The following is a 144179-nucleotide window of genomic DNA, read 5'->3' as shown; positions in this document are numbered from 1 at the left end:
GCAGGTGGAAAACGTGATACACAGGGGAGGTATTGTATTGTATGGGGGCGACTGGGCTGTGTCTTGATCACATTGGTATGTTGTTATGGGCCCAACATAGATGACCCACGTTTTTTCGTAGATCTCTGGGCTAACGTCATAGACACCGGGACTGACCACGTTATATGGTGTGGAGACTTTAATGTAGCCCGTGACCCCGCGATAGACAGATCACATCCTAGCCCACACCACTACACTAAGGCGCGGGCTGAGCTCCACCTTACACTCGCAGAACACAACACGTTAGATGCCTGGAGACACCTTCACCCAGACGCTCGCGAAGGCACGCATTTTAAGGCACATGCGGCATTGTGGACGCGATTAGATTATATATTCCTCTCTCAGGCGTTGGGCCCAGCAATCGCGGATGTGACACACTTGGCTAGGACATACTCGGATCATGCACCGGTACGACTGACCCTGAGGGCAAAGGATTTAGGCCCGCCGAGATCACGATGGCGTTTACTACCATCCATGCTCCTTGATACGGTGTTCCAGGAGGAACTTAGAGAGGAAGTACTGCACTTCTTCGAGCGCATTAAAGGCACAGTGGACCAAGTTGAAACAATCTGGGAGGCCTTCAAGGTCACCTTGAGAGGGATCTGCATTGCTCAGGGGTCAGGAGTTTTAAAAAGCATACAAAATAGATTGACCACTTTGGAGAGAGAGCCTAAACAGCTAGAGGAGGTATTGGCTACCGGCCCGGCCATGGGGCGACTCAGGCACGGCTACGCGACACACTCACTGAATACTCTGACGAAGCTTGAAGGGAAACCAAATTTAGAGGGTGTTATTGGTTGGCTAGACGATATGGTGAAGGGGAACGAACAGGTAAGGCTCTGGCCGCAACAATTACTATGACTCAGCATACAACTGTGATACTTGAGATCGAAGACCTAAATGGGCTGGTTTATAGAGACACAGCGAACATATTGAATGCCTTCACGGCGCATTATGCTAACCTATATAACTCCACGAGAACAGGTCCCCTCCACTTGGCCGACTATTTAGAGAAGGTATCCCTGGGATGGCTCAGTGACAACCAACAACGATTCCTTAGCGCACCGTTCGAACTAGATGAGGTAAGAGATACAATTATGCACATGCAATCGGGCAAAGCCACTGGGCTTGATGACATCCCAGTCGAATTTTATAAAACTTATATCGACTTTATGGCCCCGATATTACGGGAAGTCTTTGAAGACGCGTTAGAAGTAGGGCATCTACCCCCCTCCATGAGAGTAGCCCTCATCACATCCCTACTTAAACCTGGAAAATCGCCTACTAGTTGCGATTCATACTGGCCCTTGTCCTTACTTAATTGTGATATTAAAATCCTAGCGAAACTAATAGCGACTCGCCTCAAGTTAATCATGGAAGGTCTAATCTTGCCTGATCAGTCTGGCTTTGCCCCTGGCAGAGCGACATCCCATAACCTGCGAACCTTCTTCACTGTTTTGAATAATGTCTCTGAAGAACTGCCTATGTCAGCAATATTTCTGGACGCAACTAAAGCGTTTGATTCCTTAGAATGGGATTATGTGTTCGGTGTCATGTCCCGAATGGAGTTTCCGCCCATTTTCTTATCCTGGATAAAACTACTGTACACTGTGCCTGTGGCTAAGGTGCTTATCAACGGGAGAGTGTCCCAGGAGTTCCCTATAACAAGAGGCACGAGGCAAGGTTGCCCGTTATCGCCTTTGTTGTTTGCTATCGCAATAGAACCACTAGCTGCCAAACTAAGACAACGTCATAATGACAAGGCGTTGCGTTGTAATCAGCAACAAATTTTGATATCCCTCTATGCTGATGATATCACGCTATACATACGGGATCCGCAACAAAATATGAACGCCGTCCTTAGAGAGTTCATAGTCTTTGGTAAACTGTCTGGTGTCACTATAAACTGGAGCAAATCGTACTTCTTTCCCCTCACCGCGACTACGAAGTTCCCCTTAGAGTATCCCATGACATGGTGCGAGGACGAGTTCAAGTACTTAGGGATACGGATTTCAAAAGACAAAGACGAGCTTATGAGACTAAACTATGGCACGACCATGGTCCGCATTACAGATAAGGTGGCGCGATGGATCGCTCTGCCTCTATCAATGGCTGGCAGAGCATCCTTGATAAAGATGATCATCCTACCACAGCTGCTATATTTGTTCCTCAATATTCCTCACTACCCTGGCCGATACTTCTTTCAACATCTACGGTCGGAACTCACCAGACTAGTGTGGGGAGGGAAGAACCCGAGACTCATGTGGTCCACCATTACTAGGCGCTATGCACAGGGTGGATTTGGTATTCCTGACTTCGAACTATATTATTATAGTGCACAGGCACATTATCCATATTTCTGGGTGCGACAGCCCCGATATATGCCCCAAGTGGCGGAGGAGCACTGGCTGGCTCTACCCGTTCCTATTGAGGGCGCTTTTTATATTCCTCCCCAAGGCAAAGATAAAACGCCGACAACAGTGATGGCCACGGCTAACGCCTGGCGTCAGCTGAGTATGATGCTGGATACACCCCTGCTATACTCGCCACTATTACCTCTGGTATTTCATCCAGACATGCCTTTTTTGCAGGAACCTGGTTTCCAGCAGCTAATTAAACGTATTCAGGTGAAGACGTGGGGAGATCTTTATGCTGAGGGTGTATTTCGCTCTTCGGAGCATATGTTTCGAGAAGCCCATTGCTCCCTTCTTGATACCTTCCTATATATTCGCCTTCGACAAGGCATCCGATCACTCATGCCTGATTTTCCTAATGCCAATTTTTATGCCGCTACAGCGGATTCTTGTGGGAGAGACTGCCAAGAAATTGGTGTCCACCATCTATAAATCGGTACACATGAGGAGCTGACAGATGAACAATGGAACTTCTGTTCACAGCAGACTGAGCGAATTTCATTCAGTAGCAGGCTCAGGATAATTCATTATAAATACTTACACAGATTATACTACACTCCAGCCCGCATACACAGGTATGGTTTGCGCGACTTGGATAAATGCGCCAATCAACATAGCTTCCCATTCTAGTGATATAGGTTGCTTACGTAGCCCTCTCTCTTCCTCCCTTCGAAGGGCTGCTCCCTCCGCCCGACCCCACTGTACTAAGTCCGTCTGCTATGTGGCCACCTTGGGGGATCTGGGAGACTTCCATCTCATCGTCACGACCCTGATGGCCAGAATGAGTGCCAAATCCAAGAATCGCAGCGTAACTTTTGGCCTCCCTGAACGTCGTTGTAGCCCTACCAGGCAGGGTAGTACCTCATTAGGGAGCGGCAGTTTCGTCACAGTCGTGAGAACTTGGCAGACCTCCGCCCAATATCCCCTTACTCGAGGACAAGACCACATCATATGGATGAAGTCCGTTTCTTCTATCCCGCAACGAGGGCAACAGTGGGGAGAGTCCGGGAACATACGGTGTAATTTCTTGGGGGTAAGATATGATCTATGGAGCACCATCGATTGAATAAATTGAAGTCTGACGTTACATGACACCCGTTTAGGGTGTTCAAGCATAAGTTTCCATTGTTTGTCTGTAATCTCGGTAACCGAGTCCTCCGCCCAACTTGTTCTGAGAAGCAAAAGTGGGATCGCTGCGTGTGCCCTTATACCCGTGTTCAACCAACGCACCAGATGGCCGCCCAATCCCATGTAGTATAGAAGATGTACTAATTCATGTTGTGTGGGTTTGGACAATTGTGGTGCCCATGTGGTCCTAATGTAATGTGTCACCGTAGCGTGTAATAAGTATAGACGTGGTGGGGCCCCAGTCAACTGTACAAAAGAGTCATGTTCTAATAAGGCATTGTCCCCAAAAAAGGATCCCACTTCCTCCCCCCCACTATCCGTCCATCCTTGTAGTCTAGCCCGTGTGAGTCTACCTTGTGGCTTGGGGATGCCTAATAAGGGAATATTCGTCGCATAAGGTGGGACCACCGACGTATAGGAGAGGGCTTTCCTCCAGCCGTGTAAAGCCGTTTTCAATAAGGGGGGACAGTCCGGGGGTATCCCGGTCTTAGGTAATAATAGAGAATGGAGTTCCCCCCTGTTGAGCCTCTCCGGTGTGAAGCCAATCTCATACAAATTCCTACCCGCAGTCAAATAGGAAAGCCACTGGAGTTTACTAGCATAGTAGTATCCCTGAAAATCAGGGACTCCCAGACCGCCTGCCGTCGTCCCCAGCTGTAGTTTTCGAAGGCTAATCCGTTTCCAGCCAGTCCCCCAGATAAGAGTAGTCAAGATAGTGTTCAGGGTATTAAAAATAGAGTGGGGGAGATTCACTGGTAAGTTCACAAAATAGTAGAGAAGTCGAGGAAGCATAACCATCTTTGAAATGGCAATCCTGCCCATCACCGACAAAGGCAAGGAGGTTCAAAATCCCACACTACTACGGAGTCTCGTTATTGCTCTCGGAATATTACCATCAATCTAGTCTTCTGGTGCCCTATACACTTATATACCCAGGTACTTAAAGGTGGTAGGGGCGACCGGGATATCGTGCATGCCGAATCGTATGTGAGTGAAACGTGGCGTCTCGCGGAAGAAAAAACCATTGACTTTCCAGGGTTAAGTGCTAGGACTTACAGCTGCTCGAACATATCAAAGAGGGCGGGAAACAGATTATTGTCCGCCGTCAAGTCCCAGAGATATAGAAGAATATCATCCGCGTAGATAGATATAAGGTGCTGTGCCCCATCTATGGGGATGCCGAGATGGTCCGCTGACCCCCGGAGAGCCAAGGCCAAGGGTTCCAAAGCAAGCACAAACAACAGGGGAGAAAGGGGGCAGCCCTTTCTCGTACCCCTGTGAATCGCGTAGCGTTCTGAAATATATCGGCCTGTGCGAACTCTGGTCATGGGAAAGGCATATAATAGGCGGACCCATTTAAGAAAGTTATCTGGGAACCCAAACCGTTTCAGAGATTCAAACATAAATCCCCAGGAGAGGGAGTCGAATGCCTGTTTAAGGTCAAGTGTTATACGTCCCGCACGGGGAAGCTCACATGAAGTAGCAGCCATTATCGAGTGTAATCTACGGGTGTTCAGAGACGTGCTGCGATTCGGAAAGGAATCCGCACTGATCCTGGTGGATAAGAGTGGGGAGGTGTGTTTGTATGCGGTTGGCCAGGGCCTTACTGAAAATCTTATATTTGGTGGAGAGCAAGGAGAGAGGTCTATAATTGGTCAGGTCAAGCATATCCCGTCCCGGCTTAGGTACAGACGCAACCAACGCCTGAATAGTAGATTCCGGTAGATGTCCTGTATCAAACGCCACCCGATACAACGTCTCTAATATTGGCACGAAGAGGTACGAGTAAGTTATATAGAACTCCATGGGGAGACCGTCCATGCCAGGTGTCTTATTGCGATTCAGGCTCTTAATCGCTGCCTGTATCTCCTGTTGGGTGACTGGGCCATCAATATATTTCTTAGTGTCCTCCATCAGCACTGGAAAGGGGAGGTCCCGTAGGAACTCGTCGATCCTTGCGCTGTCTATGAGCACGGAGGGTGCGTACAGAGCCTGAAGATGGTTGCGGAACACAGTATTTATTTCTGCCTGTGTATTGACTACGAGACCCGACTGGTTGCGAATACTGGTTATATTCGGCGGGTCCGGTTTGTCCCGTATCTGTCGGGCAAGCAGTGTACCGGATCTGTCAGCCTCAGCGTATTTCCTTTTAAGGTATTCCCTATAATCTATCACCCTGAGCGTCTCCAACGCTTCGGCATCGTCAACATGGGCGGCCTGCAACTCCCCCTTATTCCCGGGGTGAAGGGCTGCCTCCCTCTCCTACACCCGCAGTCTGTCCTCCACATCACAAAGTTTTCAGTGTATCTCTTGTCTAGCTCCCACGAGTTGCTCTATTGACACTCCCCGAACCACTACCTTCAGGGCATCCCACTCTATCAGATTCGAGGAGGCAGTATTCCAATTCTCCCCTAGCTAATTAGATATGCCAGCAGATAATGATAAATGGAAGGAAGCGTCCTGTAATAAACGCGGGTTTAAACTCCAGGTGGGCACTAGAGTCGGTACCCTACCCCAGAGGAGCGTAAGTGTCAGAGGTCTATGATCAGAAAAGGTCTTCGCCAGATACTCCGATCCGCCTATGTCAGTGAGGAGAGATCTGGAACAGAGAAATCGGTCAATCCTAGTGTGAAGATTGTGTATTGGAGAATAGAATGAATATTCTGTATACATACGGTGGATACCCCACCAGGTATCCAATAAGGCCCAGGCATCTACCCAGGACGTGAATTGCTCAGTTAACCTAGTCGTAGTAGAGGCCTGAATTGGTGGGTGTAACCTATCTAGTCCTATGTCTAATATCGCATTCCAGTCTCCTCCAAGTATCCAAGGAATCCCGTCCCAACACACCAAAACTGCTCCCAGTCTGTAAAGGAACCTATCCTGTTTGAATTTTGGAGCAGAAATGCTCCCCAGTACCAACAAAGTGGCATCTAAAGTACCCTTCACCAGGATATATCAACCCTGATCGTCCACCTGGCATTCAAGTTCGACAAATGGGACCCCATGGCGTACCCAGATAGTTGCCCCTCTGGCAAAAGCTGAGTAATTTGTAGAAAAAATGCGACCTCTCCATTTCTGCGATTCGGAATCCGTCAGGTGGGATTCCTGAAGGAACGCAATGTGTGCTTGGTGTCTGAGGAGGAAAGCGTGAACACAGTGTCGTTTCTGTATGACCCCTAGTCCCCGAACATTCCAGGTGAGTAAATTGTAAGACCCCTTAGTCTCAGCCGTCCTTGTCATAGTCCCAATAGTGCAGTGCAGTCCCCGCTTACGATAAGTGCCCAAGTAGACACGACCAGGATTCCCCGTTCTCTGAAACTAAAACGAAACCCGGCACAGCGCTAGAACCGCGCTGAGCCCAACAGTGTTGCAACAAGTAAATAAAACAAATAAAGTTGCATACGCCAAGAGGGAGATGGCCAGCCGCCTGCATGGCCATAGTGCAGCCAACCATAGGTACCCGATGGCTCCATGGTACTCCATCGATGAAAGCTATGAATATGAAAGGAGTGGCATTGTGGGCCAAGTCCTGCACTTAGTCCCACGATAATCGGAACCCCCACGGCCCTCCGTACAAGACAACAACAGAATCAAGAACATGGAACGTACATGTAGGGTCACAGCCAAGAGCCCCAGTCCACTGTGCATGTTTTAAGAGTGGCTTCAGCTGTAGCTTCGGGGACCCAAGTGCAAAGGTACAAACCACCAATCCAACCCATCACAGCAAGAACACTACCAATGTACGTATGCTTAGGACACCATAGAAAAGGATACAGTATCAGTAATCAATTGTCCATTAGGTCATCCGCAGTTCAAGGCGTAATGGTGGGGAACAGTATGGCACTGTGTTCAGAGTCTGAATGAAGGGTGCTATCATCCGAGTCAGTGGTGATTTTGTGTGAGTCCTCACGAAAAGCTCCGCCCGCTGCCAGCGCTCCCTCCTGGTCCTTCCGTTGCTGTTCTTTCGAGGGGCCGGCACCCCTGCCACCACGTCTGGGCCTCGGGGAATGACGAGGGGACCGTTCAGAAGCACCCCCCAGCCCTGCATAAGTCCCTCCGAAGCACCAACCTGGCTGGAGCCTATGCACATCACTTCCATCCACTCCTCAACGTCAGCAGGGCTTTCAAAGAAGTGTGTTTTCTTTTCATGTATGACCTTCTTGGCCTGGGACCTGGTTACAGCAAGGACATGTGCTGAAATCCCTAGCATTTCTGCATGAGTCCTGTACTCCACTTCTGACCATAAGGATTCCTCAAGATCATTGCCCAACAAACAGTCAACTGGGAGGTCTGCACTAACAACAACTTTCTTGAGGCCAGTTACCCCTCCCCAGGAGAAGTTAACAACAGCCACACTATGTGTAGTAGTGGCATTGCTAGCGTTGGTCACTAGGTAATTCTCACCTAGTATCATCTGTTCAGGGTCCACAAAGTTAGGTGTCACCATAGTGACACTGGCACAAGTGTCCCTGTAGGCCTGAGCCAGTTTCTCATTGATTAAAGCCGTCTGCCTGTACTTGCCCAAGTTATTAGGACTTATAGCAGAGGACATAGCTATGTCCCCCTCACAGATCAGAACTGCCTGAGTAGGGATTCTGACTAAGCCAGACTCCATCTCAGTACCCAGGGTTAACCCCACTATAGCCTTGGGTTGTGCACTACCACTGCTAACTGTACTAGGGGGTGCAGGTGCCTTAGGGGCTGCAGTGGTAGGAACTGGATTTCTCTTGGTGCATTCACTTCCCCAATGAGAAGTGGACTTGCAAAAGTTGCACCAAGGTTTCTTTGGGCCATCATTCTTCTTTTTCTTGTTACCATTTTGGGAACCACCCTCCTTATTACTATTTTTGGGGCCTGTAGAAGACTTCTGGTCTTTTTCTTTCTTATCTCCACCCTTCTGGTCTGCTTTTTCCGATCACCTCCTTGGTTCTGGGGTTTCTGCGTAACCCTTGTTCTGACCCATTTGTCTGCCTTCTTTCCCAATTCTTGGGGAGAGGTCAGATCTGAGTCAATAAGGTGTTGATGCACTTGCTGGTTCTGACAGTTATTAAGGATCTGTTCTCTCATTATAAGATTGTACAATCCTGTATAGTCTGAGACTTTACTTCCCTGCAACCAACCCTCCAGAGCCTTAGTGGCACAATCAACAAAATCAGTCCAGTCTTGAGTCTGTGCTTGTTGGGTGTCTCTGAACAACATCCTGTATTGCTCAGTGGTTAGGCCAAACCCTTCAATAAGAGCACTTTTCAAGACAGAGTAGTTTTTAGCATCCTTAGGTCTAACTGTGAGGAGCTTATCTCTCCCTTTCTCTGAAAAGGAGAGCCACAAGATTGCTGCCCACTGATCTTGGGGGACCTGCTTTACCATGCAAGCCCTCTCAAGAGCAGTTATTCATTTGTGGATATCATCCCCATCTCTCTAGGGGGGCACAATCTTACTCAGGTTTCTATGTTCATATGACCTGTCTTTATCCTTTGGGGTAATGCTGCCACCAGTGGGAGTCTCCCCACTCAACTTCTGCTCTCTTGAAAAAGCTAGTCTAGCTTGGGCCAGGGCTAATTCCTCTCTCTCTATTTGGAGATTAACAGCTCTCATCCTGGCCTTATGCTCTCTTCTTTGAGGGGAAGTCATTCCTCTCTGTGATTCTCTTGAGGCACTAGAAATGTGAGAATCCCTTGAAGGGGTTCTCTCTCTCCTATTGCCTGGGAGAATCCTGCTATTGGGTCTGGGGAAGTGATCCCCTTCTCCATTCCCATGTAGGACCAAGTTGGCTTGGCTAAGCCTTACCACTGGTACCTGGGTATCCCTCTGACCATGATCTGACTCTTCACCTTCTGATTAGGGTCTGCCTCCTCATTTTCTACTTCTGGGGAGGTATTCTCAGTCTCTGGGGGATTCACTCCTTCTCCTGACCCTGAGGGAACTATTCTAGCTTTCTCAAGATCATCCTTCTCCAGGATGGCTATCAGGATGGGAATGGTAGGGTTGTGACCCTTTCTCAGCCTCCTTGCAGTGCACAAGGCACTCAAGTCTCTATGGCTGAATTTGTCATAGTTGGAGGTTGCCTGTGGAGGGTCAACCGTCACAGGTAGAGAGCCTGTAGCTTCACCTGTGCCAGACATGACTCTAGTGTGGTGTAAGTGATGCACCTACATACACTAAGTGTTTTCCTACTGTACCTTGCTAGTGAGTTGTAGTCAGGGTGTGCTAAGCCCTTCTACCTACAACTACTAAGTTCAGTAGAACTTAAATATGCTAAGCTTTTATTTATATGTACCTATGGTACTTAATGTGATCTTTCAATTTGATACGATCGACGATCGTTTCTTTAGCGTTGCCCTGCCACCGTTCCAGTTCCAATTCCATCCTCTGAGGCAGGGGGTCCCGCAAGGCTCCTCGCTGAGTCCCACGCTGTTCAATCTATACGTGAGACCGCTGGCTGAGGTCGTCAAGCAATGGGACATGACTATGGTCTCATATGCTGACGACACTCAGCTAGCGGTTACGATCAGCGGGGATGCGGACCGGGGTGCCCCCAGGTTTCAGAGTGGACTTAGGGCGGTGGCAAGCTGGATGAAGAACAACTGTCTCCAGCTCAACGCTAAGAAAACTGAGATCATGATCGTCGGTAGGGGGACGGAACTGTGGGGGGACAGGTGGTGGCCGGCTGAACTAGGGCCGGTCCCCTGTCCGGTCACTGAACTAAAGAACCTGGGAGTATGGATGGACCCGTCGCTCAGTTTTGTGGCCCATTCGAAGAAAATCGCGGCCTGCTGTTTTGGCATTTTGCGGTCGTTACGACCCATTCTGAAGTTCTTTGACCATGGTACTAGGCAGCTGATAGTCCAGGCTACTGTGTTATCTCGCCTGGACTATGCAAGCTCCCTTTTGGTAGGGACCAATGTGGCGGAGACCACCCGCCTCCAGCGCGTGCAGAACGCTGCGGCGAGAGCCATTGTGGGCTTACCTCGAACTAGCTCCGTCTCGGGCACACTGAGATCGTTGCTTTGGCTGCCCATCAAGTCACGTATCCAGTTCAAGGTGTTGTGTTGGGCGTTCAAGATCCTGAGGGGAGGGGGTCCGCAAATCCTTGCAGATCTTTTGTCATGGTATGTTCCTACCCGCTCTTTGAGATCTGGGGGCCAGGCTCTTGCCGTGATCCCTCGATTTAGGTTGTGTCGAGTTGGTGGCCGATCCTTCCGGGTCAGAGCAGCTGAGCTTTGGAATTCCCTCCCTGTTGAATTGCGGCTGTTGGACGACTTGTTAGCTTTTCGTAAAGCCTTAAAGACTTTTCTCTTTTAATAACTTCCCCCGTTTTTTTCTGTTGTGTTCTCTGGAGGTGTTGCATACTTTCCTGCCATGCGCCAGGACGCCCCTTAGCTGGGGCAGCTGTGCGCAATAAAAATATGTGTAACATAACATAACATAACATATAAGATTACAAAGGTAAAACAACAGCAAAGCTCAAATCCGTACCGCTGCTCACCAATGTGAGAAGTTGGCCTGATGTATGATGTAGAGTACCTGAAATCAGAGGGGACAGAGTCTGGGTCACTAGCCAGTGACCAGGAAGGAACCAGGAAGGAACCAGGCAATGTCTGGCGCAATCTGGTTGATGTTGTGAAGCTTGTCTCCGCTGCCACGTGGTCTCTGGGGCACCGAGGATGTCCTGGAGTGAATCACGAGCTGTCCCACAAAGGCTCTCGCTGTCGGCAGTGTCGGCTTCAAGATCGGAGTCAACAGGCCTTGGCAAATGCAACCCACGCAGGATTCGAAGATCGCTTCTTACTCGAACCAGCAAGGTCTGAGCGGGTGCTCCTTTTCAGGGGAGCGAGGGCCAGTCTGGAGCAACCAGACTAGCAGAGCAAATTCAAAGGTTCGTCGGTACTGGGGCCACTAGCCAACGGGCAAGCGACCGGACCAACGCGTTGAGCAAAAAAATGCAAAAGGGCCCCAAGCAGCACTCGTCGAGTGTGGAGGGGGGAGCTTCAGTGCAAAAGCTGCTCAGGGCTGGAGCTTCTCAAACTCCAATGCACAGCTTCAAGGGAGCCTCGCATGCTGCACGGTCAGCGCTTTGTAGTTTTTCCAAGATGGCCGGCCCCACGCTTCAGGTCGCCTTCACGGGTCTCAGCTCTGCAGGGACTGTGGATCGGCTAATTAGAAGGCAGGCACGCTGGGTCTTGCCGATCTCTGTCGCTCGAGTTCCGGCGGGAACTGCAACAAAGCAAACGGCGAGGTGCTGGATGGTGCCTGTTTGCACAGTGTGGTCACTCCTTGACCACAAGGGAGATTCTTCAGTCTTCCACGTCGAGTGGGATGTCAAAGGGTCCAGAGTTTTGTTTCATAAGTTTCAATCAGGATAATCTGATGTGCATCTGCACAGCTCCTACTTTTAAGTCGAATCAGGGGGCTGGATTACCTGCTAGGTCCCTCCTATGGGTGGGACCCAGGAAGGGGGTGGTTACACCCCATTCCCTTTGTCCAGTTTTGCACCAGGACTGGGGCTGGATGGCCCCAGAACCGGTTTGACTGGAATCTGCCCAGGGACACCTTGTGCGCCGCAGGCAGTGTCTAGTTTCTTTCAACCCTCCCTGCTACAATCCACTATCTCCTGTCTGGGGTGGTGTGACACCTCCCTGTGACAGGAAACCCTTTGTCCAGGCGTCCTCTTCCAAGTTTCGGTCAGCAGCAGGAGGCCAGACATGTGTCTGTGGCAGCAGCATCCATTTTGTGATGCTGGGGCTCTGGTTAGGATTAACCGCGTTTTCAGTAAAGTAACATGCCTTCACCCTCTAGGAGGGTGGGATGCTATCCCCATCACCGGGACTGGCAAGGGGAGAGTATTCCAATGTGTATGACACCAAACACGACATGTTTTGATAAAGCCAAACCAGAGTTGCACTAACCGTAAGGACTATAATGCACTTAAGAGTATATGGTATGGCAGTATCACTGGAACAGCATTAAGGAATTGGTCCCAACACTGCAGGCAGACTCGGCTCATGCTAGAGCGCCATCTCACATAAAACCAAGCACTCTGCCTCCAGGACTGTAAAGGCCTGCCATAGGAGTGACTGATAGGTATAGATGTGTCCAGATATAGGTTTAGACATAGGTATACTACATCTAAGCAAGGGGTGAGTACACCATCTTGCCTCAGCTGTGGGAACAGCCAGTTGTGTCGATTTAAGTAATAGCCAGGGGTGGCAGAAGATATGCTGCAGCCCCTGGTAGGCCTTGGATGCACCTATGCCCTTGGCACCTAGTGTGCACTGGATAGGGGCTGACAAGGTGTCCAGTACCAAATTGGTTATGTACCTATAGTACATGTCTGTGAATTTAGAGAGAGAACAGCAGGCTGTGGGTCTGATTAGCAGGCCCACAGCCACATTAAGTCGAAAACCAGGGAAGCAAAAAGCAAAAATTGGTGTGACCATAGGATAGCAGACCCTACTCTCCTAGAAAGATTGACGCACCAAGCTAAAACCTGTTATTAAGGATAAACCCCTTGATAAGCCTGACTATGAAATACTTGTTTACGGCTCATGTCTAAGAGATAATAAGGGGAACTTGAGAGCAGACTTTGCTGTTTGTACAATTCAAGAAGCGGTAGAAGCCTCCTTGCTTCAAGCTGTTACATTTGCTCAAGTGGCAGAACTGGGTGCCCTTAAGAAAGCATGTCATCTTGCAAAGCAATTGTGGGTGACATTATTTACCGACAGTCAATATGGCTTCGGCGTGGTCCACAAATTTAGACAGGTATGGTCACAGAGAAGATTCATGACTTCATCCGGATCTCCAATACAGAATGGAGAATATGTAACTGTTGGAAGCATCACCATTGCCATGAGAAATTTCAGTTGTTAAATGCATAGCTCACAGGAGCGGTAATGATGACAAGACTGCTGGAAACAGATATGCTGATGTAGTTACTCTGTGTTGTGCAATTGGGGCATGCACATTTAAAGTAGAATAAGTCAAATTAATTGATGATTATACCACCATTTCACTGCTGTTGTCAATAGCTGGTACGTGGGAGGAGATCATGAGATTGCTTAAGGAAGTGGCAGAGGAGTAAGGATGGGTCAGAGCAGAATGTGCTAAAAATGCAAATGAAATCTGAGTCTCAGCTGTAGAAGACCTCTATTACCTGATAGCCAGTTATTTCCCATGACAAGACATTTTCATGGCCCTGCACACATTGGAAGGAATGTCATGGTGAGACTATTCAGGCAGAATCAGTTCAATCCCTGTTTATAGTTGTAGCTAAGGAATTGTGCCACAGATGTGTAACTTGTCAGCAGATTAATGTCGGGAGAAGAACGCCTGTATCCATGAGGCACATAGGTAGATCAGGAGGACCATTTAATAGAAAGCAGTTGGATTTTATTGAAATGCCTATTTGTACCAGGCTGAGATATATCCTGGTCATAGTATGTATTTTCTTCCAATGGGAGGAAGCCTACCCAACATGGATAAATTACAGTCTTACTGTAGCCATAGTGCTGTTCTGAGAACTCATACCAAGGTTCGGAATTCCAGGTTCTCTGGAGTCAGATCAAGGGACTCAATTTAATAATGAGATTCTTAGAATGCTGAGTGTGGCATCACATGTGGAACAGAGATTGCATTGTAGCTACGGACCAGAAGCTTCAGGAATAGTCGAGCAGGTTAATGGCACACTGAAATCTTATTTGGCTAAAGTATGCGCCATCCACTTTTCTGAAATGGCCTGATGATTTGCCCTTAGTGCTGATGATGTCGCTGTAGCACTCCTGGCTGAAGAACAGAATTGTCCCCACATTAAATACTCATGGGACATGCCATGCCCCTGCCTGCTGTGCCTGCAAATGTGATTGTAAATATCACAGATGACAAGGAGTCTCGACTACTGCAAGGGATTGGCTGGAATGGTACATTCTGTCTCTCAACAGGTTGGGACTGAGACTGCCATCCCAAGTCAGGAGCAACGCCACGACCTTAGCCCCGGTGATTGGGTCCTAATGAAGAAGCACGTTCAAAAATCCGGGTTGGAACTAAGGTGGAAGGAGCCCTATCAGATCATCCTCATTCCCAACTCTGCTGTGAAGTGTGGCCTCACGAAGGCTCCTGTATATAACTGCAAAATAACCATTACATGTTTTGCTTGTTTTTCACAAGTAGAAACAAGCACAGAAATATAAGTCTTCTTGCTGCTAAATTAAACCGGAGGTCAGAATGTAGACAAACATGTGCATCCTTACTAAAGCTAGATGTAGAGTAGTGACTGCTGTATCATTAGCAATTGCTGTGTTAGTATTAATAATTCTTTTAGCTGGTATGAGCACCACACCTGAGACAGCAATCCTTAGATCTACTCCTGCACCTACTTCATCTGCACATGCGATAGATGAGAGAAAATTAAAGGCTACATTTATAGATGCTTCAGAGGGGGTATCACTTTAAATGTTTTTTCTAGATTAGTTCAAGATTACACACATACTTTAAATGCTGAGGATTGCAATGTTTTTTCGTATTTGCCTGCTTCAGCTACTGAGGATGTATGCTTTCTGAAGTTCTTCTTTACAAAAGAATGAATCCTCATCCACAGGCTATGGAGATGAAAACAGCTTGGTTTTTCTTTAGGTTCTCTACAAAGATATGCACTGTTAAGGCACATGAATGAAATCTGACAAGTTAAATGAAACCATTGGAAAATTAAGGTATCCAAGTATTAGAAGAATGGACACCTCATATGCTTCATAAAGCAGCAAAGGAAGATCATTTTTCAAAGAATTTGTGGACGGAGGAGGTAGTTGAGTATAAAAAGACCTTGAATATCTCAGATTGAAATTAGATAGACCACAGAAAGAAAAACTATGGGCCAGATTTATTTTCCTGCAGATGGAGTATTCTCCCTTGGCCTTGCAGAAGACTTTGCATCCGTCAGGCCGAGACGACTCTGCCCACCAGATTTATAAATGACTGCCTACTTGGCTGTGATTTAAGAAGGTATTGGAAGGAACAGTCATCACAGCGCTTCATGTCAGTGCATGATTGCTGTTTGCTATGGGGCTGCAGCAGAAGGACACAGCACTGTAGCAAACAGTATTCTTTTCTTGTTTTCAAAGAGGAAATCTCAAAATCAGATTTTCTTTTCAAAAAGAAAAAATTGTTATGCTCCCCTTGCCATGAGAGGGTTCTTGCATGTCGGGGGAGCACTATAATATTTTTGCAGTGCCATACCACCAGGTTTTAACTGGTGGTAAGTAACAATAAAAAAATACTACATGTCTGCCCATCTAAATTGGGTGGGCAGACATGTAGCAAATTTTTCCGACGGCCCTGACTCCCTAGGGCCATTGGAGGTGATTAGTCACAGTGGAGACAGAGTAGTCCCCGCTGTTATTAGCCATAAGATCCACCTGCATGTAAATGCAGTGGGAGGACCACTATATTGGCGGGGAGGGAACTCTGTCACTGTTGCAATGGAGTACCCTCCTCACCAATATATAATTCAGGCCCTCTGTTTAAAAAAAAATAAAGAAATCACATCAGAACTAGATGATTGGGGATAAGTAGCTGTGAAAATACATTTGAAGTTCTTGCAGGGTCAGTTCACGTATTACCTGAGCAAGAACGAGTTATCCCTATATTATATTTTATATGTGGACAAGATGAATTTTTCCAATTGCCTACTGACTGGGAAGGTGTTTGGTATTTAGCTTTATTGTTTCCTAAAATGTATCATGCTAAGTTTTAACAATGAATCCATCTCACACACATGGACGTGGTATTAGTGATGGGACTCAATTAGTGGGAGATATTTTTGGTGCAATTATTCCCCCAGTAGGAGTAGTCCTGAATGACATGACAAGAAAATCTGAATTATTTCGACAGTAGTGGGTAAATTAGCTACTAGTTCATCAGGTGCTTTGGTAGCAGTAAACACAGAATTAGTAGCTATTAGATGAATGGTTTTACAAGACTGATTAGCTTTGGACATTTTGTTGGCAGAAAAAGGCTGTTTAATGTTGATGGCACAACAATGCTGTCCATACATACCAGACAAAATTAAGACAATAGAAGAATTTGCAAAGAACATTTCTGATTTAAAGCCTGAACTCGAAAACTTAGAAGCAACTAGTGTATTAGGACTCTTAGGTAAAGTAGCTTCTGAGATAAGTAGCTGGCTTTTGAAATATGGTAGTAGATTTTTGCTTGTTATATTATAGCTTATATTGATTAATGGCATTTGCTCAATATGCTTATTTGCTTTACTTAAGAGATTTAGGTGTTATTTAGTGAGAAAGAGAAAGGAAGAAAGAAAAAGACAAAGGAGAGAGCAAATAGAACTGTAAGAAAGAAAGAGTAAGGTTTACCGGGAGTTGAATGAGATACAAAGTTTGAAGGGAAAGATAGAAGACCCAACAAAAAAAGGAGATGCACCTCGCAGATTAATTTGTGTTAAAATATGATGGCTATTCTAGCTGTCGGGCAGGGGGAATTGCTAGTGCAAACTTCCTCATTTTGCAATAAACACATTTAACTGAAAAGTGCTCTTTTTAATGCTGAATAACACACGCATAATAAACACAAATTTTGTAATAGGTAATCATAATTAGGCATTATAAGCACACACATGAAGTAACCTACTCTACTGACTTATGTTAGCCTAACTACTGATGCCAAATAAAATGCTGACTTTACACGTTAGGGCTTATAGGTCTATTGCCGTGTTTAAACTGTTTGCACAAGATGTTTTTTCGTTCCAATGCAGATTCTGTAATTTTATAGAAGCCTTATGTTAGCTAACGAATAGGCATTTATTATGTATTAGACAACCAAGAGAGAAATTCTTACAGGAAGGGGAGCAGATGGTATGAAAATGTGCCTCATGGGAAGAACTGTCTGAACCACAAGATCTGTTCAAAGTAACAAACCAAGGGCATAGTTGCATAGCTTATTGTGAAGTTGTTAGAGATTGAGGAGTTTACCTGCTCCAGAGTTTGCTGAAGACTGATTGGTTCATGGGAGATGGCAATGGAAATATTGGTGCCAATAATGTCTCGACTGAATTATATTAGCGAATGTTCCTTAGATTAGTTGTGAGAGAGCCTTTCCAAGAGAGAGACTCTTATTTCTCTGAGTCCTTTTCTCATCAGACTAGTTGGGGAGAGCTCGCTTTAGAACTGAGTAGGCATGTCTTAGAGATGTCTGCTGACTTTAGACTGAGATTACCTTTTCAGTCTTCACTAATTTCCACTGCTTGAGTACTAAAGCTTCATGTTTAAGCAATCTTCTTCTCTCATCAGAACCATTCATTTGGTTTTTCTGAACTGAAACCTTACCTTGTTTGTGTAAATTAAATACCTATTATACCCAATTTTTATTTATTAGAATTAGGAATTTTCCTTTCTGGAACACACAATTTGCATGCTCTCTATCTTATTTGTATTTCTTACTAATGTAGTATTTTATCTCTTCTTGAAATATGGACTTAGGGATTATTTGAATCCGTATTAATGATGACTAAATGTTAATACTTACTGAATTAATACTTAATTTTGAATAAACTTGTTAATAAACCCATTAAACTCACAATAAATCTCTTTGTTGATTCTTGTGAAGCCCCTATTGGACTTCACTGTTCATGGTAATATAAATATTTGCTCCATACCATCTCTCCTTGTCGACTAACAAAGGTCCATAGGACCAATTGTGATTTTTTTTTTTTTAGAAATAATGATACTAGATGGTTAAGGTACAAGAATCCCAGCACCAGCAGTGATAAGCTTGAACACACACTGATCATTTCTAAGTGTCTCCCAGCTGGTGGCAATGTGGGAGACCTCCCCACTTACAGAATATGGTGGCATAAGGGAAAGGCCCCTATGCTTTTATAGGCATCAAGTCCATCACTGAAAAGATCTGAAAAAATCATGTTCATAAATTCAGAATATCTGAATACAACCATTATGACCAATTATCATAAACTTGTATCAGCTAAGCAAGCAATGGCATTGGTAATGCAGAGGTTCTACTGCCGGAAGCAAATCATTGTTTGCCCATCGAGTCAAGTATTTTTGACTCTCAGTCAGGAGGAGCCATAGGAAAGTTGCTTAGATTATAATCGGGCACCAGGCTTTCACCACTAGACTCTCCAGTGATAGGTGCAAGGACAAGAGTTTCTGGACAGAGAGCCCTGTTCTATGATGCCACATGATTTGTCTGTGGAGTACTCAGAACTAAAACTGGCTTCTCACAGGCTGCTAGAACTTCCTCCAAATGCTCCACATTGAATCGGAGCAAGTGTTCTTACATGGAGGGCAAGTTTAGTATTTTGGTTAGAATGCTGCACTTTGGTTCCACAGTTGACATGGGCAAACCCAGTGCTTCTGTTGCGTTTCGTGTGACAGATTTAAATTAACTCTGTTCTTTTTAAGGTGATCCAAAAGTGTAAGGGATGTCACCTTCTGGTGATATTTCAAGACCACCAGCATTTTGTTAGTCTATATGTGCCAACATCTGTATTATAAGAAGAAAGGCAGTTTTCAGCACCTGAATAATCTTCCTCTTGGCATCAATAGTCCTTGGCTAGTTGAAACTTAGGCAAAGAGTTCCTCCATGCAGCCACATCTCAGGAACCTAGAGAAGAGTTTGGTTAAAGATTCATCATAAAAATATGTCTACACTTTCTCATTTGCCACAAAGATGATGTCAGCCAACTTCAAAGCTTGCATGAGCAGTGCAGGTGTTGGTATTGTAAGCAATGAAAAAGGCAGATGGGGTGGCAACTTAATTGTCAAATGCCTTTTTGGAAGCTGCACCAAGGCAGCAGCCTACATAGCTGAGGCAATAAATGGTGTCAGGGTGGAGCCACTTGAATCACCAAGCACAGAGTATTGACCCCCCCCCCCATTTGGTAGTGGGCCAGAGGGTTAAATGTCTGTTCCAAAAATTTCTTGTGTGACCAATTGGAAGGATTCAACATGTGGAGAATAGGCAGAAGGGGGGGCTGCAGCTTTATATTCACAAGAAATTGTATGAGCTCTGAAGAACTGTGGGAGTGTTTCCTCATGAAAGAAGGTGACTTCTTTTTTCTATGACCTTTCTGTTTTTTTTTCAATACAATCCTTTAGGGGACTGATGCCAGTCAGGCAACTTACTTGAAAGAGCGGGAGGGGAATACTTTAGGTGTTCTTTTGAACCTTTTCCAAAACAATTCTGCTTCCTGCTGCTTCATGGTTTTTGAGAACATTAAAAAAGCAATAGTCACTGGCCAAAGGTTGTGGTTGGATACAAGACACTACATACAGATGGTGTGTGGATTTGATATATATAGCTTCTTGTTATACCATTGAAAAGGTTTAAATCCGGTACCAGAGGACATGACATTTGACCTATCCAGCATCAAAATACTGAAGAAATTTTGAATTTGGATACCAAGAACTCCTGACCCATGCTAATGAGGTGCAGAAATCCTGAACTGATGGCAGGCCGCTAGTCTGCGCCAGATCAGGAGACAGGGCGCTCTTTTACATCGCTCCTAAAGCATGGAACGGCCTCCCTCTTCACATCAGAGCTTCTTTGTCTCTTTTTAAATCCCATAAGAACTTGAAGACCTGGCTTTTCGTTTACTAAGCTACCATAGGTAGGGCTAGGCACACACAACTGCTTTGTGCTAGGATACCCTAATGGGTGATAGTGCGCTTTACAAATACACATAACATGTCAATATATGTACGCTAATCATGTTGCAAGCAGGGTGGTTGAAACTGCAGCAGCTGAAACTGCATGACCCACTGAGTGCTCCTGGAGTGCCAATTCTGAGGAAATATTTATCAAATCCAATCTAGTGCCTGGAGGACATAAGATGAGGAATTTGAAGGGAGACCTATCCATCAGAAAAGCTGTTTCAAAGCTGCATTCTGAGACTAACATTTTCATTTTCTTCAATAGAGAGAGCTGGTACCAGTCAAAGATGTGGGAGAGCTTCTCCAGAGATGACTTTGATGAAGGATGAGGTTAAGACATCATCTTCATGGACACTGCGTCTGGGGGAGATCCGTATCTTGGTGAAGACGGCAAGACAGTGCCTTGAAAGAGGACAATTATGGGATGTAATGCAAATGGGTGGTTGAAGAGGAGAATCAGTCTTAATGCTGTTAATGTACTGTCAGATCTTCTGTTTGATGGAACTTCACTTTGTGTAGGATGTGAGGGTTGATGCAATACTTTTCTTGAAGAGTTCAGCTTCTGTCGGCAACATCATTGATGATGTTATAGTACTAGACTTTGGTTGAGACAAATAGTTTTCTGTGTCTTGCAAAAAAGCTCTTCAATATGAGGTCATCAAAGGTTTTTTTTCTCTTCCATTGAGGAATTTAAATCCTTTTTAAGTGGAAAAAGCGCTAGTTAACTGTTCATTTGAGAGTCCATATTGATTGTTAGTGGTTTTAAAAATCTGTGTGTTTTTAGCATTCTTTCTAGCTCTCTTTTATATTTTTTGCCTTTATATTTGTTCATATGTTACATTTATTGTGGTTATTGCTATGGTATTTTAATTTTATGGACTATCATCTGAGTAAATATACTCAATTAAATTGAACTAAAACATTAAAAGATGAAAAAGAATAACTGGAGTGAGTTAGCGTTCTAGTTTGGTGCCCATCTATAAGAGACTTCTGCTTATTCTGATTCTTTCTTGGGGGGAATATGCTGTGTATTAGTATATAAAGTACAGATTGATCTCAATCTCAAGGTAACTAGTTGTATTACTGTAATGCAAATTTCACACCTTTGCATAGCAAATTCAGTCAACACTAACAATGAATGTAGGGGTTAGGAGACTTTTAGTGAAGTCGTTATTACATTTGGAGAAAGTATTTAATATTAAGCTGACACATTCAATGACAATATATGTTCTAATAATACATTTGTACTTCAATCAGATTATGGAAGAAATGTTCACAAATGAGCAGTTCATAATATCAATATTCTTCAGCTAAATCAAACGGATGTGACTTTTGAGGTGTAATGTTAACAAAATTCTTTATGATCAAAGCTAAATGTGTTTTTAGCTGTGATTTTCTAAATTAGAGCATGCAAGCTTGACATCATAAACGTAAGGTAATTTCTTGCATATATTTAAGTTCATGTGTGTCTCTCTCTTCCATTTTATGTGCAGATTAGCACAAGCCCTTTCTTCATTTATAGCAGTCAACTGGACACCTTTTGAAGCATTCCGAATCCTGGTATAGATACAGTTTGTATTATTTGTAAAAGTAAAAAAAGCTTATTTCATGTACCTCAATTTGAATTTTCTCCCATGAGCTTCGGCACAAATGGGATTTCTAGTTTTAAGATAAGTGCACCAATGCATCCATTGCACAACGTTGTATGTAATTTCAGGGTCATTCAGTTCCTAAAGGGTCTATGCAGCCTCTCATCCTTCTAAGTTTGTGTACCACTGAGCTGCATAATGGTAATTGCTATTGCTGTGCTAGAACACTTTCATGATAAAGTGCTATAAAATAAAACATGCATTATTACTGTTAGCACACCAACTCATTATATGCTACAATGAACCCTCTGATATTTGCAGAAAAATATCTACTATGTTACAGTGGTTTGGCCTGATTTGTAAATACAGTTAGTAAATTGACCTTTTAGAGATTTTCATAACTTAATTGAAGGTGGGGTCCACATAATTTGAAACATTCAACAATTTGTAAACACTTACAAAGATGTAGATTTAGATGCATATTAGAATTTAATGAGTAGCCCAGCCTAGACCTTGAACATGATTTAGAGCAGGGTGATAAGGAAAACTCTTTTAATTTGAGGAAAATGTGCTACAACTCTTGGAGAATTTATTATTGGGATTATATTAACATAAATTCCTAGAACTGAAAATGTCTGTTGGTTGATTCTGCACCATATAGCACTTTCACCACAAATACGAAGAGTTGTTACCACCCAACTCTAAATCAGGCCCAATGATATCTTCTAAAAGCAGCAAGATTTTTGTGGTTGTTACCGTTTTGATATATACCACAAAGAAATAAAGTCTATATTTCGCAAATGTTATTTATTAAGGAACAATAAGACACAATCAAAAACATAGTATATATAAATCAATATATAATTATACATACATATAGTAATACGTATGTACGTATCCTTCATTACCTCACAAAACGCTACACGCTATAACAAAATAATTTAATTAATTTAAAAAACTCTGTGAGAAAGTTCTTGAACATGCACATTTTGGTTATTTTTTATTGTGTTTTTTTTTGCCAAAAACGCAATGGAAATTGCACATTTTAACATAACATTACTTAATTTCAATAAACTAGTTTCTTAAAGCATTTGAAATTGTTTGCTACATTACAAAGAATTGATAACATATACATACATATTCATAAACAACATAACTATAAAAAGGTAAATCAAACTGTCTACTTGTAAACAGTAGTTCATGTGTTTAACAAACTCACAAATCAAAGTTTGGTACAGTGAATACCAGAGTCTTATTCCTTAATACAATTAACTAAAGCGTACCTTAAAATGACATAAATACCTATGGCAAATAAAAAATCCCACTATTAGAATACAATTAGACCATCATTTTGAAGGATTATATGATAACAATGAACAACACTGTAATATGGTTCAATATTGGTGTCAACCCGTTACACTGGCATGACAAACCACTAGGTCATCACCAGAACTCTGTTATGGCAATGAAGGACTATATCACATGTTGTCAGTTGTGTATTCTGGATAGTACATATTATTTTAGTTTCAGTTATCATGAAAAAAAGTCCATCTTGAAATACTTCTGCAAAACAGAAAGTGAAATGCTGGACTATACTGTTTGGTTGTCTGTAGTAAAAAGACGATAAATATTTAGATTTGTAGTGGAGAAGAAAAGATTTTAGAAAAAAACATGAGTTTTGTTAAAAAGTTGTCAGTGGAGGTCAGAGATTTTTTAAGATGGTCCCTCAAAGATTTAGCTCTCAATGCCCCCGCATTGCAATTTGAATGTTAAGAGTTTGTTTACTTTCCGTGAAAAAATGCTATTGAACAATGGTTTCCAGCTGTCATTATCTAAAGTCACTGCCATTCAAGAAAGAAAATAGGCTGATAATAAGATTCTTATTGGTTGAAATACATCTTTCACAGCAAAGGGGTAACATCCGTCAAATATGGATATTTGAAATCTTTATTTTATGGAAAAAAGTAGCTTAATGTTATATATATATATATATATATATATTGAGAGAGAGACAGACATATATATAGACAGAAACCGAATACCTTATGGGTCCAAAATTGCATCAGGTGACATCATAAACCACCTCTGCAAACACTGAGTGGTTTGTAAATGCCTCCAAAATAATGAGTGCACATATTCCCAAGCATCCTTCTGCTGCTAATTTAGAATTCGAATTACCAAGCATCCTTCTGCTAATTTAGAATTCAATATGTTTTACTTTTTGCAAATACTGCTGAACTTTTATTTGAATATGTTCTGATCTACATTGAATAAGTGTGTGTATATGCATTAGCTATTAATCACAAACAGAATCTGGATGTTATCTTTTGCAGAAAAATGTATGAAATGGCCCAATTTCAATGTTTGATTGAAAAAAGCCCAGTGCTCAATATTTTAGAATTATTCCAAAATGTATACAATATTTGTAAACAAAAAATTCAGAATCTGAGACTGAACTTTCATCAAAAACTGTATTTTCCAAGATGGTAAAACTTCACAACAAAGACAATGATTGCAAGGACAATCTTTCTAAATGTTCACAATTAGCTGAAATTAGGCACTTCTATCACTTCACAATAACAAAGCAATGTCAGTTAATGTTGTTTTGTGTTCATTATTTGAAGTGACTGGTTGATGTGAAATGCATTCTATGTGGGACAAGGATGCATTTGACCAATAGCAGACAAGCACACAGCCTTTCAAGACCACACAAGCGCCCAAAACAGACAATCAGCTTCTAAACACAGCTAAAACAGTTAGCATAATATAACATAAACTACCATGACATAACATCATAACATAACAAAATAACATAAAATAAATCTCAGAAAGAAACCTTTGTTGTTTTAAAATTAATTACAGTATTACATCTACTTAAGTTGTGAGAGTCAAATAAAAAGAGTAATTGCTTACAAGCTACAGATATAATGTAAAACACCCGATCTAAGAAGAAGCTATTGTTTATTTTGCATACACATTATTATCTTTTTATCGAATAATCTGTGTTTTAGGTAAGATGAAAAACGAATTTTGTAACTTTTCTACCCCACTAAGTTAATCCTGTTTTTGATTTACAACCAAGCATATCTGGAAGATATATTGACTGCTTTATGTCTCTTTTCATTACCTGTGTTTTCTGTTTAGACAACTTTTACAAACATAAACAAACATGTGGCCCTAGTATCTACTTAACAAATAAGCACATAGCAACCAGAGTAATAGAATCCCAATTTGCTACTTTGGTATGCCAAGTGCAAATATATTAATCTTAGCTACATGAAGCCCCCATTGCAAAAAAACACAAATGGGCATTTTCTCTTGAAACACTGAAATGTACATCAAGTAAAGCAAACATTAACATTAGTCACAGAATCACATGTATTGATATTTTCAACAGGCAGAAGAAAAGTTTTAAATGAAACAAACACCTAGTTTTAATGGTACATTGTGAATTAGGTTGTTTCATCTACATTCTAAAACTTCTCCAGCACAGAAATGTATCCACCATGTTTTACATCGTACAAAATAATTGTGCATTTGACCCACAGAAAACATAGAAGAACTTGACTCTGACATCCACTTTGAAAGGAAACACTGTACAGAATATCTGTAGTACAATCAAGCCATTTACATATTTTCAACTGCTCGTTTGACATTGTGCTCCCTGCCCTGTTCTGTTTTTTCTTGGTTCAGGTATTCTAGAACCTTCATTAACATGTCTTCATCCAGGTACTGCCTATTGTGTGTGTCATCATTCTCTCTGAGCTTTGAGAGCCTTTTGTTCACTGGGACTATCTCTTGGGAGCCTCCAGGGTTGAAATATTCTTTTATGGCCTGCTCATACTGATCCTCTTCCTCCTGGTCATCATCAGACGGAACTCTTTTCATTTGGTTTGTGTTCATAACCTCTGGATATTTTGTTAGCACCTTTGCCATGTAGTCTGTTAGTTCATCATCTTTATCATTCAGTTGCTCATAATCCAGATTCCGTCTTTCCAAATCATTCATCCATGTTGATTTATGCCCTTTTTGTCTCCTGGGTAGGTAGGATGACCTTGGCAAACCATTGTCTTGATTCATTTGATTTAAAAAGTATCTGGGTTTCTGGTTAGGCACGTTGCTTGCTGCCCCTAGCAAATTTGCAATGTCTCCAAAAGTGAGCTCTTCAGCCAGGGTTGCTGGTTGCTTAATGTAACTATTCTTTGAGTTAATTGTGTTTCTAAAGCCATCCATTTGGTCTAAGGTAGGGTCGGAAACTTCATCAAGGTCTTCTGGGACTTCTGGTTCCTGATCAGGCGCCTCTTTTTCCCCTTGTTTCTTATCTCCAGATTTCAGCATGTCAAGTAAATCCTCAGGGGGGATCTGTAATTTCCGAGACATCTCTATCAACTGCAAAATTGCTTGTGGATCCAAGTTCTTTTCAGAATACTTTCCACCTCTTTTCTCTTCATTCTGTGCTACAGTTTTTGCTTGGCCATTATCAATCCTATTCATTAGCATCAACATCTTCATGTAGTAATTTGTCAACCTCGAAAGGTTTTCTGAAGCTTGATCTTTGTTAATATTTCTTGGGTCTTCTTCTGGAAAGCCAAATTGCCCAGACCGTTTTACTGCATCATCAATTTCTTCATTTTTTTCAATTTCTTCCTTGCTGTCTTGGATCTCCTCTTGAGTTTGGCTTTCTACTTTCTCTTCAACTGGATTCCAGTCTTCCCCTCCAACAACATCTTCATAAGCAATATTGTTAGCTTTGTACAGATCATCTTCATCATCTTTATATGATTTCTGGTCATCTTCCAGCCGTTCTCGTTTATTGTTATTTGGCCCAGATAACTTCCCCAGTTCCTTAAAAACAGACTCCAGTGTAGCAAGACTTTGGGGTGTATACTGCTCTTCCACTATTTCATTGGTACGCTTGAACGGGTTGTCTTTAGAGGTGTCTTCAAAATATCTATATGGCATTTTTAGTGTTTTATGCCTTCTCTCAGGCCACATGTTTGTTTCATAATCATCACTCAATTCCATAGGAAAACTCTTATCTGAACTTACGGAATACGGTTTACTGTTTACCTTTGACCCTGTTTTTCCCTCTTTTTCTGCTTTCATCAATGCCTCCAGCATTATTCTGACCCATTGCGGGTCTTCTTCATTTGTAGAATCCCTTCCATTATCTGCTAATTGAACTTGATCATTATTTTCTTTCTGCTGCTGAAGAAATGGAGCCCCTTGGTAAAGGTTATAGTCTGGGTTGCCATCTCCTTGATTAGCTTGTTGTCTGAGGTTCTCTAAATATTCCAATGCTTTGATCATCTCTGGATTGGGCATCTTCTGTATATTTTTCAGTCTATGGTCTGAGTCTTTCTGCGGAAGCTGGTAGTATTGAAATGATGCAGCATTAGCACAACAGATTAGAAGAAAAATAGGTGCCATCAACAGAATAGTTCCAAACCAGTTTGTTTTAATGGACCCCATAGTTCCAATGTTTTCTGTGGGAAAAGGAGAAGAAAATGTTTATATAATAGGACACTTGACAGTTAGCAACATTTTGCTTATTTAGTAGACTGTTTATACTGGGGTTAAAGACAATATGATAAACAAGATAATGTTAAAATCATATCGAATGAATACCATTGCTAGAAAAGTGAACATTCAAAAATTAAGTTAGGGTAATGGAACTTTCTGTAAATTAACCAGCCCCTTTTAGAGAGGGGAGCAAATGCATATTTGTAAACCTAACAATTTGTATAGCCTAATACTGTAGAAGCTAAACATTGATTTGTATTAATTAAAGAGCAATATCATTTCTTGAAGAAAGTGAGTGTGGAGTCCAACTGTACTGTTCGTAAGGTGACATGCTTGGGTGCATACATATAGCTGTGTAGTTCATTTATGAAAGGTTATGAGCTTACTTGAATCCATGATTTGGTACAAGACATAAAAACATTTTTTATCAGTTTTTGTATGACCATGATCTGATAATAGTATATTGATACTGTGACTGTATTTCGAAAATATATTTATTTGGTTGCATGTCAGACTAATGACAACACAAACATCGTAAGATGAGAATATGGAGGTAAGTATAGATGTATTATTTTTAACTCCACTTCTAGGATATTATATCATGATATATTATGATATTATGGTACTTCATGTTCTGAATAGAATAATGTTGTAGCACAATATTTAAAAGTCAGTGTTCTGATTGTACACTATTTATTTATCAGCGTTTTCATGTAACACAGACTAGAGTCATAGGGTAACAGAGCACTTCAAAGAAGGCCACATTACAAATTGGGGAGACGAGTGAGACTGCATATATTACAAGAACATATCAGATAAAATACATGCATGTTCTAGAAAATTGAATAGCATACTATAACCAAAATATCACAAAATATAAAATCATGTTTCTCTATTTTTTTTTTTTAAATAGCCTATCAAGGCTTAATGATCACAGAGCCCTTTGGACAGGACACAGGGTTACTAAAACAAGTTTTAAATCCAAGACACAAAACATTAGATTCTAAGATACATACTAGGCCTGAAGAGAGGTGCATTGTGTATCAAATAGATGTAGGAAGCTACAAGGGTCCACACACAAGAAATGTGTGTTAGAAGACAAATACATTATCATACAGCCATATAGTATTAAGGTAGAAGAGACAGTGGTTGCAAAAATCTCAATTATGAATATATTTTGAGGAAGATAAATATAGGGTTCCCCATTGTTCAGGGTCATTAACAGGGCATATATCAGTCTCAAATTATTGAATCCTAAACTATCCAGAACAGTAGGGACTTCAGGTTCATTAGGATGTGATGTGGAGTGGTAACACTTTTATTTCCTTGTAATCCTCTTTAAAAGCAACATAGGACGATATTGTTTTGATGGATGTTGGGATCGAATTTAATTCTCACCAAGCACTCACAGAGAAGAACTGACTTATTATCTTTGACATTTGTAAAGGGATTTTAAGAAGGAGGTACAGAGTTGGCACTAGACAGCTGAAATGGGTAGCTTCTGCACTGGATATCTTAGGAAGCCTTCTCCACAGCACTCCATATTTTGACAAGCATGTGTGCATGTGCTGGAAGGGGCACACCAGAGGGACATTGGTTAATGGCAGCACAAAATGATCTCTTGTGAGGCTTTAGAAGTAGCTAAAGCCTGTAAAAGAAGCATTCTGATTGGCCTACAAGCTCAAAACATTCCATCCAGGGTATTAACTGCTATCAAAGACAGAAGTGATAGAGGTCACTTGAGAGTTATTGGAGACAATTATTTTATCATTATCCCATAGTAGTAGAATAAGTACCTTGTAGTAGTACGTTTCTTTCTTGTTAAATATCCAATAATGCTGATTTGACTGATTATCCTTTGATACGTTCTCAGATAAATATTCATATGTTGTTTTTGTATTTGCTGATTGACACCATAATTGCTTACCATAAGGCAGAAAAGTGAAGATAAGAATATCAGTGTTTAAAAATGTGCAGAGTTGCTATCCCCCTATTGCTGTTTATATATCTTTTCAGGAGTTAAATAAATCATCATTTTTAATTAATGTTTCAAACATGCAAGCTAATATTTTATGTTCATAGTGCAATTCCAGCATTTTAGTCAAACACATCCTTTCTTCATTGCTGAACATTACTCTCAAAGTAGCACCCAGCAGCAAATCGCTCTTCAGCCTGGTCCTTTCCTTTTTAACAAAAAGTCAAGAGATTATAACGGGACTGGAAAAAGGTGCATACGGGGTGTGTACTGTAAGCTACATTACACATTTTAAGCTGATACAATATAGCTTCAAGCACTAAGCGTACCTCTCACTCTAAACCCTCCAAAACATATACCCCACATGGTTAGACCGATGTCCACAATGTGGAACTCCTGATGCGGACTTTGCGCATATGGTGTGGGGTTGCTCCTGGATAGCATCTTACTGGGGGAAGACATGCAGAATTTAAATAAGGTAGCTGAATTGGAGGACCTGTGTAACCACTGGGAGATTGTTAGACGGGGACCTGGAGGGTCGGCCGAGCACAAGGGAGAGGCCTCCAGTGAGGACCGTCTCTAGCGATCGCACAGACAGGTAACTTCCCCCCCTACAGATGGACACCACACGAAGATCAGGGTAACACCTTTTATAGGCAATTCTTGGAGTAGGGTGGTACGATACAAGGCGATCAGGACACGATGATCCTCTCAATTCTAGTCTCTAGTAGGGGAAGGGGGTAGCGGGACAGTCTTGGTACCCACAGGTACTGAGGTGTAATGGTGGTAGCTCACAATCCTCGAGCTCGGCGTTCGGACGGGTCAGACCGCGGCAGCGCCAGCAGGTCCCGAAGAGGTCGTAGGTGGCAACGGGCCGCGGCAGCGCCAGCAGGTCCCAACGAGGATGAAGGTTACGACGGGCCGCGGCAGCGCCAGCAGGTCCCACGAGGGTGAGGGTTACAACGGGCCGCGGCAGCGCCAGCAGGTCCCACGAGGATGAGGGTTGCAGAGGGCCGCGGCAGCGCCAGCAGGTCCCACGAGGATGAAGGTTGCAGAGGGCCGCGGCAGCGCCAGCAGGTCCCAACGAGGATGAAGGTTACGACGGGCCGCGGCAGCGCCAGCAGGTCCCACGAGGGTGAGGGTTACAACGGGCCGCGGCAGCGCCAGCAGGTCCCACGAGGATGAAGGTTGCAGAGGGCCGCGGCAGCGCCAGCAGGTCCCACGAGGATGAAGGTTGCAGAGGGCCGCGGCAGCGCCAGCAGGTCCCACGAGGATGAAGGTTGCAGAGGGCCGCGGCAGCGCCAGCAGGCAGGACAATAGTTCACAAGGCAGAGCTGTGGCAGCGCCAGCAGTCCGTCAAGGATGAGTTCGTCGCGGTGTCTCTCGACTCCAGGATACAACTGCCTTCCTGTCCTGGGGCTCCCTCAGTTATAGGTCTGGCGCCCTTTGATGTCCGGACCCTCGCTCTTGGAGGTCGGGAGGTCTGGGATGAGGGAGTCCAGACACCCAGCAGGGGGGTGGAGCCAGCGCCCGAGGAGGCTGGGGGTGATCGGCACCTGGCGGGGGAGAGCCATCTACACTTCTTACTCCCATTGACCTGCCAAGTGGTCCGTTCACCTCCTGGGTGGATGGTGGTGCCGGGATGTCGGGGCCTGGCCAGGCCCAGGGTCGGGGTCGGGCTGAGGCCGCGCGGCCGCGTGGTGCCGTGTCCACGATGGCGGCTGGGCCGGGCAATGGTGCTGACGGTGGCCCGGGCCCGTGACACAGGGACATCCGGGAGCAGGCGTCCCATGGGGGACGGGTTGCGGGTTTGTTCTGTGGGTAGTACCTGGAAGGCCGGGACCCGGGCCCTGTCCTGTGGGGAGGGAGCGAGCCCTTCAGGGGGCCTGTCCAACATGCGTCCCCCCCAGCTGAAGGCGGGGAGAGTCACCCATCTTCTTGGGGACTTTCCTCGTCGAGGCGGAAAAAGCGGGACAGGCCGTCCGCATTGGCGTGGTCTTGACCAGGGCGATGCTCCACAGTGAAGTCCATCCCCTGCAGGGAGATGGACCATCGCAATAGTTTGGGGTTCTCCCCCCGCATCTGCATGAGCCATTGCAGGGGCCGATGATCTGTCTGTACCCGGAAATGGGTTCCGAAGAGGTACGGCAGGAGCTTCTTGAGGGCCCATACCACTGCGAAGGCCTCTCGCTCAATGGTGCTCCAGCGCTGTTCTCGGGGCAGTAGGCGTCGGCTGATGAAGGCCACTGGTTGGTCCACTCCTTCGGGGTTCAGTTGGGAGAGGACGGCCCCAATACCATGGTCGGAGGCATCGGTCTGCACGATGAACTCGCGGCTGTAGTCGGGGGCCTGGAGCACAGGAGCGGTGCACATGGCGGCCTTCAGCGTCTCGAAGGCCGCTTGACAGTCGGGAGTCCAGTTGACTCTTTTTGGGTGGTTCTTAGATGTGAGTTCCGTGAGGGGCCCCACAATGCTGCCATAGTCCCTTACAAACCGCCGGTAGTATCCGGTGAGCCCCAGGAAGGCTCGGACCTCGGTTTGTGTTTCGGGGGGTTGCCAGGACTGAATGGCAGCTACCTTGAGTTGGAGGGGGGCCACCAGACCGCTCCCCACTTGGTGTTCGAGGTAGGTCACGGACCCCTGGCCGATTTGGCACTTGCTGGCCTTTATGGTGAGGCCGGCCTGTTGGAGGGCCTGCAGGACCTCTCTGAGGTGGTGGAGGTGGTCTGTCCAGTGGCGGCTGTATACCGCGATGTCGTCCAGGTAGGCGGCGCTGAATTCTTCGAGGCTCGCCAATACCTGGTTCACCAGTCTTTGAAAAGTGGCTGGAGCGTTCTTCATGCCGAAGGGCATCACTCTGAAATGGTAGTGCCCATCCGGGGTGGAGAAAGCGGAACGTTCTTGGGCCCTGGGGGTGAGGCCGATCTGCCAGTAGCCCGCTGTCAGGTCGAAGATGCTTAGGTAGCGGGCTGCCCCCATGCGGTCGACTAGTTCATCTGCTCGGGGGATAGGGTGAGCGTCGGTTCGGGTGACCGCGTTCAGACCCCGATAGTCGATGCAGAATCGGAGCTCCGGTGTAGTGCCCGGGGCCGCGGCCTTGGGGACCAGGACGACCGGGCTGGCCCAGGGACTGTCCGAAGGTTCGATGACCCCGAGGGCGAGCATCTTGGAGACTTCTTCTTGGATGCATGTGCGTACCCGATCCGGTACTTGGTACGCCCGGTGTCGAACAGGAGGACTGTCCCCCGTGTCCACGTCGAGCAGGCACCAGGAGGTGACTCCGGGTGCGAGGGAGAACAGGTTTGCGAACGGCAGCAGGAGGGCCCGGCAATCTTGACGCTGCTCTGGGGTCAGGGCCTCGGAGAGTCGGACCCCGTCCACCGAACCATCTCTTTCCCGGGTCCTCAGTAGGTCAGGGAGGGGCTCGGAGTCTCCTTCTGCGCCATTGTCGGTAGCCATCAGCAGGCTGAGCTCTGAGCGCACGAAGTGGGGTTTGAGTCTGTTGGCGTGGAGGCCCCGGAGGGGGTTCCGGGGGGACTCCAGGTCGATGAGATAGGTGACGGGACTCTTGCGCTCGATCACCTTGAAGGGCCCCGTCCATTTGTCCTGCAAGGCACACGGTTCGATGGGGGACATCACCCATACCTGCTGACCCGGTTCAAACTCGATGGAGGAGGCATGTTGGTCGTACCACTTCTTCATGTCCTCTTGACTGGCCTCCAGATTGGCTTTAGCGATCTCCCTGAATTTCCGGGTCTGATTGCGGAGGGTCAGGAGGTATTTGTAGACGTCTGGAGGGGTTTTTAGGGGGGCCATTTCCCATTCCTCCTTCACTAGGCTGAGAGGCCCGCGAACAGGGTGTCCGTACAGGAGTTCGAAGGGGCTGAAGCCGAGGGACTTCTGGGGGACTTCTCGGTAGGCGAAGAGGAGGCACGGTAGTAGCACGTCCCACTGGCGGCGTAGGGGTTCTTCCAGCCCCATGATCATCCCCTTGAGAGTGCGGTTGAACCGCTCGACCAGTCCGTTCCCCTGGGGGTGATAGGGTGTTGTGAATCGGTAAGTGACCCCGCACTGCTGCCAGAGAGATTTCATATACTTTGAAATAAAGTTCTTACCCCTGTCGCTGATGACTTCCCGGGGGAAGCCCACTCGAGAGAAGATCCCCATTAAGGCTCGACCCACTACTGGGGCTGTTATAGTACGAAGGGGGACCGCCTCAGGATAGCGGGTAGCGTGGTCCACCAGGACCAGGATGAAGCGATGCCCCTGTGCTGTTCGGGGGTCCAGGGGCCCCACAATGTCTATTCCCACCCTTTCGAACGGGGTGGTCACCACGGGGAAGGGTTGCAGGGGTGCCTTGAGTTTGCGGCCGCTCTTCCCGCTGGCCTGGCAGGTCGGGCAGGACCGGCAGTGGTTGGAGACGTCATTTCTCATTTTGGGCCAAAAAAAGTGAGTCACCAGGCGGTGGTAGGTCTTGTCTTGCCCCAGGTGCCCAGCCAGGGGGACATCATGGGCCAGGTTCAACAGGAAGTCTCTGAAGTGGAGGGGCACCACCAGCACTCGCCCGGCCCCCAGTTCTGCGATTCTCTGCTCGCTGTACAAGAGATCATTGTCCCAATAAACCCAGTGGGCCCCGGTGGTGTCTCCTTGGCCCTGGGCGAGCGCTTGCTGTCGCAATCCCTCGAGGGAGGGGCAGGTCTTTTGCTCCTGCCGGAATTGTTCTTGGGTGGGCCCCCCTTCTTGACGCCACTGAGCCAGGTCGGGAAGCTCGGGGGGCTGTGTGGACCCCTCTGTGGTGGGGTCCGGGTGGTCGGTCTGGAGGAAGTCTTCTTCTGGAGCGATCGAGGGCGGAGGTGCTGCCCATTCGGGTTCTTCTGGTCCGGGGCTGGGGCGGGTGGCCATGGACCGGGTGGTCACGCACGCCCAGTCCGGGAGACCCAACATCCCCAGATGCTCTCTTCTTTCAACAGCTGCCCATGGGGAGCTCTCGAGATCGTTCCCCAGGAGGCAGTCCACGGGGGCATCGTCGCGGACAGTTACTTTCAGCATGCCGGACACTCCTCCCCATTCGAAGGGGACGCAGGCCATCCGACACAGGCTCTCCGAGTTATCTGCCGATCGGACGGGGCAAAGCACGTTTGGCAGGATTTGTTCTGGGGTCACCAGGTGACAACGGACGGCCGTCACACTGGCCCCGGTGTCACGCAGGGCCTCGGCCTTGCGCCCATTTATGCTCACCCATTGGCTGTACTTCCGAGTGTTGGCGGGCAGGGGAGTCCGCGGGACCATGTCTCGTCCTCATAGGCATGCCAGGGTCATGGCGGCGGGTTCCCACTCGAACTGCTCCGACTCGTAGGCCTCAGAGTCTTCTCCTAGGGCGGCGGCCGCCACCTGGCAGGGCCCGGGAACCTGGTTCTTCGGGCAGGTCGGGTCACTGGCATAGTGGCCGACTCGCTGGCATCGATGACACGTCACGTTGGCTCGGAACCCCGGGCGCATCGGGGGTTTTCCCCGGCCTGCTGGGGGCGGGGTGGCGTTAGCGGGAGCGGCTGGGACCGCGTCTCTGCCCCGGCCCTGTCCTCCACCTCCTCCCCGGGGGCGATGATGACCTTGGTTGGTTCTGTTCTGCTCGTTCGGCCCACTCCGGGCCACTCGGGTGCTCTCCCACCGGTCAGCCTCGGTGGCGAGCTGCCGTGGGTCAGTCAATTTACTGTCGAGGAGGTGCTGCCTGAGCTCGACGAAGCAGTTGTTGGAGAGGTGCTCCCACACAATGAGATTGAAGAGTTGTTCGTAAGTGGTTACGTTGTTACCCTTGATCCATCCCTCGAAGGCCCGGCTGAAATAGTTCACGTATTCCAACCATGTTGTACCTGGGATCCGGGTGCAGTTGCGGAACCTCTGGCGGTACATTTCGGGCGTAAGCCCATATCGACTGAGGAGGGCGGCCTTCATGTGGTCATAGGACGTCATGTGATGGTCCGGAAGCTGCAGCAGGGCATCACGGCCCTCATTGACGAATCTCCCCCATAGACCGGCTCCCCAGTCACTTCGAGCGACCCGGTGGGCAGTCATGGCGATCTCATAGGCCTTGAACCACTGCTGTATGTCGTCGTTTCGGTGATATTCTCGGACCACATCCTTGGGGATGTGGACCTTCTGCTCGGTAGTACCCGGGGGGTGCGGTGGCTCGGGCACCCCTAGGTTTTTGTTCAGTTTGCGTATTTCTATCTCCGCTAGTTTGCACTCGTGCTCGTATGCCAGTCTTTTTTCTTCGAGATCCCTCTGTCTCTGTTTTTCCTCTCGCTCTTCTCTGAGCCGTAAGTGTTCTAAGTTTATTTTTTGTTCCGCCAGCTTCAATTCTCCGTCTAATTTGAGTCGTGCCAAGTCTAACTCGTGTAATCTATTTTTTCCCGCTCCTGGATCTCTTCTCGGGAGGGGCCTGTCCTCCGTTCTTCCGTCAGGGTGGTGTTGACTTCCGGGGCTATGGGGTCCCGGGGGGTTGCGGTATTCGTCTCTGTCCAGGCCTCTAGGGCGTTTTTGAAGTCTTCTTTTGTGCTTAGCCCGGTGGTAGCAATGCCTAAGTCCATGCAAAATTGTTTGAGCTCTCGGTGGTTGTATTCTTCCAGCCTTTCCATCTGGAACTTCTCTGCCGATCCGCTCTCTTTGGTCGTCATTGTGGTTTTAGTCGTAGGGTGAGTTACTGTCTGTACGGTACGCGTTGGTTCGGATCCCACCGCTGCCACCAATGTTAGACGGGGACCTGGAGGGTCGGCCGAGCACAAGGGAGAGGCCTCCAGTGAGGACCGTCTCTAGCGATCGCACAGACAGGTAACTTCCCCCCCCACAGATGGACACCACACGAAGATCAGGGTAACACCTTTTATAGGCAATTCTTGGAGTAGGGTGGTACGATACAAGGCGATCAGGACACGATGATCCTCTCAATTCTAGTCTCTAGTAGGGGAAGGGGTAGCGGGACAGTCTTGGTACCCACAGGTACTGAGGTGTAATGGTGGTAGCTCACAATCCTCGAGCTCGGCGTTCGGACGGGTCAGACCGCGGCAGTGCCAGCAGGTCCCACGAGGATGAGGGTTACAACGGGCTGCGGCAGCGCCAGCAGGTCCCACGAGGATGAGGGTTGCAGAGGGCCGCGGCAGCGCCAGCAGGTCCCACGAGGATGAAGGTTGCAGAGGGCCGCGGCAGCGCCAGCAGGTCCCACGAGGATGAAGGTTGCAGAGGGCCGCGGCAGCGCCAGCAGGTCCCACGAGGATGAAGGTTGCAGAGGGCCACGGCAGCGCCAGCAGGCAGGACAATAGTTCACAAGGCAGGGCTGTGGCAGCGCCAGCAGTCCGTCAAGGATGAGTTCGTCGCGGTGTCTCTCGACTCCAGGATACAACTGCCTTCCTGTCCTGGGGCTCCCTCAGTTATAGGTCTGGCGCCCTTTGATGTCCGGACCCTCGCTCTTGGAGGTCGGGAGGTCTGGGATGAGGGAGTCCAGACACCCAGCAGGGGGGTGGAGCCAGCGCCCGAGGAGGCTGGGGGTGATCGGCACCTGGCGGGGGAGAGCCATCGACACTTCTTACTCCCATTGACCTGCCAAGTGGTCCGTTCACCTCCTGGGTGGATGGTGGTGCCCGGATGTCGGGGCCTGGCCAGGCCCAGGGTCGGGGTCGGGCTGAGGCCGCGCGGCCGCGTGGTGCCGTGTCCACGATGGCGGCTGGGCCGGGCAATGGTGCTGACGGTGGCCCGGGCCCGTGACACAGGGACATCCGGGAGCAGGCGTCCCATGGGGGACGGGTTGCGGGTTTGTTCTGTGGGTAGTACCTGGAAGGCCGGGACCCGGGCCCTGTCCTGCGGGGAGGGAGCGAGCCCTTCAGGGGGCCTGTCCAACATAGATAATATTGGGTCTGATCCCTGTTCCGACGAAAAAGAAACATAGCCATGTGTTCCTAATGCTAGGCTTAGTGCTAGGAAAAAATGGATTGCTATCAAATAGATGGGAACACAACCTCCCAAATATGCTGAGTGGTTGCGAGATATGTCCAATTGGGCAGTAGTAGAAGAAGTTAGAACAAAGCATGTGAGGCGTGATGAGCACTTGGAGAATACATTGGCAGCATGGGCACAGATGTTGGCGGATTTATAGAGTGACATAGCTGCTGAAGCCAACACTGGCAAGGAGATATAAAACAAGACGAAAAAGGGAGTAGTCAAAGTCGAATGGGTGCAGAAGCGTAATGCTCTTACAGGGCAGGAGGCCCGGGGACACGAGATAAGGGAAATAAAGATACATCTGCGGAATTCTAGGGCCAGGAACAAAGTCTCCACCACACACTTTCAACTATGTTGAAAGTGTGTGGTGGAAATAAGTAGTAAGTATGTTCATTGCACTACAATATGAGAAGCTAGGGAGGAGGTGGGAGCTCGGGATAGTGCATATATGTGATGTCTTAGTATGATCCTGCAGTTGTATATGTCTCAATGCACCAGAAATTGATGCAGTTCACGTGATACTTAATCAAAAGCATACAAAAAACAAGTTAAAAGATTATAACAGAGGAATGGCTACCCTACACCCTAAGCTGGACGGTGATGGTATCAGCCTGCTTCTCCAATTGCATTTGTCAGCCAACTTTGACATGGCAGACAATGGGAAAGTCTTTCTTATTCTGCCTATGAGCATGGGTTTGGTAGGTTTTTATGGGAATGGGCTACATACATTTAAGCAGGAAGAGATCAGTTTATCCTTGCAGTCTGAGATTCCTTTCCACTGACCACTGTGCAGCTACCGGTTACCAGGCAGTATCCCTGGTTGACACCCTCACGTATAATTAGTATCCCAGAGCCTCACATATTAATGCAGCTAATAAGATAACCACATTATTTTCTTTATATAATCAACTCTCCAGGAACCTCTTTTTAAAGCATTGTCCAGGAGGTTGTAGTAGGTATGCAAAAAAGATATAATAATTTAACACAGAATTTACACAAAATTATTGTTAATAAAAGTTACATCCCTTAAAGAAATATATGCCTATATTTTAAAATACAAGATGTAAGAATTTAAAATCAATAGCCAAAAAATAGTTCAAAAGGTTCTAGCAACACTTGCGGCTAGAGATAGAGTTCAATATTGCAAATAAAATGTGAGCCTATGGACATTGTTATCCAAAGTAGTCAGAGGTGTGACTTCTTGACTATTTTCAGACACATCTGGAATCCAGATTGCTTAGTTTGGTTTTATTTACAGCCCAAGAAAATTGAAAAAATTGTACCAGAAATAGTCAGATAAGTCTGCCCTTTATTCTATTTTCTATGTTGATCTGAGGAATTGGTAGACACGGGGTTAGAGGGGTGGAAGCCATATTTGCCATGAACGTCTGTCTGCATGAATATGTTTCTCCACATATTTTGCATAAAGCCCCCCTCAGGATTTGTTAATTTGCTTAGCAAACACCTTTGTGAGTATTAACCAAAGCAGCTAAGAACCTGCCAAAATACTACAAAGCCAAACAATATTTGAACATTTCCATCGGGACCTTGTCTGTACACATTGAAGCACTTGGCACCTGGGTAACTGGGATCTAGCCTGCGACCAACCCTTTAAATAACAATATCTTCATACTGATAAGGGGTAGAAATATGATTCAAATTAGTCTTGATTCAGGATGCTGAGCCTCCGTCAGTTTGATACTACTGCGAAGCCCTTGGCAAACATTATCATTTCATTCTCAGGGTAAGGCAGAGGTGAAATAGCCACACATAGAGTCAATGATGGTGTGTGACATGCCCCGACAAATCACACATTTCAGTTCTGAAATATCTCCATTAATTTTTTAATAGACCTGAACAACAAATACTATCTGCACAGAAATAAGGAGTGGTGGGTGACCTACTCCTTTTTAGGTCTCGCGTCAGCGAAAGACCTATTGCTGCCTAGTCAGCTCTGAAGGGACCACAGACCGGGGCACGAGCGCCGATTGCACCTCGTGGACGTGCATGCCCAGCCCCTCCTCCCGAGCCGTGCACATATCAGTCAGTCAGCCATGCCTCTCAGTCGCGCGCGCACACACACACACACACACACGCACCCACACACACACACACTGTATACACACACGCTCACACACACACAGGCGCCCCCCCAACCTGCTCACGCGCACACTCACACACAGTCAGACACGCACATCCATACACTCGAAGTGCCCATCTCCTGTCTCGCTAGCCTGATGCACCAAAAAACACGTCCCCCTACTCACCGGGCTGACTCAGGACTACCCCGCTGTTCTCCAGGCCGGTCTTTCCTCCTCAGGTGTGTGTCAGCGGCGCAGGCTTGGCAGCAGTCGGGGCTCTCCATGATCACGCACCGCAAATCTTCCGGCTGGCTTCCCGGATGACGAGCTTCCTAGACGTCCGATGTGCACGCTCACGGTACACGGAAACGCGCACAGCGTGACTGAGTGTGCGCCCGTACAGCTGAGGCGCATGGTCGCACCATTATCCTTCGCTTGTTACTAATCTGTCTGTCTTGAGCACCGGAGTTCGGACCGGCCCAGGAACTACTGGACGCAGAGGAGGCGAGGGATCGATCAGGTACGTTTTTTATTTTAGATCGCCCTCCACCCCCTACCTCCCCCCACCCCTCCCGGCCCCGAGAATTGCGAGCGGCGACTGTTGTGCACGAAGAGCTGTGTCCAACGAACATGCAATGCCATTAAATTATTAACTGTGCCCTCGCCTCAACACCTTTCTTATCCCTAGAGCGGCTTCACATGAAAAATGACAAGTAAATATTTGGATCAATGGAATGTTGTGACATTACATTTACCTCTTGCTGCTACGTATTTCATGAATGTCGGTGAAGCTTTCACCTCTCAGGAAAAGGTTAAGCCGAGACCGCCATTCTGAGTGATATATATTTGGATGTTAAAATGTTTCTCAAACCCCTGTCAGCAGCAGCTATTCTGTGGAAGCATGTCTCAGTGCTAACAGCACCATCTGGTCAGGAAGGGAAAGTGGTGGGTACGAGCAAGGGTTGAATAAATACCAGGAAAGCTCTAGCCTAGAACGGGTGGCGCCGGCGTGTCAAGAGAATGTTCCATTGTGACCACATTTATTTGTTTCCAGTTCTTTCAAACATTTTGAGAATTGGGGCGTCCAATTCTTCCAAAGAATAAAAATCAATTGTGTTTTATTCAGCAGTCAACACTGCAGTGGCTATAGTTTCTTTCTTTTAGCGAATGCAATCGATTTTTCGTCCACTGAAGGATGGAAGGCTAAATTGGCTTTGGCGGGATAGGAACTCTTGACTAGCAAATCACAGATAACATCAGCGAGCGTTTAATTTGCGGAGCCATCTTGTGTAATAATCTTAGTACTAGGATAAGGCCGACGGTATTGTATTGCATTGTAATTGTATTTATATAGCGCTTACTACCTCTGACGAGGCGTCGAAGCACTTTTACGGCAAGTAGCAGGTTACTCTGTGGTAGGGGGTTGGGACCAGATATACAGTTCAGTGCCGCTGGTTTAATCAACAAGTTTGTTGTGGATTATAGGCTATTAACAGTGTTCGTTATGTGATTTCATGAAGTCACCGATTGCAAGATGGAAATGTGCATTGTTTGAATGTGGAGGGGCTTTATTGATGATCACATTAATTTGCGATACGAGGTAGGGCCAGTCCTATATTTTTCATGCGCAATACGATTTTGTTTTACATGTTAACACGCATTAGGGAAACATATAGTGTAAAGCCCAGGCACCAGGATGCATATTTTAACACGGACTGTTAGCCTTTTAAATCTGGTGTGAAGCAGTCGGAGTTATCTGCATTCTGTAGCTAGGCCACACTCTGACAATGACCTGCAGTGCAAACACCTAAAGTGATGACTTGGACATTCATCCTCAGAGAGCTGAGTATCCAGCAGCTGTGGTCCTGAAGCGTCTTGGTGATTAGCCTGTGGCTAGTTTTGTCTGCGCGTAGTGGCTGGCTTGTGCATCGGCTGTAAAGTCCTGAGTGAGAACTGAACGTCCGTTCTCCACCCTGAGAGAAGAGAAACCGCGCCATGCTCACAGCGAGGGGGGTGCACACCTGCTGTTAATGGACCCCCTCCAGTGCACGGCGCTGCCTGGTGCAGGGCTGGCTGCACAGGGGCCCGCAGGCTCTAAGCCAGCAGGGGCAGCGAGGGCAGGCTAAGGCCCCCCCCCCCGAATGGAGCCAGTCGCTGCTCCTCTACTTCTCCCAGGGCAGCACAGCTCCAGAAACCCATCAGCAGAGGTGGCAAAGTCCCCAGAGCAGAGGGAGCCGTGCGGCCAATGAACTGTCATCCTGTCCAGCCCCAGAAGTGTTTTCTGCACCCCCACTACTGTAAAAAAGTCAATGGCAGCACTAGGCATCTGGAAATAATGAAGTATACACAAAGCCCGGTTATACATGAAATTAAATAAAGGGATATGAGATGATTGAGGGCCAAAATAAACTAGTGCTATCGCCACAGCCCACAGGTTATTTTCTGATTGCAACTTGTATAATGGAGACACAGCCTGAGGGGAGTGTTTGCTAAAAACTGCAGGGAACCCTACAAACTCTCTGTGGAACAGTGGGGTGTTTTGCGGTTCACTAGGGTGAAGGCAGTTTTTATAGTAGCTCGCATATGTTCATTCGTTCTGCATACGCCTTACCAGTTTCAAATTCCACCAGCCGCCACTGACTCGGAGCGCGACTGGTGAACACTTTGGATGTTCTTGGGTGAACGCTCCTCCCTCCCCGCGACCCGTGTGAAGCGTCCCGTAGGGTCCTGCTGCGGGGCAACAGGTGGAAGAGAGAGCCCATGGGAGTGAAGCGGGGCCCGACCGGCACTGCATGGATCCTCTCCCGAGCTTATACCAGCCAGAATGCACGACCTGCCCCGGGAGGTAAGACGGACCGCGACTTCGCCGGAGGGTATTTATTTATTTAATGTGATTTTCTACAGCGCGAAAATGACCCGAAGGTGTCCGAGCGCTTTACAAAAGAACCAGTTGTGATACATAAGGATTTAGGATTACATGAGTTACATAAAAGATACAAACAGGAATTTTTTGTGCAAATGTACAAGTTGTAAAGTCATACAGGACCCTGCGCCATCCTCATTTTATGCACTGCCCCCCCCTTCCCACAAAATCTTTTCACAACCTGCTCCACCATCGAGATAGACTGTGCCACGAAGCCTGTTGTACCGTAGACTCCCTGCCTCCACTCGCACCCTACTACACACCCTCACGATCTCTGCATACTGCCAACCACCCCACATGCTTCAGGTGTTAACCTTTATTTGTGTTCCTTATTCATTCGGTGTGTGCCTGCTCTGTCTTTGTTCTTCCGTGACCCACCTGCTTCAGGTGTTTCCTTTTATTTGTATTCCCATTTCATTCAGTATGGGCCGGCTCTCTCTCTCTCTCTCTCTCTCATTTTCCGTGGGCCATCTGCATAAGGTGTTTCTTTTTATCTGTATTTCTGTTTTATTCGGTATGTGCCTGTTTTCTCTTTGATTGTCCGTGGCTCACTGCTTCAGGTGTTTCCTTTTATTTGTATTCGTGTTTCTTTTTATATGTGCCTGCTCCTTCTCTTTCATCTTCCGTGGCCCACCTGCTTCAGCTGTTTCCTCTTATTTGTATTCCTGTTTCATTCCCTATGTGCCTGCTTTCTCTCCTTGTTCTTCTATGGCCTCTGGCTTCAAGTGTTTCCTTTTATTTGTATTCCTGATTTATTAGGTATGTGCATGCTCACTCGCTTTGATCTTTCATGGCCACGTGCTTCAGGTGTTTACTTTTATTTCTATTCCTGTTTAATTTTATATGTGCCTGCTCTCTCTTTTTGATATTCCGTGGACCACCTGCTTCAGATGTTTCATTTTATTTGTATTCCCGTTCGGTTCCGTATGTGCCTGTTTTCTCTCTTTGATCTTCCATTGCCTTCTGGCTTAAAGAATTTCCTTTTATTTGTATTCCTCTTTCATTCGGTTTACGCCTGCTCTCCCTCTTTGATCGTCCATGGGCCACATGCTTCAGGTGTTTACCTTTATTTGTGTTCCTGTTTCATTCGGTGTGTGCCTGCTCTCTCTCTATGATCTACCATGACCACCTGCTTCCGGTGTTTCTTATTACACACTTACGGCGAGGAGGGGGGCTTTTCCTTAATGACTTCTAAAGTGCGGAATTCTCGGTTTCTCTCTCTGCGTCAAATCTCTCGTCATAACTACTTCCGCAAAGATTTGGGATTTACTTTTTCAGCTGTGAAATGAATCTCCACATTGACCACTTTTTTTTAGCGCAGTATACCTCAGTGAGGTGATAGTTTGCACTCTGTACTCTTTAATTCATTCGCTGTTCCCTCTTATCCACATCTGATTTTAGCTGTAGATCTGTTTTCCCTCTATAGGTTCTAGAAAAATGCAGACTCAATGCAAAACTTTTCATATATTTTGGAAAGTAGTTCCTTCTTCAGCTTGTATTAATCGATGTGACGAGTTTGTTCCAGAGTTCAGCTCTGCGCACCGTCAGGGGATGACCCCAAAGCGTCCCTTCATCAGTCCTGCTGCTGTCAGGAGGAGAGTCGAGCCAGCCGAAGGAGAGGGGGGTTTGTAGCCACGGTTTGACAATCTAGATTTCCAATTTGTGGTTCTATGATACCGCAGTAAAATGATCTGGAAAATGGCGTTTGTCTACATTCCCCAAGGAAACTCAAGAGTTTGGGGAACATAGCACCGGTCAAACGAAAAGTCTGCGAACTGTCCTACCTTAATGAATTTCTCAAATTCCTTCTTGTAGCTTCTACACCCTCTCTTGCTTCAGAAGTTATAAAACATTACGGAAGAGGGAAAAATCTATGTGTCAAAATATATGCAAGTAAGAGCCGAGTGTATGTGAAACTGGGAGCAGCAAGGCCATTCATAGGCAGAGGGGTCTTTGTCGCCCTAGACAAAATAAAATTTTACTTCCCCATCACTGACACGTGGGTCAGATTCGATGTCTGCAGACTTTTATTGGCCTCGCAAGATGTCTCCGATATAAAGAGGATTTTACAAAAACCAAGAAGGGATCCACAAGAAGGCAAACAAATAAGTTGCACTGCATCCACTTATTTTTAGGTCTCGACCGGCCATGAATGCGCAAGCGCCTTGCAGCTCGAGACATATAGAGGTGGATCAGGAAGGCTGATCAAGGGGCTTTGGCAGGCGGATTACACACAGTGCATGTGCCCGTGCACGCGCTTGCCATTTGCTCCCCGAGCCGCCTCGCACCCACGCAATTGCCATTTGCACGCAAGCCACGTCACACACACCCTTTGTCTGAGCCTCAAGGCATCAGACTTCAAAGGCTACCGCTCCCCCGCCCCCCCCCCTGCCTGCATATCGCGCACCACCTTTTGTCTGTGCCTAGCCCTAGGCATCAGTCTTCAAAGGCTGCAGCTCCCCCGCCTCTCCCCCCTCCCCCGCCACAGCTATGCCGCGGGCTTTTTTTTTTATAACAATTACGAGCCGTTAAGTGTTTTTGCGCGCACCACTGCCGAATACACCATGACTGCACAGACTTGCACGCAGAAGACAGCATTATACAGGCCTGGGTTCTCATCAAGTATTTTACCAGAAAAGTCCCAGCAAAGGCTCCGTTTTTCACCGTACTCGTCTCCTCTGTGCACATCGGACGCATTATTTCACCGTACTCGACCCCTTCAGAATACATCAACCCGTTATTTCACCTACCTCTTCCCCTTCAGCACTTGCAGAACACGTTATTTCACTGACCAGTACATTACAGATGGGACACGCTATTTCACGTCCCTCCAGCACCCTCACACACCCTCTCACACCCTCTCACACCCTCACACACCCTCAGCCCCCTCACCCTCACTCACCCACACACCCTCACTCACCCTCACACCCCCTCACCCTCACACCCCCTCAACTTCACACCCCCTCAATTTCACACCCCCTCAACCTCACACCCCCTCACCCTCACATACCCACACACCCCCTCAACCTCACACCTCCTCACCCTCACATACCCTCACAACCCACATCCCCTCACAACCCATCACCCCTCACAACCCATCACCCCTCACACCCCATCACCCTTACATTCACCCACCCTCACACACCCTCACTCACACTCTCTCACCCTCACTCACACTCTCTCACCCTCACTCACACTCTCTCACCCCCACTCTCTCACCCCCCTCTCACCCTCACACCCCCTCTCACCCTCACACCCCCTCTCACCTCACACCCCCTCTCACCCTCACAGCCCCTCACACAGCCCCTCACACACCCTCTCACCCTCACACACCCTCTCACCCTCACCCACCCTCTCACCCTCACCCACCCTCTCACCCTCACACACCCTCACACACCCTCTCACCCTCACACACCCTCTCACCCTCACACCCCCCCACACACCCTCAAACCCCCTCACCCTCACACACCCTCATCCTCACCCTCACACCCCCTCACACCCCCCACCCTCACATACCCTCACCCTCACATACCCTCACCCTCACACCCCCTCACCCTTACCCTCACCCTCACACACCCTCACTCACACTCTCACCCTCCCACACACTCACCCCCTCTCACTCTCACACCCCCTCTCACCCTCACACCCCTCTCACCCTCACACCCCCTCTCACCCTCACCCACCTTCTCACCCTCACTTACCCCCTCACACCCTCACACACCCTCACACCCTCTCAGCCTCACACACCCTCTCACCCACCCTCTCACCCTCACACACCCTCTCACCCCCTAACCCTCACACCCCTCACTCTCCCTCACCTCCCTCACCCTCACTCACCCTCACTCACCCCCTCATGCCCCTCACTCACCCTCACACCCCCTCACCCTCGGACACCCCCTCACCCTCGGACACCCCCTCACCCTCGGACACCCCCTCAGACACCCCCTCACCCTCGGACACCCCCTCAGACACCCCCTCACCCTTGGACACCCCCTCAGACACCCCTCACCCTCAGACACCCCCTCAGACACCCCCTCACCCTCAGACACCCCCTCAGACACCACCTCACCCTCACACACCCCCTCACCCTCACACACACCCTCACAAACCCCCTCATCCTCACACACCCCCTCATCCTCGCACACCCCCTCATCCTCGCACCCCCCCCATCCTCGCACACCCCCTCATCCTTGCACACCCCCTCATCCTCGCACACCCCCTCATCCTCACACACCCCCTCATCCTCACACACCCCCTCATCCTCACACACCCCCTCATCCTCTCACCAACCCAATCACCTCCCCTGACCCTCCCTGACCCTCACCCACCCCCTGACCCTCACCCACCCCCTCACCCTCCCACACGCCCCACCCCCTCACCCCCTCACCCTCCCACTCTACCGCCCTCACTCTACCACTCTACTGCCCTCACTCACTCTACCGCCCTCACTCACTCTACCGCCCTCACTCACTCTACCGCTCTCACTCAGCCGCCCTCACACACTCTACCGCCCTCACTCACTCTACCGCCCTCACTCACTCTACCGCCCTCACTCACTCTACCGCCCTCACCCACTCTACCGCCCTCACTCTACCACCCTCACTCACTCTATCGCCCTACCTCTATCTATCTATTGCCCTCACTCACTCTATCTATCTATCGCCCTCCCTCTATTGATAGCCCTCCTTCTATCTATCCCCCTCCCTCCCTCTATCGCCCTCCATCCCTCTATCTATCGCCCTCCCTCCTTCTATCTATCGCCCTCCCTCCTTCTATCTATCGCCCTCCCTCCTTCTATCTATCGCCCTCCCTCCTATCTATCGCCCTCCCTCCTTCTATCTATTGTCCTCCCTCTATCTATTGCCCTCCTTCTATCTATTGCCCTCCTTCTATCTATTGCCCTCCTTCTATCTTTCTATCTATCGCCCTCCTTCTATCTATCGCCCACCCCCTCCATCTATCACCCTCCCTCTCTTCCACCCACCTCCTTCTCTAACTCCCTGTTCTCTTCTCTTCTCCTGTGCTGATCTGCTGTTCTCTTCCACCGCCTCCTTCTTTAACTCTCTGTTCTCTTTTGCTGATCTGCTGCTCTCTTCCACGCCGCCTCCTTCTTTAACTCCATGGTCTCTTCTCCTGTGCTAATCTGCTGCTCTCTTCCACATACATCCTTCTGTAACCGCACACACACATACATACAACCACGCACAAACACACACACAACCACACACACACAACCACACAACCACACACACACAACCACACACACACAACCACACAAACATCACCCCACACACAAACATCACCCCACACACAAACATCACCCCACGCACAACTACACGCACAACTACACGCACAACTACACGCACAACCACACGCTCAACCACACGCTCAACCACACGCTCAACCACACGCTCAACCACACGCTCAGCCACACGATCAGCCACACGCACAGCCACACGCACAGCCACACGCACAACCATACACACAGACAACCACACCCAACCCCACACCCAACCCCACACCCAACCACACACCCAACCACACACAACCCCACACACACACAACCACACACATCTATCTATCGCCCTCACTCTATCTATCTATCGCCCTCACTCTATCTATCTATCTTTCGCCCTCACTCTATCTATCTTTCGCCCTAACTCTATCTATCTATCTTTCGCCCTCCCTCTAGCTGCCCCAGACCATCAGACAAGCCAGTTCATGGACCTGTTTCAGAAACAATCTGAAAACTTGGTTGTTTCCTAGGATGGAAAGCTAGTTCTTTCACTGCCTATTACGGGCTGGTAACGTGCTGACCATCACCATTTCTAAAAGCGCCAGGATACCCTTAGGGTGACAGTTTTTGCGCTATATAAGTGATTTTTACATTACATCTATCGCCCTCCCTCTAGCTATCTTTCGCCCTCCATCTAGCTATCTATCACACTCACTCTATCTATTGCATCACCACAGCATCACTCAGGGGTACCACAGAATCACTCAGGGGCACCACAACATCACTATGCGCTACCACAGCATCACTGAACGCCACAGCATCACTCGTCGCCACCACAACATCACTCAGCGCCAACACAGTATCAATCTGTGCAACCATTCAACAACAACTGGTTCAAATATTTTCTCTCAATGTTTCAAGCTTTATTACAAATGTCATAAAAAGATGTTAATATTTCACTTCTGTTCTTGGATTTTCGTCACAATAAAATACACTGAACATAATTTTCACAAAAGTTATTTACAAAAGTTTAAGCTATTGCCATTATAAATTACAATAACTTTTATTTAAGTATTAATTATTTAGAAAAATTAAAAGCCATTGTTATTTGTAATATCAATACATCTAAGTCACGTAAATACAAAACATGTTGCATTACAAATGCTATAGGTGTCACATTTGCAAACGATAAAAGTATTGGCATTGTAAATGGCAAAGCTATTATTTTCGCTATTTTCAAAACCAACACATAAATAAAAAATTTGTCATTCACAAGACCAATAGTTCAAACTTTCATAATGCGAGACCTATTGCATTGCAAATGCTTGTTCTCAGTGCATGCAGTCTGCAGCACATGTGCTCACTTAGTCAGCGCAATTTCACTGTTTAGAATCTAAACAGTGAAATTGCGCTGACTAAGTGAGCACATGTACTGCATGGATCTCCCACCTGCAGCTCATGAGCTACTGAAGCTCTCCAGCTACTTCTGAGTAGCTCACCTGTGTGCAGCACAGCCTATTAAATTAGAAAGCTTTTGCTTATTTAAATTAATATACATATAAAAAATGGCGATTATACAACACTAATATTATTAGTAGCTCTAAATGCGTTTCATTGAACAGACATAGTGTTCAGTACAGCAAAGGTTGGCGACCCATGGTTTAGATTGTGAATAGTCCTGTTCAGCACCGGAGTGCCTGTGCAGTATATGACTATACGCATTGCTTAATTTGTGAAAGAAACAGTGTCGTTGTCTGAAGGTCCACTCAGAAGCCTTTGGCCGGTGCAATTAAACAATGGTGCACCGAATACCAAAGCTGTTAATCTTTAATCCACTACCAGATATTCCCTGACCCTTTTTCTCACACTCGTAGGTTCCTGCTTTCTGTTTGTGATGGTTTGCCATCCTTTTCTTCCTCCATCTTTTGGGTCTGTGTGTTTTTCCTCTCGTGCACTTGGTAAATATCTGATAAGGGAAAAATAGGTGTCGATCCCCCAAAATAAGAGTCGGTGCCCCCCATTGGTAACCACCGGATCAAATTAAGCACAGAATGAACATTTTCATGATACAGCTCCAGATATCACTTTAAAATACGTACACAGAAATTACCTTCTTGTTATAGACGATATTTTATAAACTGCAAAATGTGTCCAGCTAATAGATGACTTCCTGCAACAATATCTTTCATTAGACAGTCTGACCTCTGCTTGGGTAACTGTGCGCTACCGAAAATTAAAATCGAATGTATGGTAGACCCTAATAAACCTTCTGTATATGATTGTATTCGACGGAAGATTTTAGATAAATAACTCTTGTACTTGGCCAGGGCCTGGAATATTGTCTCTGTTCAAGGACATAGTAATCAACAGTGCAGCAGTACCACTGAAGCCCAGTGGTGTGAAGCACCCACTGCACTCCAGTGATGGCTGTATCACTACCAAAAAGAGGCAATTTCTTTGTGTTAGGGCCCGAGCTCCCTTAATATGCCTCACCCCCATATAATTACATGTATAAATAAGCCTGCTTCGCCACTGTTGAGTGCCATAATGTTTTTTGCACATCCTTGCTGTAAATAGACAACTTTTGTTTTTCTAGGTGATGCCTTTTACAAAAATGTTTAAGTTTGCATTGATGAGAAGTTTTTTCTACCCATTTTCCTCTTGGTATACATACGAAAGAGACTTCCACCTACATTAATGATTTATGTCATAGGCGTTGTTTAAACATATCTCCGCTAGATAAAAGATAATTATTCAGTATCCATTAGAACTGTATTGAACCTTCTCCCAGATGCAGGTTCTACCTATAGAATAGAATGCCTTGTTGCAAGGTCCAGAAGCAATACATGCAAGGTTCAGAAGTGTGAATTGCTCATTTCCTCTTGCTTTCCAGTCAGTATTCTTAGTAATTTACAAAGATGTATTGTTTAAAAAGATTCTCTAAATCCTGCATTATCTGGTGTCAGTTTGTAACTATATGTAATTACTGTTGCAAACTAAACTACTCCCTATATTTAAAATACCAATACATAAAGGTTCCTTTTTTTCCTTATATGTCTTGTTCCTATTACTTGCATAAGTAATGAACCATGCTCTCGGATTTTATGAATTGAAAATAGTGATATATTTATACACAAATGTCAACTATATACGTTACAAATATGTCTCCATTTCTATTTTCTATATTTTAAATTAATTTACTTTATATGTTCAAATCAATTATTTTCCAGCTAATTCAACTTTGGATCAGTAAATGAAAAGTGATCTAAAAAAGTAATACTTTGGGTAAAATGTATGTATCTTAAATAATAAATAGATAAAAACATACACACTTGTTTTAACATATACATAAATGTAAACTACTGTTTTACTTCCACTCTGTGGGATGGTAACAATGTTAAAAACAATACTTTGTGCACATTATGCACTGAAACAGTTTTCCTAGCTGAGTCCTCATTTTGGGTTTATGGATATATTTGTGGTAATACAGTGAACTGGTAATTGTGTTACCACATTTGGTACCCATAGCATTATGTTCAATTGAAAAAGTGATAAATGCAATTATTGCACATTGAGCCTGAAATGTACACACTTTTGAGTATCTCTGAATGTTACCTTTAGTATACTTGCCCCTACTTTGTTTGCCATCCCTTCGAGTCTTTCACAGTATCCCACTTCTCCAAATTAAAGGAGCTTCTATTTGCCCAGTGCCATAACCAATGGATGATCTTTTGCCCTACTCTGCAAACCTGCTTTCTGCCATATTAATTTCACACCCAAATTATCCAGATAGTGGGTTTGAGCACATAAAGTGAGCGTGGGAAGTGCTATATGGAGGCACATTCTGTGGTATGTGTAAAGGAATGGACTGCATTTGGCTGGAAACATAACAGGATCTCACGAACTTTGTAAAGGGAGCTACAGAACACATAAACACAGCAACATAATACACAAACACAATAATAATACAACACATTAAAAAGTACCAATATGTAACACAATAACCTTTGTTCTATTCAATCAATTACATTCTGCCCAGGACAAAAGGAGGCCATGTTGAAGTAACTTATTCATTAGCATGTGAAATGTTCCCCAGCCCTTTTCTTAAAGTGGCTAGTGAAAGTGCAAACAGAAGACCTTTTGGTATTTCAACTGGGCCTGAATTGATACAGCAAGAGTTCACTCCTTCTATTTATTTACTGAAAAGAGTAATCTGTTTGGTAGCATACTGACTGTGCCATATAGGTATTCTTTGAAGTTACCAGGAAATGCGGAGATAGAGGTGTATGTTAGGTGAAAGCATGGTTTGCATAAGCCCTTCTCATATTTACCTCTATGATCCTTAATCTCTACTATATCACAATGAAAATAACTGTAGCTGTACCCTGGTATCAGGGAGGATTCAAAGCAAACACGTGGAAACAGAGAAGGCATAATTATTATATTACAGAATGCAAAACAGGAAATCAACAGCAAAAAGTGACATAAACCACATGAATGTAAAATGCAGTTGTGGGTTACAATCTCACCATTTCCAGTAAATACACCATTTCCAGAACTCAAATCAGTTCCAGAGCTGTCACCAACTATGTCTGTGGCATCATGGTTTTGAAGAGTGATACAAAATGTATTATGGATTTGGTAGGACGTACTTTTAGTTTTGTGTGTTTATTTTTCTGTAAACAGAATCTTTTTATCTCCAATGGAATAGGCCACATTACAACACACACGTTTACAATGCATGCCATTACAACGTAGTCATTACAACGACCGCGTTGTTATATCGCATACCATTACAACACAAGTTGTTACAACGACTTGGTGTGGGGGGGTGCTGGTGTTTGGAATAGTATAATTTACTATTCCAACTCCAGCCTGTGCAACAGTGGGGAAGGTGTTGGATTCTAAATCCAACACCTTCTGCCCCCTACAGCAAGTTGTTGTAACGACTTGAGTTGTAATGGTATGCACTGTAACAACGGGGTCATTGTAAAGACCGCGTTGTAATAAAATGTGTTGTATTACATTCATGGTAAACGATGTTTACCTCTCTAATGGAATCTCACTCCCGCCATAAAACAATCTTATCCCCATCCACTGGCTTATATCACTGACATCCCATTTGTGTTCTATATAGTGTGCTCAAGTTGTACATTTTGCTTTGTCGACATTTGTTACTGAGAATCATTAGTATTAATTTACTATTACTACTGAGGTGTATAATTGTCACTAATCTTATATCTTTTTACTCCAGTGACGAATGTTGACTCACAGTGGGCGGATGCCACCTGAGTATCCTCAGGTCCTACAAAAATACCTTTTTCAATCATGCTCAGTTATTTACTTTCTAGTGAAGTTCACATCAGCGTCTGAAACACAGTATGCAAATTCCTCAAAATGTAACAGAGGGGGTGCAGCAGGAAACATAAATGGAAAGAAGAGCTCATCACTAACGCTGCTGGCTGGAAAGTCATTTAAGTGGACTCAACACCAGCGAGAAATAATTTGGGTTGCCATTATTATTTAGTGTAGGATCTCCAATGCCATCCCTGCCAGCTTGTATTTTTCCTGTCTGGGTCTGCCATGTACACCACACAGCTGTGGGTGGTAAATTCCATTAGTGGACCATGCACCCTTGTGGAAACACCTAATTGTGTGAATACACTTCAAACGGCAAAAAGAAAGAAGAAGAAAAGTAGTAGAAAGAAGTAGAAAAGTGACTAAAATTCCTACTGTTTGAACACCCACTGAATTTGTTTTGCAGTATCCCCTCTAAACATTGAACTGCCTATTGCCATTTGTGGGCTTAACTGCTACAGAAAATAAGCAAAGATCTATTTGACTGGACAAATAACTGTCCAGAGATTCTACTCACACCATTATTTTAGGTCCATCAGTTATAAACATAGGAAATTGATCATCTATGTCAGCTGGTAAAGTCAGTCAATGACAGATAAGTTGGGCACTTACACCTCGTTTACAAGTTCAGGGCTAAATTCCGATCTGTGTGCAAATAGGACTTGCACTGGGGTTGTAATTACGACTTGTAAGATACTTATTACACCCTCGCATTTTTCTCCTTATAGATTCTGGCAGGTCAAACCTGCTGATTTAAACGGGGAAAGGCTACGAAAAAAAGTCTGAACATGTTTAATTCAGTGTGCTAATGCCATATCTGCATGTCAATTTCAAGTTGGGAACTCAGAACCTGGGATATTTACCACACTTATTAAATACGTCACCCCCATGGTAATGGAATTTACCATGTGTGGTTAGTTACTCCACCCTATTCTGCACAGCTTTGTAATTGGGGACGTGGTAGAAAAAGTAAAGTTATTGAAAATTATTTAAGATTAGATTTAGGGTCCGAGCAGCAAGAAGAGATCACATCAGCATTGGTGCAAGCTGTGACTGATTACTCAACTGTGGTAAACGAAATGTCAGGGAGAGGAAATGCTGGAACAAGAAAGAATACCATGAACACAACAGGCATGCAACAACAGTGATGTTTGAATAGAGCTAGAATATAGGTTTGTAACTTTGAATTGAAAATATGAAAGCATATCCAACAGTAACAACCACACACTGGAACCCCAAGATGCAGAATATAGTCAACAATTCAAGTTGGTCTATTATGGGTATATTAAAATGCAAGCATCTAAAGATTATGCTAAAGCGAGTTTGATAAAAGATTATGCTAAAGTGAGTTTGATAAAGTCAACCAATGCCACAATGAGAAGATTCAATGCAAATAATGTTAGATCAAAAGATAGCACAGTAGCCAAGTCATGGACATCAAGGAACATATCCCATTAAGTTCAGCAATGTGTTGATGCTGCCCTTTCACGCCCAGAAGATGGTTACAAGAAAGCAATTTTTTTAAAATAAATAGAATGCAATCTTAACCAAGAAGATATGATTTCCATGTAAAAATCCATAGTGAAATTGACCAGACTATATTCAGGAATGCTCAGAGCAGGAAATATTTATCATAGAAAAAGTATGGGATATTGAAGAGGATTATGCCTTTATTCAGTATAGAAGCTGATAGCTTGTGTCTATGTATGCCTTTAACTAGTAAGCATGAGTGCATATTCAAATTCCACACAGGGACAGCTTCCACTTGGTGAATCTGGGACAAACCCCTTTTGGATCTTGGCCGTTGATCAATGGGTCACCATTACGAATAAAATCACAAACCATTGATGATTCTCAACCCTATAATCTGATTATATATCCCCAGAAGCATAACCTTTCTCTCATACATTCAGTCTGTGATGTACATTGGACAGTCTTGGAGGTAGTACCCAAGGGCAGCTTTTGCTGCAAATTAGTATACTATCTTCTAATTATTCAGCCATGCCCTTCATATTCAGATACTGAATGTCGGACATTTTGGTTGATTCATGATGTTTCTCTGACATACTTCCCTTAAAACATTTATGTTTCTGGAAAAAAAATGATCTTCAATCCGATTGACAATATTGGTGTTAAAGAAGATTAACTAAATCAAAGTGGAGACTTTATAGGTTTCTTGCATTCCCACAGTACAGCTAATGTATTCGATTTTTTTCTTCATACCTGCACATTTCTTACCTGCATGCATATGGGATAAAAGTATCTTGATGCTAGCATATTACTATTTTGTGCAATTAATATACTGCAGTTTCTTAATATTTTTCCATTTGATATTTCTTTGCATTGATTGCTGTGACTCATTTAGCTATAAATGAATCAGAAAGAGCAATCGTGGGTGTACCTCAAAACTGATTGGACAATCTCCGAGGAGGCTCTTCATTGCCAGTTGTGTAACTACCAAGTGTCTTTGAGAGTTGACTAGGGTCAAAACCTGAAAATTAGCTGAAACATTAAATCAAGGGAGGTCATAATCCTCGTAATGCCCCACCCACTTAGAACAGTCTTGTAAGGAAACTTGAGGGGGTCCCCCTGCAAAGTACTTTGAAGGAAATTACCCCCCTCCCCCGCCCGGACCGAGTCAGGGGCTCTGAGGCCACGGGCCCTGCCACCCGTGCACAGGGCTTGAGGGGGCCCTTGGAGCTCCGGACCCCCCGAACTGCACTGCAGGGGCTAATGTTACTTAACTGACTTAGAAGATAAAAAACAAAGGTCAGCAGGTACTGAAATTGATTACGTGCCAAATAGCAGAAATGGGAGAGGAGTCCGAAAAATCTGAAAACTAGCTGCTCTCTAGCATTGATCAAAACACGCAAACGCGATAAACAATAAAGGCAATAAGCACCTTAGACGTTGACAAGAGCCCAGATGAAGGGCCATGCTTAAGCCAGAAATGTATCTGGAGATACATCATTGAGAGTAAGAGAAAGGAACAGGAGATCTAAAATATAAATAATGGCAGTGATACCAATGCAAAAGATATGAAAGAACCATTAAGTCAAGCTAGTAATTAATAAGGTAAACAAAAAAATACTATACATTTGTTCAAGAGGACCGAATTGGCTTTGTTTATTTTTGATGAATGTACGATTATTAATGTCAATAAAATAATAGGTAACTCAGGATACCATTATAACTCTATGGTCAAGGAAACACGTACCAGGAAATGGTTGGAGTAGGAAGATTGCGTAGACAGGAGCTTCACAACCAGTACAGTCTAACCAATAATGCACCAGAAGACTGGTAGGGAGGGAGTAACCCGTTAGAAATATTCAGAAGTGAGTCACATTTAGAAGAATCTCATTTTGATATTATTCAGGCTAAAATTGATCATAGTTAGTGAACGACCAATCCAGAAAAAGTGGTAAGAGAAAATTTTTATTGGATAGCATTTGAGAAATGTTGCTCAGCTAAGCAATGTATCCAGTATCACGTCCAAAATAGCACTCTAGACTTTGCTTCACAAACATCACAGTAGAGAACACATCAGGTGGGCTACGCTTTGTTTTCCACCTCAAATAAGTAAAAATGAACCTCCAAGTCGTTGACTTTACAGTGCAAATCTGATGGAGATTGTGAAGGGGTCAACGGGACTCCCTTAACAGAAAATGGTGTTTGATCCACAGGGGCCCAAGTGGCTGGCTGCAATAATTATGGGAAGCTACCTATTGCAAGTAGAAAGAACAGTGGGCCACCATCTGATGTTTGCTATGTTATAGGATTAAAGAGAGATTACAGTTGTAGCTGGCTCCCAAGGGAGTGGTAGCAACTAGCCTCGGAAGGGAAGGGAGCTGACCTCCCCTACTCACAGGTTCAATACAGAGTTGAAACGAACTGAATGAGCAATAGATTCTACCTCTTTCATAATAGACACCAACAGGGCCGCTATGACACCACAATCACTATGGAAAGGGGTGGCTTACCTTAAAATAGAGAAAGAGTTGGCAAGCACCCAACAGGAAATAAACAAATAGTTAGACATTTTTCCCTCATGGTCCTCCTGTGAAACATATCTGTATCAATCTACAAGACCGGGAGAACACCACCTATTTGCCCTATAAAATTCCTCTCCTCTATTCAGCTTGAGACAGAGATGCAGGGTGGATTCATCACTGCTGGCTTTTCTCTCTCTGCAGCCAGGTTATGACTTCTCAGGGTTTTGGGAGAGTTTACTAAGGATGGTGAGGGAGAACCAGGGAACAGTATAGATTTGTGACTGCTGGCTTTTATCTCTCTCGCCATGAGCCGGGGGAATACCATGATCCCAACTAAGGCTTTGATTGCATTACGCACTGAGAATAAGACAAGGAAAGAGCATTCAGTAGAATGCCCGACTAAAGGAATATAGCGTAATACTGCCCAAAAAAAGGGGAAGAGACTATAAAAAGAGACCTCCCTAACTATTTGTTGAAAACCAATATACACGTGGAAAGCCTATGTCAACTTGTGCAAGAGAGACAGTTTCTAGGTAGAACACATTAATTAAATTGCCTCTTCATTCAACACCTGTGAATGTTGCATGTTTATCACAACTTTGAAATCAATGTTTCCTGGTAAATTTATGTGGAATAAAAATACGGTTTATAGCTATTGTCAATCTGTTGATGTGCCATACAGTTCGTGGATGGGCATTGCATGTGCCCTGATCTTCTTTCACTGCAAATATTATTGTTTTTATGAATACTCTTACACTAAAAATGTTTCATAAAAATAAATACATTTGTGAACTTGTCCGTTTTAAAGCAATTTGTAATACACTTGAGGTCCCAGTTTATGTTATGCTATTTCCATTTGTGGCAGCCAAAACATATTGTACCTATCTGGAGAAAATGACTCTAGGGTATTGTGATACTACCATAAAAATATGTGCCTAATTAGGTCAATGTAGTATTGAGATATGAAAACTGACAAGCCACCATATTAAACACTTCATTGATGTACTTAAAAAGCAATTTAAGATGGATGGCACATTGAGCATCATACTATTAGCAGCAATCTCAAAGGCTATAGAACAATAATACATCACAGAGTTTTATCAGAAGGATGGGGTGGGGGTGGGGTGGCTGGGTTATGTTATGTTATGCAGATTTGTACAGCGCACTATCACCTGGGAGAGTATCCAGGTGCTGGGCAGGTGTGAGTCTAGGCACACCAAGGGCCTAGTGGGACAACTCAAAAAGCCAGTTCTTCAGCTTCAAGCGGCTTCTTGCAAGTTTCAAGAAGTGCAGCCATAGTCATTCCATGCTTTAGGAGCGATTTAAGAGAAGGGTTACTGGCTTGTATGCTAATCTGTAATCCAGCCTCATTGACATGTATCAGAGAGACGGGTGGGTTGTAATGAACCAGACTGACAGTATCCTCTGACAGAAAAAAATCAAATGAATTTGTCAATCAGTGTCCATTGTATCTGTTGGCGGTCTGGTATGGAATGCTGATTCTTTGGTAGTCAGTATTCAACTCTAGCCAAACCAAGGAATTCTGAAGAAATTGAGGAAAAAAGGTAACTACTAGGCAGGAAGACCTCTCCATCAAATCAGCTAGAAGTCTGTAAAGGCAGGCAATTAAACAGGTCACTTCAGCCTATGCAGCACAAGTTGTGATTGGCCAGCTGCTGGCCAAACAGGTGCACAGGGGACACAGACAATCTGACTAGCTCTAAAGTGTCTCAGTGACAACATGATTATGGCCATTAAGGAGAAAAAAGGACTGCAAAACTGACATTGGTTACACCTGTCTTTCACAAACCTTAGAAACAGAGGATGCACTACTGCAAAAACAAAAATACTAATTATAATTATTATTATTATTCTCATTAATATTATATGAAACCCGCTTGGATGTAAAATTTCTTAAAGTTACAGCAACAGTGATTGGTTGAGTGGGGTTTAGAGCCAATCCAACAGAGCAGACTACAACAGAACTAGTGGACCAGAAACAGGGCAGTATTCAATCGTAGGGACCCTGCCCAGAAGATCAATGGTACAGTAATGACGATGATGACGATGACTACCGCAAATTCCAGAATCTTCTTCAGGGTTACTAAGAGAAGGCCTTCCAGCCTAGGATAATAAAAGGCATAGAGCAACCATCGATTAAGACCCCAGAAGAAGTAACGGCAGACAACTGTCCTTGTTTTACCAACTGACGGCCGACAAACAGAAAGAACATGAATGAGTGGTAGTACCCAGTCATGCCTTTTGCTGGAAAAAGGGCCTTCAGGTAAATCCCTGGAGAAGTGATCAAGCATGAAGCCTGGATTCAGCAAACACTTGGTGACTATAATAATATTAACAACAGTAATATTAACAGACATTATAATTGACATAATAATAGAAATAATAATATACAAGAGCAAAGAGAAAGGACCTTTTCCCACATGGAGAATTGTGATCATTGCAAATCTTTTCCAGCACAAGTTTGGAGATTGATAAAGCAACATAAGAAACTCTGACTTGAAAACAGCTTATTGACTGCATCTTCTGAGCCTGCAAGCACTCAAGGAACCAAACACAAGGTGAATGAACTGAGGGAGAGTCAAAAGCCGTCCAACTACATTGCACTGAGTTCATGCTGCTCATAGGCTGGTATTTTCAATTAAGTTAATCTTATTTCAAAGCAGTCGGACTGAACACAGTTTCCTGCAGAAATGATTCCAAGTCAGAAGCTAAAACTCTTAAACAGTCTATTCCCCAGCTGAAGGCAGACAACGAGCACTCCTACGTCACTCGTGAACAGTCAATAGGTTCCAAGAGGAGATATTTTAACATGGTTTTATTACTTAAATTGACTTTCCCATGGTACTTTGCCAAATAAACAGGTATTTTTAATAACATTTTAATCCCTGATCTAGTTTTATCCATGTCCGCGGCATTTGACTACTTACGGTTGTGTCTTTTTATGAAAAAATTTGAACAAATCTTCCCATTCTTCCTTTCATTACATTTATTGATTTGTAGGTAGGTTTGTTTCACAGATATCTCTGAAGTTCTGCCTATGCTACCCCAGCCAAGCTACCGAAGGTGAGTCTTGAGGAATAGGCAAATTCCCCTGATCGAGTCAAAAAGGAGTAGGTGAGTGGCAGTAGATCTTCATGCTATGTTTTCAACCAAGAATTGTACTTATGGTGGTAAATACAGCATAAAAATTGGGACTGTACATTTACTTACATGCATAGCAAGATCTGAGCATCTTTCCTCTTAAGTGGTAAAAGGTGCATTTCTCATTGCAAATACAGCCTGAAAATAGGGACTGGACATTTATTTACATGCATAGTAAAGTCTGAGGGGCACATTTATGGAGATTTGGCACAGGGCAGCTCAGCAAGTCACCTTGCTGTGCTGCCCTGCATCAAAGTGAAAGGGCAGGAATGTGCCGTATTTATGCAGTACAAATAAAAAAAGGAAAAAACAAGTAGAAACAAGTAAGAAATAAAATATTGCTCCTCATTGCGTCTCCCTTGGGTAGGTGTAAGATTTTTCTGCATCCCCAGGTTTACATTGTCTTGTAAGTCCAGGGATGCGTCAAAATCCATGGGTGTTGCATGGGGACACCCACCACAATGCCCACAAACTGCATCCCTCGAGCAGAGTAAGACAATGCAGCGATTTGCACTGCCTTAGCTTACTCCGTATCTCTGAGGCCATTCTAAGCCACACAAAGTGACTTTGTGTGTCCTCATACATATGATTTCCTGGTTTGTGCCACCGTCGTGTCATAAAAAGTGATGCTACGGCGGCACAAGCCTTCCATAAACATGCCCCTAGGTAGATGTTCAAGGGCATTTCATAATAGTGTGAAATCATGAATTCAATGGTATTTTATGATTCAATATAATGAATTCTTTCAACGTGTGCTATTATTTCACTGCTGTGTGTGAACTGACGAACTGTGTAATCAATCTAAATGATGTTGAATGCAATATACAAATACATTTGAAAAAGAACTGAGTTGCAGCTCATTTGAATGAACAAGAAAACTAGAACTACAACTTGGATGAATTTCTTCAGACAAATCGTGTGACCTGGCAGTCGCACAAATCTGAGCTCGGCAGATTAGAAGAAGCAGAAGTGTATAGAAAAAAAAACAAGCTAATAATATTAATTCTCCAGTTAGGGAAAGGTTGCTCACATTTACCATGCATAGATTTTCTTCCACGTAAAATAAGGGGGAGCGCCTCATAACAGGACAAATTGATTACACAAAAACTGAAGAAACCCAACTCAGAACGAGTGTCTGCACATAGAAGAAAAGCTTTGTCTTTATTAGATTTTTTGAATTTTTCGTCAAAGCAATTTCTTTTTGTGTTTGTGTCATTCCTGCCTTGTCAGTATGTTATGGCACACTGATTTCTCTGTAATGTACTAAATACATTTAACTGCCAATCAGGCAATGATCATAAATGAAACACTTCAGACACTGTTGTCTTAAAACATTTCTTCACAGACAGTATTCTACTGCAGTAAAGCGTTTAAGCAAAGACCCAAATGTTCTTTATTGTCTAATGCTATGATATATAGAACATTTAAAATGGAAATGTCACAGCAAAAAAAAAATGAGCAGAGCACCTGCCCTACATTGTATCACGCTTTTCCAATGCTGGGGGTCTTTAGGGTCAGTTGCATTATTTCCATTTGCAAACTGGGGCTGTGCAATTTGCACGCTTACTGGGCTGCGAATGGGAAAGCTGCGACTTCTCCACTATGCAGAGGAGCCTCGCCCTCCTGCCTGCAGAGGCAGACGAAAAATAACATGTCCATCCGAGTCTTGTGGGTGGGGCCAAAGCACTACAGCAGGGAGCGTGTTGGGCACTGCTGTCAATGCCCATGATGGGTTGGTCAGCCATCTTAGGACACCCAAACCGTCATGCGCACTGACTTCTCTCCCAGCTCCCAATGCAGCACAAAACCAGTGCGTACTGACCAATCCCGACGCTGCTCTCATGGTGAGGACGCAAAAGACACACGGAAGATGGATGGAATGCAGACCAAATTAAACATTCACCCCCAGTCAAAAGATCCGGGTTAAATCCATCTTCATTTGCTCACCATGCCACTCCAGTTTAGACGCAGTCATATGCAAATCAATCTTGACTTGTTGCCTCATGGGAACAGCCCAGCCCGAACTGCCAAGCCAGGTCCTTCCTTGAGCGGAAACATGCATCCTGGGACCAGTTCTGGGACATCACTCCTCATCAGCCAGGTTAGCTGGAACCCAGTGGCACAGTTAGCCCGGGTCCCACGTCGGGCATACCCGACACACTTAGGGCGAGACAGCAACAGACACACAGATGTTGGGCAGAATACAGAGCGAATCAAACATTTATCCCAGTCAAATCCGGTCCTAGGATGATTGTTTCCAGTCCAGGGAGGACCAGGCCTGGCAGTTCAGGCTGGACTGTTCCCATTGGGCGCAGGGTCAAGATTGATTTGCATGTGGCTGGGTTCAAACTGGAATGGCATGGGGAGCAAAACAATGATGGATTTAGGCCCAGATCTCTGTACTGGGGTGAATGTATGACATTGTTCTGCATTCTGTCCATCAATTGCCCCACCGCCCCCTAGATACTCCAACTGACGATATCCTGTCCGCCTTTTCTACCAGTGCCATAGGAGATAATGTACTTTACTAAGGCAGACTGGATATCTGCCAGGTTTATAAAACTATCTCTGCAATTGTCATGAAACCCAATCAAAATTATGAATAAATTGTTACTCAAAGTCACGTTTTTCATGAGACATCTTGTCTACAGTTAAAATTGTGACCTTGGAACTTGGAGGACTTGTTGTAATCCCAATGTGTCATCTGACAATCATTTCTGTGGTTATATAGAAACCCTCTAACTGCTCCGCTCTTCCCAATGTACATATATATTATATTATATAAAATGTTAAACAAAGGATTTGAACAGTGAGCAGAATTAAAAGTACAAAGCCGCTGTAGGGCACTCTTTCTCCCATTATTATTTGTCTCAAGGAGTCTGCCAGGCAGCTGTCATGGAAGCGAAAGAGTCCCAGAGTCCATATAAGTCCCACCAAGAAATACTTCTGTGGATCACACTCAATTGAATAGTGAGATTGGATGTTTTTCCATGCCTAAAATTAAAAAGTAAATCAGAACGGTCACAAAAGTAAATTATGCCAAAAATGTTTGTGAATCAAACCCTCTATTTCTATTACTGGTCTTTGTCTCCTCCTGAGAAATAATGGGCTTCTAACCAAAGGTCAACTTAAGGGTATCCAGCGGAAGAGCATTTCTGGCAGGTATGAACTTGCCTTTCACAATAAATCAAATAGAAACAAGCTTTGGCAAAGCCAATTGGTCTGGTATTGGCTGCCAGTCTTTACCAATGTTTGTTTTGTTTTACCATGGTTTTTTAAAACTTCATTGTTGAAAGAGCTGCAGGGACCCCAGGTGACATAAAAAAATAAACATTAGCTAAATACAGAAATATTTTTGGTTCACCAAAAGGACACATTGTTTTGGTAGTTCCTGGCACTGAACGGAATTGCTTTGTGGGTGACTATGCACCTTGTGAAAGAGCAGAATGCTGTCACTCACAATGAAGTTAGCCAATGGCTGAAGTGGGTCTGTACCATTGGCCAATGTTGAGTGCTTCAGTGGATAGAAGACATATGTGAATGACACAATATACCAATGGATGATTAGATCTGATTCGAAGCCCCTATATGTAAGTGTGTAAGTATATTATATAGTGCCGCTTAATCTGGTGTTCACAAGGAGAACGCCCAAGGGATTATATATATATACATATATATATATATATATACTACCCAAATGTATTCGTTGGCTGGTGGGAGAAGCAGGTGGCCTGGGCGGACAAGTACAGCGAATGGGTGAACTGTATCATATCCTGGCATAGGTATATAGACAACCTATTTATTCGATGGAATGGTCCCAAATCCCAAGCTGAACAATATATTGAGGAATTGAATAGGAGTTCACTCAATCTCCATTTCAGTGGACAAATGAGTCAGGAAGAAGTCTCCTTTCTAGATCTAAAAGTTTTTATCAGAAATGGCAAGATCTGCACTACACTGTTTAGAAAGGTCACATCCGGAAATTCGATCTTGGAGGCTAGCAGTAGTCACCAAAAAAGTTTGAAAAAAAGTATACCATATGGTGAACTGCTCTGACTAAAGAGGACTGTTCAAACAACGATGATTTTGAAAATGCAGCATCTGATGCTATCCATAGGTTTCAGGAGAGGGAGTAAAGACATGATTTACTGATCAAAACACTAGAAAAAGTAGAGAGAATACCACGCAGAGGTTTACTAAGAGAAAAAGAAAAATCCACAATACGCGAGGATGAGCCTTGCAGATTCATTACTACTTTCTCAAATGAGGCAGGAACTCTTAGAGAAATCTTATGTCGTAATTGGCACATCTTGGAAGCAGATCAAGTGATAGGGAAAGATTTACCAAAATATCCCCAGATAACTTTCAAACGCTGTAGATCATTAGAAGACTATCTAGTCAAAAGCCATTACAAACCAGTCCCATTTATCCCGAGAATTAGTACTCTGACGGGGTTCTTTCCCTGTTCTAATTGTAAAGCTTGTAAAAAAAGCCCTAAAGTTTTATCCTATCAGATCCCAGGTATGAAGGGTATTAAGAAAATCAATACATTTTTAACCTGTAACACACCCTACTGCGTTTACTACCTAGTATGCCCATGCATGAAAATTTATATAGGCAGCACAATACACCCTACCAAGCGCAGAATCCTGGAACATGCACGAGCAATTGGAAACAGGGACCCCTCGTACCCAGTAGCGAGGCATTTCTCTCAGTTTCGCAACAGTGATCGTAATCTCCTTACATTTTTCTGCATCAACCACGTTCCGATCAGTGAACGTGGTGGAAATAGAGAACTGAGATTACGTAGACTGGAATCAAGATACATAATTGATTTACATACAAGAATTCCATTTGGCCTGAATACCGAAGAGGAATTGTCTATACATTTGGGCCAATCGAACATTTTGTAAGAAAATGAGTTGAAATACAGTGAATTTCCTAATGATTTTGAGGCTGCAACAATAATTTCTAAGAATGTTATGATTTAATGAGGATTGCCATTAGTGATTTATATTCATGCTGCGATGAATCAAGGTATAACTATTTTTGGATTGAGATGAACTAAATAAGGTCTTTATTTGATTAATGAGTAAGCCCATCCAGGGCTCAATTATGTTTTTGCTACATAAAGATTGTAGAAAGGTAGGGTGAATTGCTACTCGAATGTTGAATGAATTTAATTTTTTGCAAGTAATGTTGTTGCCCATTCAGGGCTCAATTATGTGCAGTTTAAAAAGATGAATGAATTTAATTTTGTAAATAATGTTGTTTATTTAATTGTTGAATGTGATATTGGTAGATATACGTACATTCTAATATGGCGCCCGTAATGACGGTCGAGTAGCAGTCCACTTTCCATTACCATTAGTGGCTCCGAGTAACAACGCGAGAATTTGTAAATAAAATGGCACTTATTTGCTTTGTAAATACATACAGTAAGAAAAAGGCACGTATGCCGAAACGTGTTCTGTGCGTTCTGCTGAATATAACTTGAAAACTTGAAAATCTGACCACGCGAGTGCGGCCATTCCTTCCTTCCTTGGGGGGGGGGGGGGGAACTCTGAGCGGATATATATATTTACATATATACATAGATAGATAGATAGTTAGATAGATAGATAGATAGATAGATAGATAGATAGATAGATAGATAGATAGATAGATAGATAGATAGATAGATAGATAGATAGATAGATAGATAGATAGATAGATAGATAGATAGATAGATTCAAATGTTCTCGGCTATAACCAGGTATAACAATATAAAACGTAACAATATAAGCACAGCTAGCCATGCACTCCTGAACACCCCCTGCAGGGCTGTTCATATGAGAAAGTAAGTCTCTGCCTGCAGTAGAAACTAGTTTCTAGATTGGGATATGTGGCATATGCTCAATCATATACACAAATGTGTTGAAGGGATATGAACCGTGGGACATATCTTCTCAAGGGTACATGGGAAGAAATAGTGTTGCATGACAGCCAGATATACAGGCTAATAAGAGCAGTTATCCCTTATGATTTAAATGTGAGAGTGTTGTGGCCCTTGAAGGGAATGCCAATCTATCCCCTTTTCTTTGGTATATCAATTACCAGACCTTCCTTAATGTCTTGGGAATGTCTATGTCATCTCTACAGAAGTTTAATGAAGGGAGTGTGCAGCACTACTAATTTTCGGACCTGTGACATACATTCCTCCAAGGCAGAAAAACACCCTACCGTTCCAAACTCAAAGGCTTACAAAGTAGAGTATTGCTGTGAAAACAATGACACCTTTATATGCTTAGGAAGACCAGGGTATTCACATATAACAAACACATTTGTCCCATGGGACTTATTTAAACCAGTACCTTTAATAGGAGACTTCAAGCTACTCAAATCAATTGTGCGTTATAATATATTAGGTCCATATCATGCATTTAAGTATTCCAATGAAAGCAATTCATAAATTTTTTTTATTGGATCCACGTTTAGTAAGTGAGCTGTTGAAATGAAGTTGCTGTATATACAGTGAACACTAGTGTAAACAACACAGTGCTATATCAAAACTGACCATATATACAAAAGTGTGTAAATAGACACCAGACCCTCCATGATAATGCAGTATTTGACCAAATATCTAAAGTGAATATGTATCAATATGTATACTCTTAATCTCCATGATTTAATTAAAGTAATACCCAGGAGACTGCTTCCACATTAAATAAATTGTCCGGTCTCATCAGGACCTCTGACGTCTGTCTCAAGCTCCAAAAATCTTTGCAAGTATCAGGCCACCAACAATGGACAGCAACAGAAGTTTGTAATCCTTCATGTTAGATACTTTATCCCAGACTCCAATCTCTGTTTCAGTGATCCGCTTTGTACAGTAAACCAAGAATCAATCTATTGAGAGAGCAACATGGGTGAAGCGTGTGATCTGTATTGCAGGTCCTTACTGGACGCAGTGGTGATGGCTCACCCTTGTTCCTCTTTCGATAGATTGATTATTAGCTTACTGTATGCATTCTGATGAGACCAGACAACTAATTTTGGGTCAATGCTTCAACGCCCTGTCCCCTGCTTATTGCTTAACCTAAATCACAGGGATTAAGTGCATACATATTGACACATATCCCCTAAAGACATTTGGTCAAACACTGTTATTAACCTGGGGAGTCTGTACAGTGTCTATTTACACATTTTTTTATACATATGGTTCCTTTTTATGTAGCACTGCGTCATTTGCTCTAATGTTCACTCTACATATTGTTCCTTGTTTTCAACTGTTAGCAAAAATACAGATATTTGAAGAAATGCTGAACAACGCAAACATTCATCCCCCGTCATAGATCTGGGTAAAACCCATTGTTTTTTTGCTAAGCATTCCACCCCATCTAGGACTCAGGCATTTGCAAATCAGTCTTGGCCCTGCTACTCATGGGAACAGTCCTGCCCGAACTGCTAATCCAGGTCCTCCCTGGAACAGAGACAAGCCTTTTAGGACCTGTAGCGGGGTATCACCCCCTATTAGTTGACATACTAAATGTGGATCCAAGAGAAAGTGTCATGATTCGATTTCGTTTGTTTTCTGAAATGTATGATATGGATGTGAACTGCTATAAAGCACAACATTTGCGAGTACCTCAAAATTGCTGTAGGAGGTATTGGTTTAAATGAGTCCCACAGGACAATTGTGTTTCTTATATGCAAAGTAGGTGAGACATTGATTCTGCTTACAGTTCACCTGACTCGATTTTTCAGCTGGACTGTAGCCTCACAGCTGGTCCTCCTGTTGGGGAATTGCCTGAAACCTCACATGCTTTAAATGACTAAAGAGAAGTATAGCTCTGTACGGGACAGACACAAATTCTACTGTATACCCGGAGAAATAGTTCATATTAAAAGTGCACCCTACACATGTATGTATGCAAAAGACGCTAGCAAGTGCTGATCAACTTTACAAGTAAGCCAGGCTGAAAATAGCCAAATGTTCCTCCTTCTCCTGCACCTGTCTTAAGTGTTGGGTTTGGTTGGGATAGTACTGTTTGCTTACATTTACGAAAAACAATGATTTGACATTTATCCTGAAATCTAAATTTAATGGCTTTGGTCAAAATAAATAGTAGAAAATAACTAGAAGTGAACTCTCATTTTTACACAATGTTCGTAATATATATATCGAATAAAACAATAAAAATTAGCACTGCAGTCAGTTCGTTCAGAAATTGACAAACATCAGACTGGGAGAGTTGCTGAACAGAATCGCTTATATAGTGTTTGAAATGTGTAGCAAAATCCTAGAGTGGACTGATCTCTAGGAAGACTTATGTGTCAAAGTATCCTCTACAGAGATACTGTCTGACATAAATATGTTGTCAAAAAATATCCTATACAAAAAATATCCTCCCATTGGTTGTTGATGTATTTGTTGTTAAATGTACATTTTCTCAGTGTTTTATGTGGGATTTAAAAGGTGAGCGCGGGACTCTGAAAGGAGCATAGCTGAATATGCGTAACTATGATTCGTTTACAAGAGGTGCAGCCTAAATAATTTGGGGCATGGACTGTGCTTGACACAGCATGCCACTTGCCCATTACTTGAGTGCTTCTGTTTATAGTTTCAGTGGGTGTATTCATGGATTAGAATACATCATGCAACAATGAACATATGCATCCACAAGTCAGACCTATTGGCTTTACCACTGCTGTTATTGCTGATTTGTAATCAATATCAGACAATAAGTTAACAACTCGCATTCTTCCCTTTGCATCACTTTCCTCGACTCCTTTCTGCGTTAGCGTTACCAGATCTTCTTCTAATGTGAGATACATTGGGGTGTCATCTACGTACATTTAGTCGTCAAAGTGAACGTCATTGGACTGTGTTGTTTCTATTGCTTCTGGACCTGATATAGAGTTTGGAAGTTTAATACTCTGTCACAAACATGATGGCTATCCCATGCGTCCTCTTACAAGTGTGTTGTATACTACCGCATTTGTAATAAGGTCGACGGGATATCCATCATGTTTTTATGGAGTATCATGTCCATCAAACTCTAAATCAGACGCTTAGTCACTCACATTTTTTCTACTTACATCTCTCTTTGAAATCCTTCTATTTCCATATCTTAGGTTTCATCTCTTTCCTTCATCACTATTCTCACTTTCTCCTTCTACCTGAACTTTCTTTTTTTCCACTTCACCATCCCCTCTCTCACACATACTGCATTTTCTTTTCCTTGGGCCCCATCTACATTTTGATAACTGTGTACCTCTCTCACCCCCTTTTCTATAGAATTGTAAGTACAGCTGGCACTTACTTGAGCATCACTCTGTTCACTAGAATGTATATCTTTAGAAACCCTGCAGGACTTAGTGACAAATAAACTCCTATCGCATTCACCCTCAATTCAAGAGGTTTCAAAAAGCCTCCCTCATAACCACCTATTGACATCATTAACTCACCCAGACTCCTAGGTGCAACTTGGTTTGCAATATGCGCTTGACAAGACTCTTATGGCGATTGAAAATCAAAACCACAAAAACAAGTAGGGAAAAAGAAATTAGTCTTTGGAAATAGGGACATAGCTCCCATGCAACATGGAGAAAAAGGGAGTGAAATGTAAGAGGGATTGTATCACTGTATTGAATTACATTGAAGAAAACTAGAACTGTTAATTGGGAGATCATAATAGTGAATTGAGGTCTGGAATGGGTAAAGGAGAGCTGTATGAGTGAAGAGCCTGTAGAAAGGGGTTAGGGAGGAAGAGAATCAGAGTAGAAAAATGAGGTTTGTGATGAGTCAAAGGAGAGATGGATGCACCCATTCTCCAAATTACTCTTTGGGACTTTGATATCTGAGATCACCAGAAAAGGATGGCTAAAATTAGCTCTTTTTGGGGTTTTGACAAACTATACAAGGTACAGTGACTCCCTTCCAATCACAGTAATTCATTTCCTTCAATAACCCCTTCAAAATGATATCTTGTTACACCTGTAAGCCTTTTGACATTTCAAAAACGACTTGTTTTCGCCTTGAGAAAGCTTCAGGGCTTATAGGAGGCTGTAACCAGGGGTGTAGCGTCAATGGGTACAGCAGTTGCAGCGGTTCCTTGGCTCTGAGGGGCCCACTGATCCCAGATAGATTATTGCTGTATTTAACAGTGTAAATAGCAGCCATGGGAGGCATTTTCTTCCTTGCACTAGGTTCCATGAATTACTCGCTACGCCACTGGCCCAAACCAAGCAGGCGAAGCTGAACCATTCACCTTTAATAAACTGATGCAATCCACAAACTTGTTCTTGGAAATATCAACCCATCATTATATTCAAGAAGAGCACTCGGCCTTATAATGCAACTACCAATGGATATTTCACAAGCCATCCATGGTCATCAACTCAGTGCGATCTTGTTTCCATTTTTAACCATGAACTTGCAATCAATGTTTATGAAAATGTGTCCCAGATTTTGCTTCTGTTTTTTTGAAGACCATATTATGGTGACTTGCTCTTGTTTTCAGAAAATGTAATCAAAATGTTTTTGGTTGGTGTTTGAGAATAACTTGATCTTTCAGAGGTTTTTTTTCCCCAAAACTAAATTCACAAAATTATAAGGAACTATGCGACAGCATTTCACATTTTATAATCTGCTGGGTTATTTTTTATAACATGAACAGAGTCTGGAGGGTACCTATGCACTTTTCAAAGTATATGGTACAAACCGACCTATACATGGTACATGGTAGAAAAGAGCAGCAGAGCAACAAACTTTTCCAAAGGTACATCCCTACATGGGGGAGTATATAATTGTTTACATATATTGTACTACAACCATACAATTAAAAAGATATACATATAGACAATAGATATATGGACTACTAGCTTTGTAATATGGAATTATACAAGCCACTGCTCTTTCTGCCCTTGTCAAACTGGCTGGATGCTAGTGAGCAAGGCTGAGAGAAGGTGTAGCTGTTGATCCTAAGTTCGCATAGAGAGCACAGGCGGATCCAGGGGAAGAAGATGAAGCAAGAAGAGGAGAAATTTCAGCAGTGTGAGATCAGTGATGTTCCACCTGAATATCAACTCAACAAAAATCGATGGGACATAATATCGTGGACAAAATATCGCAAATAAAATATGGACAGGAAGGTAAGTCTAGTATTTCTATGCCTAACTCCATAAATATGAACCTACATAGGTCTTCAAGGTACATAGATGTGGAGCTAAGAAAACAAAAAATATACTTCCCTATATGCATTCACCTTTTAAGATTCTGGATCTTTCTTACTCGGCCCGGACTTCTAATCGGTCTTCGCTTGGACCAAACCTCCTCCAAGTCATTCTGACCTGGACCTAGTTATTACAGGCAAAATGTACACAGGCATGCTATTGATAATGTCCTGATGATGATCATAAATCTTTTGTAAGGATCGAAACGCCGTCGACTTGTGTGTCATTTACACTTCTTTATTTAATACTCATTTTGTGTAATGGTGTCTCCACTATAATTTGTTTGTCATATCAAAATGCGCCCCATACAAACATTTTTCTCTTCTTGAGCCTTTGTGTTTTCATGTTGTACATCCTTCCCACTAAGTTGAATACAGGCTTGTGTCCCACTTTAATTGTTTCTTGCTTTATTTTGTATATATTTAAGCATCTGCATCTTAAAAAAACCTGTCCGGCTGGCCAGCTATAAAATATAGTACTGATTGGGTCTGTATTTATTGTTTACTCACATAACCCTTATCTAGGGACCACTGTCTTTAGAAATAATTGATTACCCAAGGTCCCTGACCAACTGTATTTGGGTTTCCCTTGTCTTTTATAACATGAGGAGTTTGAATTGGCATCATTTTTATATTGGGAGCCAGTGGAGCACTCTGAGATGTGGTGTAATGTGGGTGTATGATGGGAGGACAAGGATGAGTCGTGCTACACTGTTCTGGATGGTATGGAGCCCGTGAAGGAAGTGGTTGGAGTTTCTGGAATAGAGTGCATTTCCATAGTCTAGTCTGTGTGTGATGAGGGCTTGTGTGACAGTACAACTGTTTTTCCAGGGTATTAATTTGAAGATCTTGTGAAGCATGCAGAGAATATGGAAGCAGGAGGAGGTGACTGTGTTGACCTGTGCTGTCATTTTGAGTTTGTCATCAAGGATGATTCCCAGGTTTATTGCGTGGTTGGTTGATGTGAGTCTGAGATTTGTAGGCCACCAAGAGGAGTCCCAGGGAAAGTGCCTGTTCCCAAAGTTCAAAACTAATGTCTTGTCAGAGTTGAGTTTCAGGCAATTGGCTTTGTTCCACTCTGCTACGTTGATCAGTCAGCAAAGTTGGTTCTGGTTGTGGTGGACTTGTTGGACATTGATAGGATGGGCTGGGAGTCATCAGCATGGGAAATGATGGTGATTACCTGTGCTCTGATGATGTTGGCGAGCTCAGTCATGTAAATGTTGAACAGGGTTGGGCTGAGTGATTAACCTTGGGTTACTCCACAGATCAGGTTCTAGAGTTCCAAAGTAGTCTGATACTCTGTGTTCTTCCTGTGAGAAAGAGCATATTCAGCTGACTTTGTCGTGCAGTCTTGTCTTCTGATGAGAGTGAAATGTGTTACTATAATGTAAGCCAAGGATAGGCCAAGTGCAATGAGGGCAGTAGTTTCTCCTCGTGCACTATAATGCAGATTTCATCCGTGGCCAAGATGAGTTCTGTTTCTGTCCTGTGGTTGCTCAGAAAACCTGATTCAGTGTGGTCAACTTTGTTGTACAGTACGAGGAGGTTGGAGAGTTGTTTGTTGACTGCCTTCTATATCACTTTGTCTGGTTACGGGAGCAGGGAGATGGGTCAGAGGTTGCTCAGCTCGCTGGGGTCGGCCAATGTTTTTTTTTAAGAGGGACTTGACTGTTGCATGTTTCCAGTCTTAATGGAAAGTGGTTGATTTGATGGGGGAGTTTATGATGTTGTAGATGTCATGGGGTCAAGGGTCTGTTGGGGCACCTGAGTGGGCTGCTTTCAGGATACCTGTGGTGCCATCCTCAGTCATTGTTTTCGAGTTAGTTTGTTGAGTTAATTGGTTGGTGGTGGGCAGTTTAGAAATGATATCCTTAGGGTTTGGTAGGTGGTTGAAATTGCTGTAGAACTTTTTGATTTTGCTGTAAAAGAAGTCGGATAGGTTGCCGCAGAGTTCCTGTGATGGAGTTGACTATGGCCTCTGTGTTGGCTAACTCCATAAAGATAGCGAACATCTCTTTGCAGCTATTGGAGCTTGCTTAAATAAATTTGGTTAGGGCTCTTCTCTTGGTGTGTCTCAGGAGATGGTTGTAGTGCCTGACTGCAACCTTGTAGGTAGTTCTAGTGACGGATTCATGATTAGCTCTCCATTTATTTTATTTCCAGCTGTTTGCAGTGTCATTTGGATTCCTGGAGGTGGTCTATGTACCAGTTAGCCTGTTTGTTGGTTCTGCATTGTTTCTACAGTTTGATGGGTGTGAGTGAGTCTACACACGTCTTGATCAATTGGTTTAAGTTGGTGATTTCCTTGTCTAAGTTTTCGGAAGTGTTGAGATGACGCATTTCAAGGGTGTTGTGCTAGTTAGCTTCTATTTTTTGTTCCAGTTCCCACTGGCAAGGATGATGCTGGTGGGGTCTTCAGCTTGCAGTGTAGATATTTTGAAGTGCACGATGGAGTGGTAGGTCCATGTGAGCAGTGAGGCGGAGATGTATCAAATGTTGTTCCCGGTATTGGATTCAAAGTGTGTCCAGCTATGTGTCTTGGGTTGAGACAAGCTGGGAGAGTCCAATATTGTTCAAGCGCTCTAGGAATTCTATAGAGCAGGGATAGGTGGGGTCCTCCAGGTGAAAGTTTAGGTCGCTGAATAGTATAAACACCTTGGAATTGATTGTGGGCGGAGGGATGAAGTTTGTGAGTAGTTGATGAAGTTAGTTTGTGGTCCAGGTGGTCAGTATGCTATGGTTTCTTTCAGGGTGAAGTTGTTCATTGTTTGTAGGCTGAAGAGCATGTGTTCCATGAAAGTGATGTCTGAGTCCATATTTGCGGTGCATTTGATGGTGTCTTTGTAGATACTTGTGAGTCTTCCTCCTGGTTTGTGAAGATGGTCTTGGCGTGCTATTTTGTAGACTGCCAGGATGGCCACACGATGCCAGGAGTCAACATTGGGTTTCACCAGGTTTCCAGAGGTCTACCATGCTACTGCTGAGGAAATCCCCATTTTCAATGATGTGTTTGCTGAGCGAAAAGGTGTTGGGAGCATGCATGTGAAAGTTTGCTGATATACTGGTGCAGCGTGTTGTGTGGTGATAGTCTGCGTGGGTGGTGTGGGTGTGGGAGTGTGGGGGGCATATGCAGGTGTGTTATTGCAAATAAAGCAGCAGTGTAAGCAGGAGAAATATCCTTTCTTGCTGTGTGGTGTAGGGCGGCAGTAGCGGGTGGTTTGGCATCCTGGGTCAAGTTAACAGAGCTTAGCTGCTGTGTGGAGGTAGGGGCGGATCAGATCAAGGGGATTGATGCTGGGTGCAGTCCAGGTGTGGACGGGCGCCGATGGCCATTCCTTTGACGCACCTTCAGCGCTCAAGTGGCATCCCTGCTGTGCAGTTGCACAATGACCCCCATTAAGTAGGTCCCGGGATGAGTGAATGGGGCAGTGGGTGGGCTAGAATGCGTGGGAAGAAGACGACATTGGAAGAAGCAAGGTGACGCAGGATGCTGCTGCGGAGCCGGGGTAGGTGGGTGGGCGCTGAAGGGCTTGAAGTAGCAAGTGAGGTGATAGAAGAGGAGGCTAAAAGCAGAACATGAAAGAAACACACATAAGGGGAAAATGGGCCAAAGAGAGGCACAAGAGTGGAGGCAGGAGGGAGGAAAAGAAAAGACCAGAATACCAAAAGGCACTTGGGAGGCGAGAAGAGAGAGGTGCTAAAACGAAAACCAGAGCTGAAAGCACAAGGAATTGACAAAAAGTTTGGGAGGCACTAAAGTATGAAAAATTTAAAAGAGAGCAAGAGGCACAAAAAGTGTGAGGAAGGAGTACAAAGGCACAAAGCTAAAGAGTTTTAGAGATGCTCTGCTCATTGTTCTCCCCTGACTAAAAATAAGGTAGAGAATGTACTGCATCTACACAATGACTGTACAGAGAGGACATTGATTCTAAGATTGTCAGATATTTGCAGTTGACAATGGTTTCTCCTCAAGACAGGACATGTAAATTGTGGGTACAGAGTACAATATAGATTTAACTTGCATATATTACATACATTACATCATTATAAGATTGAGAGTGGTCTGTTCATTGCTTTTCTGATTTCATGGTTCTCATCGGATGACAGCTCCAAAGGGGAGTTTTGGTTAGTAAAAAGGCAGAACCTATTTAACGTTTCTTGTAGAAGGAGGGGTTTACAGCAGAGGTCATTTGCCTACTTGAAGGAATCATGAGGGTTAAAACCTGGTATTATACAAAGTAAAGTGCCCTCCAATAGAATGACCGATGGATAGTGCAGGACAGCTTTAATATGTTTACTACACTATAATAGTGCACTTGTAAGGAATTGTGTTTTATGGCTAAGAATCTGCGTTATTCTTAGACTACTGATTTCAGAAAGATGTGAGCTGGGTTGACCCTCCATAATGCATGCTTCCAGGTGTTTATACATTTATTTATGGAATTACTATAGTAACCATGCCATAAGGGCAAAAGAAAGCTTCACAGAACACTGAAACAGTACATAAAGAGAGCAAATTAAAAAGGTGTGTAAGACGAGGCGAGGGAGGTGTTAGATATTACAATACATTCTGAACAGATGGATTATTAAGTCTTTCCAAAAAAAGAAAATCAGGGTTGAGTCTTAGATCATTATTATTATTATTATTATTATTAAGCGTTCGATTACCCGTAGGCATCTCGGCGCTTGCCTTGGGAACCCGTCCTGGCTTTTTTCCCTGTGAGATACCCGTACTGGGCATCCCTAAGGTAAAAGCCAGGCATCCCGCCGCAGGGGGGGCGTAGTGGAGATTAAGCAAGCTAATGCCCAGAGCGTGAACCCGTGACTCGAGTAGGCACCGAAACGAGAATTATCGAGTCCGTGGATATTTGGGCTCAAGACCCTGCCGCATCGGGAATTGAACCCTGGTCCCAGGTCTGACCTCTGCTTCAGGGTCTGCCTCCTCTAACCAGTGAGCCACACTTCTCCATCTAGGAGATGATTCACTGTCTCTGAGCTTGGCATGAGGACTGTTTCATTGTTTTTTTCAGAATTTCCAGGGGTAAGCAACATTTAATTCTAGTGTTTATTAGATCTTCTGTGAGGTGTAGCTTGTGTTCTAAGTAGCTAGTGAGGCAAAGAGAAAGGGACATTTGAATGATACATGGTATCATGAAATATATTTGAACCTTCAAGGGTAGCCAGTGGTGGTCTCTAAATAGCGGTATTATGTGTTCCTATTTCTTCTCTCCATCAACAATACAAGAAACTGTATGATGTACGGAATTGAGGAAGCTCCAGTTGATTTTGGCAGGCTACATAAAATAGCATTAGCGTGATCTAAATGGTAAACTACCAATACGTTTACAACTGTTCACAAATCCAAGTGAGGAATTGATTGCTTCGGGTTCCTCAAAGAAGGAGCTGGACGGCCAAACTGACAGCAAGGAACATCCAAAAGTTTTGCAGGAGCCACAATATCTGACATATCAGTCTTTACAACATCAATTTTCTGAGGGGAAGGAATACAATTCATACTTGAATGCAAAATCAATGTCAAGGCCAAAACAAAGCAGGTAAGAAACACTCAAGGGGAGAGATACAGCAAACATTTTCCCCTTTGAAATTATCTGGAGTAATCCTCAACATGGGTGGTACTCAAGCTGTATTTTGCACTATTCTTTACCCCAGCGTGGCTGGAAAAACGTCAGATTGGAGATCAGTTTAAAACAATTGAAGTTGTTGACACCTAGGAAAGATTGTGGCATCTCCTAAGGTGACCATGTGTGGCATAAATTGGTATATCACAGGTAATCAAAATGCACAATTATATTTCTCAAAAGGCAGTCACTGATCATCAGCTTTGCTCATTACTCTCTCCTAAAATTGAACTTAGAGAAAATATAAGAAATTCAGTTTTATGAATGTAACCAATAAAAGTGAAGGCCTGACACTGGGTTTTAACAGAGATAGGAGCTTAGTGATAAACTTACAACATGGTAGTCTAGAAATTCGAACCCCTACTAATAGTGTCAAAGTTATCTGAAATTGATCAGAAATGGGCGCTCCTAAAATGTGATAATGCTTCCTGCAACAAAAATTAGACTATATATTACAAGAGGTACTCGTGTAAGTCTGTTGTCAATTCTCTTAACAATCTCCAATTACTTGATCGACCATTAAGCCTCCTATTAACAAAAGCATGGCAGTCAATCATTGTTAGCTCAGGGCATCAAACTCTGAACGTCTATGACTAATGCCTATGGGCAGGACCAAGCTTAGTATGATTTAGGGGACTTTTCAAGACAGAACTAAACTGACACTCAATGTACAGAAGAATTTGGCTCAGATACAGGGTATAATAAAAGCCCAGCAATTTTCCTTGTTTTTTTTTGTATTTATGAACACTTTAAAGTGGTTGTGAGGGGCCGAACATTTTTCAAAAAACAAATAAATTAGTAAATAAGGAGCTAGTGGGTGACCTGTTGTGTTGTGAGCACTGTTCCCAATAACCTGCGCGCCCGCGCTCGCGTGCATTGAAGGCACCCCAAGCGCGCAGTGCTCATTATTTAGCGCGCACATTCCGAGACTGTTCGCGCTGCCGCTTTTAACATGCGAGCGGCGCGAAAACCCGTAATTTTCTGATCGCGTTCACGTGCAACTGGCCCTTGCACTTGCTCTATTCCTTTCCTGCCAGTGCACCGCTGCGGGGCTGATTGAGGGCCTTTGAGGTAGTATTCATATTAATTGCAGCGCACACGGGCTGCAATTAATATGAATACCACCTCAATGGCCCTCAATCAGCCCCGCAGCGGTGCACTGTTAAGAAAAGAAAAACTGAGTTTCAAACACGACGTGTGCATTAGCACACGCGGTGTTTGACACTGTGATTTTCTTTTCTTAACAGTGCACAGATGCGGGGCTGATTGTGGGCCATTGAGGTAGTATTCATATTAATTGCAGCCCGTGTGCGCTGCAATTAATATGAATACAGACGCTGAAGAGAAAGGGAGGAGGGAGGCGCCTGTCAGACAGAGGCTGGAAAGAAAGAGGGCGACGGATCCGAGCAGGGGAAGAGAGGCCGGAGCGGGAGGGGCATAGCTGCCAAGGTAAAGATTCCCATGTGTGACAGTTTCATAATTTCAGTGCAATTATAAGTGACATTTCAAGGACTATGAGTGACAATTTCTCGTGAGGAAAATCAAGCAATGAAGACACGGGAAACATTAAAATATTAGAAATTACAACGGAGAGTGCATGAAGCCACTGAAGTTCACCAGTTATCGGTTCCAATGCATTCAGCACTCTGGATATTTATTTGAACTTTGTGAAAGCAGGGGAATTAGGGTCACCTGTGAATCTGAAAGATACCAATTGTGGAGATCTGCAGTTGAAGGCAAGTACCTTTCCTTTTTCTTCTCCAGTATCTTTCATAAATTCACATGATTGAAATAAGATTAACATAACAGTACTAAAGGCCAGGAGTTGATAATGAAGTTCACCTTCCGTCAATATGGTCCAGCTCACCACTGATTCCACCAACAACTCTTTTCTGAATTACACGTTTTTTGCCATAGTGCTTTATGAAGGCATGTGTCCTGCGCAATGACATTTTACACTTCTCTCTCACTAGGTGAGCAGTAGAGGCAGCCATACAGGTGGAGTGAGTGTTGCTTGTTGTTTAACTCTCACTCATTTTTGGCTGATCTTTGCCGGCTGAGCAAATATGGAAAATCGTCTTGCATCCTGGTCTGAACTCCTCTGATGCCTCTATTTTGTGCTGTATTGCGAGAACGAGACTTGGTTTCTCCTTGAGAATATAGTACATTGTCAAATTTTCTGTCCACTTCGTCACATGCACATTTTTTACCTTCCTGAAGAAAAGCTTTTAGTGCAAATCTGAATGCTCTGAATTACAGCAAATTGATGTGTAATTTTTCTTCTGTTTCTGTCTAGAGACACTGATATGGATGCCTTTAAGGTGCGTTAGCCCTGTAGGGAGATGTCCTTTGTAAGAAATAGCTGTTACATTTCTGGCATTAGATTTTGTCCTGAAAGTGTTCTCCCTCTTCCTACCCATTCTCAGGATTCTCTCATCTGATGCTTGACTGACATCTTTCAACTCCCCATCCACTTATTGGCACTGCATCTTTGCTCTTAGATTTTCATAATTGCTCTTAGATTTTCCTCATCTGCAGGCAGCATTGAGAAAGCAACAGGATGCACAGTGACAATGACTCTTGTGTTTGCCTTTGACTGTATATGTGCTGCCATGCACCTTAAATATGTGTCCTCTTTCCATGGGTTGAACAATATTTTCTTGCTTGGATAGGATTCTTGCACCAAGAAAGACAGTATCTGTGGATCAGTCAAGCACAGACTTCTTGATGTTGATCGCTAGTCCTGGACTTGATAATACTTGATTAGCTGCTTGTGGTCTTATCTTGGCTTTTGCAAAAGTGATTGTTCTGATCTGCTAGCCTTCTAGGTATGGATAAACTGTACATTATTAATACTGTAGAAAGGTTGCTACTGTAGACATACTCTTTGTGAAAATCTGAGGTGCTGGCTTCAGACTAAATGGAACTGCTTTGATGGGAAATGGTGTCTTGTGTCCCTGAAACTCAGACTTTCTGTGACTCATGTATCAGGATGTTGAAGTATGCATCCAGTAAATCCAAGAAAGCTAAACAATATTCCTCCTTCGTGAAAGGGAGAATTTTTTGGAGTGTGATCTTTCAAAACCTCGTTTATGGAGTTACTTGTTCAGATGCTGAAAATCTAGCACTGACTGACAATCTCTCTATATTTGTTTTAGGCTCCTGAAGGATCTTCAGTAACAACCTTAAGCTTTTTGAAAGATTAACACTTTATCAAAAGTTTGGTGACTTCTATGTTTGATTTCTTTAGGTGCTTGTGCCTTACCCTCCTTGATGGAACATTAGGAGGTTGAAAATAAGGGGAGTTTAATTGAGTGGAAATTTGCACATGTACAAGAAGTAATACTTTTAGAATGTCAGAGTTTTCTTTATGTGAAAGAAAGAGTATGCTGATATCTTGGAATAGCTGTGATGATGGGGCACGGAGGGCCTGGAACAATGTAGCCATGCATCACCCCGAAGTTAATAAAATGCTCACTGCCCACATCCACGTGCATTTGGAGTTTATATGATTGCATAATATTGCTTGCTATTTCCAGTCCTTATAAATGAGGTGTGGTATGTAAAGGGCTATACAAACACACATTATTGTTCCTGGTATTATTATTAGCACACCAGAAGAGGTTGGTTATCAGAGAGAATTGTGGGACAGGTGACAATGAGACAGAAGCCAGGGTGGAGGCAGGCCGTTTAGGGAATAAGTACCAAAAAGAGAACCGAGGGTGGAGGGTGAAGGTGGGACGAAGAGGAACTGCACCGTTGTCGGTAGTAGCTGAGCTCTGGTGGCATGGTGCCACCCCTCCCACAGTATGCCCGACAGCAGCTGGCAGGCCATAGATATCCATCAACACCAGCTCCTTGTGCTCGGACCAGTGACACTGTAACTCCTCTCTCTCGGCCTTCACTTCATGCGCCACCCACCGCCCTAGCCAACCACAGGCTGGGATTTCTCATCCCTGCTGCGGCGACAGCTGTTGTTTCAAAGGAGGCGACAAAGGAGAGAAAACGCAGCTATACCGAATGTGCATGAGCAACATTTCAGCGCCGGTGCACGGCCAGAAATCAAGGGACCCAGAAAGACGTAACCACACCGACGTATAAAAGCAGCGGAGCAACAGCCGGGCAAAATGATAGCTGCCTCGAAAGAAAACCAAAGTATGAACGCACTTCTAGATGACATAGCCTCATTCAATAACCATGGTTAACGTCACTCAGCAGATTTAAACAAGCATAAGCCTCTGTGTATCCAAATTGCCAATCTGCCTTAAGACCCTTAATGTGGCGCCGTGGGTGTGGAAAAGCACAGTATTTTCAGTTGTTTTAACAAAAGTTTGGAGGGATATTTGGCGCTGCACACACGTGCGGTCTGGTTTCTGGCGCACATAGCCATGGCTGCAGCGCACAGAGACCCTAAGCTGCCGCACACAGAGGAAAAAAATTAGAGGGAACATTGGTTGTGAGCCTTAATAGGCAGATTATTTACTAAGCTCTTCCGTGAGTCGCACAGCCGCACCAAATAATGCAAAGTATTAAATGGATTTGCTTACCATTGTATAAAAGCCTGCAGGCACAGTGCACAATTGCACAACCCCATGCAGGCGCTCTTACTAAATATCCCTTGAATATTTAAATGGTAATTGTGTTCATTCCTTTGTGGCATGTTAGGTGAACTATTGAATTTGCTGTGTACTACATTGCTTTTTCATTCCAATAAGGGCAATTCATAGCACAAACATTAAGGACATCACTGCTCAGAGATTCATTGGGACCCATTGTGTCACTGAAGAGCACTTGGAATATAATAGCACCACTCTCCATTAATGAAAGAGCTTAGCTCTGTCTGTCAAACTTAAGACCCTCTGGCTCGCTTCCAAACTTCAGAATGGAGTCAAACCATTGTGCATTGAGTAGACCAATTTTAAAGAACTGGAATGTTAAGTAATCAAAGTTACCTATTTCCCTCTGCAGTGAAAAGATCATTCACAAAATGATATGAAGTACAGGGTCGTGCTTTTATATTAGGAAATAAACATGGGCCAATTGACATAGCAAATTAAGGAAAGTATCTTATAATATTATGTTATTTGTGAAAAAAGTGCAATTAAACTTTAACTTCTCTAACTATGTGGAACGTGATAAACTTTGTATCACTCTTTTGTATCACTGTTTATATGTTTATTGAACATTTCCCCCAGATGCGTGTAGTTACATATTACAACTCAATGGTACCAATAAATATAGATGCATGAATATAGCTTTCTTTATTTATTTCTTTTATATCTATTGCCAAATAAGTTAACACCTTGTTCATCAATATTCCATTCATATTCCATATTATCCTGGATTTATCATTCAATGAATGACAAACTGACTGAATTAACAGGGAAGCTCAACACTGGTGAAATCATACTAAATACCGGACGTTTATTTAATGGTCTGGTCTCCTCTTAGTCAGTTTTTTGGTGTGGGGAGGGGAGCGCATGACGTGTGTTAGATTTGTGTAACATTAAAGGCTTTCAATTTATCCAGAAGTAATGCTGCTCACCAGACATTTTGATTTAGGCCCAGATTCATCAAACAAAAATCCGCTCGCAAAGGGGCAGATTCTCAGAATCTGCCCCTTTGTGAGCGGTATTTTTGCATTTGGGATGCATCATCCCAAATGCACAAATCGCAATTTTTGAATTCGCTAAATTGCGATTATTAGCATTTAAGGAATCTCAAATTGAGATTCCTTAAATGCAATGCATGAAAGTTTTTCAAATAGCGAATTCGCTAATAGGGCACGCAAATTACCATGAAGTACAACTTCATGGTAATTTGCATTTTTCAAAGTTTCATGTTGCGTACACACATGTCCTAAGGGCATCAGTGTGCGGAACATATGTGCACATATCAATTTGAGCAAAGTTAATCCAAGGGAGGGTATATTGTCCCAATTCTAAATACTATATCGGGCTTGCTTGATCTGCTCCCTTAGAGAAATATTTTTTCAAAATAATTTACAATGGGCTAACAAAGAAACTCACCAGTGTTCTGAAAGACTAAAATATTAGGGGCCAGTTTATGAATCATATGGATTGGTATTTCTAAGGGAGGCACCGCCCGCCTGATTACAACAGGTCCAGTGTTCCCATACCATCAATTTAAGATGCAAGACACAGATGCTCATTTAACAGCAAGAAAATCCAGCTGGTATGATCTTACTAGGATCAGGCAGAGGCTACAGGCACAGGCACAAGAGCAGCTCAGTCCCATCCCAAACTCTTCCTATACCAAGGAGGGACCCTGGATGACTCCCTCATGCCTTTCTCTACCCTCCCCTGCCCCGGATTGCCTACTCACCCCCACTCACAGTCCCAGACCCACAGTGAATCCCCGCTATCATTTAGCTACTGCTCAAATGAGGTGGGAAAATGGATCTAAAAATGGCCTATTGTTCTGGCTGGAGTTTTTAATCCAGTAAAATTGAGTATGCACACTAAACTCCATTCTAGGCAGAATAACTGGTAGTAGCCAAATTTTTTGGGCGGTGATTCTCACCTGAAACTTTATTCTAGGATGCTCAGCCATGATTCCCTTGCTCACTTTGCCACTGGATTCAAGCAAGCCGGGCTGAAGACGGCTGAAATGCCAGATACCGGTCCTCGGAAGCTTGTTTCCGGTCCAAGGAAGGCATGGCTTGGCAGTTCAGGCTGGACTGTTCCAATGAGGCACAGGGTCAGACTGATTTGCATATGGCCATGTCTAAACTGGGGTGGCAGAGTGGGCTAAAGAACGGTGATGGATTAAACCCAGATCTGTTGACTGGGTGTGAGTGTTTGATTGGTTCAGATGCTCCATCCATCACCACCCCCTTTTGTACCACACTGCTAGGTCTAAGGCGGCTTGCTCAAACCTGCCACCCAGTTTCATCCTTCTTCCCAACTTGACCATATTAAAATCATGCAATGGTTAACACCAACTAATTCTTACATGGCTGGGTATTGACGGGCTGCTGAGGGGCACTGCACGTTGACCGGCTGTATCTCAATTTCTGCCCCATTTTGTATTTGAAAGCGGGTGGGACTATTTCAGCAGAGAAAAGCAAGTGCCTCTCCTGTTCTAATTCTAAATAAGGATGTAACAGTAACCAATCGTGGAAGGCTAGAATGTAACTTTGACCTCATCATTTATTTTATGTTTTTCATAAAAGCCGTTCCACTCCTCATAGTTAAGTTCATTGACGTGTGTGTGTGTACTTAATCACAAGAGTGTATTTTTCTGTGAAATATCACACCACATAACTTAATCTAATTGTTGTGCATGTATTTAAATTATTTGCATAATGTATACAAAAGGAACTCAAACATTCAAATAGATAAGACCAGTATGGTAAATTTGACTTTTAACTTGACCGGTGCCCTTCATGGAAGGACCACACCACATTCCTTATGGAAATCTTGTTCCTTTTAATTTCCTGTCTAGTTCCTTCATTTGGAAAGTGTAGATTTCACAAGGAAATAAGCCTGTGGTACAGCTCATAAACATATTAAGCACATCCCAGATCACTTTCACACCAGCATTAATCTGGGAAGTTAGACTGAAAGTCAGCATATATTGAAAGTACTGAGCAGGGCAATGTAAGCAGCACTAAATTGCAACAAAACTAGAGAATAAAGAAGACTTGCTACAGCACACAAAAACACAATATTGTTATTAATTGTGATCATTTTAAGGCTGTTTCAGTTCAACAGCAGTGGATGAGAGCAACGCCTTCTGCTCCACAGTAAGGCCATAAACTTGTCATCAATAGATCAGCCATGGGAGGTCAGGAGAAAGACTCTTGAAGCCACCAAAACAGTCTCATCTGTTTCTGACATCAGTTACCTAAAAGACTGCTTTACTAGATGCAAGCCAAACTCAAAATGAACACCAATGCTCACAGAAAACAGGAACAGGTACTTGTCTGACTCTAAGACATGATTCTATACATCATTACATCTTGACTCATCAACAGTGCCAAGAAACTTGTCTTCAACATGGCACCAATATCAGCTCCAGGCCTCATAGAATGCAATTCAGATATGCTGTCTAGGTTCTTTTTTTCCCATCTTGATAAAGGCAACAGTCTGCTAGTCAGCGTCACCAAAATCAACCAGACTCCACTGAAGTGCATTGTCCATGCAGCAGCATGCCTCAACTAATGTGTTTGCAAGTAGAATGGATCTCGCCAACACTCACAGACCTCCAATGGCTTCCATTGCCAGCCAACATCAAATTCAAAACTTGCTCCACTGACTGCCAGGAGGACAACTCTGATTCTCCACTGTATCTGGCGGTCAAGATGTAGATGTCTGGTGGAACGTGCATGACACAGAGCAGTACCACTGAGAGAATGGAAACTGGGAAATTCTGGAAGGAGAAGACAGAGATATCCAGTCTTGTTCTGCTGCGTGCCTGGGATCTGGAACTTCATCACAGCCCTGATTCACAAGACTCCATTACTACTACTTCCACCCAGAGCTGGAAATCCAATTGTTTAATCAACACCTTGTTGCTGGGATACTGTACTATACTTAACAACGAAGGGAGGTAGAGTATAAAGTAGGATTCCTACTCCACGGGCACTAATAATTAAACAAGAAGAATCCTACTACCTGTGTAAAAGGGGAAGGGGAGGGGGGGAAACACTCAGTGTTGTGTAAAATACCCCTCACACACCAACAGGCCCCTTGGTGTCATGCTTCATCATCGGGGTCTTCGCACCCCGCTGAAGGGATGCGGCACGCTTCGACCTGTGACTACACGGGAGCGTTGACAAATCAGACTATGTGTGGTGTGTGTTGAGTGCAAGTGAAGGGTTTGGATGTGAGTGGGAGGTGTAGTGATGAGTTAAAAAGTACCTGGCTAGTGGGTGAAGTAAAAATTTTTTTATTAAATACCCCTAGCTGGTGCTGTTAAAAAGATGTGCAAAGGAACGAGGTTGTTTGTCTTAATTAGGGACAGAACCTCAGGTGTGCGTCGACATGTTTCGGTACGGGTGTACCTTCTTCAGGACGGGGCACAACTCCCAACCCTACTCACGTTTTTCTAAAGAAAATGGGTTTCAATTTATTTTTAAATTTATTTTTTTTAAAAATGATTGCACTCATTAAAGGTGGCTATAATGTGCCTACAGCGGTTATCTGGTACATGTATTTACATGTCTTGTGGTCTTGGTTGGCTATTACCTCATGAGCAAAACTCTGGCATCAAGGTAGGTAGGTGGATCAGTGGCGGCTGGTGACATTTTAAAGTGGTGGGGCGGAAACTGATAATCATACTGCACCGTAGCGAGCGAGCGTAGCGAGCGAGCCCGAACCCCCTAAGGAGGGTTCGGGGGGATTTCCCCCCGAGAAAATTTTGAAAAAATAGTGGAAAAATGGTGCATTTTCAAGCAAATTTGAGAAAGCAGGAAGGTTAATAAAGCAATTGTGAAAGTGCAGGTATTACATTATTCAAGAGCTTTCATATAACATAGGTAGCTGCTTATTCAGTATAACCACAGAGCTTCATAACTGCACAACTCTATTTACAAGCCACAGAGGCCGTGAGGAGCAACTCTGCTCTGCACGCGCTGTTTGAGGTTTCCGCACCAGTGCACAGTGGCAGCTTGCCTTTCTTCCTTATAGTAAGGAGGGGTGTGCCCGTTCTACCACAGGAAACGGGATTCCCTCTTTCGTTTTCTGTCCAAGTGCTGGTGGTGTGCAGTGGAAGCAGAAATAGACACAGTGTCTATTTCTGCTTCCACTGGCACACCACCAGCACACACATGACGTGTTTGCTCTCCAAAATTAGAAAGTGATCTCTGTGCCAACGCTTTCCTCGGGCAAGACGGTGCCAGGCTAAGCGAGAAAAGGCCGCTTTAATGATACAGGTCTGTGCTGCTAATGTGATAACATACAAAACAAAACAGCACCGCCACCAGCGTAATGTTGCCCTAGATCACACTGTGCGACCTAGCTAAGCCTCACATCACATGTGCCATAAATAAAACATGAGCACAAAAACGCTCATTTTCTTGCAGTATCGATTTCTTCGGGATAGGCAAAAGTGACAAAACCGTTCCTATGGACTAAACTTATGGAGCAATGCAATGGTCACACAACATTTTCCAGGTGTAAGTCTGAATTGCATCTGTAAAAAGTGGTAAGTTATGCCTGTATATTTCACACCTGATCAAAAATCTTTACAAAATTGAAACCTATGAATGATATGCACACCTTAGTAACTTACACAGTCATGAGTTGTTACGCAGTTTTAGTTTTAAATTTGTTTCAAAGTTACAATGGTGAATGCTAGCAAGAGCTCATTAAAAACTTGACCAGGAAAATCCCATGCAAACGTAGTGAACACCTTTTCCTTGTGAATTAACTTTTCAAGCTAATCAGCATATGTAAATTACTCCTAAAAAAAACCTGGCGAACAGCTGCAAAAAAGTGGGAAAGCACAAAAATTACCCCAGATTTCACAGTTGATGTGAGGTAAGGGGAGAAAGTTAAGTGAAATATTCAATGAATAAATGTAAAACTTGGAATAAAAAAATTCTATAAATTCCCTAATCAAATATGGGATCAGAAAAACAGGATTATGTGAATCTCCAGAATAGGATTCACCATATAAGGCTTCTAAAAGTTGACTCCAGACTGCAAATGAGGTATTCCGACCTGAACATTACGATGACAAGGCCACCAAAAGTGTGCACAGGGGTACAGAGGACACAGCACTTTAGAGGTATTTTGCAGAGAAGAACGCAGACTGCATCTGCAGTCAAAAAACACTGACGGGTTTCCGACACCCGACATGAGATGGTAACTGAGATGCACTGTGGGACTCATGGGTACAGCTTCCACATTGTTAATAGTGGCAGGTGTCCCATCTGGAGCAGTGGAAGCTGTAGGGCACACTGCATGCCCTCCTATTTCATTCCTTGCATGCTGACTGTATTTTTCTTAAAGCGTCTCAAGCATTATTAAATCACTCAGGGGCAGATTTACTAAGATTTGATGCTGTGTGTGTCACAGAAGTTACGCAAATCAGCTCAAAATCTTTGAGTCTGATTTTCTTTTTAGCGCTAAACTTGTTTAGTGCTGGAAATAATGTGAAACCAGCATTGCATTACTTCACCCATGAACCCCCCCCCAACGTTTTTGACACTAAATCCAAATTACTACAGAAAGTGACAGCGTTAGAAAATAGTGCACCCTTCTACCAGGCGCTATAAAGGAGAAATGCCTTTTTACTCCTTTATTTTGCATGTGGGAAAATGCTTGAAATAAGTCTAAGCATAGTATTTAGTACTGGAAGAGAATCCTTCCAGACCCAGTACAAAACCTATGCTTGATTAACGGAGGCACCCTTGAACTGTGGTCCAAAGGTGTCTCCGTGGGCACGGCAGCGAATTTCAGCACATGCCCTAGGGAGAGGGGAGGCTGAGAGGAGTGCCATATTTCAGTAAATTTGGTGCTCTCATGGTCTCTCATCATGCAGCGCAGCGCAACATTTGCGGCTGCTGCACTGTGATACGTGAGAAATCGGTAAATCTGCCTCTCAGTCCCTTTAAAGGTACAGATAATACTTTTCAAAAATAAATTCTAGTGGGGATTACAAATGCAGGGAATGAAGTCTGCTGTCCCTTCAGACCTAGAGTCACAGGCATTCCGAGGGGATCGCAAACTGCTTCCTGCCTCATATATATGAACGAGGCACTAGGTTTTACCACCTCCGGCTAATTTAGATGTTGTGATGTAACTAATCAGGACCTATGTTCCATCAAATAATGTGACTCAGGACGCAAACCAGACAGTGTGCAAAAACACCAGCTGGTTTGCTAACTACAATTTATACATTGCACCAAAAATGGCAGCCAAGACCCAAGTAAAAAAAATACTAAATCCAAATATATCCAGCAAAATACATCAAAACAAATTAACCATGCAGATTTAAAAGAAAAATACCAACAATAAAAAAACAAAATAAAAGCAAAGCGGGAGATTCCAGAAATCGTTGCATATTTGTACACTTACAGCGAATAGCTCGCAAAAGATTCTTTTGGGTTTTGCCACAATTATTTGTCATCTAATGAGCTGATTAATGAGCATAGACATGGATATACCATGGAGAAATGCAGAAAGCCTTTGAAATTACATAATATTATTATGGAGCTAAAATTTAACATTTTCAAACTATTGGTTAATAACTTGGGCTGAAGAGAAATTCAGTACAGACATGAGATAGGAGAAGGGAGATAAGAAATTTGCAACTCTAATCATATAGAAATTCCCTGAGGAAAAGGAAGCATTATTTACTGACACAAGGCTGCCAAATAAAAAGCGTAAGCATTTTGTCCCGTTGGGTGAAATGTTGATTTCTTACCGTGAAAGTCCTAAAGAATAATCTATGATCTTGTATTAGGATTACAAGCACAAAACCACGTTTGTGTTTTACGAGGTGTGATTACTCAAAAAACATTAGAAAAAACTTCAACAAACTTAATTGAAGCGTCAAAGAGATGATTATTTTCATGATATCCAGGAATTTTGAACACTACCTCCCCCACCACAGTGAGCTCTTCAACACTCCTGACTACCAGGTGCATCCACCTCAGCAAGAGCCCTTTAATGCAGCCTACAACTATACTCACAAACATGGACGTACATTGTGATGAAGTGGCTGTGTCAGTTTGCAGATCGAGCGTGTCACCCTGCTCATAGAGGAGAGGTCGAGGAATGGTGATCAGCATCACAAGTGCCAAAATGAAGGAGGAGCCCCAGGTAGCAAGGCCAACGATGTCACCCTCCCACCCCAAATATGCCTGCATTCTGGATTCCTACTATCTACCGGCTCGACATGACCCCATATATCACTCCTTCCTGCCACTGCGGATGGAACAGAGATTAACAGTAGTATACAGGCAGCCAATACATCCCCTCGGAAACATTTCTGGCTTGCATTTCTTTTCTTGCGGTGATTACTAGACCCAGGTGTCTAAACGCCCTTGTGGCACCGACGTCTCATTCTAGAGGCACGGAGTTCGCCCTGACCAGGCAATAAGATTCATCATGTCACACTGCACCGAGAGGCTCTTCTTGGTACAGGCGATCGAATTACAATCTGCTACCACCATTTTACAATCTGCGAGCAAAAAACACTTATTTGGTTGATATAAAGAGGTCCTGCTCGATTGAAAGACATTAGATCAAATTGAGTGGTTTGGTTAAAATCTGACACCCTGGAGATGCAACCAGCCGTGTGCGTGTGCCTAAACTGCCTTGGTCATGAAAAAAGTCACAGAATGGGAGATGAGTCTTTTAAGGGGGTCACTGCACTGGTCCTCGATTAATCTGTCCAGACAACTGAATGTTACATACTAGAGAGGATTTGTGCGCAATGAAAAATAACTAAGTTAGCACCTTTGCAAGTCTCGGCTTATTTTGTCAGTGCGGTTGAAGAATAAATACAACTTGAAGTGGATTGTGTTTCCGAGCTCGGCCCCCCCCGGAAATGGGGGTGCTGAGCACTCTCTGTCCTCCTGGGTGCTGTCACCCTTACAGAGCTGAGCACTCTCTGTCCTCCTTGGTACTGTCACCCCTACAGAGCTGAGCACTCTCTGTCCTCCTGGGTGCTGTCTCCCTTACAGAGCTGAGCACTCTCTGTCCTCCTGGGTGCTGTCACCCTTACAGAGCTGAGCACTCTCTGTCCTCCTGGGTGCTGTCACCCCTACAGAGCTGAGCACTCTCTGTCCTCCTGGGTGCTGTCACCCTTACAGAGCTGAGCACTCTCTGTCCTCCTGGGTGCTGTCACCCTTACAGAGCTGAGCACTCTCTGTCCTCCTTGGTACTGTCACCTCTACAGAGCTGAGCACTCTCTCTCCTCCTTGGTACTGTCACCTCTACAGAGCTGAACACTCGCTGTCCTCCTGGGTGCTGTCACCCTTACAGAGCTGAGCACTCTCTGTCCTCCTGGGTGCTGTCACCCTTACAGAGCTGAGCACTCTCTGTCCTCCTTGGTACTGTCACCCCTACAGAGCTGAGCACTCTCTTTCCTCCTGGGTGCTGTCACCCCACAGAGCTGAGCACTCTCTGTCCTCCTGGGTGCTGTCACCCCTACAGAGCTGAGCACACTCTGTCCTCCTGGGTGCTGTGGTCACTGCAGGAACATACACTTTTTGGATCATGGCTTCTGTCACCTCTGGAAAAGTCTGCAGCCTGCGTTCTCCAAGGAACTGGCTTCCCAGAAAAAGGTACCCTAATTTGGCCCAAGTCCTGCAATTCATGCTGCACAGACCCCTCCCCCCTCGCCTCTTACTATGAGCCTAATAGTAACCTTCTCCTTTCGTGTACCCATCTACTGTCACCCTTGAGGCTCAACCACGTTCTAGAAAGAATAGCACAATCGCGACATATTGCAATAGTAAATAAAAGGCACCTCTAATGTGGAGGATTTGCATTTACAATGTTTGTGCCCTGCCATGTCGCCTTAAGGGGTAGCATGAAACCTAGCCAATAAGAACATCTCCCTAAAACACCACTGTCCCACCAAAACCCTGCCTGCATGGGTATATGGACACCCACCCCCTCCCCGCCCCCCGTCAGGATCTCCAGTCCGCCCTCTTCACCTCGCCTACCTGTCCCTGGCCATCCGTTCTCCTTCCTCCGGACCTCCCTGCCTTTCTCACGCTGCCGATAATCCATAACTTCTGTAAAGCTGTGCGTCTTCCGGAGCGGGGCCTAACCTATCCGTCCACCCTCACGGAGTTCTCCTCAGCATCCAACACTTTGCAGTAACGTAATGTTTTAAACTTAAAATAAACCACTGGAATGCAACAGCTAGGTATTGCATGTGACTAACTTGTGCCATCGCCATGCTTACTCCTATTCTGCGGAGTGGGTGAGGCGGAGGGGGAGGGCTGGGTACAGACTGGAAGTGGAATAGACGATATGGATCACGCGCGATGAAACCCATGCTAACTGCATGCCTTACTCTTCCCTACTGAGCAATTAAAACCCCTCCCCTCCCGCCAACAGCGCGCCAGGTGCACGTGCGTCGGAGCAGTGCGGGCAGCAGACTTCAATGGACAGGACCTCGCTGAATGGGAATGCTGCAACTGCGTGAAGGACAATAAGGGAACCACATTTCGGCCCCCATTTGGCTGCACAGCCTATTATAAATGAATTTAATGAATTAAATTAGTTTTCCACCATATACATTTTTTCTTCTTCATTTTAACCATAATCTTTTTCCTTGTTCTTTAGTCGTTTCAATCCATTCAACTCATTATTATGTTATTCAAAAACACAGGAGCAGCGTTGGTTCCACATGCCACGTTTTTAATGTCAATCACCCAATGCATTTCGGGAATTCATCCCTTCTTCGGGGGTTTCTAAAGTACAAAAAAATTGAACTGAATCAGTTCCTTCAACATAATTACATCAGAGACTTGCATCATATTAACATTCTCAATAAAGCGATGAAAACTTTCCAAAAAAGTATTGCTCACACAATTAATTATTTCTTTCCTCATTGCGCGCGTGTCCTATGCTGAAGTTCTAAACTCCCAAACCCTTGCTGATAAAATTGCCTGCTATTACGCACTTTGTTCCAAAGCTTGCTGCTAATGTTAGCCCATATGACCCTTCGTTAATCTAAGCCAAACTGAGCTGAAAGACGCACTTACCATGGCATGCGATTGTTAAAATTACTCGTTCAGCCAAAGCTCATGATTAATTGCCAGACTATACTTATGATGGTACGAATGCATTCTGCTTCCCTTCTTCAAACGGGGATGCCTGGATTAAAACCACGTAAATGCGCAGTCCACTTTAAATACCTGCAGCTGCAATGTCACACACTATTAACTCCTTGTGTCACGTGGTTATTAACTTCTGTTGCTTTTCTCTAACGAACTGGAATACAGATTCAATAAATGAATCTGCCCCACAAAGCCTCAGATGGCTGGGAAATCTATGTATAAAACAAAACTATTTCCATGGGTTTGTTTTTCATCTAAAGAGAGCAAACACACTCTACCGTCCTGCTGGGCACGTGACTTTACACCCACCGTCCTAAAAGCGAGTTAACTGTAAAAACGTGATTTATCTCAATGCTCTCAGTGCACCTATAAGGGTTGGTACCATGAACAAAGCAGCAAACCAAAAATGTTAATATCATTCCATTTAATTATACTCATTTGTCATCCTCTGAAGGATGGCAAGCTTAGTCTGCCTTTCTCGGATTCCATCTAGTGACCTGTTGGACATCACATGTTGCGGAGTGGAGCACTCAACCCACTGAGCAATTCTATCGGAGCACTTCTATCGGCTGTGTGACTGTGAGGCACTGACTGGCAATCCGCGCAAAACAACCCCTGTTTCCATCTGAAAACCAAGCAGGCGCAGCAACGTCTGTTTATGAAAGGATGAGGGCTCGGTCTTTCATCCCACCGTTCCACTCCCTTCCTGATTAATACCTGCTGTTACACTCGGTGTAGCTGCTCGGAGCTTGAGGAGTGAGTGTGAGTGGGCAGGGCCGCAGGGAGAGAACGAGAGGCACGACGAGTGCAGTAGTCAGTCACGACACACAGAAAAGGTCAGGAGGGAATTGGCATTATTTTCCCAAAAAGAAAATCTAAAAACGACTAAGAAGAGTAAGAGAAGCATTATAAAATTATTACCCAGGCCTGAGTGCAATATAATTGCGCCGTCCGGGTCCGCCGTAGGCTAGGCTGTAGGCGCACAATGTCACGGCCATGACGACGAGTCAGGACTGGACTGAGTCACGCACGCTCTCACTGACTAATTCAGCCAATCCTGGCGCAGCCTTAACAGCGCCACTGCGCCAGGATTGGCCCTCGAGCAGGGTAAAATCTGCCCGTAATGAGACCGGGGCACCAGGTCCCTGCCTGTGTCTCAGGGCTAGGTGGGTGGGGGGGGGAGGTCTAATAGGTACTACGCATGCGCAGGCCAGTCTACATTCGGAGTACTCCTGGCTGTCACATGCGTAGTCACCCCGCTCTCATCTAGTGCTCTGGCTGCCTGCCTGACTGTGTGCTCTGACTCTGACTGTCACTCACTCTGTCGCAGCCCCGCCCCCCACGGCCCACTTCCGAAGCAATGCCCGATTCTGTCGGGCTTTTCCGGGCCAGCGCCGAGTCAGTGCGCTTAGATTTATTTAAAGCAATCTCTTTTAAAACTTTTCTTATTTATCCATGTTTTGGCAGTGACGGGTCGTCCATGGCTAGTGGGGCAACGCCCCAACGCCCCCCATGGACGCACCGCCACTGAGGTGGATCCACAATGAAATCCGCCTATATTGGCCTCCTTCTACCACCTTGTGCTGCTCCGCCGTGAATGGGATACTGTACATCCACTGAAGAATTCCACTTGCACCCTTTCCAACCTACCCCTCTCGCAACCATACATGTGCCACCATCCGCGCTGACCAACCCTCCCCGAAAGCCTTGCTCTCACAGCACACTTTTACTCTCCACAGTAAACCCCTGTTTTAAGTGAGTATTCACATTTACCGCTCCCTTCTCATGAACTACTCACTATAACCTACCGCAATGTGAAGTGCTCTGTTCCTTTGCAGCCAGTGTTGCACATTCTAAGTTACAAACACTGCAGGGAACAATATATACCTAGTACACTTGGCAAAGCTGGTGCTAACATGCCAGCAGAGTGCCACCATCTATTGAAACTCTTACAGGCTTCCCCCAGAGGGAGTTGTTGTGGGCTGATTGTGGGCTGATTAACCACTGGGATGCTCCAGAGCTTAGAGAGGTACCTGACCTGAGCAGATGCAAACAACATATTAAGCACCCCCGAAGAAGGGACTTCTTTCTGAGGAAGAATGCTAAACATCATGAGCCAGGTGTACAGAAATGCCCAGCAGGAGCAGTCCAGTATTGGATTGTCATTTCGTATGATTATGAATGCAAAAATTACGGTGATTTGAATGTACTACAATGCACTTGAGGGGGGGGATGCTAATTTTCAGCAGTGTACTCTTACACTTTGAAGCAATAACAAAATTACAGTAACTGTGTCAATGCATGAACAGTAATGTGAGCAAACAGGTTAGCATAGTACTACCTGGAACTAAAACATCATCCATAAACATATGGGGGTCTAACCATGCAAGCACCAAAACAGTGCTTCTGTCATTTCGAAGTATTGCCTCAGGAAAAAAGTTGCGGTGAGTATCGTTTAAGGTCATAATACATTATTTATGGTCTCACTCTAAGTGGATGCCAAATGTTGCTTTAAAAGAGTCTATTCTCATGAGTGGTGTATGCTATGTAAAATGAGTCTACAAAGTGTTAGATACATGAAGATACCCATAGGGACCAGCTATCATTGTATGAAACATATGGAAGGGCTTCTATATGTCCAAGTAAATATCCTAGAAATGGGAAGTCCTTCATGTTGTTAGGATGCATCTCAGCTCTCCCACGGGTGGCTAGCAGACCTCACAAAAAGATGGGGCTGCTCACGGACCATATCACAGACAATGGAGTTGACCAGTCTTTCATCCAGTGTGGGGGCAGCATCACTGTGGGTGTATCTCCTTTCCAAAGAATTAGTCGTTGATGTATCTCTCCGGTCGGTTGGCGCTGTCTGCACAACAAACCATAAAACCATGGCCGGCCATATAGGATATTGTTGGAGAAAGAAGCCTGGTGGATGCTGCACACTGCATGCCATTTCTACCAAACAAATGCACATGTAGAGAGGCAGTCATGCTCACTCACCAGAAATGCATTGGAAAGAACTGCACAGGCAGTGAGGAGTTGGCATGAATTACCCAACCTTGTTCCTTCGGGTAGCATGACACGATTTACGCACGTCAACTAGGCGCTACTGATCTTGAGAAGTGTAGGGATGCACAAACGAAGTGCACTGTTGAGATGTCACAGCCATTTCTCTGCTGGTGTTGGGTCCCTACTCCACAGGCCAGAAAGTTGCACCCCAAATGTACTAAATTAATGACAGGGCAGACCTACAGGAACACAAAGTATCACATCAAACAGGAGCCTCTCTTATTTTACATCAAATTCAGACAGAAGATTGCTGCCAGAACCCCACCTAAGTGTGGGAGGAAATTGACAGACTTCTCGAGATGCAGACGTTTAGAAGCTAGTAAGAGTGTGAAGTCACCAACACCCCCCTCTTCATCACCAGTGCAGAGACACATGCGGTCAATAATGTAATTCTTAAGTAAAACACGCTCCCGCTGGATAATGGTTTCTCCACCTGCATCCACCATCCTGGAAACGCAGTTGCTAGGGTAGCAATATGCAAATAAAATCCCAAGGTTATTTTAATTTTTCTAATGAAACCCTTTATTGAATGTATTGAAAACGCGAACAAAAGACAGCCATTATTCTACGTAAAGTGCGTCTTAAGTGTTCAAAGGATTACAAAGCAAAGCATGATGGGGAATATATGAGCTCAAATCGAGTGGCTGCATGAAAACATCTTTCAGTCCAAAATGTTTTTTTTTAATGTACACAGAGAAGCGTTAAGCTAGATTGACAGCACATTGCGGAATGCCGGGGCAGGGCTGTTTTCTTCAAGGGATGTTATTGTTTTCTGCCACATTTTTATCACTGCTTAAATTCAATGATACATGACACGGCGAGAACTTAGTGACGCCAAAAATAATCAAATGGCCCACCTCATGCAGTCACACTGATACCTGACAGCAGAGCAAAGACACAGTTTAACACACTGCAGTTACTTACTATCAAGTGTATGTCTGCTGGCTATGGTTCAAATTAATACTGAAGGAAAAAGTTATTCTCATGTTTTAAGATAAACGCGCCCCATTCATGCATGTTCTAGTTTTCTCAGATGTTTGCAAGTTCACTGCAATTTTCTGAGCCTTTGGCTTAGCACAAGATTTGCACAGAATACCATACAAGTATTTTGGGCATCACTTTGACAGGCCGTGGTGCTGATTGACATGTATGGATAAAGTAGCATCCGTTTCCAGAACGCGGGGGCCTGATTCAATCAATCGACTTTTAGCCGCTACATTTATGAAGCATAAAAGTACATAAAATAAGAAAGGAAAACACAGTTTAAAATCATATCTTTATAGAAACCAAGATAAAAATACGAAGTTTGAAAAAGAAAACATATTGCACGCCGAGTAATGGCATAAACTTCTTGTAAGATATGCACCACACTACGGTCTTCAGTTCCGTCCTGTTTGATATCATAAGTGCAAATATCCTTAAAGTGCAAAACATGCTGAATACAATAAGAGCTCTAATCCCTGCTGTTACCCCTTCATAACCGGGCAGCTCTTCTTATCTTTAAACATTGCCATAAGAAGAGTGCAACAATGTGACAGATCAAGGGCCGTCAAGTTGTTGCAGGAAGCGGAGGGCAGGTCTACACCGTCTAAAATTGTATCTTCTCGAAAAGAGGCGCATCAAGATTTTCCTTGGTGTTTCCTCTGCAAAAGCGGGGGAGCATCTCCCCACTGCTCCGCAGCAGGGAACATAAAATGATAATAACTCGTGTTATTATCATTTTGAGTCTCCTTCCGCTGTAGCAGCTTTCTGGGTGGGGCGGGGCTGCTCTGAGGACAGAGGAGCAGAGGAGTGGTTTGCCCACTCCTATGTGCACATGACTGTTTGGTCAGCCCTCTTGGACCGCCTAAAACAGTCATGCGCACTTCACATATTCTCCATGCATGCTGCATTACAGCCTGCATGGAGAACATGCCCAGGCTACTATTTCCTGGCTGAGCGTCGATCCACGGCACTCAGACCAATCACAACCCTGCATTTGAGCATTGTGATTGGCTATCGGGAGCCTGTGAGCAGGGTGCTTTCTACTGCTTCCTATATCCTGCTGCAGGACCGGAGCAGAAAGAAGAGGACAGAGGAGAGGCGGTGGCCGGCCATCACAGGAAAGTGTTTTTTAAAGTTTTTTTCGCCCCCTGCCCACACCCCACCACCCAAATCCGGTAGCAGCAGCTACTGGGGCCTCCTACAGCACATAGAAAACATTACATGCAAGATCCTTTGAATGGAGGTGCCATCACATGGACAGCCTATCTCCTTCTCAGAATAACATCTAGGAGGGTAACCCAACATTAACGTAACTTAATTATGGTGGAATCTAGTAAGCACAAAACGGTGCTGCAGATTCTGAATTGCACACAAATATGGTTGCAGGCATTCACAGGAGGTAATTAAACCATGTTGAATAACTGCATATTTCTTTTTATTAATCTCCAACCTGTTTAGGGCATCCTTGGCTAAGAATTTCTGCTTCAGCTTAGTCTTGCTACATGAATGACATGAGAAGGATGAGCGGAAGAGTTTAGAAAAGCCTATATTCTCTAGAGTTAGTTTAATATATGAAATTCAAGGAATATCTAGAGCAGATTGCAATTTTAGGCAGTCCTCCAACACACACCGATTTAATAGAGCAGTTTCCCATGTCCCGATTGAGTGCCAGAGCAACAACGGGGCTAACCTGATCTTATCATTAATATACGGTAGACCTAGCTCATCATGAGCCACAGCACTAGAACAGCTGTGTGGGACAGCTAAAAGATTTTTCATAAAAGCGACCTCCATGCGCTGTATCTCCTGGACATTCTCCATGCCCCAGATAGATGCCTTCATATACGGTTGTTGCAACAGATTTAACAGCGTAAATGTACAACAGGTCCTGGATAGGTTTCATCCCTAGTTTGCTACGAAGGTGTGCAAAGCCAAAACAGTTTTCTCTAGTAGTCTCGATCTGTTTGTGATTATCTGCTTTTGTGTGTACGTCGCATCAAAGAGGACACACAAATATGAAAAACCCCATCAACCCTTCCGTTGTTGAAGCAAATAAATGTGGGCTTTTTTGGTCTACTCCCACACGTAAAAATAAACATTTTGCTCTCATTAACTTGTAGGTCTAGGTCCTTCATGAAAGTGGTATAGGCCCAGATGCGTCAAAGGTTTTACCTATTCTGTGTCTATTGGAAAAAGTGTTCATACATAGGGCCAATAGACCCAAATACGACCCTCCAACACTCGTCCAGTCCTTGCCATAAGAACAACATCATCTGTGTGAAGCAGTGTGTGTGCCTATGGACGGGACATCCCTAGTTCTTCCTTCAAGGGAAGCTTCTACTCTGTTAGTCTACTGGGAGAAGAGGAAGGGGGTGAGGACACAATCTTGCCTCACCGCTTGTTTAATCATGAATGGTTTAGTGCATTTTCCCTCACGCCCATAACGCACCCAGGCACTTGCCTCTGGTTACATCTGTCTGATGAAAACAATGATTGCCTCCTCAATGCCCATCTTGGACATGAGGGTCCAAAGACTAGAGTGAGAAAGGTAATCAAAGGCAGCCATTAGGTCAATGAAGGTCAGGAACAGGGTGCCTTTCTAAGCAATGGTATATTTGCCTATAAGCAAACTCAGGTTTAAACACTGATCAACAGTGTCTAGCCCCTTTGTAAAACCGTAATGGGGATCTACCAAGATGTTATGGGCATCAGTCCAGTCCTCCAACCTATGCAGTAATGCATGCCCCATTAACTTACAAGTGGAATCAAGTAAGGAGATTGGTCTATATTTCTTTGGGTGTAGCTTGTCACCTTTTTTATAAATTGGGACAAGAGTGGATTTTTCCATGTTGCCAAAGGCCCACCTTTGCAATAGTGTTGCACACATTAGTAAGCAAGTTTGCCCATAAAAGTCCATAAAAATATTAGCTGTTACTCCATCGGGGCCAGGAGCCTTACCACTGCTGCACTCACCCAACGCCCTCTGTACTTCTGCTAAATCATAGACCAAAGGTGTTACCTTCAAATCTTGATCACCAATGTCCCCACATACCATCAGCTCATCAGAACTTGAGTATATCCTTGAGAAATGTTCTATTGATGTTAATTCTGAAATGTGTACTTCTGTGGAAGAGGCAGTAGAGTCACCAAAGTTGGAAGAATTTAAGGAATTCCAGAATGCCGCGCTGTCCTATCCAACACTGGCTGTCCAGAGGTTCTCCATGGCCCTCTCCTTCAGCTCCTGTATCTTCATATTTTGGTCCTCTTTATATGTCACATGTGCCCTTCTAATGAGTTCCATATTTCTTGGATTTGAATTTAGGGCTTGGGGCAGCTTGGCAAGGGCATTTGTGCAGGCCAATTCAAACCAGCCTCGAACACAAGGGCTATTAGAGAAGCCTTCCCATGCCAAAGTTTGCTTTATATTGGATAAAATATCAAAAAAGGATTACCTTTAGTGGGATAACCTCCAAATCCAAGAAGGCCTAAACCTCAGTCTGCTTGCAATTAAGGACCTCTGGGAGGAATTTCGCTTTGTCTATCTTCTCCCATCTCATTGTAAAACCATTTTTCTTCACTAGGACCAGCTTAATGCCCACCCTGGCCATAGATTTTATGGCCCCCTTTATAATCAGAGAATGGGTCAGCATTTCGTGATCACTAAATGAGACCTCAACAGCACCCAACCAAACACCCAATCCTTCTGATGCAGTAATAAAATCAATAATAGATTACCTATCACATCCCCTAGAAGTAGGAGCAAGGCTTACAGGCGTATTAATCACCTCATTCATCATCAATAAATTGAATGTCACCAAAAGTTCATTAAGAGCATTACCAAACTCACTATGCTCAAAATGCAGTAAGGTTTCCTCCTTATTATCCAATAGCCCACATACTGGTTTCCCAATCTTTGGAATAGTAATGAGCATTGAAGTCACCGACCCACAATAATTTCAGTGCCTTAGGGTGGTCATTATCTGTGGTTCACAGTACTGATTCTATAGCTCCCACTACCTGCAAGGAGTTTTCATTGAAACAATTATTATAATGATTAACAATTAGCTTGTCTCACTCACTGGAAACTTCACACACCAAGCAGTGGAAAAAAGGAGAAGTGTTATCAAATGTAATCACTGCCCCAGTAAACAAATATTTGCAATAAACGCAGGCAGACCATCTCTGGCTCTGCCAGTATTTGAAGGTATGGCTGGAGTGTGGTATGAGTGAAACCCATCCAGGGATCTAGACTCAACCCCCCAGATTTCTTGCAGGAATATCACATGGTATGGGATTACTGTGTTAACTCAATTCCAAATTCCTCTTTTTTCCATAAGCCAGCTATATACTCTAGGAAAGGATCTTAACTGGCATGCTAGGTTCAACAGATACACTCACCTCAAAACCCCCATCAAAACTTGCCGGGCCAACTCGTGGACCCAATAATTGGCAAGTCTACCTGCTACCCATCCTCTCCTCTTCACATAAATTAATGTGCTGATCAGCTCCTCTGTCACCCAAAGACAACTCATCACACATAATATTTAATTGACAATCTCCCTCACTATGAGCAACCTCTTCTTCACACATAATGTTCAGTCAATCACACCCGTGTAGCCTTTCCAGGGGTGAGAATTTTTTACAGAGCTTCAAACCCAGTGGGCCAGATGGGCAATTTGGAGCATTGTGATTTATTAGCATTAATCTGCCTACTCCGAGGGGAAGGGAGGAAAGTGTGGTGGTTTATAGAAAAAACTTAAAGGAACAACTTATATTTGGGAGACACTGACGTTATGTGAAGGTAGTTACAGTAGAACAGTTGTAACAAGCCATGGGTCATCCAAATTGACTACCAAACAGTCACCTGGAATTGTTTTATGGGAAGGGCCTACCTAGTGAACCCTCCTTGCTATCAAGATATGATTAAGTAAAGGAGGATCATGGACTCTGGCTTTAGTTAGCCAGTGACACACTTTCGAGATTAACTGAACTGTATTCTAAGCCTTGGACTGCTTCAATTTGGGAATGTTTACCAGGATTAAATCATAGGGGGATGCTTCTGGGGGAAAGCTTGACCTTCTCTATGACATTACCCCCACGCGTCCCCCTTGCATCCCTACCCAGTCTGGTGACAGAGTCCCCAGCCATGTTACCCGCCACATTGCTAAGTGTCAACTTCTGAGAAGTAGGGATTGTAAGTGTGGGGCTGTGTGTCTGAACAGGTATTGGCTGCATCAACTGAGACAGACCAGAACTTAACTCAGTATAAGCGAGAGCTATGTTTTGTGTCAATGCATCACCACAGTTCTCCGTGCCCTTATGTGTAGTATCACAGGGGAGAGGCAAGAAGATCAAAGGGGCCTCAGAAGTAGGATGGGCTTTACCCCAAGATAAAAAATTGGGAGACGCTCTTTTCAACTATAACCAGATTATCTAAAACACGCCTTCTACCTTGGCTCAAAGTTTGTCAACATTAGAAGGTGGCAATAACAAAATAACAGTATCTTCCTTCATAGTGTGCCTCTTATCAGTCAATTACCTTTTCTTGCACTTATACCCCCCTTCCTTCTTTTTAACAGGCGGTTCTGAAACAAGCAAATTCTCCATGTCAATAAAGCAAGCAGTCTCCCTGCTATTTGTATGAGGAAATGGCCAAAGTTACACTGCTTCTTCATTTGGCCCCTTGTGAGTGGTCAAGTCCTTAGGATTGTTCTGACCAAGATCTTTAACTTTACCTCCTCCAAAGACAGACCTCTTTCGGTAAGTGTGATTACTTTCGAAAGGACACACACTGCAAAAACCAAAAAAGAAACAATTGTAGTTGTTACGTCGCCCCCTGATGTCCGGGTGCGGTTTTCCTTTTCAGCATACCACAAAGGCAGGGAGGTATTTGGTTATACTAATCAAGAGGTCAGAAAATAGCCACAGGACCAATACCTGCCTGCAGATGCAAGAACCAAGAGATTGCTAGATTGAGTACAGGTGCTGGTGTAGCGGGGTTCTCTCCCCCTCTCGCGTCTGCGGACTGCAGCTGCTCCTCCCGCTATGTTTCCCTGGATGACAGTGATGAAAGAAGGGGGTTAACAAGCCCCTTGCAGCCATCCTCTCAGCAAACAGACAGGCTTGCTCCCAGAAATGCAGATACAGTGCAGCAGCCCCCCAGATGTAACTATGACTTCAAATAATCAAAGTGTACTCAAAGGCGTTATTTCCTTACGGTCGGAATTATGATTTGGTAGGTATTTAACTCTTACGATAATTATGGGGTGCATTAAGTACCTCAACTTCATTATATTTCGGCAGGTCCAGCTTGCTGAAATTTAAGGAAGTTAAATCATACAGTATTTACCATATCATGTGGTATTTGGTGTTTAGTTATTCACCACCAACTCGTAATAGGTGTTATTTATCGCACCCGATAAAGAAAGTACCCGGTGGTATTGTTATTTATCAAGTGCAATAAATAGCACCTAAACTCATAATCAGGACCTTAGACTTTATTTCCAATATATTTTTGTAATATTACTGGATGTGAAGTAAAAACATTGCCACAAATTCAATGAAAGTCTTTGAGAAGAAAAGATTAGGATTTGAAGTATTTCTAATTCGCCAATGCCGCTTGCAAATGTGAACAATCATGCTGAGGGCTATAATTGCTTCCTCATCCATCTTCTTCATCCATGTCCTTAACCAATGAGATCCCACCGAGCAATAGATAGCGTCTAACCATTCCCAGTAAATATTACACTCAGGCCTATGCATCAAGGAATGGACGCATCAAGGAATGGACTGTATGCATCAAGGAATGGACTGTGTGTCTACTCTTTCTTTAATGGGGCAACAAGGGAAGTTTCTGTCTGATATAACATTTGATTCCCTGTCCACTGCAGCCACTACATTCGGACATTATGTAGCTGCTCCCACACATTTGTTTATGGGTGGTATACAATTTACAAAAATAACTTCTTATGGATGTAGCATTTTCTGTTACAATCCATTTGTCCCACAGTTGGAAGAGATTAGCGAAAGATCAGAAGCTGAAGACCTCAAGTAGACCTTTCTTCAGAAAAAACAGTGGAGCCAGTAGGGCATTTGGTCTTCCTGTATCTTCAAGAGCTCAAAGCAAATCCCTTTCAATGGAAGGGTCAAGGCCAGGAGCCCCCTCTTGCAGAACTACAGTCTACCTATATTCCCTCTCCCTCCACAAAAACCTGACTAGCAAGAGCAGGAGCCTTCAGAAGAGGGTCTAGTACAGGACCATATAAAGAACATTGTCTTAGCCTGGAATAAACAAATTCTGATGTGTGGGAACAATAAACTATTTCCCAGGATTACAAGAATCAGATGCCAGAAGAATGCTTCTGAACAACTCTGGTTCCTTGTTACCCTCTCTGCCACAGAGCTTTTTTGAAAGGAGTGAATGAGTTACTGCAGGAGGGATCTATTGTTCCAGTATCAAAGTTGCAACTTAGCAAGGGTTGCTTTAGATCATTTTTGTAGCCCAGAAATAGTCATGGGAATGGTTGCCAGTGCCGGACATAAAGGGCATCAATGTGACTTTCAGAATGTCAGCTGTACAATATATTCTTCCATTGATCAATCCAGGGGTTTAACTTGCATCCTTGGATTTAGAAGACTCCTGTTTGCATGTTATATTGCATCCAGTTTCCCAGAGATTGCTCCACTTTTTTGTGTAAAGAGCCTCTATTTCCACTTTGCAGCCCTGATGTTTGGTCTCTCTTCGGCACCAAGGGTATTTACCAAGATCTTATCCACAGTGGTTGAGCATTGCATTCCAGAGGTGTCAGTGTATTTTCATATGTCATATCTTGAACTGGGGTGGTGTGGTGAGCAAAATATAGATGGATTAAACCCAGATCTGTAACTGGGGGTGAATGTTTGACAATGTTCAACATTCCGTCCATCATCTTTTTGTGTTGCATTTTCACCCTAAGTGGGAAGGGTATGCCCAGACGTGGGTCCCGTGCTCACTACGCCACTGGAGTCAAGCTAACCTGGCTGAAGAGGGGTGAAACCTCCAAACCGGTCCTAGGATGCTTGATTCTGGTCCAGGGAATACATAGCCTGGCAGTTTGGTCTGGACTGTTCCCATGAGGCACAGGGTCAAGACTGATTTGCATATGGCTGTGTCTGAACTGGGGTGGCGTGATGAGCAAAATAACCATCGATTAAACCCAGATCTGTGACTGGGGGTGAATGTTTAACAATGTTCAACATTCCGTCCATCATCTTTTTGTGTTGCTAATCTTGATGATTGCCTAATCTCTTCTTCCTCTTTTACAAAGGATCTCCAAGGTGTCCAATTGGTTTCCTGGATGGTAAGGTTGTTGAGATGGCTACTCAAATTAAAACATTCCCATCTCCAGACATTGTAGGATGTCTAGTTTAGAAGAGTGTCTTTGTGGACAGATCTGGAACAGGTGTTTCTTTCCCAGCCAAGAAAGGACAAATAAGTGGCTTGTTTCCGGTTTCAGTCGTTCAAGGATCAGGCATCAAGCAGGGAGTGGCTGACAGATCAAAAGAAGATGGCAGATTTCCTAGTGGTGGTTCCTTGGGCTTGTACCACCTGCAAACCATTGTCAATCACCTCCTATCCCTTGGACTCAGAGTAATGAAGATTACCAGTTAGTATTTGGTCCATGTTGCACAGGTGTGAGGTAAAGGTTTTAAAATGAGTGTTTCCAGAAGAGTGCACTGTGTGGGATTATGAAAAAATGTGCAAAGCATTTTTGCTGCCCTTCTAAAACTACATTAAATGGCAGCATATGCAGTGATAGTGAGAGGGACTATAACAAGACATTTCTTTACAAGTAAATGTGCTTTCCATGAGAAAAAAAGAAAAATGAACTGAACAATTACTTTAACCCTACATGTACTGAATGTGTGTTCTGCTGACAACATCCTTCTGTAGGTTAGGGCGTATAGGTATACATCGAAGAAACTATGAAACGCAGGTGTATGTGTGCATACGGAGGCAGCAAATCACCTTAAATGCATAAATCTGCACAAATTGTGAGAATATTTGTATTTCTTCAACGACATAATATTTAACATTTTTAAGAGTTGTAATGCTGCTTCCATTAGACATGAAAATGTGTTTTTCTCTGTTCACGGCCAATGTTGTTTTTCTTAAGCCAAAAACAAGGCTGTTGGTTAGCTTCCTCCACAAGTATACTACATACACTGTATAAATGGTGCAACCAGCAGGGAAAGAAGAAACAATTCTGACATAGTAAAACTAAGTGATTCTGTACTCATGTTTAAAAGTTAAAGGGCCAGCAAACCTTGCTTTTCACCAGATTATAGTTAGGGGTTTCCACGACCTTAAAACCTGGTTATCTTCCAATCCAATAGTGTAAGGTTAACGAGATCAATCGCTCTATGTCCCAATAATAGAACTTGGTACTGAAGGGGGTGGACAGGTGATGTGGCCCTCTAAGGTATTTGGGGTTTTGGCTCACGAGGAGAAAGTGCACACATAAAGACTAAGCAGGACCTCTTCAAACATCTGGATCCAGCTACTGTGCAGGCCAGCCACATGCTGAACCATTTATGTGGGGCTCAGGGAACATACACTCCACACCCATGCAACCCTGATGGTAATGGACTTGTGCTGTTGTTGCATCGGAGAGGAGTTAGTGCATGAGAAAAGGGGAGTTATGGAGCGACAAAAGTGAAAATCTGAGTCGACGCTGGTTGATTCGCCTCAGGATTCATTTTACTAAATCCATTCAGCAATGTACAAAAAAAGATTAATAAGTCCTTCATACTCCTTGGAATTAATTCTCATGATCAAATCTTGCTGGAGGAAACTGTGCTAGAGGTCCTTTGTTTTATGCAGTAGCTATCGTTGTATTAAAGGGCAATCAACACATTGGTATTCCAACATTCGACCAGTGATGGACCTTTGGCCAACACATGTTTCACGGGTGGGGAAAACCGGCGGGGACTTTCTGGCGGCTTGTACATTTTTCTTGTTTCATTTCAGTCTGGGTAAGGGTTCAAGGTCCATTAATCACTATATAGGCCGGTCTGCTAAATTACAGTGTCACACTCGAGACTGAGTGTAGTTTGAAGAGAATCTGGCATTTATTTGATTTGGTAGGCATCACTATCACATCAAAACACAGTTCATACCCCCAAAGCCTTTGTGAAGGGTGTACATTGAATGAGGACTACGGTTTTTTAAAACATATCATGTTTCCACGTTAACACAGATGTTCAGAAAGATGAAGCATTTAATTTTTCTTGGTAATTTCCAAGTATTTGCAAACGAGTTTCAATTATTAAATCATCCATGGTGGTGAAACCCAGGCTCATAGCATTGGACACCATTCAAAGATGGTTACTAGACATGCACAGTACCTAACCTAGAAGCACAATAGCCTAAGGATGCACCAGGCAATATACAAAAGTGCACCTCTGGCAGCCATGTTGAAAAGGTTGTGTCAACCATTTCAACATGGCACACCCGGGTGCCACACGCCGGGTGTGGATTGTGGCACCCGTAATCAGAGGAGAGATGGTCTTGGTGGCAATAGCTGCAGTGATTTGGGGAAGACACTCAGAAGCCCTTCTTGTCCAGTGAATTCTATGCAAGCGTGGCTTGTTGTTTGAATTTTGCTGTTTTAGGCTGGCACTAGCATTCAGAGGCTCTGTGATGTTCGTGGCAGTGGGAGGGACAACAGTATGTGGGTAGGGGGCACACTGACAATCCTCTCTGGAAAAGGTCTATGCTAGCATGATTTGTTAATTTTTTTAAAAGTTGTGCCACATTAAAAATTATTGTTTCTATATGGACCTGCTTTTTTACTTGGCACCAAGGTAAGGTTTTACATAAACATTCACAAAATACCATAGGATGATCCAAAACATGACTGACAGCCCACCATACCAATGCCTAAAGAAGCTGTACCCAAACAAGCCAATGGCCAAAGAGGGGTGACCCAAAGCCCCTTCTGTATACTGCGTGTGTTATGCTGACATGAAGTCTTACCAGTCGGCTAAAGCTGTCTGCAGCCAGCCCTAAAAATGGCAGAAAAGCACAGCTACAGCATTATCTAGAAACGTTTGTCCCTACAACTGTATTCCTCTATTTAGTCTCCCTCTTTGTATTTTTTTTATCATACTATGTATTTTGTACAATCCCATGACGACTGGACATGGGAACGTTTGCCAACTTTCTACACATTTTCAAAGCATTTTCACAACTGTACCTTGACTATAAAAGACCTGCTGTAATTTCAAAACCATGATTCGTGTCTAGATATCTGTACAACATTGCTTTTCTCGTTCATTTTGTTCACGTTTTTTTAAAATCTCAGACACAATGAAATCGCCAGGGTCCATCTTTTGGTTCCTCACCTAAAAAGTTTATCTTAAAAAATCACTTACATGCTACTGCTAACTCACTGGCCAGTTGATGTTCCCAGATGTATTACTGTATATTATAAGCAGTTCAATCGAGTATCACTGTATTACCTGTCAAAATGATACTAGATTTTCCCCATGTGTAATATTGCACTATACATTCCTTTCTTGAAATAGTCAATTGGTCAGAAAATGTTTATTAAAAACACCACATTGTTTAATTTTCATAAAATATTTTAACAGCAATTTAACTCCTAGACACATGCTCTGTAATAATTCTCTTTGACTGGCAAAGAATACAAATCCCACTATCCCGCAGGCTAATGCATTTTAGAATTTGTATCATAAACAAATGAAGTGATGAACTACAAATGCCAATAAAAATAATACCTATATATTTCCAATGAAGGATAGAGCAGTAACTCAGAGAGCTCTCCCAGGTCATGATTACTTGGGGCTGCCAGAATCTTTCCTCCATAATGACTTTAATTATAATAACATACTTATATTTTGAATTTAAGAAAAGGTAGCATTCCTGAAAATGCACACAATGGCACAGCCCAGAGATGGACACTTTGAGAATGCCCACTCTGACTTTATCAGATCAAATACATCCCAGCACTGCACAGCCTAAAACTGTCTACTAACACAGCCCACATGCACTCCCTGGAACTGCAAACAAGACACTGCACACTGTGATACTGCACATCCTATCACTGTACATTGACAGGGCAGACCGTAATAATTTACATCATGAAGCCATGCACTCTGACACTGAGGACACTGACACTGCACACTGACCCTATTACTGCCCACTGACATTGATTTCCTTGATACTGTCCATCAAGGCAATGCGGTTGCTGACACTGCAGACAAGAAACACCACTCGCTGCCACTGCCAGCTCTGATCCTGCACATGGTGACACTGCCTGCTAACACGCTCCACTCTGGCTCCATTGGCCCTGACACCACAGACCATGCTTGATATTACAATGTTCACTATGAACTGCCCTCTGATGGTCCGGTGTCAAATCTGACATTTTACTCTCTAGCACTGCCCCATGTCACTACAGGCCTGAGGATCCTTTAGCACTGATCATCCTCCACTGATAGGCAAGAATGGGGCTGCACAGCATGATCTCTCAAGTTACATTCATATTTTCCTGCCCACTTCGATGGTGCAACTCGGTGGCACAGTGCCCTTTTAACCTCATCACTGCGGCGCGAATTCCGCCGCAGTGCTGAGCATTCCAATCGCGGGCCTGGTCATGACGGCTCCCGGCCGTCATCAGCACACACCCACCGTGACTCATGATGGCCGGGAGCCGTCATCAGCGTCGAAGAGGTTAAAATCATGTGCAGTATCAGACTACAGGAGGTAGCCCGTGAACCCTATAGAGACCAGGGCCAACATGTGAACATAGAACAATGTCTCTAAGGTTGTAAGTAACAGGGCAAATTTATCTGGAGCACAATTAGTTGCTCGGAGCACAAGGGGTGAACAGGGAGACAAATGATTTAGAATGACAACACAGTATATGTTGAATATAATACTTCATATATTTTAGAAAGACATGAAAAAGCACTGCGTTACATTCAATGGCATGTAACCTATGTGATACTGTGTACAAGTGCTTGTGAAATAGTAAACGGAGCAAGTGACACGTGAAACAGAATATACAACGACAAGGAGGGAAGCAAAAAACTAAACAAATAGTGTACAGAATTTAAACATAGAGATACCCAAACAATAAATGTAATTTTATAGAGAAGGTTTAGGTGGGTATCCTTGAAGGATTGGCACCGTAAATTATGCTGTGAGAGTCAACTGCATTTCAGCCTTTACGGAAGTTAGGCCATCATCAGGGCCAGGTTACAATTATTTACATGGCAGTGAGGGGGGATGGTGACGCACACCCACAAAGGAACGAAACCGGTGGAGTGAACTAAAGTCAATCTGGTGAAGGAGCTGTGGTGCACAAACACGCCGGCCTGACATACGCCGAGCACTCTCGGTTTACTCGCACAGAAGGCCCACTACCGCGCTTCTTGGATTTAGCCCGCCGCGCCTCTAACTAATGATTGCACCTTGCCGCACCTCACTGCTCTTCAAACATTGCTCACCAGAACTTCGCTGGCTCTTCCACTGGTTACCAATTACCAGCCGTTGCTTCAATGCATATACCCTGGCTTATCCTGACGACAGAGTGGTTGTGCACCTCAGCTCATTCACCAAATTGACTCTGGTTCACTCCATCGGTTTTGCTCCTTTCTAGGTGTGCTTCACCATCCCCCCTCACTGCAATGTAAATAATTGTCACCTGGTCCTGATGATGGCCTAACATCCCTAAAGGCCGAAACACTGTCGACTCACACAGCATAATTTACGGCGGCAATCCTTCAAGGATACCCACCTAAACCTTCTGTATATAATTACATTTATTGTTTGGGTAGCTCTGTGTTTAAATTCCGTACACTATTTGTTGTTTTTTGCACCCCTCCATGTCGCTGTATATACTGTCTCACATGTCACTTGCGTTGTTCACTATTTCACATGCACTTGTACACAGTATCACATAGGTTACATGCCATTGAATGTAACGCAGTGCTTTTTCATGTCTTTCTAAACTGTGTTATCATTCTAAAACATTTGTCTCCCTTTTCACTCCTTGTGCTCCGAGCAACTAATTGCGCTCCTGATAAGATTGCCCTGTTACTTACACCCTTAGAGACTTTGTTATAGGTTACACTTTTAAAATCATAAGCATATACAGCACTGAACACCATATGGCTAGAGTCACGGAACCCAATAGCTTTTAGTTACATAATACTACATTTGATAGTGTACATAAAATTAAGGTTGTATGACGCTATCCCACCTGCATTTAGCAAGCATGCCTTTACAAAGCCGGCATTAGAATGAACGCGTCATTACGGTGTGTTCCTTTAGCACACAAGTTGTTACAACGACTTGCCTTAAGGGGCCTCTGGACGTTGAAATAGTATCATTTACTATTCCAACGCCAGTCTGTCCACCAGTAGAGAAGGTGTTGGACTTAAAATCCAACACCACTCTGTCTATGCGCCCCCTTTAAAGCAAGTCGTTGTAATCACTTGCGTCCTAAACAAATGCATACTAATGACGCGTTTGTTCTATTGCTGGCATTGTGAAGGCACATCGTGATACCGGCTTTGTTCTAAAGGCATGTTTCTCATAAATTAACTCACATGAATTGAGCCAGATTCGCAAAGATTTAGCTGTGACTTCCTCTTCTAATATTTCTATCTTACTCTTTAATTTTAGGACTAAACTAGGAGTAAGGCAGACTACTACAAGAGTAAGACACAGACATTCTCATAGGAAAATCTTTGTGATTCAGGCCCAGGTTGTCCAGCTTTTTTAAGCTTTTATAGTACAAAGCATTATTGTGGTAAATATAAGCTTGTGGAATATTAGTCAGTGTACATATAAGTCTACTTGGGCCTCCATTACAGGTGCCAAATGTTGTCCTGGATTTGCAGTTACTGGGGTTCCAGGTAAATCACAGGGTCAGGAAATACCTTGGATTTTGGTGCACAACATGTAAGACTCAGTTTCTATGATAACTCTTCCATCCTCTACCGTTGTCTTTCACAAATACATTTTGTGAAGAGATTTTGCAGGAATTAAAACTTTCTCAGCAGAATAAGATGAATTCAGCAGATGTTAAATTAGCATTTTCCATGGCATGGGGACAGAGTTCCCAATGAAGTAAGATGAAGTACATACTTTATTATTTGACAGATTATGGATCACAATAAATGAAATAGATTCAGCAATTCAGGGGCGTGACTCCACTAAACCTTCAAACTGATGACTTTATGACTAAATATCGGCTCAAGATGTTGACTAGAGCTAGTGGATTGGCCCCACTGTTGTTTAAGTCTTCTATACTTCGCAAGTCATAGGCTTGGAGCAGCAAAGCTCTTTGATGCGGGGGCTACACCTATGGTCCTTCTAAGTCATTTGGACTCATCATCTGCCAGCATTTGAGGCTTCTTTGCAATTTGGGGCACAAAAGCATGCAGTCAAGGCACAACCAGGAGCCAGACTCTACTTGAATTGGAGTAAATCAGGAGGTTGTGCTGCTCATCTCTGGTAGTCTGGTTCTCTGGTTAATAGAGGACATAAAAAAGTGAGAATTTATCTTATGCCTTTTCCCTTCTTGTATAAGAATAAGAAATAATCTTCTCCAAATTCTACTAGAAGGTTTGTTTGGAGAGCTATGGACATCACAGCATTTTTAAGCTTTGTGGCATCATTGTTATTTTTATCTAAATTATTTTGCTTTCTCTGTTGAAGATGGTACCCATCCCAAAGCCTCGAGGGATTTGGTTTAGGGCGGGTAACATATCTATATTAAAACATTCTAAAATGGCTTCAAGCTTCACTTCCTGTGACGTTTCTCACTGTGCTTAACGCCAGTTTTTTTTTTTTGCGGGTCCGCTAATTATAAATGCCCGCTGGACACATTAATTAATTTTCTTTCTGATTATCAGAGTCCAGATTATTCCTTGAGTTTGCCATAAGGGCAGAGGTTGTAGTTCATGCTGCTGTCCTTGCCAGAGAAATGTTGATTATGGTTAATTCATATTGAAGAAATGTGTTTTAAACATGGAAAAAACCGTTGGAAAATGATATCAAATGTTCTATATGTACATGTCTTTCTTTACAAAACGTATAAACAACAGAGCCCCAACCAAAGTGACATTAAAATAAAATTGTATTAGATTTGTACCTAATGTAACCCAACATCTATTGGGGTGAATCGGTTTTATTTTGTGGTATATTATGTGCTGGCATTCCCAGCACAAAGGCAGGTTAGATTAAATAAAGGGAAATATTGAAATTTGTCTCTTAGGTCCATATGTACCAATACATTTTCCCATGGACACAGAATTGGCAACATTTTTTGATACATCAATCCCTTAGTCTCTTAAAAGCAAGCCAGTGCCTAACCGAGGATGTGGCCAACATACACCTGTGGGCAATTTGATGGTGTACATTCAATAAAAATGTATGTCCAGGACACCTTTGCTCTATGCCAGCCAAAACCCATTTTACAAGCATAGCTATGGAAGATATTATGGTTGTTTCGGTGCAACAAAAGCATAAAAAGGATAAGACGAAATGCATTTGCCAAACGTGATTGAAGGCCCAAAACTGAGGGCAGAGATAAGCCAAAATCTGGGTGCACGTGAAATGAAATGTAATCTCTCATGTGTTTCTAAAAAGACACTCACTCAGTACCTTTCCCAGTTACCTAGGACACAATTGTTAGCACTTTGTTATTCGAACTGCAAAATTAATCACCGCTATAGTCCTAAAATAATGAGACACATTTTGTGTTTCTTGCAAGGATTTTACGACACCTGGGAGATCCTTTTTTGAAAAACTGCTTTTTTGCATTTAATTTAAATTAGATTTTTGCCTTAAGTGAAGCCTGTCAGGAGCACTAATGAGTTTCAGGGCCATTAACAAATGTATTATCAGGCCATCAGTTAGAGTACACCTGGTGAAGATAAACAGGGGGCTGGCATTACACTTTGGTGTCAGGACCTAAAGGGTTTTCAGATACCAATGATAATACATCAAGATATATTGGAGGACAGTGATAAACTAATGAGTAGACTTCTATAGGGATCAAAGTGTGCATCTGGGGCCATGGTGGATTTGAAGTTTAACGCTCGCTCTTCCTAGGTATATCATTTTTATCATCTGACTTTGTTTACCAAACACATGCACAGAGCTTCCCATTTCCTTGGAGTACATTTACGAACACTTTGCACTTGATTTTCATTACTTTCCAAATGCAAAACCCATAAAAAGTATTATGCTAGGGATTTATGATCCATGCTCTGCACTGTGTGGATGTTTCGTAAATCTGGCCCTTTATGTCTTTTTTAACCAATTCATGAGGTAAAGTGGAACAAAACCAAATCAAAGTACACAAATCTGTTTGAGAGAAAGATAAGGCAAAAAGCTAGCCAAAATATTGACAGCACAGGTGTCGACTTTAGAGCCAGCGGTGGTATATCTATTTCATATTTACACAGAAGGTACATTTACAGACTCCTGATCTAAATATAATACATAAACAATAGGTATCCTGAAAACCTGGCATGGATACAGCCCTACAGGAGCTACATTGAAAACGTCTTCGGTACAATAATGACCAGATTTAAGTTATATAGCTCAAACCACATAGGTTTACACAGAGGAAATAAAACAGCGGGGCAAGTAGATAAGATGTTTATCGCGTATCATTCTGTAGGCTGCTCCTGAGCTGAGAACACATTTGCAGACATGGTAAACTCCAAATTCAAACCATGCTTGGAACACTCAAAATGCATGTTTGATAATCTGAACTCTTGTGTTTACATATGCCATTGTCCGAGCTCAGAAGTCTTTGCAAATCGTCTATTTCCATGAATCTACCTGCGGCTAAAGTGGTAGATTTTCTGCTGGAAAGTAGCAATCAGTTTGCAGTTAGGATTAAGGTGAAAATATATCTTATTTTTTCATTTCCTGTACATGGAAAACAAAGCAATTCATCCTGAGCTCCACAAACTGTTAACTTTATTTTTCTTCTTCTGCATGCTATAAGACAGCAACTGCAACGTTGAACCACCACAGTGACAAAGCTCTCTCCGGCTGAAGCAGAATATAATTTTTTTAAAAAGGCCTATCCCCTTCTCCATCCTGAAAAATAAACCATGCCTTTCTCATCAGCCAAATAAACATGGCATCCTCGCTGGAGGTGTCAGAATCTACGCTGTTCCCAAATGATGGGGAAAGAAAAATGGGATCATACATAGAAGTGGGTGATGAAGAGGACAGCTCTGACTTCCAAGGTACTGGGTCGCCAGTTGCTATTTTTTTTTACATCAAGACCACAAGAACAGGCATGAAAACTCATACTTTGCTTGGTATCAACGTTTGAGTGTTCATAACATGGCTTGAATTTGGATCTAATCATGTCTGCAAATGTGTACTCAGCTCTCTGGAGACCATAAAATAACACAATCCAATCAATCAATCAATCAGTGGCACTTATAGAGCGCGCTACATACCCGTAGGGTCTCAAGGCGCTGGGGGGGGGGGGGGGGGTGCCGCTACTGCTCGAACAGCCAGGTCTTCAGCTTCTTCCTGAAGGAGAGGTGGTCTTGGGTCAGGCGCAGGTCGGTCGGGAGGGAGTTCCAGGTCTTGGCGGCCAGGTAGGAGAAGGACCTTCCTCCTGTCGTCGCTCTTCGCTCTTCGGATGCGGGGGACGGCGGCGAGGGCGTCCAAGAATTCAAAACTGCACGTCCACAGCCATCACCCAAAGGAAGAAGCAACCTCACATCACTCCAGTGCTTGGAAGCCTTCACTGTGTCCCAATCAATCTTATATGTTCAACATGTACCATAAATGTGCGTACCGCACAGCCACACAACATATCACAGCAGAGAACCAAGGCACAGCCACACAGCACATCACAGCAGAGAACCAAGGCATTAAAACAAGACTATGTCTGTCCGCATTAAACTTACTGAATGGTAAAACATGAAGACAGTGATTAATTTGTAATAAGCAAAGCACCTTGGCCCAATGTTTTTTCTTACGAGCTCTTACCAAATTGACGAAAGTCTAGTCTTGATTCCGCCTCATGCCTCTCTCTTGCACCACCTAACACTTTCTATTTATCAAAATCTTGTGTGGACCCTTTCAGCCCTATTCCCTCTGGTTTTCCAATCGTTCTCCTCTTCTTTTTTGTATTTTTCTGCCTTCCTTTCCAGCTTTTGATCTAACTCCAATGAAAAAAATAAATCCCGGGACCCCAAAAATGAATGCCGGTGCCCACCACCGACAAATACCGGCCCCAGTTAGGTGCTGCATGAAGGGTTTATCTCTTCTTGAACCTTAAGGTAATAAAAAATAGCTTACAGTACTTTACATTCACTGGGTGTGGTCACAGAATCAACAGTTAGAAATCACAATCTCCAAATGTCAAGTGATCACAGCTGCATGTACATAGGAAGGGTTTGTTGCAGTAAAGGCTGAGAAGTGCACGGATTTACTATCTAAAGCAATGGCAAAACTTATTTGGCTCAGAACCTCTATTCTTCAAAGACAGGATATCTTTCTGTGAATCAAAAAGCAAACTGTGCTCCTGCTACTTGCTCTCCAAATCCTTTGCGTCTCCTAATCCTAAAGAGGGGAGCGCTTCTACCTGTGCCCAGCTCCAGCAACCTGGATCATACCCCAATATACATCCTTAAACAGACAATTAAAGAATATTCTGTAAATACCACAAAACACTAAAGGTCCCCTCGATCCTGAGTTCACCGCAGGAATGCATAAATACGCATGCACGCCAAGGGTTTGCTCACCACTGTGCAGTTTTAAGGCTATGAAGAAACCCCAATAAAGACTAAGGAATGAGTGCAAGAAGAACAGGCATATTTGTAGAGTGCACATTCATTCCCTACAGAGGTCTCATGGTGCTGTTGACAGATATTAGATATTTATTGATACCTAACTCAATAGTGCTCATTTTAGCAACTGCAGTAGGATAAAGGCTGAGTGTGCCTACCAAGATTCGAACCTGCAACCTTAGAGTCAAACACAGATCCTTCAGGTGGATATTTTAAGACAGCCAACCACCAGGCACAGAGGCATTTGAAAGCATATGTTAAGGTTCCACCTGAAATCATAAACTTTTCTGAGACAGACAACACGGAAGTAGTAAGCTTTTAGCGGGTCATTGTGTTAGGGCAGGTATGGCTAATTGGGGTCTCAAAAGCCAGAGAGATGCCAGACTTTTAACCACTATGCCAAGAGTGCCCTTTAGATCCACTGCATGTAAAATCATCTCCTGTAAATAACCTGAAACTCTGGTATGGATCCAGACCACATGAGCAATACTGGACACCCCTGAGCTAGGCAGTTGTGGCAACATGTCACATAAAGGCACCTTCAAGGATCTAGGTTGTTTAAAATGAACAGAGCATGATTGTCATCTTCCTCCTAAAGCTCAACAGGAGCTGAAAATTTACATTTATTTCCCATTGAAGATTGGCGCGTCTGTGTGAGGGGTGAGCGACAGACGTATATGTCATGAGGGCGGGCAGGATGATACAAATGGTACTAGTTTCAGATTCAGGTGCAAAGAAACCAGTTGGCCAGTACAATGAGTTAACCAGCATCCTCTTCCCAGGAAAAGAAAAACAAGACTGCTTTTGGGAATTATACAGAAGATATTGTCATTAGTAATAAAGAGGGAATATGCTATTTGAAGGTTAAAGTTTGCGACAGGAAATTGTTCAAAACAGATTAGATGAAGAAACAAAATGTTATGTGTCTTTAAATAAATGACGTACATTCTTGATGGAAGCCCATCAAATGGGTTCCAGGACTTAAATACACCATATAGAGGTGGATTCAGCTATTAATCCCATATTACATGGACCATTCATAAATCACCCTGCGTCACGACTGTCCATGTCTCCTCAGACGGGTGTGTGCAGTCAGTCATCAAACATAACCATTTCTGATCAGCGACATGCCCTTTTCACAGAAGCCTCGTGGCAGGCGTTCCAACACTTCCTCTGTCTTCACAAATGACAAGATTTGTGGTGACGGTTTTAATTCGTTCTCCACAGCTCCTGGAATACTTACACAGGAAACTTGTTTCTGAGTTACATATGGAATGTTTAGGCAGTCTCCAGCTTCATAAAGACGTTTACTTCCTCGCAAATATAAACCACTGGCATTTGGGGGTTTGTCCACACAATTACTCACAATAAAATGGTGATTCGGAGACTGGCTGAATTATAGTTTCATGTAGCCGAATAATGAACGAGGGGACAACATAGCCTGGAGAATGATTAATTGCTCGCTGGGCTGTACCGGTATCCTAGGCAACCTGTTAACCTCTTCTCCTGAACATTCAGTATCTTTTCGGTTCCGTCGATGTTAAATGAGCGCGTGAAACTGGGATGGCGTTGCTGCAGAGATCATGAGTGTCTGCGCTGGCCACAAATGGGCATACAACAGGTGAAAACAGCCCATGGCAGTGGCGCGAGCCTACATTTGTTTAAGTCTCTACGCTAAAGAAATTGTGTGTCACAATACACTCTTTACAGAAGGCAAAGATACAGCTTATCGAAAGCACCAATTCAGGCAAATTACATTAAAGTACATGCTACGGTAGCCAAAAGAGATTGTGGTGCATTGCACATTCTATAACCGAATTACTTCAGAAAATAAAAAAATCACACGAGTGGTGGTTGCATTTTTACCGTAGATTAAATTTCGAAATAAAAATATACCGCATGCATCAGGTGGTTATTATCAACATTGCTCGCTTTCATACTGCGTTGTCTTCTTATGGGCTACAACACCTGTAAAAACCTTTACTATTCTACAAAGCAACACAAAAACAAGAATTCCTAATTGCCAGCTATACATTCTATACAATATGTTAAATGTATATAGCGTTTCAAACCCCATATGTGTTTAACATCTCTTCGTATTTAATACACCATGTATGCATTACCTACTTCAAGGTAGTATTATCGACGTATCAGCACACCGGTGCAAATGCCAGAATATAAAAAATATCAGAAACACAAAAAATAAATTAAGCTTACCGATAGTTTAAGCACGAGGGTGGATTCAAAGCATGGTCTTCCTTGCTCGCCCGCTGACAGTTCATCCAGTGATTTCAGCACCGGGACAGCTCCTGTGTTTATACGCTGCGCGTCAGGTGACCGAGCTCAACCGCGCTGACGTCAGCTCAGCTTAGCCGTTCAAAATCACAACAACGCAAGAGATGGCGGAAGTGGCCGTGCGCCTCATCCTCTTGTACTGCCCGTGAGCGCCACCTGTCGGACGAAGTACAGATTCACGTCGCATGCCAGTTTAATGCGTTCATCTGGGCTTGAGAGATCCCTGGCTGAAAACAGGGAACAATTTTGCTGAACGCAGTGGCTTTTTTCGAAAGCACGTTGCTTTGTTGCCCCAGGAGTCAAGGGAGCTCTTTGCACACGTTTGACCGCGTGTATCGGTCGAATTTGTTGTAATTAAATGTTTATGTGATGAAATTCGGTGTACAGGCGGTGATTTATTTCTCTGACACGGGATAAGGCAAGGCAACTGTGGTGTTGTGGGCTCTAGGCCCACATATTGCTTAAGCAAAGGAAGAGTGGGAGAACCAGTTCTGGTGCGACTTGAAGGCCGGCAAGCGCTGGAAGAGATTCTAGGGGTTTTTGGGACCTAGTCAGAGCTAAGAACAAGCCTACTGATTCCCTCATAACATGCAATATCTCTGAGGCGTTGTGGTTGGATCATTTCTCCCGACTATATACTTCAACAACGGGTGATGGGTGGGGATCCTTTGAGATACTACCACTAGACCACCCTGGGCTGAGTGAGGATCCATTGTTTACCGGCAAAGAAGTAGAGAATGCGATCAAGTCTCTTGTTCCCAACAAGGCTGCAGGGCCTGATGGGATACCGGGGGACTTGTTTCGCATTAACTCGTTAGAATGGGGGAACCTTATTGCCTCGCTGCTTAATGCAAGTTACCATGATGTTGCTCTTCCTGAATCTTGGATGGGTGCTGAGGTCGTCCCGATCTTTAAAAAAGGGAGTAGGGACGATCCAGCAAACTATCGACCTATAAGCTTGACAGACTCATCGCAGAAAGTTGCAGGGAAGGTGGTCCTGGGGAGGGTGCTCCAGTGGGTAGAGGACAATGGGATCCTCTCTGACTTCCAAGCGGGCTTCAGGTCAGGCACCGGGACCATTGAGCAGTCCTTTCGACTGCTGTTGCTCTATTGGAAGGTGGTTGCACTGGGCAAAGGCAGCCTGTATCTTGCTTTTATTGATCTGCGAACTGCGTACGACCTAGTGCTCCGTGGTTGCCTATGGAGGGTACTGTCTGACTTGGGAATGCTCCCGTATTTGCTGTCATTACTAATAAAGCTCCATGCTGAGAACTTTGCGCAGGTGCGGTGGGGGAAACAGGGCCAAAAGACCGCCTGAATGACAGTAAATATGGGTGTCCGCCAGGGGTGCGTTCTTGCCCCCACTCTGTTTTCTTTGTATGTCAACGGAGTGGTGGAGCATCTTTTAAAACATCCTTCAGATGCTCCTTCCCTGGCGGGCAGGAGAATACCTACCCTATTATTCGCAGACGATACCCTTTTGATTTCTAAAACCCCAGTTGAGCTACAGAGTCTTCTTGATAGTTTTCAATCCTTCTGCAAATCTCGGGGTCTGAAAATTAACACTGAAAAGACCAAATATTTGGTCTTGAATCCCCCGAAAAAGCACGGCCGGCCACCCTTACTGAATATGGTGTCCCTGGAAAGGGTCAAGGTCTTCGATTATCTAGGGATTCGCCTGTCTGATACCATGAATTGGAATTGTCATCTCCAAAAGATGCTATTGACCCATAAAAGGGTGGTGGGGGCCCTACTTAAAGAACAGCGGCTATCTACTCCCAAACCTATCGCTCGGTGTTAGATATCTACAAGGCGAGAGGTGTTAGTGCGGCGCTTTATGGAGCAGAGCTTTGGGGAGCACAGAATATGGACCAGTTATCTTGCTCAGAGAACAAGTTTCTGAAGGACTTAATGGGTCTCTCGCATAATACCCCCACTTTACCCTTGCTCTTAGACATGGGTTGTCGCCCTATTAAAGACCAGGCCAGATTACGACCCCTTCTTCTCTGGGCTCGCCTATGGAAAGTCCCTGAACTCACCAGCTACGCGGAAGGGCTAAAGGAGGTTTTATCGTTGTCAGGCTGGTGTAAAATAGGATGGCTAAGGGATGTTAAGCATCTCCTTGGAGAATTGGGATTTGGCGAGGCTTGGCACTCTATGTCCGCACCCCCTAAGGCTGTCTTAAAAAAAGCTTATTGGCAGTGGGTAACGAACAAAAGAAATACTAACCCTAATCTGTGTAGAACCACCAGAGAATTTTTAATAGTAAAGGAAGTAACCCTATGTGAACCCTATCTCGATACTATTTCAAAACCTAGAGATAGAGCCCTATATTTTAAATTCAGAATAGGAGTGCTTCCTCTGGGTGAAATAACCGCTCGCTGGAAGATCCCGGCACAGACCAGTAAGTTTTGTCCTTTCTGTGCTTCTAGGACTGAGTCGGTCCCCCATTTTTTATTTGAGTGCCCTGCCTATAAAGCTCCTCGTCACAGGTGGCTTAAACCTTTGTGTAAAGAGTTGGGCACCAGACATTAAAGTGAAGCTTTACGAATACTGAAATCTGATACACGGCTCCTATTTGTCTATGGTATGGCGAAGTTTTTAAGCTGGGCATGGCTAATCAGATCAAAAAGGCTCATGTATATTGCTTAACTTTTAATCTCTATGCTGATTATTTTATGTAAATTATTGATGCCATTCGTACTTCATTTTTTATGATTGTATTCTATATGGATTGGCTCTTTTATCTCTTTTACTATGTTTGTGTTTCGCTTTTAAAGATATGTCTTATATCAAAATGAAGCCAAATTTGACTGACTGACTGGCTTAAGGAATGACACTTAAGGTTGTGATCACTCAACTGGCCACGAGCACGTGCACCCGGGCCCATTTATTAGCCGGGTGTGGTGTTTTGATGTCATGTCTGGAATCAAGAATGCTGTGCGTTTGTGGTTCCAGAGATGACAGTTAAGACCCATGATTGTTGAATGGACGTATTTCTCTGTCCTTCTCAATAAACTCAATTTATCTCACTCACCACTCGTGTGCTTCGTTCAGAATTTTATATTGGCGACGATCGGAAGCGAACCACCAAGCCTGGACTCCTGCTATGGTGCAGATCAGAGTTCTGTATTGCAGGTGCTGCGTAATTTCATATTTATCTTCATCCATTCTTCCGGTAGAAGCATCGTGATTCAAAACAACTGTTACCGAAAGCCCCGTCTGTTTTAAAGGTCCGGTGAGTCCTTTATTGAATTTCAAACATTTTATCAAACTATCAGAGTGTCCCAAGCCTGTGCGCAAACTCAGACAGTGACGTATGGACGTCAAAACGTGAGGCGGCCATATTTTGGGAACCAGCTTCACACTAACGCATGCGCAAATGATATTACATGACGTATGAACGTCAAAACATCCGGTGGCCATAATTTGGGAACCAATTTGTGTTTTCTGCTTTCTAAACATTCACGTAGCCTTACAACGTGCAGCGGCCATATTTTAGGATGAAAAACATCGATTAAACCGTCTACATGTGAACATTTGCCGATTCAAGCATTATTTCTACAAATTGAACTAATCTAATAAGTTAATGTAAAATATAGAAAATAATAAGTTAAAAATATATATATATATATATTTTTTTTTTTTATTTATTATTTCAATTCTATATTTTATTTGTAATTCATCAAACACTCCTAAAATGGAAAATTTTACTACACCAGCACCCTTTCTGTCTTCTCCTGGTGAACCGGTCCTGGAATGGAAAAGATGGAAAGAAGGCTTTCAAGCGTATATTGAGGCAATAGGAGGTGATGACTACACTGAAAAAAGAAAATTGGCAATTTTAAAACATTGTTTGGGTGCAGAAGGCAGACATGTTTTGAGTCATCTACCTCCAAGTGGAAATGCAGTTTCGACAACTGAAGGAGAGGTGGATGTTTATGAAGAAGCTATTTGTCAATTGGACAAACAGTATAGAAAGAAAATTAACAAAGTGGTTTCACGACACTAATTCCTCAGTAGGCGTCAAATGCCCAATGAATCGATTGATTCTTTCATGAACGATTTAAGAATTTTAGTGTCTAAGTGCAACTATTCAACGTTCCAAGAACAAATGCTTCGTGATCAAATGGTGCACAAGGTTGCAGATGTTAAACTTCAAGGGAAGTTATTAGATACCGAAGACTTGATTTTAGACAAAGCTTTGGATATCGCTCATCGCTTTGAGGATATGAAAATAGGTTAAAAGGAACTCGCTGAACAAAAAGTCTCTGAAGTAAATCTTGTCAAGAAAACTGGCTATGATGACAACAAGTTAAAAAATAAGAATCTACAATTTCAAGATAAAAAGGAATATATTTGTTTCAAATGTGGGATTTCTGGTCATCTTGCAAACGACAGAAAGTGTCTAGCTATTGGTCAAGTGTGCAGATAGTGTAAACTACAAGGTCATTTCACTAAAATGTGTAGGAATAGGAATACGTTTAAAAGCAAGAATTTTGATCGATAAAATCAATCTGAAGAAAATGTTAAAGAAGTAATGAGTGATATGGAAGATTATGATCTTCTAGCTGTATATGAAATCGACACCTCAGTAAAAGATGCTCCTTATTGTTCTGTTGTCATAGGAGGAAAGGATGTACACATTATGGCTGATTCTTGTGCAAGGCACACTCTGATTGGTGAAGAATGGATAAAAGAATTTCCAAATCTTAGTTTATCTCCTCCTGACATAAGGTTGGTTGGATATCGAAGGAAACCTATTGATGTCTTAGGATTTTATGAAACAACTTTAAGTTTTAAAGGAAAGACAATTAGTACAAAGGTTTACGTGGCTAAAGAGGGTTCTTGTCTGTTGGGGTGGCCACAACAAAGGGATTTGATGATAACTCAAGATCCTAATCATCCAGAACACGTACTGGGGTATTCTGACTTAATAGCTAGTGTAGAATCAGACCCAGGTTTGGAATGGGAAAAGAGATTTCCTAACGTTTTTTCCACTGAGAAGTTAGGTCTTTTAAAGAAATTTGTTCATAAAATTGTTCTAAAACGTAATGCCATACCAAAAGTTCACAAAGTGAGAAATGTCCCTTTGCATTTAAGACAAGCGGTTAAGTGTGAATTACAAAGGTTGTGCGAATTAGATGTAATTGAAGAAATTGAATCTTCTGGATGGCTATCTCCAGTGGTTGTCGCACTTAAACCTAACGGCAAGCGGAGATTATGTGTTGATTTGAGGGATCTGAATGATAATGTATGGGTTGATAGGCATCCTTTGCCTAATATAAATTATATGTTCACAAAATTGAAAGGGGCATCAATTTTTACTACCTTGGATTTATCCAACGCGTACCATCAGATAGCTTTACATGATGACAGTAAACATCTCACGTCATTTATCCCTTCAGAAGGTGCATTCAGATACAAGAGGATGCCATTTGGCTTGATATCTGCCTCCTCTGTATTTCAGAGGGTAATGCACAATCTATTTAAAGACATTGCAAATGATTTATGCATCCAATTCCTCTGAACACACAAACATTTTACACAAGGTATTGTGCATCTTACATGACAATGGTCTTACCCTCACAAAAGACAAATGTAAATTTGATGTGTCTTCAGTTGATTATTTAGGTCACTCAATTAGTAAGCAAGGTATTTCTTCAAAACAGAATTTGATGAGAGCCATTGATCTAGCCCCGGATCCTGAGAATAAAGATCAACTCAGGTCTTTCTTAGGGCTTGCCGAATATTATGCGAAGTTTGTTCCTTTATTTGCAGATAAGACTTTCAATATGAGGTGCTTGATGAAGAAAAATGTATCATTTATGTGGGATGATAAGTGTAAGGAGGAATTTAGAAAATTAAAGAAAAGTATTATTTCAGCTCCTGCGTTATCAACCTTTGACACTGCATGCAGTTCTATCATTGTTACTGATGCCAGCAATGCAGGAATTGGGGCAGTATTGATGCAAAACCAGAAAGGTCAGTTAGTCACTATTGGCTTTGCATCCAGACCATTAAGGGGTGCTGAATGCAAGTATTCCACCTTGGAAAAAGAAACTCTGGTTTGTTGGTGGGGAATTGAGTATATATGTTTATGGTACCACTTTTAAAGTCAGGTCAGGAGTAATCATAGACCCTTATTAGATTTATTCACCACAAAGGGTTGTGGGAAGGCAACCTCTAGAATTGCACAATGGCAATACAAATTGCAAGACTTTCATTTTAAGGTAGAGTATATTCCCGGTGTGAGGAACATATTTGCAGATTGCTTATCGAGATTGCCTGCACCTGATGACCATATTGTAGAAGATGATACAGATTTAGAAAGAGTTATTTCTATTTGTGAAATATCTAAAGGTTGTCTTCAGGAACATGATTGGAGGTCTGTATGTGATAATGATACAACGTTGAGAGACGTTAGGATATATGTTAAGTCAACATGGCCACGTAAAGTTGATTTGCCAGAAAAATTAATTCCTTTCTTTCTGGTTGCTCATGAGTTATCTCTAAATGATGATATTTTGTTTAGAGGTTTACAATTGGTAGTTCCTAGTGAATTACAACATGTTATTTTGAATATGGCTCATGAAGGTCATCCAGGCATGACATGTATGAAAAACAGAATCAGAAGCGATTTTTGGTGGCCAGCGATGGACAAAGCCATTGAACATAAAGTTAGAGACTGTATGGAATGCTGTTTGAGCGACAAATCTCAAAAGCATGTCTCTTATGAGCATTTGCCACTCTCTAGACCATGTCGGGTTTGGGAGTGTGTTTCTGTAGACATTGCAGGACCTTTAACTTATAATAAATGTGTTGTTTATGCCATTATTGTAATAGATCAATTTTATTTTATTTTATTTATTTGTGGGTTTTGTAGAGCGCATCACTCATCCCAAGGGATATCACGGCGCTAATACCAAGTGAACACTACTGAAACTGAAGCTGAGGGGCCTATTGAGAAATGGGAAAAAGGTGGGTTTTCAATTTTTTCCAGAACAGGAGATAATTTGTGGTATGTCTAAGGTCATCTGGAAGCTCATTCCACTTCCTGGCCGCTAGGTAAGAGAATGAACGGCCACCGGTTCTGACTCTATAGATACGTTTTGTCCCTGCTAATGCTAATTGGCTTGATCGTAGGTTCCTAGTAGGGACATAGAATTCGATCTTTCCTTGAAGAATAATAGGGCCTGTCTTGTGTAAGGCCCTGTGGGCACGGCAGAGTAGTTTGAAGGTGGCCCTCTGACGCATCGGCAGCCAATGGAGTGTCTTCAGACATTCCGATGCCGAGTCTAACCTGCCTTTATCACAGATGAGTTTGGCGGCCGAGTTCTGCAGAACCTGTAGACGAGAGAACATGTGTTCGTTCATCCCTACAAACAGCGCGTTGCCGTAATCTAGAGGGCTAACCAGTAAGGCCTGTGTAACTGAGCGTCTGCAGTCCAGTGGTATCCAGGGGAACAACCTAGCTAGGAGGTTCAGGATGGCGAAACCCTTGCCACAGAGGGATCGCACATGGTCTTTCATGGACAGTTCGTCGTCCATGATAATCCCCAAATTCCTAGCCTGTTGTTTGGGAGTGGGGGCAAGACCCAATGAGGGCGGCCACCACGAGGCATCCCACACTTGTTTGGCATTACCAAACAAAAGGATTTTGGATTTCCCTGCATTTAGTTTTAAACAGTGGGAATGCATCCATTGAGCCCTTTCTGCAAGGCAACCCTGTAGTTTGGTTTTAATGATCTCATGCTTCTCATCCAGGGCCACCATCAGCTGCGTGTCATCCGCATACGAGCACATTTAAATGCCCCACTTCTTCCAATGTTGGCTAGAGATGACATATATACATTGAAAAGGGTGGGGCTCAGCGAGGCGCCCTGCGGGACCCCGCAGTCGATGGGGGTGGATCTAGACTGGAACTGGGCCATATGAACGGCCTGAGTGTGATTTCGCAAGAAAGAGTGTAGCCAATTCAGGGCATTAGATTGAACTCCTTTGTGCCGAAGTATGTTCAGCAGGCAATGGTGGGAGACCGTGTCAAACGCCGCTGACAGGTCGAGCAGTATCAGTGCCACCGCCCCTCCTTGGTCTATGGAGGATCTGATACTGTCCGACACTGCCAGCAATGTAGCCTCGGTGCTGTTATTCGCTATGAAGCCCGTCTGAGAGGGGTCCAGGAGAAGATTAGTTTCCAGGTATTTGGTCAGTTGAACATTGACCAGTTTCTCTAAGACTTTAGAGAGATAAGGAAGCTGGGAGATGGGTCTGTAATTCTCAGGATTGAGAATATCGGAACCCACTTTCTTTAGGAGAGGGATCACAGCAGCATGCTTCCAGACGTCAGGAAAGGTGGCAGTTCTGAGTGATTTGTTAATAGATCAATTTTCTCAATGGCCAGAGGTTAAAATTGTTTCAAATATTACCACAAGTATTGTAATAAAAATTTTAAACGAGATATTTTCGAGAGGGAAAGTTTTCCTGATTCCATTACTACTGATAATGGTAAGCAATTTGTATCTGCTGAAATGAAAGATTTTATGAGTAGTCATGGAATCAACCATAAAAAATCTGCTGTATATTATCCACAGAGCAATGGAATAGTTGAGAGGTGGATAAGAGTATTTAAGGAAGGTTTACAGTTAGCATTACGAAATGGAAGAGATTGTAAACAAGCGTTAAGTGAGATTTTGTGGTGTTATAGAAATACACCTAGGAGTATGGGTGATCTGTCTCCTTTCGAGAAAATGAGGGGAAGGAAGAGTTGTTCTAACATGTCTCAATCATGGATGTCTAATTTGTCCAATAAGGATAATGCTAATATTTCTTTGAAAGATGTCTCTTGTCAATTTGATGTCAATGATTGGGTCCGTGTAAGAAAAAGCAGACTAATCAGATCTGGAGAGTCTCGATATTCTGATCCATTGAAAGTCATACGCATTGGCAGGCAGGTAGTTGAATTATCTGATGGAAATGTGTGGAGTCTATCTAAAGTAGTTAAGGTTCCTCGTTGGTTGTGGCCAAATGAAAATGTTAATGATGCTTCTGTACCTTCTTGTTCTAATTCTGCCAATGCCGCGAAAAATTGGAGAAAGTTTACTACTTCATCTCGTGTTGTTCCTTGTAATCGACATCCACAAAGAAACCGTCAGAATCCTATGTGGCATAAAGATTACTCTCTCGACAAGTAAGGAGTTTGGTGTTGTGGAGTTTACATCCATGATTGGTATAAACACTTTTGTGTTTATTTGTCGTATTATCACAAATATGTATTTTTCTAATTGTGATTTTCTTTTTCTAATGTTGTATGCATTTCATTTTACATCTTATGTTCTGATGCCAATTGTATATCTATTTGTTTCTGTTCATTCAATTCCTTTTTCTTTTACGAAGGGAAATGTGTGGTGTTTTGATGTCATGTCTGGAATCAAGAAGGCTGTGCGTTTGTGGTTCCAGAGATGACAGTTAAGACCCAGGCTTGTTGAATGGACGTATTTCTCTGTCCTTCTCAATAAACTCAATTTATCTCACTCACCACTCGTGTGCTTCGTTGAGAATTTTATACCGGGTCACGTCACTCGTGACGCCGGTGGTGGATGGGTGTGGGAGGTCTGTGTGCCCACTCCCATAGGGGAAATGGTTACTAAACCAGTGGGTGTCGAGACACTAGAACGTGTCTCGCAGGACACAACATTCCTCCAAAACTTTAATGAAAATAAAAACTCAAAAGTTTAACCTGTAGGAATAACTAACAGTGAAATGTACACCACAGGGTCCATCAGTTTCTCGAGCCCGGCATCAGGAAGACAGTCGACAAGGGCTGGTGAGTTCGACTGTAGCAGGATGCTCTCAACAGATGTTCATCATTTAACCTGAGCAGTTCAGGACACAAACTCTTGCTTGAAGATGTCATCTGCGCACTGGGAACGTGCCAGTGTAATCATGTCCTTTAGTCGCTTGTAACTTCCGTCCGCCGACCTGGATGATGGTATGTGGTAACAATAGTTCATTTTCTGAGTGCGTCAAGATCATGGTGGGAGTCCATGGTGAAAGTTCACTGGATTCTTTCTAGATCGCCCGAAGTCTCTCTTAGGCTGTCTTGCTGTGTCCGGTGACCTGTCAGTGGGGCAATGTCTCCTTCAGCTCTCCCGCCTGGGGAGGCCCTTCTTCGGGCTTGCCACGGGACTGCTGGTAGGCTGCGATTGGGGCTGCCTATGTGCCGGCTTAGGGCAGCTGCAAGCCGCTGATGAGCCAGTAGCCAGTCTCTCGCACAAACCTCAAGGGTGTATGGGTCTTGGTCAGGACATGCTCTCTCTGCCGCATTTCAGATTATTAGTTAGTTTTCTTGTCGGCTGGTTTGGCACTAGTGTAGGACTCCACTCCATGTGTCTTCGAGATGGTGTCAGTAGACGAACTTGGTGAGGGCTGGCCTGGTATCATGGCCAGCCGTGTGGTGAATCAGGACGATGGCGGGTGATGACTTGCCTTGATGGGCGTAGGCGTCTAGTCTGGAGTTGATCGCCTAAGTCAGGGATTGGCCAGGTAGCTCTTTGTTCTCTGGTGAGGTACTTGCATTCATGTACATGGACTTCTTGGGCTGTTGGGACTTTGATGACGGAGGAGTAATGAACGCGCTGAGGAACGTACGCCTTGAGACTCGGTTTGCGCAGGCTGTGCGGCTTACTCTCGGACTCCCGCTGTGCGGTTGCCAGTTCCTTCTCGGGTCATCCCCCTCTTCCCTTGCTGTCGCTGTGTCAGGACACACTCCTGTTGTAGCTTGGGTTTTCTTCATTGTCCGGCCCTGCCACTCACAACTTCCACTTCTGACCTCAGCTGGTTGTCCGATTCTTGGTGTAGACCCTCCGGTCACACTTCCACGTTTCTTGCTGAGTGCGGTGTCATGGACTTGGCACTGATGATCTAGCTGCCATTGAACCTGGACGACAGGTGGCGATGGTTAACTAGGAGAGGAGGTTTCTGGATGAACGTCGTAGTCACTTGACTACCTCTTCGGAATCTTCTCTTGCACCTCTGGCATTTGCGATTAGGGGCAGAGATGCCGTTCGACTCCAACTGCAGATGCTCAGGCTGGACGTTCTCACTGTGAAGCGATAGGAGCAACGCGGTTTGCGCTTGCTGCCGCTTACATGTGGTTCTTCCTTGGTGCTGTCGCCAGGGCCGTCGTTCTGCCTCGGTGGCTGTCTGGTGTCTTTGGAGGTGTTCTTGGCGTGTGGTGCCTCGAGTCCTCATGCTTCTCCTCTCGTTGTCTTTGACACACCTGTGTTTGTCCAGCACTTTGGGGTGACACGGTCGCCACTCTATCTCCACTCTTCTTCTGCTTCTCCTCCGGGTGCAGTGACATGCACCATGTTTTAACAAGGCCAACGGGCCTATTACCTTCAATGGTCTCTGGACCATACGGGCGAATCTTCAGTCGCTCTTCTCGGCTGCATGGCAAGCAGCCACTTATATCTGGTGCTCCTTTTCTGGCAGCTTCTCAATGCTCCTACTCCGGGTGTTCCCTCTCCAGGGAATGACTTCCACGGGCAGTGGTGAGCTGTGGCTGGCCACTTGTGGTGAACGACTCTCCTCTCGTCAGCCTTGGGTCACTGACGACTTCTGCTTGCAGCAGTGTGAGGGAGGACACTGTGCTGTGTTTGGCCTCTTCTGGGCTCTATTGCTGTTGCTGCTGTGGAGATGGAGGTGATCTCCCTGCTGATTCCAGCAGTGCTTCTTCCTTTTGGAGAGATCTCTTCTCCTCCTGGGCGTGCACCTGTGCTGGCACGCTTCTGGGTGCATGTGGCATGCTTCTCCTAATTACTGTGGCGTGGGGCAGACACTAGGGGTGCGCTCTGTCCCAGTCTTTCTTACGCTGTCGGTGGGGACAGCTCTCTTCAGACTTTGCTGTTCTGGTTGGGTGGGTACTTGCTTTCTTACTGCTCACCCTGTACTAACAATGTCTTAGAGGTTTGCCTGTCGCTTCAGTCACAGCCTGTTCACTGTCCATACCATCTGTTTTGTGTTGCACCAGCTGCCTGTGTGCTGCATTCATGCACTCCTGGCACTTTCCTACTCACTGTCTCTTCATTCTCACATGTTGTGTAGTGGCCTGGCAGTCTTTGACTTGTCTCAGTCCGTGTTAGTGATTGCTGTCGTTGACGTTGCCACTGCCCTTCTTCCCTTGGGTGTTCACCTCTGCTGACATTCTTCAGGGCACGTGTGGCATGCTTCTTCGGTGCCAGGGTGCCCTCTTCTCATGCTGGGCGTGCTTGCCCTTGTGGTTTGTGGCAGTGCCTGTTTACTACTGGGTGTGGGTGGCGCAAATCCTTTGTGTGAGGTGACATCAGACAGCCCGTGGGAGTTGAACGCTCTATACCCGTCCTCCACGTACTTCCAAGTGGGGCTTACTTTCCTTCTTGAGCTTTGTTGCTCTTCTCTGCTTAAAGCTGGTGCAGCTTTGGGCTTCTTGGGGCTCTTTGGCTAGGTGTGACGGTCTTTTTCCTTAAAAGGTGTAGGCAGCTCCTTGGGGCATGTGGTGCACTCTTCTTAAGTCTTGGCTGTGTCTCATTCTGTTCATGGCAAGGACACTGTCACTCTCCTTCCATCACTTGGTGTACTGCAGCAGCTCTCCTGGTGCTGCATTACTGCCGTCCTGGCACACAATAGCCTTCCAGTGCCATGGTTCATGTGCTTTTATTGTGGTCTCTGTTGTGTGCCTTTTCTGTTCCACCGTCTCTTCTTTAGGGGGGTAATACCAGTAATTGGCCACTAGTTGTCAGTGTTGCTTTTCTCTCTAAGCTCTAGCAGCTTCCTAGCGCTGTGGGCTTCTTGTGATCCTCGGGAGCAGTCCACTGCACCTGGTGACCAGATTATGATTGCTCCTCATGTCTCTGCTGGTTAGGGACTACAGGCGGCCAAAGGCGCTTTGTGCCGTGCCATCGAGACTTGCAGGGGCACTGCTGCTTTCTTCCCCCAAGTGAGTTCTTCCTTCTTTTATTTATTGAATATATATTATTTTGGTTGATTTTGACAGTTTTATTTGTTCCCCACTGGTGCACACACGACCAGAGCACTTCTCTGCTGCCAGCCTCTTTGCTTTCTCCGCAAAGCTCCTTGGGGTGCCTCGTCATCTGCCTCACCAGGATTGGCCTCCACATCTAGGCACACGCTGCGGGCTTCTCTGCATTGCCGCTTTCTTCGTAGGGCCACTCCTTCACTTTGGCTAGTCCTCCCAGTGCTAACTTCACTCGCGGGAATGGGATATATACTGCTCCACCGGCTCGCTTGCTCCAGTGTGCTCGCTTGCTCCAGTGTCTGCCGCCTGGGTACCAGGATCAGCTTCAGCAGCTCTGCACATGCTGCAGAACTTGCATCATTTTACGGACGCTCCTTTCCTCCAAAGGCCGCTTAATGTCCAGGACAGCCTCTGCGTTTTTGCGTGCAGGCAGGCTGGGCAGCCGGACATGGTTGGGGGACGGTATCTACAGTTGACTGCTAGGTGGCTCTGTCTTGTTGAACGGAGGCCTCTGCAGGGCTCCTCACACCAGGAGCCTCACGTTGCTGGGCCCTCTCTGGCCACGTTTCCGCGGCTGCTCAGATGCTGTCGGTTGTCTGGCCCCCATGGGCCTCACCGGAGCAGCTGCACAGAGGAACCGATGGCTCGGCAGGCACGGCTCCTCACACTCCACCGGGTAAGTGGCCAATCTGTATTTTCCGGCGCGTGGGGCATCGCGCAAGAACCACACTCCACGCTGTTACTTGAAGCGTAAAAGGCCATTTTATTAGGACAAGGTTGCACTCCTTTAGACTTTATTACATAGTACATAAATGCAATAAATGTACTTTCCCCACCCCATGCCGACTCATTCTCCATTCCTCCTTCTCAAAACCATCTCACCTGTTTGACTCGTCCCCATTCACTCGGTGACCTCCTTCCTCTCCCCATTCTCACCTTCACTTGCCCTCCGATCATCCTCTGTTGTATTTCCTTCATTGACTCCCGCGCCACGCTATCAGTCACCCGTGTACCGTTCTCCCCCTCGAGGGGTGGATCGCCCGTATGTGACTCACCACCCCTCCAAAGTACTGCCACGCCTCTGCCCTGCAACCTGCCCTAAACTGGCATGCTCCGGTCCAAAAACCACCCCCAAGCCCATCACTTAAGACCTGTAGGGTGGGTGGGTGGACAAAATTTTTCCTAGGTCCCCCCGGTGGTGCTTGGTGTTCGGAAGAGGCTGAATCTCCTCTCCCAACACCTTTTAAGCCCTCCCAAATCCCCACCCCTTGCCCTTCTAATCCCACCCCCACACCTTGTCCTTCCGGTCCATGCGCGAAATCCCCAGGGGAAGACTGGTCTGCGACCTTACTTCCCCTGGGGCCCGCACAGTGCTTGTATGCACAGTAGCGTCCCGTCTCATCTCACCTGACCTTCAGTCTCAGGGGATGATGGCTGTACACTGGGGCACGAGTGCCGCGGCACTGTTGGTAAGCACACACGGCCGCCCCAATACAGGTACACGGCAGGAACACGCCCGCCTCAGGTTGTGCAGTAAGAGGGAGCGGGGTGGGGGCTGAAGCGTCTCCTTCTCGCCGCCCGTTGCTCTTAGAGGATCTCTTAATTGCAGAGGAAGCAGAATTGGCGCATCAGCGGGCACATTGCAGGCATTGTAGTGGGGTCTGGGCACCCTCCCGGAACACAGGCAGTTGCTGGGTCACTGGGCTCTGTGGACGTACTAGTGAGCCTGGCAGCGGATGTATTATTGACATCACAGGGTCTTCCCTCTCACCAGGGTCGCATATCTTCTCCTTCACCTCAGACGCCGGCGGGGATGAGGGACGGCTGGTCTCCGATCGTTGCTTCGTGCAAGCAAAGATCACTGCAGCCAAGGGAGACCGTGGATAGCTCGGTGAGAGGTGGCGCCTGCCGGGCTCATTTCCTCCCCCACGAGGGACAATGCAGCGCAGAGCAGCGGGCACGCAGGGTTGGCTACCCGCCTCGTCGCCAATGTGGTGTTGTGGGCTCTAGGCCCACATACTGCTTAAGAAATGACACAGACACCGTGGTTGTGATCGCTCAACTGGCCACGAGCACGTGCACCCGGGCCCATTTATTAGCTGGGTCACGTCACTCGTGGCGCCAGTGGTGGATGGGTGTGGGGTGTCTGTGTGCCCACTCCCATAGGGGGAGTGGTTACTAAACCAGTGGGTGTCGAGACACTAGAACTTGTCTCGCAGGACAACAGCAACAACAGCTAGTTGATTCATTACGCTTTTAAAATTCACCAGAAAACATATAATTTAATTGGACCATAGAAGCGGAAACGTAAAAACAGTGAGGGCATGACTTCTTTTTTACATAACCTGTAAAAACGGAGTGAACTCTGCTTGCTTCAATTCAATGCGAAAGGGTGTGTTGAGAGAATAAGTTCTGCGATTTGTATTCGTTGTTTGTGCTGTTTTTGTACTGAATGTGTTTTTTGTTGTTTGCAAAGAAATGAACGGAACACAGAAATACCAATTAAAAAGGAATAATAGCGTTATTTCTAGGTACGGTAGTGCCAGACTTTTTTCATGAACTCACTCTCGTGGAGAGACCACATCAAGCTTAGCACTTTCATATTTTATCACTTTGAAGATTTCCAGCTAATAGTATATATTTGGCAGGAAAATTCTAGTTTTTCCCCAGATGCCCAATTTGGGTTGTTGAAAGAACAATATGGATTATGTACTTCATTTATGATCACAATATCAGAGAGGGCATAAATACATGTACCTGCTTTAAGTACTTTGGGATACTACCACGAGGGAAGAAGTAAAGACTGCCCTAAAACATTATATTGCTGAAAATTACAAAGACAATATTAATCAAGGGCCATTGTGGGATGCCCTTAAATTGGTCACGAGGGGCACTATAATATCCAACTAGGGAAGATCAAAGAAGGCTGGAGCTGCAGTTAGAGTGGTTGAAAAAGCAGCTGAAAGGTTTGAAAGGGCAAAGGAATGAGAGCAGCTGTGAAAGTATGGCACAGATTATTGGAGATTAGGGCACAAGCTAGGGCACTGGACATGCATAAGGCAGAACACGCTCTTCCTAGTATTTAACAATGCTACTTTGATGGAGAAAATAAAGTGGAGTGTCTGCTTTCCTAAATAAGAAAATAATACTCAGAGTTCCGTAATGACAGTATTAAGTCAAAATTATTTCAAACATGTCCTTACTTTCAGTTTCTTTATGCCATCTTCATATACAACCTGCAGTCTTTATCAGTTCTGTAGCTAACACGTGTTTCGTCATACAGGTTCATCAACCAATGACTTCCTCAGGGCTAACACAAATTTCAAAGCGCTATATATAAATGCAATGCGACCCACGTTCAAGATGGATTATACCATCTATTCTCTACGATATCCTTGTACCAGAAATAATTTCATTGTTAATGGCATTCAAGTAGGAACCAAAATACCAGGTCAAGAAGAGTACTCTGATGCATCGCATTCTTGCTTGTGCACACCCTGGAATGCGATCCATCTTGAATGTGGATCGCATCGTCTTTATATATAGCTGATTGACATTTCTGTAAGGACACTCTTGAAATAATCTGGACTTGATGCTATCATTAAGGAGCTCTTTCATCTGTGTGAGCTGCTCTACTTCCTTGTATTGGAGTGTGGTGGCCATTTCAATTCCCTTGCGTGAAGGAAGGGGCCCTTAGGGGCCACCCGGGTTACTTACAACCACCTGCTATGCCTTCCCAAGAATGAAGAGTCGGTCAAACAGTAGAGAATATAAACATACATTTTATTAGCAATACTCTGCAGAGGAGTCCATCCTGACCTGCACCCTAAGATGTCTGCCGAGGGACTGACCCCAAACGGACTAAAACACTTAATGAATCTTCCCAACAGCCTCCAACCACTCCCACAGTGGAAAGTTATCTGCCTGGGCCGATAATGAACAAAGAGAGCACAGAGAGATGCGCTACTACCTGCCAGATGGGTACGTGTTATTAGCAACTCAAGGTTGCCGTGCTGGGCCTGAGCATTTCCTAACGTGGGAGCAGAGCTACACACTCTGACAGGTATGCGAGGGCAGAATGGCCTCTTCATTAGTAAGTCGAGAAACAACCTTGAACAGAAGAGAAAATAATAATGAAATACAGTGTTCTGGCTGAGGCAAGCAATACGAGTATTGAGGCCTAGTTCAGGCACAGTCTAAGCAGCCTAATAGGGATTACGAAATGCAAAATGGAGTCACACTCGCTAACTGAAGCCTGCATATTACGGCACAGAAAAGGCTCTTTGCACCCAAGGTCTGTTAGTCCCAATATCGATTGTTTTTGAATGTCTTCTTTGTGGGCAAATTGCACAAGCTCCACTGGGAAAATGGCCCTGAACTGCAGGTTCTAATTGCAATAGCGATAACCTGATTTATTTGATACAGTGCCCTTGCAAATACCAGTATGTGGGGATGACGACTCGCAAAGTTAAGCTCAGGATGCTAGAACGCAAAAGCACATTTAGATGTAGAAAAACTAACACCAAACTAACGAAGCATTTCGCCGAGTTTGACCATCAGGCGTATGAGTTCACATGGACGGTTTTAGAAAAACCATATATACCACCTCAAGTTGGTGATAAGGCCAGATTTCTCTTTTGTAAGGAACAAAAATGGGTGTTCAAACTGCTTAGTGATACCAAAGGCCTGAACGATGGTATACCCTGGACTACCTTATAAAATTCCAGTGTAGATAGGAATGAGGCTGTTCTCACCACTAGTCAGGCTGATCCTGTACTAATCATGATCATTTATCATGATTCATCTGCAGCAGAGATGCATGGTGTGTTTAGGCATAGATATACAGATGCATCCTCCTAAATAGATCCTCTGTTTTCCAAAGATTTAGGGAGGACTATAGCTTCCTCCTCTAGTGATATCATCCTGCAGTTCAGAAGAGCTAACACACCCTAACACAGTTGCAGTGTTTTTGTATATATTAACTAAGAAGGGTCTTCACCACTGAATAAATAACTAAAAACAGCCACTATACTCGTACGAAAGAGATAGGGAGATCAACCCTAATCATTATTCCCGCAAGTTCGAGCAAAAACTACAACTTTTGGGTACTATGACGTCATTCTTTAGTCCGGGATGACGCCATTTGCAAATGCCGGGAGTATCGTTAGGAATACAAAAGCAGGCAAGAGATGCGCCGATGAACCTCCCAGATTACTCAGGAGAGCCTGAGGCACCGACGGAGAGGTAAGACTTTGAGACTTGCCCACGTTACTAATGTACCATGCGGCATTCGCACATTTCATTAGTTTTAGAGCAGAGCGCATGCCAACGTTTACTGTGCTCGTGCGCATGATTAGTTTCAGAGCGGAGTGTGTCTTACACTGTAATAGTTGCTTAGTGCCGGACGCCTTAGCTATACTGGTATGCGCAAAGAGGAAGTAAGCGCATATCAAGAGTAACAATCATTAATAGCTCAGCGGCAGATACCCTCAAGAAAGTTATGTGAGCAGAGTGAATTTCAAACTTGAGGGTTTCCTTAGCACACATATTTTACAAAGCGCGTGGAGAAAGTACCCGCATATAAGAGCAGTGAACACTGAGAGTTAATATCCTAGTTAAGTACGCGTTACAACAGGCAACGCGAGTCCTGTGAATTCTTATGATCCAGTATGCCTAACACCCCGTATATTCGTATGTGGTAGTAACGAAGAATTTAAAGTCAGTCTGACCAACAACGAAGACTTCGCTATCGGTATGAGCAACAACTAGGCTTAATAGCTCATGCATGATGCCCGGTGGAGCTCCTTAGATGTGAGTGACATGCGGGCATGCAAACTACACATAGATGGAGAAAAGGATTCTATCCTGGTGACATAATGTACTGTAAGAGATCCCGCTTTGCAAATGATAGTGTTTCAGTCATAGAGGAGTCCTAGTGACAATACAGTGGCTTTAGAGACATTATAGCGAACAGGAGATGTCTGTTCTATTTTTAATTCTCTGATTTTAAGTGTCCTCTCTAAAGAATGTATCCGTTTCTGAGCTGTGAAGCACAACACTGAGTATACTTAAGAGGGACAGAAAAAATACGTGTTTCCTGTCTTCTTCTTCCTTAAAAGTGATTTCCCTCTCCTTACAAGGCGGGGTCTCCCATACCTGAATTGTGACCAGGAGAGGTGAGGTTTTAACCTCATACAAGATAGGTGAGTGCACCAGCTGAACAAATGATATAGCGGTGAAACATTAAGAACTTATTGGTATACGTAGTAACTAGTCGGTTCATTTGTAAAGATGAGCTATTGTTGGGGAGCATTTGAAATTGTCTTATTATTTCACAATTAGGCTTTATGTGTTTATCTGTTACCGGTGTGAAGAGCACTCCGCTTTTACTGAGGAACGATCATTTAGAAGGTTGTATTTTATGACAACTTTACACACACAAAAGTTCAATGATCAAATTGGCAATGCAGTAGCAATACAATTTGTTGTTTAGGTCCTGAAGAAAGCTTGGGCTAATGGCCAACAAGGCTGAAACATGTTGACCATATTGTGAGGCGATTTTTAACAATTTCCTGAGCACAAGCCAAATCATGTATGGGTTAACAGTACAACAGTATAAAATAGATCTCCAAGTTATTATGCTTGACTTGTTCTTTTATTTCTTTCACTTGGTCCCAATCTTCCACTCCCTTATGCCAACGCGTTTCGTTGTCACTGGGTGGGTACCCACGACTTCCTCAGGGCTGGAAGTAATACATACAATCACCATATGTAGACATCTTTACAGTTTCATCAGTCACCCAAATCAAACTAAACACTAACTACCTGCGTAAAGGGATTACTCAAACCAGTGCAGCGACACAATCCAGACCTTTCGATCATCGTTGTACCATTATCCTTCTTATTAATCATACATGGCTCCATGTTTGAATCTCCCGTTTAAAATACCAGAAATTGTATCAGCGTCATGTTAAGCTATACATTACACCAATATGTGCCATAATTGTACTCCATTACCCCCACAATAGGGCCATGGACTCCTAAGTCAATATAAGCTATATATTATATATATAATAGTTATAATTATCCTCAATAAGGGTCTCATGCACTTAATATGTTAAGATTCAGAATCAGGCACTAATATTAAAAATGTATTCATAGAGAACTAATCCAAGACACCACATGCCAGAGTTACATCAATCTCCTTAGAAATATTGCAGTTGCTGATCGAAATTGAGCCCTTCCTCTACTACTCATGTTGGAATCAAGAGGAGGCAGCTGGATAGTAGTTCGAAGTTTACTATAAGGAGACAGCTTGAACAACCACCAAGACAGGTACACAAGCTTAACTGATCATAGGTAAAGAGGAATCATAACAATTCTAAATAGAACATAACAATTCTAAATGGAACATAGAAGATGGAATACTACACACCTCCCCCCCTAAAAAAAACAAAAAAACAAACAACAAAAAAAAAATCAATGAAAATAATCACGCAACTTAACAGGAGTATGTTTGGCTCGTACACTTTTCCTTTGAACAGTATTATTAGAAACATCAGGCAACAGACTGGGAGTGTTAACATCAGGAGAAATTTCACCATTTGTAGCACAGGGTTGATCAAGAAAAATTTCATCATGCATAGAATGAGATTGATCACTGTCCAAATTACAGTTTGGAGTAGGAGTTTCAACATTTTGACTTTCACAAGTAAACGTGTCAAACAACGGGGAATAAGATGCATCATTTAGTTCAACAGGAACATTGAGCTTGTGAGTAGGGTGATCATTGGAGAAAGGTAAAGTGGGACTCAACTTAGTATCTAAATGCAAATCGGGCTTTAAACCTTTACATAGCGAAATTCTTCTAAAGTTCCATATCTTACCATCTTCAACTCTCACAGCTTTGGAAAATATCTCAGTAACCTTACAGGGATCTGACCATTTGTTCCACTTGTTGTCTAAGGCCCTACCAAACTTGACACGTACAAAGTCACCCACCTTGATTTTCTGGGAAGAAGCTTTAGAAGATAAAAAACTGTTTTTCATCTTCTCTTGATATATCAGAACTCTGTTCTTAACCTTGTCAGGATCTACAGAAGATTCACAAGGAAACTTAACCTTCAACCACCAGGGAAGAAGTTTGGATCCAGGTTTCCTACCTCTAAGCAATTCAAACGGAGAACATCCAGTAACAGAATTGGGGGAAGTGCGATAGGATAGTAAGGTAGAACGTAAAGCCTTCTTCCAATCCAAGTTGCTTTTAATGGCTAGCTGAATAGATTCTTTGATGACTCTATTGAAACGTTCCGTTTGACCATTGGCCTGGGGATTGTAATTAGACACCCTTTTGTGCACAATGCCACACCTCTGGAGAAAAGACAAGAACTCTTTGCTAATAAATTGCGGACCATTGTCAGATACAATTTCAGCGGGAATACCTTCCCTACAAAAAACTTCATCTAAGAACTGAACAATTTGGGTGGAACCAATCTTGTCAACAATCTTCAACTCTGGCCACTTGGAAAAGTAGTCGATTAGAACTATACCAAACACATTTTGGTGAGAAGAAAGGTTAAGAGGTCCAATTATGTCAATGCCCAACTTTTTCCAGGGACAAGGAACGAATTCAATAGGGGAAGTATTCACAGCCATAGGTTTGACAGTTTTGTCACTTTTAACACAAGGAGAGCATGAGCTAACCCATTTATCAACCATGCGGTCTATTGCAGGCCACCAGTAAAATTCCCAAATGCGTCTCTTAGTACTGGACATACCCAAGTGTCCCTCGTGAGCCATAGAGATAATTTTTTCTCTCAAAGAACAAGGAGGAATGATCTTGTCACACCGGATAATGAAACCTTGGTCAAACATGAGTTCATCTTTTACCTTAAAAAAGGAGAGAATGTCGCCAGACAAATTCCGTTCTTGAGGCCAACCATACTGTAAATACCTAGTTAATAAAGGCAAGCTGGGGTCATTCGCAATTGCTTCTTTCCATTCAGGTTCAGAAATACCACTAGAAGAACTTGAAACATCACAACCATTAACATCATCAATGTTAAAGACAACATCAGAGTCACAGTTCGAATTGACAGAAAAAACAGAGTTGACCAAAGGCAGCCTGGACATGCAGTCAGCATGCACATTTAAACGGCCAGGAACATACTCGACGACACACTGGAATTCTTGTAATTTTGCAGCTAGGCGTGCTAGATGTGCAGTTAATGTTCTGCCACCACCAGCAGACAGCATATTAATTAATGGTTTATGGTCAGTTCTTAAACGGAATCGAGTTCCCCAAAGGAATTGTCTAAAGTGTTCAGAGGCCCAGGTGCATGCTAATAATTCCTTTTCTATAGTAGAGTAATTGTACTCAGCACCTCGCAAAGTTCTAGATGCATATGAAACCACATACTCTTCACCTCTGTCTTTCTGCATTAAGACAGCACCCAACCCAACGTTGCTTGCATCCACACATACTATGCACTCTTTACCAAGATCAAACGGCCTCAGGAAAGGAGCATTGATAATTTCCTGTTTCAGCAGATCAAACGCCTGTTGTTGATCATTGTTCCATGAAAATTTTACATCCTTTTTTAATAACGACCTAAGAGGATGTACTTTTGAAGCATAATCTTGAACAAACTTACTATAAAATTCAGTAAGACCCAAAAAGGAAACTAGCTGATCCTTATTCAAAGGCGCAGGAGCTTTAGATACACTTACAATGTGGTTGAGTTTAGGCTTGATACCCATAACAGAAATTTCATGACCAAGATATTCAACTTTACATTGTCTGAATTTACACTTGGATAGCTTCAATGTTAATCCATATTGTTGGACACTTTTCAAAACTTTTACAAGATTCCTGTCATGTTCCTCAAAATTTTTCCCATGTATTAAAATATCGTCTTGGAAGGCAATTGCTCCCTCACAACCTTCTAGCACTGTCTTCATAAGACGTTGAAATACAGATGCCGCACTGGCTAGACCAAAAGGCATGCGGCAATACTGTAACATGCCCTCAGGTGTAATAAACGTGGTCAGAAATTTAGAATCTTCATGCAAAATTACCTGATGGTACGCACTGGTTAAGTCTAGTGTGGAGAAAACACAGGCACCAGAAAGGGTAGAAATAAGTTCATGTATATGGGGTAGGGGATGTCTATCAACACAGATTTCTTTGTTTAAACTGCGGAGATCTACGCATAAACAGAGTTCGCCATTGCTCTTAAGGGACAAAACTACTGGCGAAACCCATGGCGATGACTCCACTGGTTCAATTATTTTCTTAGCCACCAGATCTGACAGGATTACCTTAAGTTTGTCACGATAAGCTAGGGGTACATTTCTGACTCTATGTCGGACAGGAACGGCAGCCTCTTTGAGAATGATGCGGTGCTTGAAGTTGGCAAACACTCCTAGATTATCGTTAAAAATGGAGGGAAAATCTTTTTTTAACTGGAGAATAAAATCACTTTCAGGTGGAACATAACAATTCTAAATGGAACATAGAAGATGGAATACTACAACTCACAAGCGCATAATCCAATGGGCCTCATGCCTCCGCAGTTTCAGCTCCCTGTCGCCACCCCGTGGATCTGGCTTAATGTGCTCAATACCATAAAATGTGAACGTTTTTGTTGGACCTTGATCCTTACAGGTATGTACATGTTCAACAATGGGGTATCTACAGTCATGTTTTTAATTGCACGCATATGCTCCCCAACTCGCTCTTTTAATGCACTGATTGTACTTCCCACATACTTTTTGGAAAATTTGCATTCAATGACATATATTACATATTTGGTTCCACAGTTTATATTGGTCCAAATGGTATACATTTTACCCCTATTATCTTTGAATTTCTTAATCTTGTGTTCAGCAAACCTACACATTCCACAGTGTCCACATTTGAAAAAACCTGTTGATACTTCAGATAGCCACGTTGATGTTACTGGCATAGTGGGGTAGCTCGGACTCAGTAAACTCCCCAAAGTTCTCCCCCTCCTAAATGTTACCTGTGGCATTTCTGTCAGGTAATTCTTCAAAGTTCCGTCAGCCTGCAAAATATGCCAGTTCTTATTAAGACTTTTACGTAGTGTAGTGCTAATACCTGTGTATTCTGTGACAAGTCTAATCTGCCCAGACTCCTGTTTGGCAGTTTGTTTTGGTTTCAGGGTTAGACTTCTTTTAATTTTCACAGCTCTGTTTATTGTGAGGCGGCCTATGTGTTCAAAGCTGCTTCTGCACTATTTTTAATGGAGGATTGGAAGAGATATTTGTATTAAAAGTAGTTTTTTTCTTCTAAATCCTTTTTAACTTGACTCACATGCACTGCACTTATACCTCCATCGCCCAAAGCATTTAATTTCCATCGTTGAGGCCTGCTACTAGGTGAACAAATGGTCTCTCTTTTTTGCTTTCACTTTCTCCTGGCGTGATTTCTGTGACCTGGTCGAAATCCGATCCACATGACCCTCCTCTGTGATATAGAGGGGCAGTGGTAGGAAGGAAGGATATCCAAATGATGACACTGACCTCACTTGATAGTTGATGGAAATCCGATTAGTTCGCAAAGGTCTTTGCTTTATGCTTTTTTGTATCCTTGGGTGCTGGCACTGTTTTGGTAATTCAGTTCTTTCTCCCTATTATAGACCACCAGGTTTATTAGTTGTAATCATTTTTATACAGACAGAGGAAGTGATAATTGCAGTTGCATGGCTCAGAAAGTGGAGAGCTGCAGGCCAACAGTTACATCCTTATTTTATTGAACCTTCTGAGGGCACTTGCATTTATTATTGATAACATTCTTCAACACTTCTGCTGAATTCTAAACCATTTCCGAGACAATAAAAGAAGCACAAATAGCAGTCATCCCTAACCTAGGTGAATATGAGAGCTCTGTAGCTCATACAGACCTATCTCTTTATTTACCATAGTTGCAGAAATGTTCACAGGACACCCAATCACACATCTGGGGCCTTTTCTGCCTGACCTCATTGAACCGGATCTAATAAACCACATACAATCACATATTTTGGGACAATACTATAAAGATCTGTGCCTGTTTCAGCCACTCTGGATGTTTGTTTATATTAAGGCACTGAACCACTCAATAACAAACATTGGAATAGTGGATATTATTGCGGGTCCCCTACTCAGCATTACAAGTGAATGAGAACTGATGTTAATGGTCCTCTGTGTCACAGTGTTGAGCATCTCACTGCATCAGCCATTA

The 144179-nt window shown here is 43.9% G+C and overlaps 1 protein-coding gene across 1 annotated transcript; it reads right to left on the bottom strand.

Moving 5' to 3' along the window:
- Positions 1-24305: 24305 nt before the first annotated feature.
- Positions 24306-118923, bottom strand: SCG2 (secretogranin II). The gene is made up of 2 exons (XM_078665966.1): positions 118840-118923; positions 24306-27335 (listed from the first exon to the last, which is right to left on the bottom strand). The coding sequence occupies exon 2, from the start codon at positions 27319-27321 to the stop codon at positions 25477-25479; it is 1845 nt and encodes a 614-aa protein (XP_078522092.1). The 5' UTR covers positions 27322-27335; positions 118840-118923; the 3' UTR covers positions 24306-25476.
- Between the last annotated feature and the right edge of the window lie 25256 nt (positions 118924-144179).

Source organism: Lissotriton helveticus, chromosome 11 (genome assembly GCF_964261635.1).
Source record: "Lissotriton helveticus chromosome 11, aLisHel1.1, whole genome shotgun sequence".
In the NCBI taxonomy this organism is placed as follows: domain Eukaryota; kingdom Metazoa; phylum Chordata; class Amphibia; order Caudata; family Salamandridae; genus Lissotriton; species Lissotriton helveticus.
This window is presented reverse-complemented; position numbering and strand designations above follow the sequence as displayed.

Bases quoted from the DNA above. Each gene is read 5' to 3' on its own strand.
- SCG2 (XM_078665966.1), bottom strand. From the start codon at position 27,321: ATGGGGTCCATTAAAACAAACTGGTTTGGAACTATTCTGTTGATGGCA.